Source organism: Glycine soja, chromosome 8 (assembly GCF_004193775.1).
Source record: "Glycine soja cultivar W05 chromosome 8, ASM419377v2, whole genome shotgun sequence".
NCBI lineage: Eukaryota > Viridiplantae > Streptophyta > Magnoliopsida > Fabales > Fabaceae > Glycine > Glycine soja.
The window spans coordinates 11039905-11184083 of NC_041009.1; the positions used below are offsets into that span (position 1 = coordinate 11039905).

Consider the following 144179-nt stretch of genomic DNA (forward strand, 5'->3'; position numbering starts at 1 on the left):
ACAACACATGTAAGAAGAGAAGTTTCCCCTTAACTGATACCCTACTTCCTCCAGAAATTAATACTATGGAGTTCATGGCTAGTGAGGGTTTAATTTTTTCCACTAATAAAATATACTAATTATTAACATTTGTCTCAATTATATATATAAAGGTTAAAAATAGTACAAAAACTTTGATTATAATAATGGATTTGACTCCTATAAAATGAAAAAAATAATCTTAATCATCGATAAAAATTAATGATTGATATTTCAATATATGCATGATTTGTTTTACATGACCACATATGTATGTAATATCAAAAGTTGATGTAAACAAAAGTATGTTATAAACTCAAGTTTGATTAAAAAAATGAGTTTACTATAATGTGATTTATGTTTGGAAAAAATTATGTTGATAAAATAAAATTTGTTTGAATAATACTAATAAAAAATACTTTTACTTTGATGTTGCTGTAAAATTAATACCGCCAACGGAAAATGAATTTTTTGTATGCTACTTACAATCTTGTACCAAAAGTATTGTCATCACTTTTCACAATTACATTTATATATATACTAGTATTTGTTTCATCACAATCAACCCAAACTACTATATATTTTTGCATATCCCTGTCGTATCTAGCTAGAATAACATGCTGCTAATAATAAGAAGAAAAATGAATTTGACCAAAAGGAACCAAATGAATTGCAAATGAAGACTCATACAATGTAAGTCTGCCTCAAATTTTTGCGCCCTCGCTTTCCTCTAGGGTTGGCACTTATCAAGGCATTCACAAGCTCAGAATCCTCTTCAGTGATCAATGTGTTTGCTTTACTTGGGTCTGCAAGCAGCAGCTTCGCCACAAGGTATCCTGCGATTGACCAAGTCTGATATAGTCGAGATTGCTTTCCGACGAATCGAGATCTCTTTGTGTCATAATATTCTGGCCACCTGTCTCTTAATATGCGTCTCTCGGCAATCTCAACAGCTTTTGCAGCAATATGTGTTCTCTTCATCTTTATGCATGCAACGGTGAGCTGCAATAGGCATATTTCATGTTAAAAACTTGAACCTGATATTTCCAACTTGCAATACTTGAATAAAGAAACCAGGTACACTAAGAAAAGAATTTTAAATAAACGGGACATTTACTGCTAAGCAAAAAAAAACTAAGCTCATTCACTTAAATGTCTAGATGAAAGAATATGTACGCAAGTAAAAGTAAACTTAATCATTGGTATATCATCACGTGCATTATTTGTTATGCATAACTACACGTGCATGTAATATCAACCATTGATTTTCTCATTAATAACTGATATTAATTATTTTGCTCTCTAAAGTAAATTACTCGCTTTAGAGAAACCAAATTTTATAAATAAGAACAGCTTCGACTCGAGAGATTTAAGTGTACCAAAATTTGCCACTGTAACTAACCTGCCAGAGCAGTGTTGGCCAGGAGCCTGCATTATGGTAGGACCAAGGCCTGCCAAAAAATAATTAAATAAAAAAATCATTTGATGAAAAATATAATAAGATAACAGAAAAACATAAACACGGCAAATTAGATACAGTACGTGTTCTTAGGATCACTGCCTGTGATTATCTGCCACTCCTGACCATCAAGAGCAGGATAACAAATCTTGAATGGCATCTCTGCCACCAAATCTGACCATTTGGCCTCAATAAGATCCAAAATGGCATGTGATTGTTCCTCAGTGGCCAAACTGTTTACGACAGACCACAAGTTTCCCAGTGAAAAAAATCGGAAATCCATGTGAGCTGGTTGTAGGTTGCCAATTAAATAGCCTCCTTTGTTTGGCATCCATTCCACTAACCAAGGAGAAATCTGGTCTGGGTATATGTTGAACTTATTAACTGCATCATATGAGTACTCCTCTGTCTTGTAACGGTAAATCTCATTTAATTTTTTCATATCAATCCAATAGTATTCTCTAATATGAAATGAAAGAGCTACCAGACGGTTGTTCAGTGCCCGTATAAGATCAGCTGATCCATCCTCTGGAGTAAGCATCTCACGTGCACAAAGTAAGGCAGAATAAAACAGTGCCTAGAAACCGAAAAATTAACAAAAAGCAAAAGAGAATACACGTTAGAGAAGATTTCTTGAACACTAATTTCATCTTTAATTGTAAGTATCTCAGATTGTGTGTGATTTTATCATGTGATTCTCTGATTTTCCAGAAATGAGAATTTGTTTATCAAAAGATTGTTGTATTTACAACATGCAACAGAGCAACAATTTCAGTCAGTTAACGTTCTCATGTGAACTAAACAAAGCATCTGAGAAAGGCATGAATAGTGAATAAGATGAAGGCGTACAGGTCTGATGGCTTTACTTCTGTTAGTCAATTATTGTTAGAAAGGTGAAATTACACAGCTTTGTCTAGTCCAACTTCTGTGTGAGCTTGTGTGTCAGTTTTTCACATATTTTTGTCAATTCACATGCACATGGGCACATTTATTCTTAGTCCCATAATCCGTTACAAGAATTCACTTCTCTTGACTACCATAAGGGCAGTCAAAATAAGGAAAGAATGCTTAGTTCTCAGCCTACAAAATTAGGAATCAAGTAGTATCAATTACTGTTATTGAAGAGTATATCAAAAGTTCAATATAGAAAAAGCCATGGGGACCCTCTACTCATGAACTAGCCAAGTCTTAATCTGTGGAAAGAGATGTGTCCTTTTTGTAATTTCAATAATTTATTGGTTTAGTTTTTAGGCCCAACATCATTTTAATATTTACAATTCAGATGGATCAGCTTTTGTTTTTGTTTAGTTTATTTAACACCACTCTTTTCCAAAAATGATCATTTTATGAACTCTAATGTATACAGATAATTGACGGTTGCTGCTGCCTACAAATATTGTAGAAGCAAAATTTCTAAGATTATTTTGATGATGCCAAAAGATACATTCAAACAAGATTAAAGAAATCAAGAAGATTTAAGTGAAGACTCAAGATATGTAAGAACATCAAGAAAAATATCAAGATAAGTATAAAAAGAATTTTTCAAAGAAAAGATTGAATAGCGCAATTTGTCCAAAAGAATTTTTCAAAGAAAAATCTTTTCCAGAGTTTTTACTCTCTGGTAATCGATTACCATAAGACAGTAATCGATTACCAAAAGCCCAAAACAGTCTTATAACTGTTTTACAAAGTAGTAATCGATTACCATGGCATATAATCAATTACCAATGTTTTTGAACGTTGAATTTCAAATTTCAAGAGTCACAACTTGTGATAAAACATTTTCAAACTTGTGTAATCGATTACATAACATTTGTAATCGATTATTAGTGTTTCTAAACGTTGGTTTTCAAATCTAAACATGAAAAGTCACAACTGTTGATGTGTAATCAATTACACTATAATGGTAATCGATTACCAGTGACTGGTTTTGAAAAATAAAATCGTCAAGAATCACAATTTTTAAAGTGACTGGTTTTTGAAGAATTTGTCAAGAGTCACAACTTTTAAAATGATTAGTTTTGAAGAGAATCATAACTTTTAAAGTGACTAGTTTTGAAAAAATTGTCAACAGTCACAACTTTTAACATGGTTTCTTCAAGAGCCATCAGATGGCTATAAATATGTGACCATAGCACGAATTTCAAAAGTGATTGATTAACTACTTATTCTCAACATCTTTCTAAGAGTTTTTGTTCATGCTTTTTCAAAAAAAGTTCATTAGACAAAAACTTGTCCTATTCTATTTTCCTCTCCTCCTCCATTCTTACAAAAAACTTTTCAAGAGACCTACTCTTGGTGACTATTTTCAAGAGAAGGTCTTCTTGGTTGAACACTGAACACAAGGGACCAACGTTCCTTGGGTTCATTGCAAGAAGCAGGATTTGCTTCTTGGTTGATCACTGGACACAAAAGACCAACGTTTTTGGGTTCATTACAAGAAGTAGGTACAACTTTATGGTTGTTATCACTGGACACAAGGGATCAATGTTCCTTGGGGTTTATCGCAAGAAGTAGGCACGGGTTGTGGTCGAATCAGAATAAATCGGTTTTGCATTCTCTCTTTCCCTAATCTCTTTTACTTTCTGTTGTGTTTATATTTCTTTAAGTTTACTTCTCCTTATTTGTTATTCGAGTAACTTACAATTAAAGAAATAATTGAATCTAGAGAATATCTAAGAAAGAAAAATTTTCAATTAGGAATAGTGAACGAAATCTTAATTCAACCCCCCCCCCCTTCTTAAAATTTCTGAGGCCACTTGTCCAACAAATATGAATTCAGTCAGCACTCCAATGTCATTCTTCAATCAATTCAAACTTAATACGAAGTTGAAAATACCTTAACTTTTCCAACCCTATTAAAAAAAACAAGTTTTAATGTCATTCTTCATGCATAAAACGATATAATATCAACAAGTTTTAAATACATAAAAAATATCTAATACCACTACCCTCTCAATCACACAAGGATAAGGTACAGGAATGTAGGTCCTCAATCTAGCAGGTCCTCAATCTAGCAGAACTTCCACAAGAAATTTTGTTCTTGCTTCTTGCCAAAATGGTGCACACAAATGCATCATATTCCCCCTATCTAAACAAATGTATAATCAAGAATACGCAGCAAATTTTCGTTCCTGGCCTTAGAAAATACATATTTATAAATATCATACAATTGAAGAAAGAAAGGAAATCTTATTTACCTGAATCTCCAAAGGATGCCCATGAATTCCCATCCTCCGATCTATCATGCAAGAACCATCAGTTACTAATAAGGTTGGGAACATGTCAAAGCCATCAGCAAGACACAACTTCAAAATCATCTTAATTCCTGTTTGAACATCAACTCTCTCCTGAACTGATAGATCACCAGAGCATTTTCCGTATGCTCGTAATAAAATAATCCACCACAATCCTGAGATCACAGGTGCAATATGTTCAGCAACCCAAGGAGTATTATGGTAAGTTTCTTCTGCTATGTAAGAAAATATTTCTATTGATTTGATTATTTATTTTACCTGAATCAACTGGAGCAACACGACCAATGGCTGCCTCTCCAAAGTCAGGATCCAAAACTTCTTCTGTTGCAGAATCATCACCGTCCAAAGGAACTGTCCTAACCTTAAAACTAGCAGGCATCAAACCTTGTCCTGGACTATGACAATCCATTGTTTTCTCCCAGCTCTGAAATATGGATGTGTGGGTTCAAGACAGTATATCAGAAACAAGAAAGTAATTATAATACAGTTAAGGCAAAAGAAGTGGTAAAAAAAAATTACTAATGAAAAGTATAATTTCATGCCCTTTTCATTAATTATGTACAGCAGATGGTTCTACCTCATTCTATCTGTAGGCAATTCAAATTAATGTTAATTGTCAAACCCAAGCATTTTCAGCATATTTCTTAAAAGAAAATTAGTATTTTATTTTATTCACCAAAAAAGTTACAAGCCAATGGAGAAACAGATAGAGTTAGGTTTGTAGGATTTGAAACAGTAATAACTGATTAATAAGAATAACTTTGTAAAGGCATAACACAAATTGCAATTGCATAACTTTGAAATAATCAATTAAAAATGAAAATATATATATCTAACGCATGTAAATGACCAGGTTGTATCAAATTTTTCTGTTACCGGAACATGCTGTGTTATAAGACCAAGACATTACCTGCAACTGAAGTGTATAAAGGATAAAATTCCGAACAATATCATACTCCCCCTTCAATAGGAAGGCAATTCCAGAAGGAATGAAATCACGAATAAAGACCTGGTCATAATTCAAAACATTGGAACTGGTTGGGTCCTTTGCAGCAATAGTTCCAATTGGATTGCCACAATAATAAACTACAGATTCCCTTAGTAGGTCCCATGCTTCTTCCTCAATAGAGTTGCGGCCAATTGTGTCAAAGCTGTCTGTAATAGATCCATTTGTAAGATTAGATGACAAAACCTCCTTTTCCTGTTTCAACTGTTGGGCTTCGACATCCTCAAACTCTAGGATATGCTTTGCACTCATCCCATTGCTTACTGAATTTGATGTTTCACCATCATTCACAAGTCTTGATCCATTTTCATCTCCTGTAGTTATTCCACTCGCACTTTCAGCCTGTTGGCATTTGCATGTCTGCAGCCGTGGACGACTATAGGTCTTGTAGTCATGGAAACTGACACCCATCCACTGAAATTGTTGAGTTATTAACCTACTCTGAAGCATGCTAGAACACTCAATTAAATCCCTATGCCTTGAGGATCTTTTCTTGATACATTTTACTCGAAACTGGGAATGTAATGCTAAATCTGAAGAGTTCACAAGAGAATCATTATACCCAGTTTGAGGCACAGCCCTGGACAGAACCTGAAAAACTGCCTTGGATGTACCCAGGGACATGCTGCTTTATAGAAAGGAACTGTACCAGCTTAACTTTTGATTCCTGAATAGTGCATTTAGATTACAACCTCTGAGAACTACTTAAGCAACAGTGCATTTTCAACTAAATATAGATTGCATTTAGAAAAAGGGAAGAAATTGTAGGACAAAAAACAAGGATAACAAAACGAATGCTCAAATTGACATCAGAACAAACAGTTTGCAAGGTATAAAATTGAGAATTAACATTCATTTAGCCGAAACTACCCAAAATCAATCCAATTCATTCATAACACAATTCCAAAACTGAAAAAAAAAAAACTACGTAAATTAACCAGAGCTCAGAGCTAAAAAAAAACATAACAAAACATATATAAACAGAAACACGCACAGATGTAAATGAAAGAAATACATAAATACATAGAAAAATTAACAAAACAAAACAAAAAAGACAAACTACGACTATGATCGAAGAAACTATGTGTGATGTTGGAGAGAACGAACCTTGGACCAGAGAAGGACTGAGAGTGTGGTGGATCTTGAAATTAGAAGAATAGAGGATAACGCATCATCATGAAGAAGCGCATGTTAATGCCTCGCGCGATTTCTTTTTCTTTCTTCTTGGCGTCTGATATTTTGTTTCTCTTTTTCTTTTTTCTTTTTCTTATCTTAACTGTTCTCTTTTGTACAATTGTAATGATTAGATTTTTTTGTTGTCTTCGCTTTTTTAATTGTTGACACGTGACATTCTTTCATGACCTCTTGGGCCTTAGAAAAGAAATATGAGGAAAACGGAGATTGTGTACCACAAAAAACCAAATTTTTGGGTGTCTTTTTTATTTTCCGTGTCCAATAAAATCTGCATTTCCTTACTCTGCTATGTCATTTGGTTTTATTTATTTGTTGTTACTATTATAGCTATTTTTGCATTGTACAAATATTTATAAATTTAATTAAAAAATAAATATTAAATTACTCTTTTGATTTCTATAATTTTACTATTCATATCTTTTTAATTTCTATAGTAATTTTTTTAGTCCTTATAGTTTACATATTAATTCTCTTTTAGTTATAGTTTGAAAGTGACATTTTAATTTTTTTTTTAATTCTTATAGTTTAAAAATGATCTTTTTAATCTCTATAATTTATATTTTAATTATTTTTGAGTCTTATTACAAATAAAATATATAAAAATAATTAATTGTAAATTATCAATTATTTTTTATTATAAATTATCTTGCGATAAATTAATTACGAATTATTAATATTTTTGTAATTAATCATTACTAGTTTGATGGTAAGGACTAAAAGAGAATTAAAATATAAAGTATAGGAACAAAAAAAATCACTTTCAAACTATAAGAAATAAAAGAATTAAATTGTAAATGATAAAGACTAAAATCACTTTTAAACCTTGAGAAATTAAAAGAGAGTTAAAATATAAATTACATGAATTAAAGAAAGAATTAAAATATAAATTATAGAAATTAAAAAAATTATTTTCAAACTATATGAACTAAGAAAGTAGAATCATAAAATTATAACGATCAAATCGGCAATTAAACCAAAAATAAAAAAGTAAATTTAGCCCGATAATTTCTGAATATCCATGCGAGCAGTTCATTTTTCAATATTCACAGGTTTCTCGGGTCTAACTTTATAGTGACGTCGTCTAAATAACTTTATGGTGAAACATTTTATACCAATCAAACCTGTGAATATTCAAACATAAACTGTTTAATGGAGTCAATTTAATTTAACTTCCATTTTTTCAATTAATCCGAATCAAACCAACATAATTAAAATCGATTTAATTTTTTTGAAATTGTCCAATTAAACCACCAAATAAATCATTTCATTTTTAAACTTTTACTTTCACGTACTACATTCTTATATAAATTTCTACAATTATAACTTTACAACTTATTGATCTCTATATCTAAAATAAGCATAACCAAAGTTACATACAAGAAGTAAAGGAAAAATCATACTAAAGTTTTTAAAAAATAAATAAAAAGTGAACAAGTTGATTCAAGTTGAAAATAACTATAATCTGACAGCCGAGTAAATTTTCATTGAAGAGATAAAAACTAATTATATTTAATTCAATTTATTTTTTAAATAAAATGAGCTAACTTAACAAATTAATTAAACTAAATAAATTCAATTAATTTGGTTTGAATGATCATATATTCTTTAAATCAGTCTAATCGCACACCTATTATGAGCTAGCTAAGTGTGGAATTCATGATTTCATGCTATGGGATGGTAACTTGCGCAATAGTAAAGACTACACAGGAGAGAGAAAGAAAAATATGCCATAAATGTGGCACCGAGTCTTTAAATATTGGGTAAATAACTTTTTTTGTAATTTGTTCATAAATGTATCATACAAAATTTAGTCCCCAAATAGGCATGGTAACGGGTCCAAACCCGTGGGACCCTCCTCGACTTTGACGGGAAAAATTCGAGTTGATCGAAGTCGAGGTCGAGGTCAGATTTTTCGTGATAGTCAAAGTTGGATTCGGGGTCGGGGATGAGATTAATAATACCCGCCCTAAACCCGTCCCGCTAATAATTAATTTACAAAACACATTTAAACATGAAATTATTATATTGAATTTTATGTTGGCACGTACAATTTAAAAATATGTTATGGTTGTTATTTAAAATTTTATTTTTTTTTATTAAAAAATATATTATTAATAAAATTTTATAAATATGTCGGGGGCGGAACATGGCAGGGAAAACCCGACCCCGTCGGGAACGGGAATGGGAAGTAAATATACACCTCGTTGGGTTTCGAGGGCGGGGGTGAGGAGGAAAATGGGGAATTGGGGCGGGGGTAGGATAAGCAAATCTGCGTCCAACCTGCCCCGTTGTCATGCCTATCCCCAAAAATATAAAAAAGTACGACAAATATATTCGACCGTTAACTTTCATCCGTTACTATTAATTAATAAAATAGTCTATGTGACAAAGGGACGAATTTGTCACTGAAATGATTGTTAAGATAGTCATCTCTAATTGTCAGAGGCATATTTGTCATATAATATTCTTTTTTTTTTTTACTTTTCATTTTTACACTCAGACTTTCCTAAAAGATGAAAATACAAAACTTAGTCTCCAAAAGTGTAAAAATGCAACAAATATATCAAAACCTTAATAGTAGATTGTGACTAATTATTATAATTTGAAAAAATTTATAATGATTATGATAATTTTTTTTAGCAAACTCATAAATTAAATTGAGTTTAAAAGAAAAAAATACTCATTTTATAAACTATAAATAATTTTTTTACACTCTCATGTTTGATGAAAGGTTCAAGTTTACAAAAATTCTTATTGTAAAGCATTATAATTAAATTAGATCATGAATATTTTTTTTAAAAAATTACAATTGCAATGACACTTTAAATTTATAAAAAATACTTACCTCCTTTGGAATGATTTTTTTTAAGGTTATAATTTTTTAAATAATCAATCAATAAAAAATAATTATGTATGATTTAAAAAAAATTAAAAATCAACAAATTTTTATTATAATTTATAGTTTGATGTTATTACATATATTAATAGACATTCATATTTTATTATGAAAAATTTATTAAAAAATAATTAAATAAATAATGTTTGATTAAACAAAAACAACAATTTTCTTATTGTTTTACAGTATTTTTTGTTTTAATAACATTTATTCAACAGTTAATAATTAAAGGATTAATTTGTTTTGGTAGTTGAAAAATAAGGAAAATTCGCCAAAACAATAAAAGTTCACTTCCATTGATAATATTTTATACATGTCTCAACCGTTGATGAAATTTAAAAATTATACAACGAAAACAGACACTTAGCGATGTAATATAACTTTTCCAAAATTTTATCGCAATCATTATAAATTTTTCAAAATTATAATAATTAATCACAATCTATTATTAACGTCCAAATATATTTATCATACTTTTTACACTTTTGGGGACTAAATTTTCTATTTTCATATTTCAGGGACGCATTTATTAGCAAAGTGAAAAGACAAAAAGTCAAAAAAATATTATATAACAAATATGTTTATATCCTGACAATTAGAGATGATCACATTGACAATCATTTTAGTGACAAATTTGTTCTTCTATACCACGTAAGCTATTTATTAACCGTGACAGACAAAAGTTAACGATCGAATATATTTGTAGCACTTTTTACACTTTAGGAGACTCAATTTTGTATTTTCATCTTTTAAGGACGCATTTGTTAGTGAATTACATATTCAAGGATATAAGTGACTATTTATCCTTGAATATTTAAAGTGCAGATGAGCCCAGACATAAGGCTAAACCCTATCCAACTCAATCTTGTGTTTGTCCAACTGATCTTTCAACTCTTTCTTCCACTCCTGAATTAAATTTTCTTGCTTTTTTATCAGCTCATTTTTTTTGTTAAGCTCCTCTTCCATGAGAGCAACCTCCTGCATAAATAAGACATACAGCATTAGTTTAGATGAATAACTGATGGAAAAAACATTTCATAGGGTACTGCCATACCTTTCTAAGCATTTCAAGTTTTGTTGGCTTATCCTCTCGTTGCAGGCTGATAAAATAAAGCTGAAGCTTCTTGGCAGCCTCCATAAAATCTCTTGCATACCTATCCACATCAACTGAAAAAAAAGAAATACCAAAGCGAGGAAAGTTCAGTTGGCATTTATTTACACCTTACTAAGGTTCCTATGGATGAGAAAAATGGACATAGATTAAAGTTGAACTTCATCCAAAGATCAGACAAGAGTTAATGGCATTTTCAGTTTTCACTCATTTCTAGGATTATCGAGCTCATTTCTAAGAAAATACTAAGATTGAATCAGCCAGTGATTATTGATGTAAACATAGTTCTTCACAAATTTACTTATCAACTGCAAAATCATCTATACGAACATTTTACCACCCTTCTTCGCTTCCCTCCCCAGTCCCCACCTTCCTGCCCTAGATAATCAATGTGCACATAGTTTCACATTGAATAATCTATCACTACTGAATTTCACAAGGGGGGAATTATTACAAGGATGTTCAGCCTCAAATGTCTAGTAAATTACTTGGACAGGTTAACCTAATACATGGCATATCATATTCATCCCCTCATCACATAAAAGGTCTCAAGTTAATAACATGTAGAGACTATACAGGAACAGAAATTATGATTCCTGCCAATTTGAGGGTATATGTATCATCATATGTACCAGTACCAATGCATGGAGCTTTAAAGTTCCATATAACCAAAAATCAACAACTACTTAACAATAAAATGACTTGAAAACATTTATGATAAGAGAATAAACATATAACGGACAAGACTATATATGTATGTAGAAAAAACTCTTAACTGTAATTCCTAAAAGCTTTGATTGATACAAGATCAGAATGTCAGATAATTAAATAAAGTTTCAAAGGCCTTCAGTGCTCATGGTTGATTCATAGTTATTGATCTCAAATAGCAGAGCATAGTGGCCAGTTTTGAAAACACAAAAATAAAAAACTTGAAATACTTGCAGTTACTCACTTTGATGTGAAGGGTGGGGGGAACGGTCTATTGCTTGAAGTTCTCTGGCTGGCAAACAGGGAAGCAAAGCAGCCTCCAAAGCCATAACACACGAAACCATATCATCTTTTGAGGGAGGAGAAGATGGAAGTTGTGCATCACCCGTGTGCTGTTGGTCAACTACTAGCCTATCACCCATAATATATTCCTTTTCAGCCTGTCAGGGGAGAATGATACGATTAACAAAAATTCTCCAGTAGCCTATTATACACTAAATTGCATGAAATAGCATAAAATAAAATGAGCACTTGATAAGGCTTCATTTCCCATGCCAAAAATTTTTTGAAAAAAAAATAGTTTCATCAAGAAAATCTGTGTTTTTCATCTTAAAAAATTCTTGTGTTTAGTCTGTGGAATTTTTTCATTGGTTATATAAATACATGAGATTAACACATAATTAATAAATAAATAATTTACTGGGTAAAGTTCAGTTAGCCCATTGTGGTTCGTGGCATAAAATTTGATACACTTCCCCTCCCTGTGTTTTTCTGAGATTTTTTATTGGCAAATGTCAGTTGTTAATTTGTTAGTGGGAGAGATTCGAATCCACGACCTCTTCCTCCCCCTTCTTCCTTTCAACCACGAAGTGAACCTTATAACTAGTGTTTTCTTTTTTCTGCGTAACACTATTTTCAATTTCCATCCATTTTTTAATAGAGATATAAAAACATATTAAAAAATTAAAAGAAAAATCTCCCTGTGGCAGTATGACTCGTGATTCTCTTTTTCTTTCTCTTTCACTCCCACAAGCCAGGTGAGAATAATCATGTTTCTGAAAAAGCTCAACATCGAATGAACATGAAGAATGCTACTCTCAACAAGCATCAATGGTGGAAAAAAAAAGTCCAATTAACTAATTCAGTGACAAAACAAGGAAATGAAAATCGTGGCACTAAATAAACCAAAGTTAGACCCATAGCAACAAAACCTATATTAGTTGAAATTTGAAAACGTAATTTCAGGCGGATCTAAGAGTAACAAAAGCAACATAACAGATTAAACATATTCGAGAGGAATGAGATTGGGAAACTCACCTGGGCGACAGAGAAGATGGCGCGCGTGAGTGAAGAGGAGCGAAGAGACGATAGATTTGGGTTTTCTGATTTGTTTTTGAAAACCTAATTTGACTTTGAAAAAACGTTACAACATTCATCACTTTAAATTAATAAATTGAAATAAAAAGGAATTTTAATACATTTTCGGAAAGTTGGCAATCAGGAAATTAAAATTGAAAAGTTTTTATTGAAAAACATAATGTTTAATGATATTATATTCTTTTTGAAAAAAATTATTGTTTTTTAATCATCATCTTACGAATAATAAATAACAAAATTCATTTTTATGAACGGTTTATTTTTTTATCCGTAACTAACAGTTTATTTTAGATTTGTCTATCAATTTTTAGTTAACTTTTTGTTATAAAAATTAAGCAAAACAAGGGGATTCAAATTTAATTGTTAACCATATTTATTTTAAATTCGCAATCTCAAGATTAAAATATTTATGCTAAAAATAAATTAAAATAGAAATGATTTTCTCCATCCATGAGTAATTGGTAAAATATTAAAATAATTTACCTACACTAAAAATATACTTTGAAATTAGTTAAAATTCACTTCATCTTCTAAATTTAATGGTTAAGCAAACTAATATTTGATTCTCTAACTTTTATTCAGTTGTGATCTTTTTATCCAATATTTCAAAAATTAGATCGACCCGGTCGGTAGGATCACAACTTGGTGGCCGGATCGAGTGGAATCAAGTCATACACGTTTGATCGATTATGCTTTTGACCCGACCCGACCCGACCGATTTGCGATCAAACTTGTAACCTATGGACCCTTAATTTTTTTTTTTTTTTCTTGTCCTTGTATCTTGAAACAGCGTCATTTCAAGCCATTTTAGAAACCTCGTGAGTCCCGGCCTCTCCTGAGTCTACTTCCTCCAACAGTCTCGCGGCGCCTCTGTCTCTCTCTCGGTCCCTCCAAGTCCAATGAGTCTGCGCCACCGCTCGCCACCTCTATGTCGTTGTGCTACGCCATCGAGGTCACCCTCACAACCTCACCTTCTACCTCTGCCTCAGTGAGTCTTCCCCGCCGCTGCGCCATCGTTCCTCAGCAACTTCGGGTCGTCCTTGCACAACGCCGTCGAGGTTGCCCTCACGGCCTCAGCTTCTACTTCTTCTTTAGCGAGTCTTCCCCTCCGCTACCGCTGCGCCGTCGTGCCACACCAACGTCGGGTCATCTTTGCACGACACCGTCGAGGTCGCCCTCACCCTCACCCTCACCCTCTACCTCTCCATTCTCGAACAAGGTATGAATGACCGTGTGATGCTATTTTATTCTTAGTAATTTCTTAATTAGTGATCTATGTAATCATGTATTGATTTGTTTCGAAATTGTATTGATTGGTTAGATTGCATTGTTAATTTGATACTTCTGTATTGATCCTTGTGACTGGTAGACTACATTCAGTGCATTGGTATTTGCCTATTTGGTACTTTGGTATTGATTTGTTTTGATGGATCATGAGGGTCAATTAGTGATCTACTGGTTCGACCACTGATCTAGTGACCCAGTGCCATGATCGGATCAGTCACCGGACCGGTTTTTAAAGCTATGCTTTTATCTCTTTTTCAAATAAAGAAATGAGAACCGGTACTATAATATCATTCTACTCATATTCAGAAAAAAAAATAAAAAAATCATTCTACTCATTGTCATTCGTATTTGAAAGTGAGTTTATTATATGCACGACTCAGTGTTGGCAAACTTGATTTTTAATGAGGAAATTGGTTTTGATTAAACTAATGTGATTTATATACCTTTTATGCAAATTCTTTGAAGGACTACAAATTAATTTTCATTTTCCATTGCGTAGGACACACAAATTTTCAGTTTTGTAAACCCTGTAAGCAGAGAGAGAGAAGGAGAGGGTGTGTGGAAAAATCCAAATTCTTTTCTTTTTTATCTTTAACGGGAGTTGAAACCATTGGATGTATCCTCCCTCAACTCAGTAACACAAAGCACAGATATATGACCATGTATCTATCAGTAATTGGGAAATTCCTTCTACTTTTTAAGAAAATGAATCAACTGTCCTAGAGGGCACCTGATTTTCCTGTGCAATTCACCATAGAAGTTTCACCACTTTATTTACATCAACTTCTATATTTCTTGATCCATTTCAGAGGATACTGGTAGTACATTATACTCTTGTGTCTTGGGGGTATGGTTAAGGGGTAAGCTAAGACGTTCCTTCCCTCCTGGCTTAGAAGATGCATTGCCATACCATATCATTCCCGCTATTGCAATGGTCATGCCCAGAATCACTTGTAAATTGACACCTTCTTTTCTGAAGAAAACGAAACCTAAGGCCAGTACCAGAATAGTCTTCATGTGTCCAAGGACTTGGAAAGATACAGCTGTGAACCTGCCAATGCAGATGAACTGGCTGAGGTTTGTCCCTACTGCGATGGTGCAGGAGATAATGATGAACAACTGCAAACAGAATAAGAAGATTAGTTTAATAATACTATTGACAAGTCAACATTAGGCAAATGCCAATGCTTATGGAATTCAAAATAAAAAAAATTCATTAAAAAATGTCATTAATACACTTCTATTATGATTTTCAATGCATTTCCAACATAAATTCCAATAAAAACTTTCAATTTTGAATACTTTAATCAGTGCCCTTAGGACACTAGTTAGCAAGACCCTTAACATAAATGCCTCTCTTTTTTCCCTAGGAAAATATCACTGTCTTTTTTTAGATAGAATGTAGGATTTGGCAAACGTAGTCCTCAACAAATAATTTGTGGGTAAAATATAATTCTAGTCTTTCTAAATATAGTTAAATTTGATTTAAATCCTATAGCAAAAAAGTCAAGCTACCACAAAGTTTATGAATATGAATACAAAGAAGAGCTGAATTTAGGTCCCAAAAATAAAAAGAGTTGTATGCAACTATGCATGCATGTTACCGGTATGCAGATGAAGAGTAGAATTACGTCATGGATAATTATGCATCTGTCAATGTGTCTTTTACAACATTGTGTAGATAGACACATTGACAATTATATTTTGATTATCTAGATTTGTCTCATTAATAAATCAAAGAGATTATCATTTCATGTTCTTAAATTTTTTTGAGGATTAGGGAATGTTTCAAGCAGTGCAAGGTTAGCACAAAATAAGAGAATTATACGCAACTTTTCAGGATCTTGATTTTCTACTCTAAACATTCTGGAAGAATAGGAACAGATATGTGCACAAGATTTATGGAACCAAATGACTGGATCTTTATGTAATCATTGTACCTCTGGTACTTGGTTATATATATATATATATTTATCTGTGCTGACCAAAAAAAAAATATACTAATAGTACTGGAAAATTATGGTTGAACTAAACATATGCTACAGTGATTAGAAACTCAGAAAGACATGAAGGAATTGTAGTATTTGGCACTGGTGTTTGGCAGAGCAAATGACACCCAGTCATGTAACAACACAGACATAAAATCCACGGTATTTGGCAAAATTAAATAAAGCATGTAATTCCACAAAAGAGAAACTTACAGTGGATGTGAAACCATAGTTGTAGGCGTCAACTCGTTTTTTTGTCAGCCAATAGTCCAAAAAGGGACCTACTAGTAGTAAACTTGCTGCCTGTACTGGTGCAGTGTGGCCCAACAAGTTAAACGATCCAAGAGAATACTTCCTCTGAAGAAAATGCACATACTGCACAAAATAGAAGTATGATATCATCTAAGAAAAATCTAGATCAAGACACCCAAATAAAACAGTAGGAATTACAATTGGAATGATCTGACATAAGTTACAAAATTCCACCCAAAATATGTATCTAAAATCAATGATCAAAACCCAACTTTACCAAGAAAAATTGCTGCAGCCTGCAGGATTCCCATTTTGGCTGTTTTAGATATATAATAAGATGAGATGAATGTTAACAAGAAGCATTTTTGCATCTGAAAGTGCACATTCATCCATTCTAGAACTACCTTTATGACAATAAATTCAATTTTGATCTACTGCAATCTCCCAATTAAGATTGAGAGTGGATATGGATGGTGTTAGTAGTAAGGTACTTACATACTGCTGTAGTGAGGTGCTCCAAACTGCCACTGCAGCAGCTATAAAACCCTTAGCATTGACACTCACATCAGTGACTGTACATACAGCAACGCCAAGGAGAACTAGAGAAATGCTAAGTTTTGTGTCCCTTGAATATCGCACATTGTCCAAGATAACTTCCAGGAAACAAGATACTGGAATCATACTCAGCTTAGCAATCTGAAGTTTTCATTTCAAAGGAAGGAAACAGTATAAATACCTATCTTTGTCACTGGCAGTGTTAAAACTTGATACTTTCAAAGATAAAAAAAAAAAATATAGTTGTTACCTGATAGAAACCGACAGAGTTCCACATCAAACTCACATTCATGCCGACAATAGAGAAATTTGCAAATAAGACAAATTTGATAAGATCAGGTAAGGGAAGGTGGGAGGTTTGGATATATCCCAGCCACTTAAGAAAGACTGTCAGCAAGGTTGTTGTGGCAAAATGCAGACCAGTTAACGTTGTAGCTGCATAATGGTATATGATTTACGATGTTAGAACTCGGGAGTAGTGCAGAAGCTCAAAACTAATCTATTACCTGGAATCAGAGAAACCATAAAATTACATTCTTCTTTGATTAACTAGTTATACAAGAGACTCAAATCAATTATCGAGAGTTATTCTCAGCACTTGCCGATTGTAACTCCGGGATATATATAACCAACAATACTCATCAATCTGAATACTAAAATCTTGCAAATAAGATGTTTAAAATAGTTTTCCGGGTGAAAACTTTGAATGCCTATCTTAAACACAACAATAAATACTTTTGGCTACAAGTGTCTTCTTCCCGTGCCCTCTGAAGTTTAGAAAACTGGTAGCTTTTTTAATACCGCATCAATTTAAGTGAATATTGTAATTGGTCCAGTTTGGATTAGCTTTTTCAGCTTATAAGTACTTGTTGATAAATTTATCCAAACTAGTTCTAGTTATGCTTTATCTATGAGTCGCAAATACAAAATGTTTGTGAGGACTGTACAGCCTCCGCATCTCATCTTAAATCATAACATAAATCATTACCCTTCCTCATTTTTTTCATTGTATCCCTCTTTCTATCATAGGTAGTATTGTTGTCTATAAACAACATCGCTGATACCATGCTCGACCCCAAGTCAACTACCACCCTTATTCCCTTATATATTAAATAATTGTTTCAAATCCTAGGAACAAGTTTATGCTGCACACGAGCACTAAAAGACGAACTAAACGAATGCATTGCAACTCAAAGCAGTGAACATTGCACATTGAAAATAAAATGAAAGTGGAGTAAATTATCAAGGATGAGAAAGGGTCAAGAAACTCTATACCAAAGCTGAAACCATATGTAGCCATGAGGGCTTTATTCACAAGGATTATTCCGACAGATGTGACTATATTGAACATCCATGATGCCACATCAAGTGCAGTCTTCCTATCGCCCTTGGTTGCTGAACACATGTTCAATGTATCACTAATTTCGAAATCCAATGGCTTTATCTGCATGCAAAGACATGTCATCAAAAGCAGCAAAGATTCCAATGAAAGAAGTTAAACTCCCATACTGATACTATTTTAAAAAAAATAAGAAAAAGAATATTTTGTTCCATGAGCACATTTGTGTTTTCTAAAAATTTGTCTCTTGTGAACACTTGAACAGAACACTCAGAGAAGATTATGAGAAAATATTTCCCAGTTGCTTCTGTTTTTTTGGTTCTTAAAACACATATTTCGGAAATAATCTTAAAAAATTCAAAGAATTAGAACGAGCAATTGATTTTTGAGTAGTGTCAGAGCAAGTCTATGAACAAAAACAATTGATATTAGCTATAAAACATACAGGGCGAGAGTGAGAAAGAAAGAGAAATCTTATGTAGATTACAAGGACCGGGAATGAACCTTGAAGCTGAGTTTGCCATAAAATCCAACATTCTCAAACTAAAAACACAGAATAAAAGTAACTTAAAACAAAGAAACCAAATAATGGTAGTAAGAAAATGAAATCAAAGCCGAATAGCAAAATCCTCATTAGATTCATTACTCCTTTCTATTCATAGCAAATCACAATTGTAGTTCAATTCCGAGGAACAGAATCATGAAACTGCAATAATTCCCAACGCAAGATAATATCAACGGCAATTAAGACCAAAACTGAAATAATAATAATAATAACAACAACAACGGTAGTAATAATTAACTTGAAGAAAAAGTCACACTAAACCGAATTCAATGAAGAAACTATAGGAATCACTGAACACAAGAAGGAGAAGCTGGTACTCACCGGAAACGACGTGGTAGGTGGTGAGAGAAGAGGAAGAAAAAGTGAGGAGAGGTTGTGAGAGAAGACAAGTTTATAGAGAGAGAAAAAACAAAGACCAGAGTTCGGTGGTTTTGTTCTTTGCTTCTTCTTTTTCTCTGTTTGTTTGACTCGTTGCGCTTGAATTTAGGGCACTCTGTTTGGCTTTTGTAACGTCCTGCTTCTTCTCTTCAATTAGGGAGAGAAGCAGGAATAGCAGCGTAAACGCAATGTCATGAAGAACAATGGTCAATTTTGTGTATACCACTAACGTTGCATTGCATTTGTACGTGGCAGCAGCAACACAAAGTTTAATATGTTAATCATTCCTGTTCCTGACAATGAAATGAAAAATACTATGTATGTGCATGTTATATGTCCATTGCTGGTGGTGATAGTTTATTGTTACCTTAAATTTAAGGTTAGTTTATGGGGGAATTTTTATGGCATTGTGCTTGTGCTTGCTGGATTGAGCTTTTTATTTTAAGAGTTATTATTATCAGTCTATTTTCATCATTTACTTTTGGCTTAATTGTAAAATTTGTTTTCCTATTTTATATATTTCATTAAATTGGTCTTTTTTTTTTAATTCACTATATTAGTCCAAGAGTCATTGACGGTTTAATTTGATCAATATTTTCTTAAAAAATAAAAACTTTAAAAATATTTGAGGAAGAACTAAAATCATAGTCTTTGAAGTAAGAAATAAATTCTTTTATCACTACACTTAAGTGTTCATTTAAATGTTTAGTGTAAAATATAATATTAATTTAAGTATTATATAAAAATAGTTCAAAATTTAAATTTTATTCTTTTTTAATTTATTATATTTATATATTATTTTTTAAAATATAATATAAGATTAATGTCTGTTTTCACATAAATTAGAATATACATATTTATATAAGTTTTATTTTTATTTTATATATTATGTTTATCTTTTAAAATAATGCTTGTGATTTAGTGATAACATTTTTATCTATATTAAAATATTCATTTTATTTGTTGTAATATAGATAAAAAAAATAATGTCAATAAATCACATACATATGTAAATATTTTTAAAAATAAAAAATACTATCATTTTATTTAATTATGTATCTTTACTATATAATTTAATTCTTTAAAAAAATTACATACCTAATTGAATAGAGTTAAATATAAATAAAAAGTACTATTATAATAAATACCAATGATATCTTAATGTAGGTAAAAAAATATTGTTATTAAATTACATAATAAATATTTTAAAAGATAATAAAATACTATTGTTTTATAAAATTATAATTTATATATATATATATATATATATATATATATTAAAGATAAAATTTATATTATATCTTTACCATATAAAATAAGTTTTAAATAATATGATAAAAATAGATAAGATTATAAAAATATGATATATAAAATAAAAATAAGCCTTATATAATTATACATATTTTAATTTATGTGAAAATAAAATTTAATCTTATATATAATATTTTTAAAAATAATATATAAGATTATAAAAATATAATAAATTAAAAAAGAATAAAATTAAAAGTTTGAATTATTTTTTCATAAAACTTATATTAATATTATATTTTACATCAAATATTCAAATAGTTGCATGAGTGTAATAGTAAAGGAATGTGTCATTCACACCAAATATCATAATCCTAATCTTTTCTCAATTAAAATCAGTTCTAAGGACTAAGATAGTAAATATAAGAAGATTCAGATAATGAATTAAAAAATAAGGAGAGAAATTTTGTAATTAATTATTTCTTTTTATGCAAGTTTAGGAGAGACATCACTCGTGGGATAATGCAGAAAAAATAAAATAATAATGTAGTGTAAAAGAAAAAGGAGGAAGTGTTTTAAAAATTACATTTTTTTTAATTAAATTAGAGATATCATGAGATTGTATTCTTCCTACACAATTGGTGACACACTTTAGCTAAAAACTCAATTTACTTTGATACAAAAGAGTATTTTAATGCAATTTCTCATTGTATTCAAAATTCTTTATTAATGGATAGAATCTGATTTTGTTGTTGTTAAACAAAAATGGTTCATCATTTTTTTTTTCCTTTTTGGGTCTGGCTAATTATCTCTACAATCATATTTCCTCGAGACTCCAAATATAAGCAGCAACAACAAAGATATCCAAATTTAATGGACTGAAAGATAAATATATTTTAACTAATTTAATCTTATTAAATGTCAGTATTCTAAAAATATCATCAAGTTAGTTCAAAATGTAAAAATCATCTCCAAAAATTATGATTTAACTATAATTTAGGAAACATAGATCTTTTAATATGAAATAAAAAGTTTAAATAAATTTAATTAGCATTCTTAATTGGTGTGAAATTAACTATCTTTCTTATATTTTAGTCTGAAAAAAATATATGTGAAATTAAATCAGTGAGTATGTGAATTAATTTATATAAATTGTTCCAACTTCTGACTTAACAAGTAATCAATTATGTCAAATTAAAATTTTAGATTTATAATTGTGTTAGATAATATTTGGAGAGAACTTTATTGTCAACAATAATTCGCCTTCTGACAAAAATATACATGAAATTAATTTTTTTTAGGAGAAAATTAAACTTGGGACTCAAAGAGGGATTAATGAAGTCTTCTTTCGTTACGAACAAACCAAAGAATATTAATCGTATCAGAAACGCAAATAAGTATTTAAATTAACCAGTTTCAATTAAAAACTTCTTTCTGTTATTTTTGGTGTGAGGTTGGGGCCTTGGGAAGTGCACATATAAGGAGTAAGGACAGCTTTTATGTCATTTTCTTTCGATGCCTTTTGAATTTGTCCATGATGTGTTTATTAGCGTCGATGAATTCTTCTGTCATTTTATTTCTTTTTTCTCAAATCAAAGTGGGTTTTCTAATGGTTGTAGAGAATTTTTCAGACAGGTTAAAAAGAAAAGTTACAATGTATCAATCATGCGATCATCTTGATTTTTTATTTATTTTTTATTGCATCAGGCAATGCATGGGTTAAACCCTAGAGAAGATGAAAAATGCCTATTATAAACTATATTTTGATTCAGTTTATTTTATTTGTAAAATTGAAAGAACATCTTCGTATTTTCTCAATTAAATATAGATACGTAAGATAAAATATTAAAGTTTGAAGCATTGAAGTGTTATTTTACATTTAACTAAATTTTAACAATTTAATTTTTTAATACCATAACTATAAATTTTAAAATAATAGATTTGATTAAAAAAAAAAGAGCAAAACCAATCTTATTAAAAATTTAATAGAGTTACTAAAACTTGGATATTTATTTAATAAACGAATTCACAACTTCATTTCTACACTTCATCAAACAACAATACAAAAGTACAAGATACTTTTTTTTATCCATACAATTGTAAAAAAAAAATATTTTTTGTCATTTATCGAGACTAATCTCCTTTAAAGATCTAAAACACTCAAATGTGAATTGTCTTCTTCCAATCAAATTTTCTCCACACATATATTATCAAGATTCAAATCTCTTAGTATTGGCTTAAGAGACTCAAATATTTCATGACTGATCAATCACTTGTTGGTACAAAATAGTTATTTAATTCAATGAGGTTAATATTATTTTTAACTTCCTAAACAAAATATAGATTTAAGTATTCTGGATGAAAAAATAACATGATAAGAAAAGAAGATTCAAACCAAAAATTGGACATTAACAAAGTTAGTGATACTTTATCTCAATGTTATAGTGATTAAAAAAAACCATTTGTAAGTAATAACAAAATAGGAAAATTAGTGAAACTATTTAGCATCAACCTAAACTAGCTAATTTTGAATTAGCTTTACTCTTGCATCACCGAAGCAAAAACTAACAACAATATATACGATAATGCTCGTCTAGTCGTTGCTACACATGGTAACATGATAATTCATGTTATTAGTGATTTTTACATTTCAAATTGTTACAAAACAACATCAGTCAAATCAAAACCTATAATAGATATTTTGCTCAGTGTCACTAAGACTAACACTAAGTTAGGAATTAATTCAAAAAGGTGCAATAAATTGATGATTAATTAAACATACAAGTAGAGTATACGGGCCACCCACAAATGGTATACGAGCCTTAATATTTTGAGTATGTTTAAATTATGGATTTTTAACTCATCACGCTTAACATACGGGTTAACTAAATTTTATTCACGGACTTTATGTGCCCGTGGGCTTTTTATATTCTAATATAAATATATATTATACTAATAAATAAAGCGCATAAATAAAGTAAAAAAAATAAAATCTGAGTATTTTTTATATGATTCAATAGTTGGTAAATGATTATATAATATTTTGATTTAGAATAAAATTATATACCAAGTAAATGTAATGTAAAAAATACTTAGATAGCTTAAGTGCAAATTATGTTACTATTTTGAGCAAATATTTTTTAATTAGACTATTCACAATTAGTTTTTAAAATATTTAAAATTGGTCAAATTTTATATTTTAAAATTTCTTTTTCTTTTTCTTTTAATTTTTTTTTGTCAAATACGGAGTCCACAAACTATGCAGGTAGGTTCAGACTTAAAATAACTGAACCTGACAGGCTTTGCAGAATGGGCTTCACGGATTAGGAGCTTTGTGGGACTGGCTAATTCACCTGCCTCTACACACAAGGGTCCTACAAAACAGGTGGGTATGAAGGTGATTTGCTGTTGGCGGTGATATTTGGCAATTACTAGTTCGGCATATTGGAGCTTACTGTTCGATATTGATCGTCCAAGACATGATAGCTCAGTGACCAGGAGAGGGATCAAGTACTATGCATAAAGAGTAATCTGTAATAAAGTCTTGATACGCAATTTCTGTTCGAATTTCTTTCTCACATAAACTTCTACAAAAGAATCTAAACATGTCCAACAGACAAGGAGAATACAGACTATATAAATGGTGATCACCTCCGCACTGGTGGTACACCCCTTCCAGGCGCAGCTCCACGCCCAGCAGCTTGAGCCTACACAAACAATATGTGGAGTTATACATGTCACATGGTATGGTAGGTCCTTCACTAGCAGGATATCAAGTAAGCAATTTTTAAGGCTAAATCTGTATTAATAAACTAATAATTAAGAATAAATAAAAAGAACATAAGTACCTTTGCTCGCATTGCAACTGCTCTGCCCCTACCAACACCAAGTGATGCACCCTTACCCTTCAAGAGATTCAGAAAGCATAAATTACAAAAGCACACATAAGACAAATATGGAGTACTTGATAACCCGAAAATAAGAAGTTACCTTGATTCTTGCATCCAAACGCTTAAACATAGGAGCATTCTTCAGCATGTCAGGAATGACCATAAACCTGTCAAATTCTTATAAAGTCAAAGCACTGTTCTTACAGAAAAATGCAATCTACAAATACAACCTTATTCAGAATATAAAATTTTAAAGTTACTAAACAACACATGATTGAGGTATACAATCTTACAAGATTGTATATGAAATAAAAAAGTCACTTCGAAACATATGATTCGTACCTGACTTTGCTGCCTCGAATAAACACATGCTCAAGTTGCGATGTTTTGCCATCCTGAAAAAGATTTCGCCAGTATCAGCAACTAATATGAATTACACTGTGTCAACAAATATACTTGAAACTGGAGATATTAAACATCTCTACAACATCTAAAAATTAGCAAAAGCACAATTTCATAAGCTTCTCCTGTATCCAGAGTAATTATATCCCACAAAATATGTAGTGCAAAATGTTAGAATTAATGTCTCATGTGAGAGACATGTGACATATGTAGAGACTAATAAATAAATAATTAATAAATAAAAACTAAATTGTAATTGGGTTATATAAGAAAAGTTTCTAGAGATAAACTGTTACTTGATGGGAGTAGTGGTTATAAATGAATTAATACCCGCTAACGTGAAAAAAAGGTTTTCTTCCTGACAGAAAAGTACTTTCTCTAACCCCTAGCCATCACGAACGTAGAGAGATAGAAAGAATAATCAAGAAAGTGAAATTTTATTTTTCTCCTCTTCTAAAGAATCAAAGTGCACCATAGAGAAGCCTCCCTATGGAGAAAGATATGCATTGTTTATCTATTATTTGTGAGAATCATATATTTCAATATCTCATTGATTTCCTATAATTGTTAATCTATGAAACCTTCAAAATTTACACAAAACGGAACAGTAGAAAGTGTATCACTCCAAGGTTATCACTTGGACATTTCCCAAACTAATAACGCCTGAACCCTAAATCCAAGTAAAGTCCGTAACAGAGACCAAGGAACAGACATAGTACAAGATGTTGCCTCCCAAGGTCCAATGGATCTTGCATACACAAATGGTCTAAGCCCTAAATCCTTATATCTATTGTTATTCATTCCAAACATCCATGCCCCAACCTCCATTTGTGCATAGTCCTCTCTCAACTACAAAGAAATTCAGCAACAAAGGCATACGACTGCCAATACATTTTTTTTCCTGAAAAGTTGGAACTTCTTATTATTTCCCAAAAGCTTTCAAGTTTATAAAAGCTTCTTTTTTGTGTGTGTGTATCCAAGTGAAATTAATTATCTTAAACCTGCTTTTCAGTAAATTTACCCAAACAAAAAACTGATTCTGATTACAATCTATTCGAACAATATATTAATCTAGTTGTTGCAGGTGTCCCAAACACACCCTACCTTATCTCTAATTCCTGGCCTTAAAACCCAATTCAAAGTTGCATTTCCGAACTTCAAGTCCTCAATTAAATCCTGAACTAAATCATATTTGACGTAAAAAAAAAAAAAGTAGGGATAGAAAGAAGAGAAGGGAACCTTGGCAGTGTAGGTGATGCTCTCGAGTTGACAGTTCCAGTTGTCCTCGCACTCGATCATGCTTCCTCTGTAGAGTTCTCCGCTCTTGAGCTCCACCGTCACCACGTGCCCCGAAGCCTCGTGGAGCAGCTTCACCGGAATTCCCAAACTCCTGCTCATGCTTCTTCTCTCTCAAACGCAAAAACCCTACTACTCCACTATACCCAGATTTGTGTTTCTGACTTTGTGTTTGTATTGTACCCTATTTTCCCAAACCCCTCCACACTATTTTATAATTTATTTTACTCAAACGGCACCCATACGAAAATGGGTACCCGAATCCGACCCCGAGTTATCAAATTTTTTTTTTACTTTTCCAATTTTTTTATTTTTACTTTTCCAAGTTGTTAGTTTGGCTCTTTATTGTTGATTTCAAGATTGAAATAATAAGTAAAGATTTGATTAAAACGTGAGTTATTATAAATTTTTTCATATTTTCTTCAATTTTTACTAATAACTTTTTTTTTATAAATTATAAATATTTGTTGCATGTAACTCATAAGTCATAAATATGTTTGGGTCTTCAATAAAAGATTAAAAAATATTATTATATTTTTATTTTATAAATATTTTTTTGGTTTAATCTTTTACTATTAATTATTTAAAATCAACGGTACGTTAAAAATACTTTTTTATATAATTTATGAAATTAATCGTTATTGTGAAATATGGTTTTCACATGAATGCTTTTTAATATTTGTTAATAAACATTTAGTGAAAATTTGATTTCACAATAGCTAATAAGTTCATTGAATCATAAAATTTCATGTGTATAATAAAAATTTGTTAAAATTCATTTATTTTACTCCCGTTGTTAAACAACAAAAATAATTGTAACTCTTTTTACAAATGAACTCAAGAAAGTGAAAATCTTAATCAAACAATTTATTATATATATAGATGTTCATCGATTCAGATCAATCGATTAATCTGAAAATCTAAGCTTAATAAAATAAATTGATTCAAAATTTTCAACTCAATTAAATGTAACCTAAACCTAATCAAACAAACCCAATTATAATAACTGATTTAGGTATTAGATTGGTGCTTTGCAAACTCAAACCAAAAACAAACATGTATCCTATTATTGTTATTTTATTATTTTCCTATCTTTTGACTTAGAGTTAATCAATCCATTACTTCATTTGTAACCTCTACTCCCTTCTTTTTTTACCCAAACTTACATTCACGGTCGCCCTCATTCTGTGACATAACCTCAACTTGCAATAGCTTCAATCGTTTTAGGAAGCAAAACTTCACAAAGCTTGTCGTCATTCATATCGCGTGAAGAAGCTCATCATCATACACAAACTACATCATGAAAGTACTAATGTTCGCTATCTTTTCTTCAGTTCTTGTTCATCCCAATTGCTTCCTTATTTGATTATTTATTGCTAATCTGATCCTTATTCAAGTTTTTTTGTTTCTTATTTGATCTTCCTATAATTTGGATTAAGTGTAAAAATTCCTTATTTATTTAGTATTCATTTGTTTCCTGATGTTTGTTCTTGGTGTTGGTAATTGTTGCTTTTTTGAGTATGAAGCTTCCTTTAGGTGAGATTCAACACAAAGTTCCTATTCTATGTTGAGGATTAATGGTGCTTAAAATTAATGTATAAGAGCATCTCAAATATTAAATCTTATTTTCAAATCTTAATTATCTTTGTGGTGGATTCGACTAATTCACATCATTCTTAAAATGTCTTTTATTTTTCACTTTAATAATATATTTTATTTTATGATCTTCAATCATTTTTTTTAGAATATGCAAAAGATTCATCTTTTAATATTTTATATTACTAGTCATTGCTTCTTATGGATGTTGTGGTAAATGAGTAAAAAATAAACTTTTTTTATACGATTGTTGATCTTGATAATTCTTACAAAGAAATTGGATCTCAAAGGAAAAATCTAATAACATTCTCCAATCTTAATAAAATTAAAATCTAGTTGCTATAGATACTCTAAGTTTTCAGTTTCAGTTCATTTTTTCATCATGCACACTAATAAACAAGTAGTAAAAAAATCCAGTGGGTAGGGTATCATTTTTCACAAGGATTAAAGCAACACAATTTATTCAAGAAAAAAAAATACTTCAATTTAATTATTCAACTATCATATCGCATAAGACAGTAAGTTCACACAAATAACATTAATGTAGCTGTAAAAAAAACATTAATGTCGTGTTTATTGTTTTTCAAGGGTTTTAAACAAAAATGGTGAAAGTGATTAGCCATTTTAATACTTTTGGGTCCGTCATCTACATATCTCCTCAAATTCAACATAATCCAAACACGGTTTAGAAGTTCAAAGTTCACTAACGTATATTGAACCTAAATTTTTGACATAAAATCACTTTGATTTCAACTCAAAGTTTACTTTCATAACTCCATTGATGCCAAATCAAGCATTAATTAAAATCAAAATATATAATAACACATATTATGGTGTACTATTCCTAAACTAAGTTTAAGATATGTTAACCACACTCAAATAAGAACACATAAACAATTCCTCAGACACACTTTCAAGATCAATCTCTAGAATAAGTAGGTGCAAGAAGCGTTAAAAACACAGTAATAAATTACTTTAAGCACAAGGAACTGTGTTATATAATGGTTTAAAATAGAAAGAAGTCCCACAAAGATCATCTAACCATAACTACAATGGGAGTTTACTAAATCCACTGGAAGAGCAAATGTACAAGAGATGAATGGTATTGAATGATGGATAAGGAGTATTTGTTTTAGCAACTATTGTGTTATTTTTGGAAATACCTGTGGTTCGAATACACATCAATTCACCTGTTTCACTATTATTAGCTACATTTAAATGAGTTTGAGGTTGAATTATATCATTTTTTTTGTCCAAAAAATAAAAGTAAAAATATTTTGTGTTAAAAAAAAAATAAAGGCAGTGTTTGTTTTCATCCTAAAGACTTCTTCCTTTTGGTTGTAGTTTATTACCCTAAAATAGTGAATTGAGTTTGTCCAGACATCTTGAATTATGCTATTGAAATAGTCTTTCTTGTTATGTTTTTTTCCGTATCCCACCTATTTCATAAAATATTGACCTAAAAAGAATTATCTCACATCTGTTACAAGAGTATACAAAATAATACTAGGTATATCTAATTTCCAAAAAATACATAATCTTACATTTTACTAATATTTTAGTCATAGCAAAGGAGGCGAGGAAAAATTATTCTCATGGAATAGGAATACCTATCCACGAGTAAAATTCATATATATATATATATATATATATATATATATACCATCCTATTAACCATCATCTCACTATTCTCTCATATTTCCTTCATGATCCATGCTTAAATTTTTCCAATCTTTCAAATTTTGTTCCTATCCAAATAATGTCTACGCAATTTGATTTATTGTCAATTTTATTCCTATATTTTACAATAATTTTTTCTTTCCTCTTATGCTTCTTTTTTACTAAGCAATTATTGTTTCTCTTTCACTCATCCTAATCGTCAAATACATGCGAAGGGAACGAGAGTTGTAACAAGAGTTTTTATAATAAGGATATTGTAGTATTTATAATGTATATTTTTTAAAAAAACTTAACCAAACACATGTTTTAATCATTCATGGGAAAATAAAAATAATTTCAACTAATTTTAATAATTAATCAAACACATTTTTAAATAATAACTAGAAATAACATTCCCATGTTATGTTATTAAAAAAATATTTTCAAAACTAAACAAATTATTTATCAAACAAACGGATCCATAGTGTTTTTTAGTACTATTAATGCAATATTTATACAAGCATATAAATATTTATTTCTTATACAATATTACACAATTTTGTTATTTAAATAAGGGTTAATAAAAATGAGTTTATAAAACATGTTTTTAAATAAGATTTTTTTTCTAATATAATGTGAGACATTTTTATTAATATATCAAGATTTTTGAAAGTTACATCATAATTTTTTTAAACAAGAAAAATCAAATATGCACTAATATAATATATAGGGATGTATATGATGACGACGACGATATATCTTTTAGTTTAAATCCTTGATTATTGTTTTAAACAACTCTTTACACTTTGTTTTTAAATTTTCTATAAATGTTTTAAAAAACCTCATTTTAATTATTACTTTTTAGAAAATATATCTTAAATTAACTAAAATAAATGCTTATTAATATCATTTTAAAATTATTTAAATGCTAAAAAATAATTAAAATTTTTATTTCATGTATATAATAGTATAATATGATGAGTTCATTTTTTTATTACTATAAATTAAACATAATATCAGGAGATTTTAAACACTCACAAATTCTGTTCAATCAATTATGTTTGAGTCAGACCCCTTGGTTAGTAAGTTGGATTTTATTTGTTAGATGAATTAAATTAATAAATACTAGTCATCTACACCAAAAAAAACTTTTGAAAACATAACATAAATGTTATTTCTACTGATATAAAATTCGTTTTTCATTCGAAAGTAAGAATATCGAAAAGAATCTAAAAAGTAATTGTGTGATATATTTTTAATTAATATTTTTAAAATATTCCACAAAACATATTTAAAAATAAAATGTATATTAATAAATAATTTTTTTTAATAGTTTTCTTTAATTATTAGAAAAAAAAGAGTTATGCACTGATGATATAACTTTTTTTACACTATCGTCTAATTATAATTTATCATGAATAATAAATTTTTTAACTTTAAAATAATTATTTAAATTATTTAAACGGCGATTTTTGATTTAACGATAGTATAAAATTATAATGAATTATCTTTATTTTTTATTTATTTAAAAAAGAATGTTTTCATCTATAAATATATTATCGTTTATTTCACTTTACTTTAAAAAATAGTTAATTATTTTAAATAAGTTATTATTTCTTCTAAAACAATATCAAGCAAATATTTCCTTAACCTGACAAATCCGTTTTTTATTTTACATAAGGATACTTATTCCAATTCATTCAAAATAGGAGAGAAGATACAAGTAGGAATATGATGGAAAGTAATAAAAAAAAAATGAAAAGTTTTATGCTTCATATCAAGACAAATCAGTTACTAATTTTAAAAATATACTACGAACGATTTTATACTTGGTATCAAGACAATGATTATCACAAAAGAAGATAATTTTTTTTGTTTATGGTGAAAAGTCAAATTCTTTTAATAATAATAATAGTATTTTAGTAAAAGAAAATTTTAATGTACATATTTTTATACTCATTTTATCTTAATTATATTCATAAGCTAATATTTTATTCTTATAATTATCCTATAACTACCTTCACAAACCACTTACTATTTTATAAATATTAAATAATAATAATATACTCAATAAAAATTGACTAAATGCATATTTGAATAATTTACCAAATTTATTGTATAAAATTAATTTTAGAATAAAATATATTCATTTTGACTATTTGTATTCTAAAAATAAATTTACCATTTTTTTAATTAATTTTAGTCAAACTGAATTTAAATACAAAATAAATTTTGATTAACAGCAAACAAATATCTTTATCTTTAGTAAAATCAGCTTTCACATTTGAAATTAGGCAAAAATTCCATAGCAAACAGTCCCGTAACGGCGTAACGTTTCAATATTTATTTGCAGCAGGGTGCAATTATAGTTTAGATATTCATTTCAGAGTGAAAAAAGCGGCAAGAGGCGCCACGTGGACGCCACTTGTTGTATGGTATATGTACATACACCGTAAGTGAATTCCTTGATTCGTCGTTTGTTCATTCGTAGCAGTAGATCATCTCAAATCATATTCATATCGCGTTTGGTTTTGTTTTGTTTTTCTATTTTAACACAACACAAGCACCAACTTTCTTTTTCTCTTTCTTTTAGGGTCCTTCCTCACTCTGAATCCGCCATTGGGCTGCGATGGCGAAGAAGCGAAAGTCGGTGGCAACGCGCCTTGACGAAGTGGATCGAACGATGTACTCCACTTTCTGCAGCACCGCCAACTCCCTCTCTCATCTCTACACCCACGCCATGAACCAACAAAAACTCTCATTTCAGGCCGGTGAACGACACGCTCTTGTAAGCTCTTCCCTCGTTTCCTTTTTCCCTTTTTTTTTTAATCATTAACTGCAAGTATGCACGCACCCACCTTGAACGAAAGCACGCTCCTTCTTTCTTTTTTTTATTCATGTTTACATTTTTAGGGTTATTGTGAACAATTGAATTTCAGATTTTGTGTTCCGTCAGTCCGTGGTTTTAGTAATTCATATTTCATAATTTGTTTTTCAAGTGACTCGAGCACTGTTTAAATGTCCCAATTTGATGTGTTTCAACTTTGCTCTTTGTTGAGGATTTTTTTTTTATGTGAATTTTCATTTCTTCACAGGAGAAATTGTATCAATGGATTCTCAGGCAACAGCAAGAAGGATCTAGGGTGGCCACCATTGATATTGTTACCCATTTGCAGGTTTTATTTTGTTGTCTCTGATATCATTTTTTTTGTATTACTTATTCAATTATTCAGTGGATTTTTTTTTTAAATCGGCAAAAGTATCATCTATCGATCTATATAAATGATAGTCGGTACCAAAGATACCAAATTACGTGATGGACAGCATACCGTTTGTATTTTTGAAGCAGCACAGGTTATACCATATTTTACGACAACTGAGTAAATCTAGCATAACCCCGCTGCAACCAAACAACAAAGAACAGGATCCCAATACATGATCCAACACCCTCCCTTCATTTCTGTTAAGGTATTGGCCCCCTACCAAAAGCTATCAACCCCATCTAAGATCATTTTAATTTCGATGGGTTTTAGCATTGCACAAAAGGCACAAGGAATCAGATTTACGCAACACCTCCATACAAAGAAGCTGCAGGGTCGTAATACCACTGCACAAAGGAGGATTTGAACCATTTTGCTGAAGAATGGAGCCATGACCAGACCAGAAATTTAACCTCTTGAATCAGAACTGCATTGTCTGGCCTTGCTTGCTTAAAAATAAAAGCATTTTGAAACTTCCAAATAGAGAAAATGACGGCGTTCCAAATCACCCTCCAAGCTTGGGATTCAGACTTTGATCTTCCTAAGTCCATATGTTGCCAGCAATGTCCCTTTAAGTTGTTTGAATCCACTGTCACAAAGTCAGAGGATAGCCAAGTAGCATGCCGACCTAGCTTTCTGAGCCACCTTGCATGATATGGAAAGATGATCCTGGGTCTCATATTGCTGCCGGCAAAATGGACATAATAAATTATCTTAATTGACAATGATATTTCTCCTTCCAAGGTTGTCTCTTGTTGGCAATCTATATCTCATTGCTCTCCAAATTAAGAATTTGACTTTATTTGGAATATTGAAGTTCCTTAGATGCAGAAAAATACTCCCTTCTTCATCCTCCACATGCTCTTGTAATCTCCATTTACAAGCCGAGAATGTTGAGTAAATCCCCGAAGAGCATCCCGACCAAGCCATAAATCCATATCCTCTCTACAGACCTGCACATTAGCCAAAAAACCATTTAACTGTATAGTGAGTTAATTTTCCCACTCAAACAACACCCTTTGCCATTTTAAATCCCAATGCCATGTTTCTTCCCTCCATATACCCATATGACCAATTAAATGCTCTTTTTGCTCCGAGAGTATGTATAGCCTTGGAAATAAAACTTCCAAACTTTGCCCCTCCATCCATTCATCCTTACAAAAGCGTATCTTATCTCCACTCCCAACTTTCCAAGATACACCACTATCAAACCATTTTTCCTCATTCCTTACGCCACAAGTTTTTCTCAAATGTCTCCACCGTAGAGATTCCCATGGAAGATCATCATCTGTCATTAAGCTCCTCCAACCACCATATTTAGATTGAACTACTTCCCTCCACACCCCACTCTCTTTATGGTACAAGTTCCATCTCTATTTTCCCAACAACACATCATTGAATATGGCTAAATCCTTCACTCCAAGTCCCCCATTCTTCTTACTATTACACGCATCCTCCCAAAGTATCTTATTATTATCATTATCTCTATTAGAGTATGTACTTGTACAAATGTGAAAACAATTTTGTAGAATGATTGTAAGGGCTGTTAGCTTTTGCTAACAGCACCTCTCTAGTGTTAGACAACAGATTATGTGTTTGTAAGGGCTGCTAGCTTTGCTAACTGTACCTCACTGGTATTAAGAAGTCAGTCTGTTAGTGTTAGTTTAGAAGAGTCAGAGGTCTATATATATCTCTGTTGTAACAAACTCTAACTTTTCAGATCTCAATAATATCAGTTATCTTTTTCTCTGGTTTTCTCTTTCTTTCTCTCAGTTTCTTGAATAATCTCCACCCCACAAGAACCTTCTTTGTATCCCCACAATTATAGAGATCACCTCCTTTGGTATTTTAAAAAATGAAAGGTAGAATATCGGGAGTGATTACAATACCAAATTCATCAAGCATACTCTACCTGCGAAAGACAATTTGCTTGTGTTTCCAAGTAGCCAACCTCTTTTTGAACTTGTCAATTATAGGATTCCATGTAGCCACCTTCATAGGATTATCCCCCAAGGGTAGGCCAAGGTAAGTGCATGGAAAAGATAAGACCCTACAATTAAGCAAGTTGGCAAATCTCTCCACCTCTTCACTTCCTACAGCAATTGCCCTAAAGCTACTCTTGAAGTATACTTTCAAATCGGATGCCAATTTGAACATTCTCAAGATGACTTTAATAGTGAATTCATTTCTAGCATTTGCTTCTCCCACAAAGATTGTATCATCAACATATTGTAGTAAGGATATCACACACTTTTCACGCCCCACCTCATATCCCCTCAATGAATTGGTTGCATTAGCCTCCCTCATCAAACCACTCAACCCTTTTGCCACCACTAAGAAAAGGAAGGGGGCTAAAAGATCCCCTTGACGTAGTCCCTTAGAGCATCTAACTTCTTGAGTTGGATTACCATTGACTAAGACAGAAGACCAAGAAGAATTTAAACATCCTTTTATCCAACTAACCTAAGTGTCATTGAAGTCCAACCTCTTCAACATGCATGTGAGAAACTCCCAAGAGACTGAGTTATATGATTTTTCAAAGTCCACTTTGAAGAAAATACAACTTTTTTTCCTTCTCTTGGCTTCATCAATTACCTCATTAGTCACCATCACACTATGAAGCAATTGTCTCCCACAAAGAAAGACGTTTTGCCTATGATCAATAACCTTGTCCAAAACCTTCCTCAATCTATTGGCAAACAACTTGGCCAAGATTTTATGAAGGCAACCCACAAAAGATATAGGTCGAAATTCACCAAGGGATTAAGGATTCACATTTAGCAATCAAGGAAATGAATGATGAATTCGAGCCTCTAGGTAGCACACCATATCTATGGAATTCCTTAAAAAATCTCAACAATATCATTTTTCACCACCTCCCGAAACTCCCTAAAGAAGCAAAAGTTGAAGCCGTTGAGGCCGGTGCATTTTGAGTTATTACAACTCCAAATAGCTAACTTAATCTCTTAGACCTCAAACTCCAAAATAAGCATGTTATTGTCCTCCAAAGATTTTTTTGTTGGAATTGAACCCCATCAAGAAGAATAGGTCTATCTCTTCCTTCTTCTAGAAATCTTTCAAAATACCTCCTCACTTCCTCTTTCACTTTGAGTGGGTCCTCCTCCCACACCCCTCCTCCTCAAGCCCCTTGATCAAATTCTTCCTTCTTTTCCAATTAATAATTGAAGGGAAATTTTTTATATTACTATCACCTTCCTTTAACCATATAGCTTTAGACTTTTGGCTAAGAAAGGATTCATTATGCAAGGCAACCTTGCAAAATTCTTCTTGAAATTGCAATCTACTATTGAAATCATCCTAGCTAAGACCCCAATTCTTACATCAAGCGCATTAATTTCTTTTTCAATTCTTGCTTGCTTCTCATTCAAGATACCAAACTCCTCCTTGTTCCACTTTTTTAATGCCTCCTTCAATGCTTTAAGTTTCTCTTTGCACACAAAAAGCACCCTAACCCTCCACTTTATGATCACTCCACACCTTCTTCTCCAACTCATGGAGTCTTTTGTCTTGAAACCAACAATTGAAGATCTTAAATGATCTAGGACCCCAATCAAAAGAGTTATTTTTAACAAGTATCGGGCAATGATCCCATGCATTCCTATTCAAGACATATTGAGTGCAACCTTGCCAAGAGTCCAGCCACTTCCTTGAGATAAGAACTCTATCAATTCTACTCTTGGCTTTTCCATTTGGCCTAAACCAAGTGAAACTTCTACCAACCAAAGGAATATCAACAAGTTCCATCTCTTATAAATTGATTGAACTCGTCATCCTCCCTCCCTCCATGTTGTTCACCATTGATTGTAGTCTCCCATCACACACCATCTAGGATTGGTTGAGCTACCTTTTTTATCCTTTAATTCCCTCCATAATCTTTTCTTCCCTTCCATATCACAAGGCAAGTATATATTGACCAAAGTAACATCTCGATTTTCTACCCTCCCCTCCCCTCCCTCCATATGCCTTCTAACCCGAGAAAGCCATTTCCTCTAAAAGTATTATTTAGTTTAAATGCCTCCTTGCACCAAAGACACAAAAGACCACCTATTGCATTAACAAACAGAGTCATCTCCCATTGCACATCATTGTTCCCCCATAATGCACAACACAACTCCTTGCTAACCACCTCCTTCTTAGTTTCCTGTCGAAACATCATCTGGACATTCTCCTTTGCAATCAATTGTTTTACACACTTCGCTTTAACCTTTCTCTCTAGCCCCCTTATGTTATACGTCGTTAACATCATTGCCACCTCCCGTGGTTTCCCTCCTTTTTCGAAGCACATGGACCTGGTTTCTGACTATAGTCTCTTTTTCGCAATAAAACCAGGTTTTGTATCATAGCTTCCTTCTTTCCTTGCAAACGCACACCCAATCGCTGGCCAGTCTCCCACCCCTTATTCGCTTCCTCCTCTTCACTATGCACCCATAACGCTTTCTTGTTTTTGCTCCCAAGGCCAATCAAGCTTACACTCTTCTCTACTGACTCCAGGCTACTATGCTCCCTGTTCCTTCATTTTTGGTTAAAAAGAAATAGAGCACCTCTTGGAATCAATTTTGCGTCTTTCTTCCCGGCCCATATCCCTCTCAAAGACACATATATTCTTTTTTGCTGCCTAGCCCTTTCTCATTAGGATTGCAAAACAATTAGCAGTAGTAATTGGGCCTCCATCTAATGGCATTGAAGGTAGGCATTTTAACTTATCCATTTCCCCCTTAGGCCCATAAGAGCAGCCCACTATACAACACCCTCCTCCTTTATCTACACATGCATTGTGCTGTGTGGGCCCCTCATCTTTCATTTCAAAAATCTTCTCTTCAAAATTCAAACCTCTTTCCTCTCTGTCGTCATCCATATTTTCCACTATACCTTGAGCCCTAAGCCCACCTCCATCACCTTCTTTCTGGCCTCCAAAAACCCCTTTACCAAACAACTTTCTAGATCCAGGTTTTTCTGATTACCACTTCCATGTATGTCCTGGGAAGCATGTTTTGTCTAAGGAACATCCTCTTTTCATGCAACAATTTCATGAGTGGTCAACTCTGACAGATGTTGACCCGTTAGGTGGATAGTTTGTACTGTCCTTAGTCTTTTTGCTATTGCCCACCGGTTTTTGTACCGTCACCTCGTTGGAGCAAGGTCGCCGGCTGGCCCTCCAATCATCTTGTCCCTTTACGTCCACCACTTCCCGTAGATGTTCCTCCTCCCAGTCATCACAATCGCACTCCGTTATTCGAAGATTTGATATCTAACCGCATCTCACTTCTATCAAAGTATACATCCCTGTCCTTACCACTATCTCGGCTACACCGGCACTGAACCACCCGCACCACATTCTCCTCCATCAAACAGATTCTGCAAATTTTATTCTTAATCCTGACCTGTGTATCTATTCTCATAGGCTGAATTGACAACACCATCACAAGAACCCACGCTGCATCAATCCTTGAAAGGGAGTGCGTTTCCACATCTACATGACAAGCCTGTCTCTCCTTTGGTATCTGGGCAGATTAGCAGACAATTTCTGTTTTCAAATAGATACAATCTAAATCTGTTTCTAGTCTTTTTGGATTCTCCACTCTGGCAAACCTCACAGAATTGTACCTCTTCTCTCCTCTATTTCGCCTTGCTGCCACAAATACCTCCTTCACAAGTCCATATCGACGAAAAATCTGGTATAATTCCTTCCAATCATAATCCGGGAAATTGGTAATGAAGAAGGAAACAATGTCCCTGTTTCTCCATTTCCTATTCCGAACAACCTTCCATCCTGCATCTTCTCCATTAGTCCTAGTCTTTTTGATGTCTTCCTCCCCCACTTCTCTCTTGCACCATCTATCCCTTGTTTCTCCTTTCTCTTCTCCTTCCCAATTACCTTGTGAAAAACCTCACCGTGTTTCTCCCTCACACTCATCACAACCTTGCATTAATTAGTATTTCTGGACCGCATCTAATGCTGCATTTGCATTCTTCTGCACTCTATACTTCACCATACTTATTATTCAGTGGAAATACTTTCTTGTAATTTTTATTTTTTGCATTCAACATAGTTTAAGGATCTTTCATCAACTCTATCGGTGCATACATATAGCTTATGGATCCCTTTGTCAAATGCTTTGAATGTGAAATTGCCATTTAATGGACACAATCCTTAAACCTTTGGTTTTAGAAGTAGGACAAAACCTAGACCTAATTTCTCAGGTGTTTTTTTATGATGTTTTCAATCAATAATCTATGCTAATCTTTAATGCAAATCTTTATTACACAAATTACTGAGATGAAACTCTAATTCCTATCCGAGAATTACACCAATAGCACCTAAGGATACCTTTTAACTTGTCTCTCTGATTTTTCTGGACACCGAATACAATGGCTGTCTGCCCTTTTTTATTTGCGTAAGAGGTCTTGTGCAACCTGCCAACCGGATTTTGCTTGTTGAATTACAGCCAGAGCATGAAGGAATTTTTTTTTTCTCTTTTTCAGTTCACTTGGGCTGGAATTTCCTTTATCCATCAAAATGAATGTATCTGATTTCAGATTTATCTTAATAGCTTATTATAGATAAGCATATAACCTTGAGCTATGCGTGTGCATTTAGAATGAGCTTGAATATGGAGGAGAGGAGGCACCAGTGTCCCCAAGGCAGCCAATGCATCAACATAATTCCCAGACTGCAATGCACAACACTAACTTTGGTGCGTCCATACCCTCTAATGCATTTGGAGCAACTGTGGCAGGACAGGGGATACGTGCTGGACAACCTGATCAACAACCAAAGAACTCAGTGTTCTCAAATGCACTCTCTAGTCCTATTCGACGCAGCCTTCAGCCATATCATTTGGCACAGGGGAGCTTTCCTTCATGTAATATCATGTCTTCAGGAAATGGAACCCGGAACAGTGACATGACTTATCCTAATGGCCAGAACAGGGACACAAATTCTTCCAACTCCAGTGATTGCATGGATATGCATTCAGATAGTCCTGGTCATGATTTTTCATACTGATGCTGTCATAGTTAGAACAAGGAACAAAAAAGAGGTCATTTATGAAATCTGTGGTCATAAATGCGTGGTGAAAAATGTCAAATTTATTGTGGATAAACTTCAATTTATTTGTGTAGCATTGTCGTCCAGTTTGAAAGCTTGAACATCAGCTTACATGTTAAACAGATAGTTCTTGAAAAATGTTGGCCATTTCCCAAGCGATATATAGTCATACTAGTGTGTGATGTTTGCATGAGATTTTGCGAAGTAAACTACTAGATAATTTTTTCTTGTTAATAAATCAATATCTGTGTTTATGATTGTGAATTTGTGCTGCTTTAAATTATGCATGAAAGGGTTTGAGATTAGCAGTGAAGCTTTGCATTTTGTAAGTTTAGGTGTTTGAATTCACAGGAGGATGCACTTCTGTTTTAATTTTTTAGAAGATGGGATTTAAATTCATTTCAGTATAAATTATATGGAAATGTTTCTGTTATTTACTTAGTTTTAAACTCTTGATTAACACAAATAATTAGATAGACAATAGTCTTCAAACTCACCAAGAAATGATGTTAATTTGGTGGCATAATCAATTGTTTGGACTTGAGCGTGCATATAAAATATGATTATTTTTGTCATATTAATTATTTTCTTGTTTTACTAATATTAATTATTCTGGACCCGCTAATTAGTATAGATTTGGGCCAGTGCTGTTGATTACACGTTGATTGCGAGTTTTCTTTTGTTTTCAATTCGTCGTAGTTATGCAATTCATGGGAATCTGTTTTGTCCATTTAATTGTTTTTTATCTGTACAATATTATGAAATTTTGTTACGATAATTTTGGGGCATTGGTTGTTCGCCGGATCAGAAATTGTGACGGTAGTTTTGGGGGGTTTTGACAGAGGAAGAAAGATATATGGAGAGGGAGAGGGAGGGGGAGGGGGAGGGTGATGAATAAGTAATGGATAATGGAAAGAGAGAAAAAGAAGTTTTGAGAGATGAAGTGTATCACGATGGAGGGAACCGTTCTTGGCGAGAAACCAAAGGAGAAGATGGAGGGTCATTAAGGACAAACTGAAAAAAAAAAGTTAAAAAAAGGAAAGAAAAAAATAATAAAAATAAAAAATAAATTCGCTGATATTTCAATCAAAAATATGGTGCACTAGTGAATGTTTTCTGCATGTGAAATTGTGCAACGACATGTGACATGAACATTAACGAAACTGTAAATACTTGATGATTAGATCGATTCATCACAACATTTACACTTTTTTGTGAATTAAATGGATCATTTTAAAGATATAAAGATCAAATTGTCACAAAGTGAAGGGATCATAACTGTTATCTATCCTAAAATAATGCTATAGTAAAATGGTATTTTTAATCATAATTTTTTTTTCTCATTTATTTCGTTTCAAATAATCTCTTTATTTTTTTCTCTCAATTTTTCTTTCATTTCTATTAAACCAAACAATCAATACTTTTATTTTTTTTTATCTATTTATGTTCTCCTATTTTATCATCTGGAACAAGAAAATTCATGTGTTGATTGGTTGGCTCGATATGGAGCTACTCATTTATGTGTTTATTAAAATCAATATATATTTATAATTTTGATACGTGTTAGTTGTGTTTTTTAGATGCATATCTTATTCATTCGGGCTTTACAAGTCTTTGCTTGTGGGAAATCAATCATATTTGTTTGACATGGTCAACAAAGTCATCAAATTTTAGCTCAGACAAATAATCCACCAATTCTCTCATGCTCCTATTATATAATCCAGTGCATTCTTCTACCCATGAGAGTTTTATATTTTGCCTTCTATCAATGTGAAACTGATGTAACAAGTTAGTTGCTAGGGAAAACAATTTTGAATGCATTCATCAATGTTGAATTTCTATCGATAACCATAACGATAGGGTTTGCATCACGTCTTAGAAAAATAACTCAAAACCGTCCCAGAGCACAAACAAAATCGTTTATACGTTCTTCCTCCAAATAGACAAACAGAGTTAAAAATGTCATCCCAATGGGTGTCACACTAAAAATGTCAATGAATATACACTGATCGTGAAGAAGCTTTATTAGTTGTTGCATTTCATTATTAATGTCTCTTATATAATAACATTATGCATAATTTGTATTGTATACTTGTTTCGTTCTTGTACAGTTATTGACATTATAGTCCTTCAAAGTGAGAGTAATATTTTTTGGTTTGACCATTGACTTTATCATATCACCCATAATAATCTTCTCATCCCTAGTCAGTCGACTAACATATGAATGTCCAATGAATGACTTAGCTAATGCATGATTATAAGTCTCACATATTAACTTCATCATCCACCATTTACCTTTCAACACTGGTTTTGCTTGCAGCAAAAAGGGACACCCACTTTTTTTTTACTGTTTGTCATTGTTCGTATTAAATCTCTCTTACATGCTCTGTATTTTCTACTTTTTTTCATAATCAATTAAAACAAATGATGTCCTTCGTCTCTTGTCAGTATTTGTGTCTCACCTCATTATCACCGTCACAAAATTAATATCACACGCAACAGAGCGAGCCCAGTGTAAAACGTCATCACGGGTAATAAACACCTATAAAAGGGATATACATGTTTAGTTTTCAAGAGACATTCATTTACTTACTTTAACAAAATACAAAATCATATCAACATCTGGGAAGCATTGAAGGCATCAAAATAATCAATATTTTTAAATACACCATATTCTTTTCATTGTCTTTATTCATATTAACTTCTACATTATACTCTCATATATTCATTGATCTTTGTTTATCTTAACAAAACACGCAATTTTGTTATTTTTTCACTGCATATACTAATATATTACATTAAAATTGATAAACATATATATGAAAATTTATACCTAAATTTTCATATTTTATACACTTGCATAAACTAGTTCATTTAATAATGTTTTCACAAATATATTTAAAAATATAACTAAATTTATAAAAAAAATAATTTATTAAAATTTTTTTAGGTTATACAGATTGACAATTCATATTAATCCTATGAATTGCTAATTCATATGTTTATTATGAATTCACATAGATCAAAGTTCAAGTTGCATACAAAAAAAACTTACCTCCTCCGTCGTTGCACCACAACACCCACCACGACGATAACCACAAATTGCAAATGAATCACTGCACCAACGCACCTCGACCAAACCTACCACAACAACAAAAAGAGTAGCTCAGCTAAACCAAAATGGAGAACAAGAGAATGAGATAAATTTGTTAAATTTATAATATACCTTAAAATTATATAAATGATGATTTCTAAATTGTTGATAATGTAATATTTTTTACATGGATAATATATTTTCATTAAACTCACCATATCTTACAAATAATGATTGAATCTTATTTTAGAAAAAAAAAAATATAATCATAATGCATTTTCATCGCATCATCATCCAATCACATTTGTTATTTAAAAGTCATAATTATAATAATTTATTATACGATAAAATATTTTTTATAACTTTTATAACAATTATTTTAAAAGTCATAATTATAACTTTTCATATTGTTTAATTTAGTACTTTACTAAAATATGTTTTTAATCCCTTGGCACATATTTTTCACATGTGATGTTAATTCTTGGGAAATTGGTTATTATTGGTTCTCGCTTTCAACAACAATTTTTCCTCACATGCACATTCTTTTCATCCTGATTGTGAAGAATGAGATATGAATTTCAAATCACAGCTCCTACTTATAGATATGTTCCACTTTTATGTCCACAAAGAAAAAAAGAGAGATTTTAGTATTTTTCTGTAAAAAAAAAGGTAACATTTTCTAATATATTTTTTCTCATATTTTATTATTGAATGTACGTTAAAAATGTTATTAATATGCTTTGATATATTTTTTCTCAATAAAATTTTATGATTTATAATAAATTTTAGCTGATAATAAAATGTACGTTAAAAAATTCATTAAAAACTATGTTATTAATATTTCTCAATAAATTTTAAGAATGTTTTTCATTAAATTTTTTTATACAAAAACCCGTTTAAATCGAAAATAAAAATAATTGGTGATCTTATATGCTTTGATATAAATGTAATGTCAAATATAAGTTAAAGCAAACTGGTCTTATATAAATTGGTTTGAATTGATTGATTATTTGATTTTCTAAGAAATGAATTTTAATTTTTAAAATATTTTTAATTTACAACGGGAATATAATAGTGACTTGAGTTTTACTTTTTTGAGATGGTATTACTTAACAAAATTAAGACTACACATAATAGTGACATTGATATGTGTCACCAAAATTATTTGCAATTGAATTATTGATCCACATACATTATTCAATTCAATTGTTATAAAAATATTTTATATAGAGAAATAATAAGTAGTAATAAGAAAAATGAATTATTTAGCCTAGAAATAATAACGTAATTTGAAATTATTTATACTAATAAAATAAAATAAAATAAAAATTTTATTCTATTTAATTAAATAATGAAATATGAATAATATAATAATTTCAGCCTGAATAAAATAAAGAATCTCATCCTTTTACTAAAATAAAAGAAAAAAGAATCTTAGCACGAAACGATGTCATACTCTGTCCCACCATCCTTATTCTGTTTTGGGGTCATTCTCAAATCTGACTCACTGACTATCATCATCAGTTTCTTGTCAATTGTATAAAGGGTTGGCAATTAATTAGAATAGTCGTTAGATTAGCTGGCATAAAGTTAGGTACTATTATCAGTTAAGTCTTCTATATAATCTTGTATCTCCTCATTATCCATTAATAAGAATTTGAGAATTCAGCTTTCTCTGTTAATATTCTCCTCCAATTTCCCTTCTAAATCTTTGCGCTCACTTGTCAGTATCTTTCCTTTCTTCTGCATTGTTTTTCTTGTGCTTTAAATTCAATGATCTTTCTTTCTTCAGGACGATGGCTGCAACTTTTAAACACCATCCTTCTAGAAATCTCCCAAGCTTCTTCTCAATGCGTTTCGCCTGCAGCACTCGCCACCATCACATTCGTGCTTTCGTTTTATTAGAAAAAGGGGTAATTCTGTCTATACTGATATAAGTAGGGAGAATAAGTGTAATTTCACAATAGGAGAGTTCTTTATAAGATAAATACTGTGTAATTTCAGTTTTCAACATATGTGCAATTCCGTGCAATTCCGTTATTTTTGTTTTTCCTCCATCTTTTTCTTGCTCATCTTCTCCCTTTTCTTGGTGAGTTTGTGTGTGTGATTCAAGTTTCCATTGCTTGATGTGTGCTAGATTAACGTTCTAGATCCAACATTTTGGTATCCAGAGCCTAATCGAGCCTGGGATCGGGAAACACGAGTGAAATCAGTGAGGTTTCAATTTGCAATTTGGGAAACACGAGTGTGAGTGAGTGTTCTTCATCGATTCAGTGAATTGAACACGAATTGAGTGAAAATGAATGTGAATTTCAATTTGATCTCGAAGGCGACTTCAGCGAAACAGGCCTGTGATAAACTTGAGAAATGTTATACTGGTTGAGATCGAATCAAGAAGGTGAAACTTCAAGTGTTGCAGCGACAGTTTGACTCGATGACGATGGAAGAGAATGAGAAGATTGCTGACTTCTTTGCACGAGTAAAGGTAGTCACCAATCAGATGGCTACACAAGGTGAGATTCTAACTGATGGAAAAATTTGTGAGAAAATTACTCGAGCTCTGCTGGAAAAATATGATTATATAGTATGTGCAATTGAAGAATCCAAGGAAGTAAGTCAAATGAGTTTAGAAGAATTGCAAAGTTCACTAGAAGCTAGAGAACTTACATTGCTAGAGAGAAATAAGCAAAAAATTGCTGAACAAGCCTTATTGGCTCAATCTAGTAATACGAATTCTGGTGACAGTAACAGATGAAGAAGTGGTTTTAGAGGAAGAGGTCGTGGTAGCAACAATAGAGGAAGAAGTGGTTATGTTTCTAGTAGTGGAAGAGGCCAGAATAATGTTGAAAATAAACCTGATCAGTTGCAAAGAGGCAGGGGCAAAGGCTACTATTGAGGTGGTAGCAATAGTAGAGGAAGAGGTGGTAGAAAAATGTTTGATAAAAAGAACATCCAATGTTATAATTGTGATAGGTGGGGAAACTTTGCAGATGAGTGTTATGCGAAGAAGGATTCCCAAGGTGATGAGGCAAATCTTGCCAAAGGTGATGATGAAGAAAATGAGCTAGTGATGCTCATGGTGACTACTGCAGATGAAATGTGCACCATTGATGAATGGTACCTTGACACAAGATGTTCTACAATATGACTGGTCATAAAGAATGACTTGTCAACTTTGATTCAAGCAAGAAAAATAGAATCAAGTTTGCTGATGGTAGAGCTATGCTAGGAGAAGGAGTTTGAAATGTGATGATCAAGATGCCGAATGATACACAGTACTGCATATCAGGTGTATTTTATGTATCTGGACTGGAGAGCAATTTGCTCAGTCTAGGACAATTAGTGGAGACTCACAACATGGTTAGGGGGTTGCCATTGATAAATGTACCAAAAGAATTATGTAAAAATTGTGTTGAGTCTAAACAGCACAGAAAGCATTTTAAGAAATTTGTTGAAACTAAGGCCAGAGAAAAGCTTGAAGTGATATACTCTGATGTGTGTGGCCTAATGCAGTGTGAATCTCTTGGTGAGAGTAGATACTTTGTATCATTCCTAGATGATTTCACTAGGAAGATGTGGGTGTATATCTTGAAGAGAAAGAGTGAAGTGCTAGGAGTATTCAAGAAGTTCAAGAGAATGGTGGAGAGACAAACTAGTTTCTTGATAAAAACTATAGTCACTGATGGAGGAGGAGAGTATACTAGCAATGAATTTGATGAATTCTATGAACTGGAAGGTATTGTGCATGATGTGACACCTCCCTACACTCCCCAACATAACGGTGCAACATAAAGAAGAAATCAAACAATGATGAATATGGTCAGATGCATGCTTAATGGAAAGAAGCTACCAAAATTTCTTTGGGCAGAGGCTGTCTCCACTGTAGTGTATGTGCTAAACCGAAGCCCAACAAAAAGACTCAATAAAATCACACCTGAAGAAGCATGGTCTGGACGCAAACCAATGGTTAGTCATTTTAAAATTTTTGGCTCTATTTGTTATAAACATGTGCCTGATCAGTTGAGAAAGAAGTTAGATAGCAAAAGTGAGATAATGATACTGCTGGGTTATCATGCCACTGGTGGTTACAAATTTTTTAATCCAGTAACCAAAGAAGTGTTCCAAATTTGGGGGAGTTCATTGGGTGATAGCAATTGTGGTAAGCAAAATGTCAGCACACATAGAAAAGTATAAAAAAAAGAGAGAAATTTGAAAAATAAAACTAAGTGTGTGCTGTCATAAAAGCTGTTTGAAAGCTAAGTCTTGTAAATATTGAAAGGCAAGTAATAAAAGCTGAAATAAAAGAGAAAAGGGTTGATCTAAGGATGAATGCTCTCCTAGAACTTAAGACTTTTGCATCCCGAAAAAACCATGATTTGTTTGCAGCCCAACCTCATTAAAAGCTAAGAGAAGTCCTTCGGATTCAATTTTGTGTGTTTGTGACTTAATGACATGAGATGAAATGCAAAGATTGAGAATTGTGTTGGTTGTTAATTGATAAATTGCCTAAACACTTGTGCTTAAGTGAAACAGTGACCGTGAGGCATTGGCTTGATGATCCTTCCTTGATATTTGTCTTGCTTACTAACTTATTTCACTTGTGTGCCTAATTATCATATTCATATCTTTGAAAAACTGCATATCTTGTGAAAAACTGTTGGTTGAAGCATTGTATGCCACTTGTGTCATGTTATTGAATGCTTGGAAACAAACACAATTTTGAATAATCACTGTGATTTTGTCACTTGAGGACAAGTGAACTGTTCTTTCTTTGCTTGAAGACAAGTAAAGCTGTAAATTTGGGGGAATTTGTTAGTCGTCATTTATGACTAACTTTTGTATAGAAAAGTGTTATAAAATGTTTGTCTAATATATGACAACCTCCAACAGACAAACAGAGAGGATGACAGCAAACAGAAAGCCTTGTAAGAGGCAACCTAACAAACAAAACCAACCTAACAGAACGGAGTACTAAAACCCCACATACAAGTCAACATATGTATATTGCGATGAACATATTATCAAAATATCAAAAAACCCACGGCAAAAACAGAGGTTGCCAGTGGTTGGCCTTCCGTCAAGCCTAACTCACGCGACATCTTTCATACATAAGCATCTGCATTTGCCACTGATAGAAAGAGAAATATACTCTTTTGAATTTAGCCTTAATCCAACTCCATGACCAACCTAATTTTGTAGTATGAATTTGAACAAAAATTCATACTATAATGGGCATCAAAATTGTCAATTCTAAAAGCATACCATCTCAATTTTATAGTATGATTCCAATAATTGCATCAAAATCGTCAATTCTCATACACAATTTTCTTGTTGGGAGATTTGTTGTTGTTTAACAGTAGTAAAATTACTGTGTTGTCTGTGGCACTAGGAGAGTTAATCTGTTTGGTTGAAAAGTTGCACATGGATGTCTCTAGTGCTCACTTATGTGATCTATTTTGTTAGTTGATTGTTCTGGTGTTTGTAACTCTTGAGGGCTACAACATCTCACGCCTTGTGACTGTTGTTCAACTCCTCTTTTATAAAAATACCATCCCAATTTTTTCTATGAATTTGAATAAAATTCATACAATAATAGCATCAAATCCCTCAATAATACCATCCAGATTTTATAGTATGAATTTGGATAAAAATTCATACAATAATTGCATCAAAACCGTTAATTCTCAAAGCATACCATCCCAATTTTTTAGTATGAGTTTGGATAAAAAATTCATACAACAACTGTATCAAAACCGTCAATTCTCAAAGCAAACCATCTCGATTTTATAGTATGAATGAAATTCATACAATAATTGAATAAAAATCGTCAATTCTCAAAGCATATCATCTCGATTTTATAGTATGAATCAAATTCATCCAAGAATTGTGTCAAAACCGTCATCCCAACTTTTTAGTATGAATTTAATTGGGATAAAATTCAAGCAATACTAGCATCAAAACCCTTAATTCTCAAAGCGATAATAGCATCCAGATTTTATAGTATGAATTTGAATAAAAATGCATACAATAAAAAACTGTTCATTATCAAGACAAGACATAATCACCTTCCAGCAGGCTTCCAGAATATTTTCCAAAATCCAAAACTCAGCAAGCCAACAAAGCTCCACATATGGTTGTAGATTGAATAGCTTTTCTTCATCATCCATATTATCCCACAAGCATCCAGAAGGAGGATTAGGCAGATTATCAGAATAAAACCACTGCACTAGTTTGATCAATGCTTCCCAGCTAATATCAACTTTTATGACTTCTGAATGACTGCAAGAATGAATAACATTTAAGACAGACCATTAGGGGAACAGACAAGGCAATCAAAATGCAAGCGGGACACAAAAATTAAAGCAAACAGAGAAGGCTTGAATAGTTTCTCATTAGAAACGAAAAATTCTTCCACGTCTAATTTCCAAGGATGTACCAGACTAACTTGAGAGTTCAAATGAAGTTAACATGGGATGAACATAACAATGCAAACCATGATGACAACTACAACAATCTTTTACAGTAATGTTGTGTCTTGGATGACCCACTAATCCTTTATTTATAATGAGCAAATAGGATCTACATTAATTACATAGAATCAATCTAATCTAAGTAATAATGAGCAAATCCTTCATTGCTCTCTAATGATAATTAAGAGAATAATATATAATTCTAACAACAGAAATGGTTCCAAACCATTTCCAACCAATTCTTAGATTAAATTAATAGAACTCAAGAATCAAGAACACATGTCAATGAGTTTCCAAAGGCAATATATTTAGTTAGAATATGCTTGGGAAGAAAAGATTTGAATCATGGCCTTGTCAAGATCCAATTGCAAGGTATGGAGCTTGAATCCCACATTAAAAGTATAGGATTCTAGTACTGGGGGTTAGAAACCCCAAGGTCATTATCAGGTCTTTAATAAGAGTTTAATCATAGAATAGATTAAATACATATTGTGAACAGAGGATAAGACATAGACACGCATGCATGTTTTCCTTTGGACCATCTATATGTTCAATTTTCATGAGCTCCAGCTTGAATAATAGGCAAAGCTTTTGGGTGACATTTTCATCATCTGTATATCAGAAAAAACTATAAAATAGATCAATTATCAATGTCTTACTGCAATATAACTTTGTGAACATGCATATAGGGTACTGTGTCAGAACAAATATTGCATGTCCACCCAATAAGTTTATTTGATTTAGCTTCCAATGTAACCTTCCTGAAAAGAAATTGAAAAAAATAAAAATTTCTCTCCCAAACCTTGCATTAGCAATATCACTGTTACTATTCTTCATTGTATAGAAAGTAGAAACCCTTTACTTACCCTAAATCAAAGTCAATAAATATCTAATCAATAAGCAAGCTCCAATCAGTAAGTTTAGGTAATAGTTGTATACTTGTATTACTATATACTTGATAATAATAATAATAATAATACAATTGCATTTAGCAACGGACACTTCCGATGAATGTCGTGTCCACGTGTTGGACACGTTTCCAACACCCACACTCTTTGGACATGCAGTGGACACCGTGTCTGACACGTTTTTGCGGTGTCCAATTTTATTTTTTTTTGGGGGGGGGGGCTTGGACACACCGCATGCACTTCTCCAAGTAGTTGGACAGGCATCAGACACTTCTCTGGACACACATCAGATATACTTCGTGCGCCCCACTCTCACCCCTACACAGTTTGAAGAACCATAAATTGGAAGTAAGGCACTAATTTCATACAAATATTTAATACAAAACAGTTATGAATAATGATTAATAAACTCTCTTAAATTTACAATTTTATATGTCCTCAAGCAAAGAAATAATAATTTACTTGTCCTCGAGTAACAGAAGTCACAATGGTTAACCACAAATATGTTTATTCCAAAACATTCAATCACATGAATATAAGTGGCTAGCAATACTTCAACCAACAGCCTATATTACCTTTAGCACCAAAACTCAAAAATATTTGTTGTAGGAAGAAAAAAAAACAGTTTATAGACTAAATGACCAAATTTATTTTATTCCAAATCATAATTTATTTAAAAAAATCACTTCAGTTTTTTATTTTATTTAAAAAGTTTAAAATCATCAGTCATCTTTTAAAAACATAAAGAATTAAATTAAATTTTTTAAAAGATAAGAAATTAAATTAAATATTTTAAAAATTATTGTTTCGGAAGGATTATTTTTCTTCTTCAATAAATTTCTAGCTTGTGACAAATGGTTGATTAGGCTCTAGACGTGAAAAAATGCAGATTGGACATAAAAAAAATTGTACAATAACAAATTAAATTACTTATATATTGATTTGAAATCAATTGAATTCATTATACAATTAAGGTTTGAAGAATTAATTAGTAGATATTCGATTAATTAAAAGAAAATCAAGATAAATGTTATATTCTAATATGATTATATTGTTTCTTAAAATTTTGAATGTTTCAAATTAAAAAAAAAATGATTTTAGACCGAGAGATCTAACCTAATTGGTTGAGTATAGTATGAGAAGTAAATTTCTTATTACTTATTCAATTTCTGCCTGTAAAAAAATTCATATATTTGATTTCATATAGGTGAAGAGTCTAGAAAAAAATTAAGATAGAGCAACTTATAATAGTTTTATGTTAATAAAAAAATTATGCTGAATTTTATTCCTAATTTATCTTTATAATCAAATAAATATATTTAAACATAAATTACATCACTTTTAACCAAAATTAAATTTGCAAACAAACTTTGCCAATGCTAATTCAAATACGCAGTTAACAAGTGTAGAGGCTTTCTGTCAAAAACAAAAGTGTAGAAGCCATGGACAAAAAGTGTAGAGGCCTGTGATGTTACCAATCAATTCAAACGACTGCAAATACTTAATCAATCCATTTCAACAATTGAAATAAAATTCAGTACCATAGTGCATCCAAATTGAAAATAATATTCAAATCCATTAAAAACTATACCAGATCATGGGATGTGAACATAACATATCAAATGGACTTACTCAATATATCCAAAAATGAATACAAATCTACCCAAAAAAATGCACCGATTCAACAATTGCATAACAGAATATGCAAAATAGGTGCATTCAATAGTAATACAATAATGTTTACATATCACAGCGTTATAATATATCATTCCATTTTCAGTCCAAAAAAAATAAATCATTCCATGTACATAAAAAAAATATCATTCCATTAACAAATATAATATTTAATCCCAAGTAAGAAAATTCCATTCCCGGCTTAATTAAAACCAAAATTGAAATACCAGATTAAAATCATACTATAATAATTGAAATAGCAAAATTATTACATGACGCACATATTATAACTAAATAAGCGAGGTAATATTTCGCCTTTTCTATATGAAAGATGATCGGTACCATAATGCATGGTATGTATAACCGGGTAACAGTACAATTCAATTGCCTATATTGAATAAAATTAATCCATAGAAATTAAGATACTATCACCATTTACGCAGAATTTTAAAAAAAAAAAAATAGAGTTATTCACCGTTGTTTCGAAACCTTTTTGATCCAGGCGAACCTCGATTGTTGACCTGAGAACAGGGTACACGAAACCCACATAGTAATACAAAGAAAAAAACAAAGCTTTAGTACGAATGAGATAAATATGGAACATTGCATAGAGATTGAAGCAAACCCACCTTTGTAGAAGTCATTGGAATATAGAAGGACTCCAAAATTGTCAGAGAGAGAGACGAGTGAGACGAAGACACAGATGATTTGCACCGTTACTTCGAAGTGATAAGTAAAGAAAAATTAATATTAATTATTTTATTATAAGTTAATTATTAAGTATATGTACCAAAATCATATGTGTGGGTTATGGACAATATTTATTATTTTTGTGACAATACAAAATATCTCATAAATTTAAAATATAATTTATATGCTATACAAACTATTTTATTACAAATTTTAATTATAGTATAATTTATATAATAATATATATCATTATAAATTTTTAGTAGATAAATATCTTTTATATAAATATAATTTATGATAAATGAATATTTTGAATATTTAAATTATATTTTAAATTTAAATTATGGTATAAACTTTATTTTAAGAATTATTGAAATTCAATTTAAAGATAGAGTTAATTAAAGAAAAGTAAATTGAAAGAGATAGTAGGTAAGGGGAAACAAATGTAATTTAATTTGATATGAGAGGAAAAATTTGTGATTGATGTGAGGTAATATATGAAATACATATCAAGAGAGAAAAAATATCATAGTGAGAATATTTAATTAAGAAAGCAATGATCGCTCTCTAAATTATGAATTTTTTATATATGCAATGAAGCTAAAAACTCAAACTAAAAAATGCAACAAAAGTGAATAGTTGAGAATGATCAGCAAGCAATTGAATTTGGATCCAGACTTGAGCTTCCTTAAATATGAATCATATTGTTTATGAATAAAACTCTTTTCTCAAATATGTCTGTAACTTGATTAGATTTGGAATATATCATAGTAATTCACTACCATGACTAGAGCAACAAGATTCACTATATATAATTCAAAATTGAATAGCAAGCATGAGTTTAAGCAACTTCCTTTAGAGAATCAACTAAAAATCAAGAAAAATGACCCATAATTACACCATAATCACAAAGTATGAGCCATATTATGAGAGAAGACCTACAGGGGAGCATCTAGATATTCTCAAATTATTCCATTGCAAACTACTTTGTGATCATTGGATGCTACGGCACCATCGTAATTAAGCAAGCCTAAACTCGTTATTGGAGGAGGTTGCCAAACAAGTGTTTTTCTAGAAAAGGCATTTATAATGATTCATGATTGGACCAATTGTTACAAACCCAGGAAAGAAATATGAGAAATTGACAAAGAAACTGAAAGTTTTACCGAATGATTCATGATAGGTTTAAAAAATTCTCTTCCAAGAGTTTTCCCTTCACAAAGGATTTCTCCTTTCTAACAAAAGTTTAAAATCTCTGAATGAATCCTTCCACCCTTCTTCCCCTATTTGTATCTACTTAACCCCTCTAATTAAGTAACTTCTCTAACTGTTGCTACTTAACTTTCCCTCCCCTCTTTCCTAACTCTTAACAATAGCAAATTTAGTTTTGGATGGTGTCTACTTAGTAGTGCAAGTCAATTTGATTTCTTCTGGCATAATCATGAATAAAGCTTCCTCAAAGCAACCAAATAAAGATAGCCAATATCTTGGTTTTCAAAAGTTAAATGCAGTGGCTATTAAGAGAGAAAACAACTTTTCCTAGATCATAGGAAAATAATCTGACTAAAACTCACCCATTACTAGGGTGCACAGTAAATAAAGAGTCATAGCTTGGAAGCAATGACTCACACTATGATGGGCCCTAAGTGTAACCACCTGTCTAAGTGGCAAGGAATTAGTAGGGAGGCTAAGAGTAAAAGGGAAGAAAAGGGAAGAGACACAGCAAGGCTTCAGACAAGTTATGCCATTCATGATAAAAAATAAAAAGACCAAACTTTATGATGTAATAGATCATTGACTTTGAAATAAGACAAGGAAAGGGAAAAGAAATTAATCACTTATTGATATCACATAAAGAAAGAAAAACATGCTCAACTGACTGCTGATCCCGATGTGAGACTCATACATATTCGTAAGTGATTTTGGTCTCTTTGGCTGTGGATGTTTGAAGACATATTTTATCCTGTAAAAGTAAAAAAATAAAACCATTGAACACAGTTGTGCATGACATTAAAATTAAAAATATAACTAACCATCGCATGGTATTTTGAAATATACCCAAGTTTTGTATAGATAACTGGAATTAACAGATAATTTATTTTTTTAATTTCATAACATTATTCTGCATCCTGCCATTTATGAAACATTGTTAAATATTGCAGTATTGACTATCTTTATTTTTTTGTTACAATTAAGGAGAGAAATTATATACATCTATTATAACATTATCCTTTTGGGCAAAGGAGTGGGGGATATTTCTTCCTAATATAAGAAAAAAGCCAGAGTGGCAATGGCTTAAAAAAAACTATAAAACTTTCAACATCATTGCATATCAGCATTAAAAGTTCTGTTGAAACCATGATGAGTACTACAAAGAGAGGCCATAGATACAATTCTATCCCACAATGGGAAAAGAGATATTTAGATTTGTCATCTCTTTTTCTAAGTGTATCCTACATGTAAGAAGTCTAGAATCTTACCTCTTCTGGGGGATCATAGTATATTCCGCTATATGGAATTTCACCAGGAGCCTGTACAGAAAACTTAATCCAAGCAGGAATTGAGTCCTTGATTCCAGAGGGAGTATCATGCGGATCTACAAATATATGTTTAAGAGATATTTAGTTCACACTTCACAGAGAATACTCACAAGCTTAGTTCAAGATATCTAGAAACATTTAACATGTATGATTATCCCAGCTAAGAAGTTGTCCTTATTCTTTTGTAGAAGAAATATAATAAGTAGTCAAGGATATGATGTCCTGGTAACAAAACAATTAACTTAAAAATACCAAATATAAAGAGAAAGACAGACCAACTAGAAACACTTCCTTAGCTTTTTCATAATTGGTGTGGTTTGCAAGAGCAATGCATACAATAGCAAAAAAATATCTGTAAGCTTGAAAATTATAGAGGACAATTTTTCAGATATCATACGTCACGTACTTGTCTCTTCTTTACACATGCAAAGAATTTTATCTTCTTTCACAGTGTAATTCTTCATAAAAAGGGAAAACACAAATCAAAAGCAGTGAATGAGGAACCAGAACATATATTTGGAAAAACCCTGTTATAAATATCACAGATATTTCAGAGGGTCCAACATATCTCAGTACTTGATATTTATTTTCTTATTTCCTTATTTCCTTTTCTAGGCATAGTTGTTTACCCTATAAAAAGGATATTGGAGAATGTATTATACACACAATATACAATTATTTTCCTTTCAACTCCCTGCTTATTTGATATATAGAATTTATTACCCATACAAGTACTTAGATGCCAATGAAAAGCAAAAGTTAGTTATTTGATAAAATAAGTATATATAAAAATAAGAGAAATGATACTTGTACAACACTACAACCAAGAGAGAGAAAGAGAGATGTTTAAAATGTACTTAATGATGGGATGGAGAGACATAGACACAAAAATAATGTTGTATACCAGTCATGTGTGTGTGTATCACCTCTAAAAACAAAGACTATCAAGGATTGTATGAACATATATGAAGCTTATCCAAATCCAACAAAATAATATTTTGTTCAGGAGAAAAATTACCTTGACCGGAGAACCATGGGGAATTGGTGGTGAACCATCCACATTGTTTGGCATGAATTGGTGGTGATTGATAACTATGGGATTAAGTTGGCCAATTTTAGTATGGAGTGCCCAACCATACATGGGTTCAAACTATTGAGAGAAACCAAACCCACTCTTACATGGGCAATATTTAAAAGAGCCTTGATTGCAAGGTTTGGTATAAGAAAGGTTGAAAATCCCTATGAAAATTAGGTTGAGTTAAAGCAAATGGGAAGTGTTGAGGACTACACAAAAGCCTTTGAATCTCTTCTTTACTTTCAAATGAGAAAACTACCAGAAGATAAGTATTTTGGTTATTTCCTTGGGGGACTTTAAACTGATATAAAACACATAATCCACAACTTTAAACCAAATACCCATTAGGATGCCAAGCAATTAGCATGAGATTTAGAAACAGAAAGGGGTGACTATTGTCCAGCAGTTGGAGGGAATTCATGGAAATCCAAAACTTGAAGCCAGGGAGGTGCTACAAGCTTTTCAAAGGGTGACACAGGTTGGTACAATTGGGAGCACCAAGCTATAACTGCATCAAACAAAGGTGGGCATAACAGTGATAATGTTTTTGTATCTGTTTTCCCTTCATCCTCCAGATTCTTTCTTGCTCATTAGTTACTATCAGATAATGAACACTGCTAAAAACTCACCTAAACTACACCAATTTTGCAATAAAAAAGCCACAAAGTTTTCAATCATTCTCCAGATGCGTTTGTCAAGAAACCAGTACAAAGAAAGGTATGTGACAACAAAAATTCAAAACTAATTACATTAACATATTCGATATGGAGTAGGAGAAAAGCACCTGTGTATCCTATGAGGTTATATCAGGAGTTTCAAGTTGATCTGTCAAGGATGCAGAGTTATCTTGATCTTGAGGAATAAGTACTTTATCAGATTTAGCAATCGCAGAAGACAAGGAATCAGAATCATGGGAAGATTTTAGAGCAAGGATTTTACCTGAAAGAGGCCATAAATTATACCAGTAAGGTGTTTTAAAGCCAATCATGTAGAATTTAGTGCCACAAATAATCTAGATTGAACTTTATGTTCATCTAAAGTAAAATTAATATTATCACATTTTTTGCCTTTTCTATTTTTATTGTTATCACACTGATGTTTTAGTAATTTAAACTAATCAAATATCAATCAATAAATATTTACAGTCAGTTTCACAAGTCAAATGATGCCAATTTGACGCAATGATGGTTTGTTTAAACATAGCCATTCAGATTACAGATAATTTCCCTTTCATCATCAAACCTTGTACAGTTATGATCCAATCATTCAATTCATATTCTGAACATACAAAAAAGAGTAAAGTAATGGGATTCAAGTCATTCACTACAAATTTTGCATGCAGTAATGTAATTAAAAGAAACATACATGAAAGGCGGATTACTTCCCCGTGCCTACAAGTCTACAACTCGATGGAACACATTTTGCCTATAGTGAGTCTAAAAGAATGACTTTTTTACAATAGCTAATATTATAAATTCTTTCTGTAATTAATAAAATGCTGATGCATAATTTCAAATGTTTGGTTTATCAGTTATACCAACCTACAGTGGCTTCACATACTATAAAATTATACGAATGCACAAATTATTTGGTGACAAAAAAAAAAGACTCATATTATAATCTAATCAATATAATTATTACAGCACCACCATTGGCATTTCACCTGGTAGCATACATTGTGCAAATTATGATTCTAATTAACAATGTAAAAACACAACCAAAGTTTACATCCTTCGCTTTATCTGCATGTGACTAATGAATTACGAAAATGCATATAAACCTTATAATTCATCCAATCAGAGGATCACAGCCACATATTAAGTCATAAAAAAAAAATTCAATCATCTCAGTTCGTCACAAAACGGAGCCACACTAACATCGTGAACTTCAAAATGAACTGAAATAGAACACAAAATCGAAGTCCAACCTAAGAAGTAAACAGTATCACCAGAATCTCATGTTTCAGCTACACTGCGTTACCACTCGTTTCTCACACGGAATCAAAACCAAACGATAGTTAACAACTTATAAGTCCAATTAGATTGTCGCTCACAGAAGGCATATGTGAAAGTACACAAACTAACAATTATCAAGCAATGAAGATTCATGACAGGAAGAACCAATTATCAAGCATCCAACAATATAGTAGACTAGTAGTGGCCAAAAATAAGGTTAGAATTAGAAAGTAATAATTTAAATAAAATCCGAGGAAAGAAATACTAAGGTTTTGGGACAAGAAAAGATTAAGAAACAGACTGCTGGGTTCTGGATGAAAAAGTATAAATATAATATTCATTATTATGGTTATTTGATAGCAAACATCATTAGGAAAACAGAAATCAGGATAAAAAGAAAAAAATTCCAATAAAATATTTTTAATATTTTAGATTTATTAATAAATTTCATAGATATTCTATCGAGTACTCTGTACACGACAACCACATAACCATTGTTCATTCATATCTAACTGTAGCCCAATAGAGAAAGGTACCAGAAGTGAAAATAGGGCATAAGTTCCATTAAAGTCAAATTACAAAAAAAAATAGCACTGAATGAATAAACTATGTAATTAATAATTTAATATTAGAGATCGGCTAATTAAAGAGGACTTGTTACCTCTGACTTTCTACAATGAACACATAAAGTAGTTCTAACTAAAATTCCAACACAAACATGGCCAAAGGAAACTAGATTTAGCCAAAACATTATTAGACCATCAAGGTCAGCTAGGGGGCAAAACTTTCTAATGGACTAGATCCAGAGACAGTGAGAGACTAAACTGGATTTCTAATAACAACCACCATCTATGTTTACTACTATGCCCAATCTAAAGATGGGATTTCTAGCGAATGACAAAGCAAAGGAATCAAGAAAGAAAAAGTTATCATTGACTGGTGTCATGAACAAAGAAGATCACAACATACCTTATTGGACAATTAAGTGAAATCTGTGAAGCCCCCTCGATAATATCTGAATCTATATATAGGCAAAAAGATAATGAATTGCCAATGGTGGATTAATAAATATAAATAACAATAAGATGTAGTATTAAAAAAAACCCACAGTTCATCCAAAATATCCAAATTATACCTGAATCAACAGATGTAACAGTAGGCTGAAGATAATCTTGAAGAACTGGATCCTCAGGCAAAGGTGTAAAACTCATATAGGCAACAAGTACAACATAACGACCTTCACAATGATAATGGTTACAATACAGTAAGATGCATATATTGATAGCTATTAGGATGACAGGGAAGAACAGTAGTTTTAAATGCTTACCATTGAACTGGCCCACAGCTTGAAGAAGATTTGTCCCAAATTTAAGCATACCAGTCACATTAGTTGGCACCTGTGGTCCAGGATCCTAATTAACAAAATGTCAGAGATAGAAGTTGATGTCATACCCAAGAAAAAAATTCCAAACTAAATGTTTAAGAATGTAAGAACAAATATACAACAGACCATTTGAACATTAGTCCTATTGAGTACTCCTTTTCCATTGAGGAGAAAACTACAACATATACAATAAAAGTCAGTCAACATCAATGTAGATCCCCTCCACTCATTTAAAATGTTTAAAAGCAACCATACTTCACTTGCTAAGGATTTATGAGGCATGCTGATGTCTCAATGTTATCTGTTTGTGCCACCAATAAAAACTGCAGTTGAAGAATGCAATATAACTTAGAACAAAAACCAAAAAGACAAAAAAAATAACGTATTCAAATTACAAATTAAAAAATCAAGTTTAAATCGGAAGATAATAAGCTTTGATAGCATCTTGAAATATGAGGAGAGAAGAATAATTAAGAACCTAATAAAAGATTAGATATTTCTCTGAAATTAAAATTGAATAATTAAGAACCTAATACATTTCTTTCAAAATATTGTGAAAGACACATGAAGAAACAGATAGCAAGGAAAAAAATATCCTTCCATAGGCATTGTAATCAAGGGAACTCCCAAGAAGGTCGGCCATGTCTTTCTTGAGAAATCTCCGCAACACGCTCCTTTTCTTGCGTTTGTTAACTTCAACCGGGATTTGCTGTTTCACATTTTAATTTCATCATCATTATTGTTATTTTAAGAAGAAAATAAAAAAGGAAAGGAGGGAAAGAGAGAAGGTTTATTACCTCTTGGAATAGAATTTGGGCTTGAATAGCGCATTTTCACTCCCGAGAATCCGAATATACGAAGCTGGAAAAGTGAAAAACGGGTTCTTGCAGAGAGGGTATGTTCTTATGAAATCAAGAATGCAGAGACTTGAGGAATGGAATGAAACTGAAGAAGAAAAAGCTTGGAAAAAAGAGTTGCTTTATCAGCAAGAAAGATATAGAGAGAGAGAAATGGGAGCAATAAAAAGGTTTGTAAGAATGGTAAGGAGGAGAAGGTAGTAATGCGAGAAAAAGAGAGAGAGAAAGGGTCACTGCAGAATGAATATCGCTAGATGAAAAGAAAGAAAGAAGCAAAGGCACGTAAGAGAGAGTGTTGTTCCTTTGCCACGAGCCATAAAAGATATAAAAGGGAACTCTTTCCCTTTGTTAGCCTTAGGAGGTCTTAAACTTTTGAATTTTAGAAAAAGAATATTCAAGAACCACATTCTTGAAGTAATAGTTAATTTTGTTCACTTATTTATTATTATTATCGTAAAAGATATCAAAATAAAAAACAATTAGAATTACGAAGTTCATGAAAATAAAATATATATAAAAGAATAAATTAATTTTTTTAAAATATTAGATTGTTATTTTTATTTTGAAAAAAAATATTAATATAATAATATATTGGATTGGTTAAAAATAATTACAATTAAAGATAATAGATAAAAAATAAATATTTGTTAAACAAATTAGTATAATTCTTATATAAGGATATACAATTATAATCACACACCCAATTTTCTTGTTGGGGGGCTTTGTTGCTGTTTGACCATAGTAACGATATTGTGTTGTGTGTGGCACTATGAGAGATAATCTATTTGGTTGAAAAGTTGCACATGGACGTCTCTAGTGCTTACTTGTGGTATCAATCACATTCATACAATAATTGTATCAAAACTGTCAATTCTCAAAGCATATCATATCAATTTTATAGTATCAAATTGAATAAAAAAAAATCATACAATAATTGCATCAAAATCGTCAAGTCAATTCTCAAAGCATAGCATTCCAATTTTCTAGTATGAATTTGGCTAAAATTCATACAATAATAGCATCAAATCCATCAATTATCAAAGTGATAATACCGTTCAGATTTTTAGTACAAATTTGAAATTGAAGGCAAAGATAAGTTTTATTAATAAAATGAAAAGGTAGCTGAAACATAATTCACAAGGTTTAATATATGACAACCCCCAACAGATAGAGGATGACAACAAACAGAAAGCCTTGTAAGAGGCAACCTAACAAACAAAATCAACCCAGCAGAACAGAGTACTAAAACCCCATATACAAGTCAACATATGTATACTGTGATCAACATATTATCAGAACATCGACAAACTCACGGCAAAAACAGAGGTTGTCAATGGTTGGCCTTCCATCAAGCCTAACTCACGCGACATCTTTCATATATAAGCATCTACATTTGCCACTGATAGAAATAGAAATATACTCTTTTGAATTTAGCCTTAATCCAGCTCCATGACCATCATAACTTTGTAGTATGAATTTGAACAAAAATTCATACTATAATGGGCATCAAAATTGTTAATTTTAAAAGCATACCATCCCAATTTTATAGTATGATTCTAATAATTACATCAAATTCGTCAATTCTCATACCCAATTTTCTTGTTGGGGGATTTGTTGTTGTTTGACAGTAATAACAATACTGTGTTGTCTGTGGCACTGGGAGAGTTAATCTGTTTGGTTGAAAAGTTGCACATGGACGTCTCTGGTGCTCATTTATGTGGTGTATTTTGTTAGTTGGTTGTTTTGGTGTTTGTAACTCTTGAGGATGGCAACATCTCACACTTTGTGATTGTTGTTCAACTTCTCTTTTATAAAAATATCATCCCAATTTTTTCTATGAATTTGAATAAAATTCATACAATAATAGCATCAAATCCCTCAATAATACCATCCAGATTTTATAGTATGATTTTGAATTAAAATTCATATAATAATTGCATCAAAACCATAATTCTCAAGGCATATCATTCCAATTTTATAGTATGAATTTGAATAAAAATTCATACAATAATTACGTCAAAACCGTCAATTCTCAAAGTATATCATCCCAATTTTCTAGTATGAATTTAGATAAAAATTCATACAATTGTATCAAAATCATCAATCCTCAAAGTAAACCATCTCGATTTTATAGTATGAATAAAAATCGTCAATTCTCAAAGCATATCATCTCAATTTTATAGTATGAATCAAATTCATACAAGAATTGTGTCAAAACGTCATCCCAACTTTTTAGTGTGAATTTAATTGGGATAAAATTCAAGCAATAATAGCATCAAAACCCTTAATTCTCAAAGCGATAATAGCATCCAGATTTTATAGTATGAATTTGAAAAAAAATGCATAAAATAAAAAACTGTTAATTATCAAGACAAGACATAATCACATTCCAGCAGGCTTCCTGAATATTTTTTTTTTTCGCTCAATTACTTTTTGTGACCTCAACCTCCAAGATTTCTTGCTAGTGGAGGGCTCCGCAGATATATATGTTTTGGGGTACGAACATCCATGCAACAAAGTGAAGAAAAAAAAAAACAACGAACGAAGAAGAAGAAGAAAAAGTAAACAGGGGTAAGGTTGGAATTTTAATAATTATGTTGGGTGTAGAAAATGATGTGTCGGTGTAGGAAGAAAAATCCAACGGAACGTGACTGTGGGCCCGCCTTGGCATTGACAATTTTTGGTGGTTCTTTTCTTCTCAGTTCCCTCCGTTTACAAACTTTTCAACATTCATTCATTCCCGCGCACACTGTTTATGTTTCTGTTCCTTCCTTCTCTCTCTGCGATTCCGTTCAGTTATTCCTGCCTCCGTCGGAGCTTCTCGAAGGTTCTTAACTCAACCCTTCCTAACCTATTGAATTTAACTTCGCTATACTCAATTCACCATTTCCCGCCGTAAACACATACTTTCAATGCTCACGGAAATTCGTCTCTGTATCCCTCCCTCCCCTTCCTTATTTTTTTTTCCGCTCAATTACTTTTTGTGACACTTTTTCTGTAGCACAATCCTTTAATTTGATTTTTTTTAATCCGAGTCGCGTAATAATCGAATTAGGGTTTTCAGTGTGCGTGGATGTATGATGCTAGTGTTAGGGCTGTGTGATTGACTCTTGGATCTTCCTTGAAATTTAGTTTTCCCTTCTCACAAGTTTGGCATGTTCGATGATTGTGTGAATTTAGGACGGAAAGTGAAATACGGGAAAAATAGTTGCTTATGGTAAATTTCGTTTGGAATTGAGATTTTAGAGTTTGTGCAAATTTTGGATTTGTTTTGCCTAATTGAATCTGATAGTGCCTGCATAGTTATTCTTATTAGCTTTTATGGACTCAGGACCTGTTTACCAGTATCTAATTTTATCTGTTTGGTTTGTGATGTCAGAACAGTAGGTACTGAAAGCAAGTTTGGATGATTTTTGTTTCATGAATTTTCTGGTACTTAACTTAAATTGCTCCTTAGTTATTGAATCTGTTTCTCTAAATAGTTGTTTTGGCACCTTCTATTTTTTTTTTTTTGCCATTCTTTAGTGCTTTCTCAAGAAGGATAACAACAAGGATTATTTTATGATCATTTTCAGGAAGGGTGAACTATCATGACAACAGGTAGATCACTAGACAGGAAAGTTGTGAAGGCTTCTGGAAAGTGCAATGCAAAGACAGGATTCATTGGAGTGAGAAATTCTCCCAAAAGAACAAATAAATTGGATCAAAAAGCAAGAGGTGATGCATTTTTGTCAAACTACCATTTATATTGATTTAATAATATTTTGGTTTCAAATTGTCCTCCCCCTTGATGCACTGAATTTGCCATGTCTTAGAAAAAAAAATTGAATCTTTTATTTTCTTGAATGAGGCAGCACTAGTTTTGAAATTCGCACAAATTTTCAGTTGCCTCTATCTTGTACATTTTGCTTAATACAGTTAAATCTTTTTCTGTAGGATGCGGTCAGGAGTTGACTGATAAAGAGAATCAGTATTTTCCATTTAAGGAACCTATGAGAAAGTGCCCAGAACTTCCCAACAAGTGTACTTTTCTTACAGAAAAGAGAGAGGCTATTGAACTTCATCCTGGACAAATGCTCACTTCCGCAAAAATCAAGTTACAACTTTTTCCAATTAATGAAGGAACTCGGATAGGACTTGAAAAGGTCACATGGTGATTTGTGTTGCATTTGGCAAATTTGGTGTGCTAGTCTGCATGCAGTAGGTCTTGATGCTTAGACTATTTTCATTTTCAGGATGGGCATAATCCTTATTTAGAACTCACACTTAGAGGTCGAAAGAAAATATGTTCAATACTAAAACACCTTGGAAAGAAGTGGGGAAGTTCAAGTATAGCCAAAGGGGAGCTTATACTTTTTCCATATAATATAATGGAAAATCTATCTGGCTGCAGAAGGTGGACAATTAATGATAGTGACACAACAGCCTCTGCTGTTTATACTGCTGTTGGAAGCCCTGCACTCTTCCGGTTGAAGTATTATAGCTGATCATCTATTTTATTTATCCTTTTCTATGTGGAACTTAGGTAGTTTATATTTATATAGTGTTGTAACTTGTTTTCCCTTTTAAGGTATGGCTGGTTCTACATGCTTGAACCCGGGTCTTTTGGTATACCTTCCACTCCAACTCCCTATAAGCCTGTTGTAGCTGGAAGCGGCAATGCTAATTTAGAGGAGACTTTATGTGGTGAGCGGGACAAGGTTAGGATAAGCAAAGAATACAAAGCAACTGAAGTGGGCAATGCAGCAAGTGAAACTGTGTCTCAGAAAGTAGAAAACGCAACTGTTGATCCTATGGTAAACTTATAGTTAGATATTTTGTTGTGCATTATAATAATTAGCCAATAGTTGCATAAATTGCGTATCAATGCGTGAATCAAAGAACATCAAAATGATTTGTATGATGGTTTGCTTTATTGACTGAAATAGTGATATAATTATGGGAAAAGTTTTTGGAACGTTGTATAAAAATTTGTATGGAAAGTTAAAATGTCATTAATTAATCTTATTTGTGATACCATGAGCATAAACACTTGGGCATTTTTCGTGCATATATAATTCTTACTTTTGGATCTTATTGGATGTTTGAGAAATCTATTGTTGGTTGGTCATGAATTCTTAATTGAATTTTGAATGCCAATCCTCTTACAGTTTATATATGTTCCTTATGTTATAATAAAAGACTTTTTTCCAATACATTCCATCATAGATATGTGTTTTCTAAGATATGCATGTTTGTTCTAACTAGGATAATGAGCCAAGAATAAGTAGTAGCCTTCAACAGCCATCATCTGCATGGATTGATAGTCTAAGCAATATAAGCATTGGGGGCCTCCTGTCTGAAGCGTCATTATTTGGCGGGCTTGATCCAAAATCATTTGCTGGCATACAGCCATGTGATATAACTTCTGATTCATTGGATGCTTTTATTGCTGCTGCTCAAATTAATAATCGCCCAGTTCCAAGACTGCCTGCTGATGACTTGCGCACATCTATTTTAGATGCTGAAGAAACATGCCATGCATTTCCTCTTCGAAAGTTATCTTCCCCAACAGATGTGCAGGCAGCTTGTGGCAATGATTATTCTGCAGTGCGCAGTCAGGATGTTTCTTCAAACTTATTAAAGTTTTCAAATGCAGACAAGGTTAGTTGCTCAGTCTTATATGAGAATCCATTATTGAAATGTGAAATAGTTTAATGTAGCTGGTGTGTGTCTGATGGAAAATCTGTCTAGTTCATTTTGTATGATATCTCTCAAAACAAGTTATTTAATGCATTTTTTAATCTCTATCATGAGATAGCTCACAAGTTACACTTTTTTTTTGTCTTTTGTCCAATTTGAATAATTGACTTTGAAATAAAGGGACCTGGACCCCTGGTTTTGATTTGTGTAACTTTTTGGAAAAAAGATAGATGCTTATAAGAAGGCAATGTATAACTGGATATTATTGTCATCATCAGCTTTATAAATACATTGTATTAACAGGGATTCTATGAATTGAACGTAGTATTTGTAGTTTCAAATGAACCTAAGGCTTCACAAAAATGTCTTTCTAATAAAATAACTTCAAGTGTTGCACTGGGACAGAAAGTGAGCTTCAAATTGATGTGGCAATGAATGAGATTATTCTTCTATTAGTAGACTATGGAGTTGTTTGTAAGCTTCGTTATCCATCATTACTTGCCCTTTATTGACTCTTGTGGCGTTTTAAAGGTCAATGATCAAGATGGAGCTTCACAAAATCCTCCATCCGGGAAGACTCAGACAGACTTGTTACTTTCTTCACGCCCATATGATGATGATAGAAGTCTTGGGTTAACAGGCATCAATTGGGTATTTAATTTTCTCATCGAAGCATTTGTGTTTCTTATGTTTAATATCTTGATTTCTGATTTAATTAATTTACTATCTGAATGCAGAATGATTCTATGGGACCTTTTGATCTTGGCATGCCGGCTCAGAAGCTTAATGGTGGAGACAATCTTAGTATTGGTGGATTTGTTAAATAACAGCTCTTAGATGCATAATTTGTTGACCGAATGACTCCATTTCGAAGATTCGTTCTTAGGAAAAAGAAGAAAAAGAAAATTGTACATAATAGAAATACTTGCCGAAGATACGAGCCTGACAGAATACTGATTACTTAGCTGTGTCAGGTTTAAACTTTAAACCATAGCCTGTGAGGGGACTAATATTTAGCTGTTTTGCATTGTCTTTGCTTTGGTCCTATAATAGTTTGTCAACAATGTACCTATTTGGTTCGGCTTAAATGTAATTATAATGATCATGCTATACTTTTGAACCTTTCATCTTACTCTGGAATAGACTATCTTATTTGGTGCGAATGGGAAGACATCTAAGTGAAAGAAAATGATTGCTATTCAATTGGTTTCTTGCATTTGTAAGTTTTGGCACAACAATTTGATGCCTGATATTTTCGATTAGCTTGTATCAAGTTTTAGGTAATACATGCAGGATATCAAGTATGGTTTATTTTATTGTTTTATGTATTTTTATTTTTTGAAATTGAATTTGTCTTATATAGTTAATATTGTTTTTTTTAATATAATTGATATAGGAGGTTGAGAATTAGAATAAAACAGTAAAGTGATTTACAGTAGCAGTGAAAAGATAAGGTGATATTTGATTTGAGTGTTTATTTTTTGTTTTTATTTTTTATTTTTATTTTTTATTTGTATTTTCTGAAAATAATTTTATTTTCAATTTTTCAAGATTCATAAAACATGTATCTAAAAGAAAGTATTTTAAGTGAAATGAGATAAAATTTCTTCTTTAATGATAGAATTACTTTTATATCTTTAACCTAAAATACATTTCTTATTCTTTATATTTGAAAGAAGGGTCATCTTAGAAAATAAAGTCATAACTCATGATTAAGTCAACTTTAGAAATAATAAAATGAAAATTTTATTCATTCCATTATATTGTTACCAAAAGTTGCATAAGTGGTGAGGTTAATCTCCAGCTTGGGCATGAAGTAGTAATTAGAGATATTATTATATTTTAAAATGGATTGACTCAGTAGAAAAAAATTAATTATATGTCAAATAAGAAGGCTCAAATATTTCTGATTAGACAAAAAAAATTATTATTATAGTGTTGGTTAAATTTATAGTTATATACATATAGTGTAGTATATGCCGTGGTTGTGACCGAAACAGAGATATTTGCAGTTTCGAGTCGCCGGGATGCGTTAACACCAAATACACTCCTCCTCGGAACCGCAAGTCTTGAGAGGTTGAAACGAAACAAGGAGCAGCATGCACCCAAACCAATCACTACACATTCATCTAACAAGCACGTTGATGACGTGTTGGAAGAGAAAGAAGAAATTGGAGATAATATCAGTAGCAAGGACAAGGTAGATCTAGAGGATGTTGCTGCTATAAACGATGACAAGAGTCATGAGGAGAAGAAGAACATTGCACGCTGAGTTCGTGGAAGGCTGGCCAAAAGGGCTCGTTGATAATATCTCTCCAAACGTTTTGGCTACTTTGGTTCCTAAGAGTGCTGATTCCTATGACAAACTTGGGAAGATAAAGAATAACTAGACACTCTTTAATTATTCAATCTTATCTTAAATTTCTCTCTTCTCTTTCAATTTTTTTGTTGCATAAAACCATGTTGTACAAAAACAATCATTGCATAAAAAGTTAGATATTTTAGAGACAAAAATTCAGTAATAAATATAAAGTTTGTCATTAATTATTCATTAACTTATGACTAACTTTTTTTTTTATCAATAACAATATTCATAATAGTTACCCGATTAAAATCACCACTATAACTTCATTAATAGTGATGAAAAAATGTAACAATATAATTTATCACTTATATAAAATATAACATTTTAATTTCTAATAAAATATAAAATCAATTAAACATCAAAAAGGTTGTCACCCTTGCATATTCACATTTAGACACCCTTTCTTAAACACAGTTTACATACAAGGACAGAGTTCTTTATGATTGACGTTCACAGAAATCAGCACCATTCTCGACATCATCTTTTCTAATGCATCCGCTTTGCACCATTGTAATTCTATATACTCTCTTTGAACAAACCTCACCTAGCCTTCTGTCACCACCAAGCAAAACTTCTGTCATCAAGTAAAAATTCCTTCTCATGCTCCTGTGGCAATAAAAGCAGAGTCTTATTTTTTATATTGCACCTTCCATCATTAAGAAAGATAATACAAACTTCTGGCCATCCTTTCTTTTATCACCAATTATTTGTAACTAAAGAAACTAAAAGATGTCAAACAGATTACATTTCTTAGTGTTCAAATTTACTGCAATATGCAGTCAATCAGGAAGGTCAAAGCAAAAAGAGTAAATCTTAACAACACATACCGATTTACTTGGATCCATATAAACACTTAACAGGGACTTCATGGTTGGGTATTTCTTCCCAATAGCAATAGCAAATCGTGGTTGTACCTTGGGCATAGCAACCAAAGCTTTTAACCTAGTCATGGAAGTCAAGGTGAGGAACACAAGTTGAAAAGAAAAAAAAGAGTGAAGTACACGAGTAGATAAATACAAAATAAATCAAAAAACAAGGTAAACAACAACTGGTAATGGGTAATAAAAATAGAGGCCAGGTGTTTGTTTCAAAGAGTTTATGCAATAGAAAAATTACTAATCCATCAAACGATTCAGCTTATCAATTCTCCTAATTACCAAAAGAAAAAAGTATTCAATGCCTTTTGTGTTGGCAAGAACTTAAATGCTTAAGCATTTTCGTCTTTTTGTTTTAAGTAATTAAGAGGATGCATTTCTCTATGCAATATAATAATGTCAAAATCACTCACCACAAAGATTTCTTCATCAAATTCCGGCCAACATAGTCCTTTGGAATAAGGGCTCCATCTGCATTTACAGATAATCGGGATAACTTCTTTCTGCAGTTTAAATTTTTTTTTTTTTTTCTTTCTGCAGTTTAAATAAAAAAAAAATTAGTGTAATATTCAAAGAAAAAAAGATAAACTACACGAGTATGGAACATATTTAATGTTAAAAAGCAGGTATTGTGTGTTCCAAATAAGTGAAAGAACGCCAATTCTAGGACCAAAGTTGTTCTTGCAAACTGAGAATTAATGCTTCAGTTCTACATGTAAAATAATTTTTTTTTTCATAACACGGATATAGCAAAGAATCAGTAGACATGTCAAATTCGGTCTTCATCAATGTACCCTTTAATGGATTTTGCACAACTGGTTTTACATGTAAAATTTTTGCATATAAAACCTTTTTCCTTCCAAGATTGACTGGACTCTAATTAAAAATACAAGCATCAAGTACCTAAACTGACAAGATGCTAGGCTACATGTCAAACTGACAACATGTTCAGCCAGCTCAGCCTCGTCTAAACACTGCCTGGAGTGTACTTTGTTGAAATTAGTTGTTAGTTTTGCCAGAACCTACAAGGCAATTTAAAACAAAAATGATAGACATGTTTGAACAAGTTAAAAATTTAAAACATGACCTATTCCTTGTAATTTGAAAACGAAAAGGCCAGTTATTCAACCTCCTCTACAGGTGGACGTCTCCAACAACTACTGTTCTCGGGGTTCTTATATTTTTCCTGTTCCCTAACAGATCATAAAAAACAAAGATTCAACAAAATAATGTCATGAAATCAAAAAAGAAATTGTAGGTTATCAATAAACTGGCCAAAACAAAAGTATCAGAAATCACTGATACAGGAGGGAAATACTAGTATGTGTGAATTGTGTGTAAAGAAGGTTGTATGCAGTATGCAGCATCCTTTTGGCAATTTTTCATTGCATTTGGAAACCAGGTGCAGAATGCATTTGTACCTTGCACAGCATGAAACTTACAGTCTGTCTGGACTAAGTTTTCTTACTTTTGGCTGAAAGGAATTGCATTTTGGCAAATGTTGCATATGATTTTCCAAAATTCGTCATTTATTTCAATAATATTTAAAAGGAATTTCTATTCAAAAGTAATTTTATAAAAATATCCAGATAACCTTTACTTCTTAAAAAATAAAGAATATAAGTTTTACCGCATGCAACTCAAGTAAATCTTGTATTTATAAAAGTATATTTAAAATAAATGTTTAGAATAGAAAAGGTGCATGTTTGAGCTTCATAATTCTCATACGAGAAAGGTCCAGCAAAACAATATTCCAAATTCCAACCACACAATATTTTACATTCATACAATTTTCAACAATAGATATGGAATGGTTTATATGGTTGTAATTTATTTATAAAAAAAGTTCACGGGGGTGTAAATGAATACAGATGGGTACCTTATCATTACTTAATTAGGGTCCTATCAAATGGGTGATGATTGATGAATCCGACTTTTTTTAAAGAGATTTAGGGGTAATAAATATGAGCATGAGTAAGGAAAATTAAAGTCAACTCAAATGCATGTATACTGTAAAAAAGTTAGAGTAGTTCTAACTTTTTTATTATATTATATTTAATTTGTTTTGGGAGTTTGATTGAAACCCAATATTAAGTCATCTGGTGCTGTGGATGAATTAGCAAATATATGCACACACCATATCAACATAGCACAATACGCTAAAACATAAATGCGACTAATTGCTGGTAGAATTGAAGTATTGAGAAAATTGTAATATATCACTCACTTTTTATTAATATAAGCCAATAACCTATTGGTGAGGTAACAAACTGTATATGCTGGATAAAGACTTTGAATGCTAGAGAGTTGATCAAAAAGAGAATCATTCATGACAAGGTTACAAAATTTGCCAGCCTCATAAATGAGCAAGACATATGGAATCTCAATTCTTTCAGTAGAAAGCTGCATATATAAATGAAATTGATATCAGTGGAAAAGAAGAATCTGCACAATTATTCATCTAATTTGGAATGTAAAGAAAAAAGTTTTCATTAGATATATAAATATAATTGTACACTGGGCAGGCCTAAAAGTTTATCGCAATTCAGGTGTATGATTGATTACTTGTCATTACTAAAACATGATATTTATGTTTAGGCGTCCCTCTCTAAATACATCCATAAATACACGTTTGTGTGATTGAAACTTAAAACTTCCATTTCAACTCTTTGAATGAAGAATGCAGATGAGGAAACATACAAGACTACTCCTGAGTCATGAGGCCAAAAAACAGTTATGCACAGACAACCAGTCATGAGATTATAACCAGCTTAGAATTCATGTAACTAATTGCTCTCCTCCCTGAATTTAGCTACAGGAAGTGCTTAATGATTTGATGCTTAAAGATGAACTGCAGGCATTTCTTACCTGTGAAATATGTTCTGGAACTTTCATAGACCACAAAATTGAACCTGCGACTAGATTTGATGTAATATGGTATGTAAGCCCTTTTTCAGCAAACCTAGTAAGCAGATGCCCTGCAACAAGGGAATAGTAGTTTTGTATGAAAACAATCACAATTAAGAAATTGCATTAAAAATTATTTTGTAGTTATGAATTCAGATGAGCAAGAGAAAACAATCATAATAAAAAAAACAATGTAGAAATTTATCATGTACTTATGGATTCAGATATCCATAACCTACCTCCAATTGAACCTGATTCAACCGCCTTTGCATCAATTTCTGCCACAATAGATTTCATTGCAAACTTCCCTTGTGAAGAGGTTGGATTTGAAAGGTCATCCCCAGGCATTTCAGTTTGAGTAGCATTTCCCCCTGAAATATGCCTCTCTGAAATTTTCAATTACATAAACAAAGCATTTCAGGTGGTGAAGAACAAATGTAACTTGTCAACAAGCATATACCAGTAGAACTTCCAAACCCCATTGAGTTTGAAGTCCATCTTGAATCTCTTGGTGCATTCTCATCCCGCTCACCCATTCCACAATTTTCTAACTCGTTATCTGATTCCAAACAAATACGAGGAGAACTTCCAGACCCCATCAAATTTGAAGTCCATCTTGCATCTCTTGGTTCATTCTCAACCGGTTTGTCCATTCCACAATTTTCTAACTCGTTATCTGATTCCAAGCATATACCAGGAGACCTTCCAGACCCCCCTGAATTCGAAATCCATCTAGAATCTCTTGCTTCATTTTCGTTCCGTGTGCTTATTCCACAATTTTCCGACTCGTTATCCGATTCCAAACATATCATTTGACTAATCCCTGAAGGGGCTGAACAACAAACAATATACATGCTGTTCAGATAAAGTTCACTTCTCATAGAATATTGACATTTCAAAAGGAGGAATCACTTTTAAACGAAAACAATCAATAAAAAAATAAATTACACAGAGAACAAACAACAATCATAAAGCATGACAGATTCAATTCCACTAGAAAACCCAAAGCTGCATATTAGCACGGAAACAAACAAATACCTAATAATGCAATGCCATTTTTTTTCTAGATAGCAAATTAATTTGGCATAATAAAACAAGTAACTGCAGAATGCAGCAGACTTATGTTTACTTATAATCACTGAAAATGAGTAATGGCGGAAAAAAAATAAGAAAGGAGAGATAGAGCTAAAGTGAAGTGATAGCAGTGAGGGAAAAAGAATTTGACCGGAGAATTTTTTAGGGGAAACCATAACGGCGGGATCGGAAAGCATTGTGCATTTAACGATTGCAATCTCGGAATCGAAAAGCGCGGACATTGGAGTCTCGGGAACGATAGAAGGTGTGGCGGATTTGTGAGGGGTTGGGTCATCGTCGATGACGAAGACGGTGCGGTTTGGGTTTGGGTTTGGGTCCGGTTCGGTTCGGCGTTTCTTGGGACGGAGCGGGAACGGCGTTGAGGGGTCTTCTTCGTCGGAGAGGATGATGGGGTCCATCGTCACCGTGCTCTACTGTGGTGTTTGCTTGGTTCCGTCTTCGAATAAGCGTGGGATCATTCTCGGCGGGTGTGTTTGGTCACTTGGATATCATATTCTCATTAATTAGGATGTGTTTGTTTAGTGGTTTCAACATGCAGTTTTTCATATTCTAAGAAACTTACAAAGTGTTTGATATAATGGAATGAAATTAAAAGGGTAAATCTCATCTTATTTTACTATTTATTTTTAATTCTATTTCACTACAGATAAAAAGAAAATTAATGTGTTTGAATTTCAATAAAAAACACACGAAAATTGACAAATTAACGTCTAACATCCAAATATTGAAAAGGAAGGAAAGTGACCTTCAGCACAAAAGAAAATAAACATAAATAAAAAACAACTCTCCATAAGCTTTTAATCAGAATTGGTTCACCACAACTTAAAAATTTAAATTAATCAACTTAACCTAGCTTACCTACCTAATGTTGAGCTAAAAAATTCCAACCTAGCTAAAGTCACCACATGTTGGTGGGTTAGCTCAGTAATCCTAAATTATCATTGTGAGAAGTGAGATTTATAAATATAAATCATTAAGTCCTATACTCATATTTAAATGATAAAAAAATGCATATGAATATTTTAATGATCAAGATTAAAAGAATTTATTCATAAACGATCAATATTAAGATATAAGTGGATACCAATTTTTTAAGTAGTCATACAATCAATGATTGATTGTTAATCTCGATTTTTTTTTTTACAATTATTCATACATTATTTTATAATTCATTGTTGATAATAAGCAAAAATTCTTGCTTGATACGTCTTCATTAAAACACAAAATTGTGTGTGTAAATCATGGATATTTAAGAATTAAGATTAAAATTATTTAATAATTGCATGTTACTTTAAAAAGTTATATGAATTTTTGATTTAATTTAACCTTTTGCGAGTTTATTTTATCATTAAGATTTTCATTTAAGATGAAATTATAATCAAGAAAAAGAGTTATGCATTGATTAGGTAAAAAATTTACATCATCATTCAATTATAATTTATCATGTATGATAAAATTGTTAATTTTTAAAATAATTATCTTAAAATAATTTAAATAATAATTTATGATTGAACTACGATGTAAAATTATTTTATATTATTAGTGATAAACATTAAACTTATTATGATTTAGTTAAAAAAAATAACAAAATATTTAAGATATTATAACTAAATTATACGTGACTAAATTGTGTGAAAGCAAATATGCACTCTCATTGATTCATCATTGAAGAGGCAAAATCAAAATAATCAATCCAAAACAAGACGTGATTAACTTTTCCTAATCGTGTAAACCACACACTAATCAATGATATTAAGCATGGCAAAGCAATATCACGCGAAAGCCGCTGCGGAAGCACGTGACGGCCCAGAGGGTCCAAAACCAAAACTAGGGTTCATGCCGGGCCACAGCAAGGTTCATTTGGGACCACTCACTTTTTCCAACAATGGGGCCTTTTGTTTTGTTTTTGTATGCATCCACGCGTTTCGATTAGAAGAAGGGAATGTGACCCACTGGCCCCTACCCTAAAACCCGGGTCTGGAACATGGTCACACTCGTTCTAGTGATTCTAATTTCTAACCTCAACAATTTTGTTACTCATTTGGTTCATTTTCACTTTTCAGGGGTAACAAGAGTTCATTTCCTTTGCTTGGATTTTTTTGGCTTCGAGATTGTCATTTTGTGCCTGACAGCAACTGAAGTATATTGTTACTAGCTACAAACTATATTATAGTAAAGCTTACATTGAACGGTACGTTTCCGTCGTAGAACGAACTATACGGTAAAACGCATGGAGTTATGATGAAATTTTAAATTCTAGTCACGATTACGCTTGTGATTTCATTGTTATATTTGATATTGCAGAAAATTGTGAGGAAATGTAGATAATGCAACCACTATTATGGATGTGATGTGTAAAAAAAAACAATACTTAATATTGCAGTTAAAATTGTTGTCGCGCAACATTTTTGAAAAGCTTAGGCCTGTTTATTTTGAAAAGCTATTTTCATTTTAATTACTGAGAGTGAAGATGTTTATTAATACTTTAATTATAAATTTTGAATTTACTAAAATATAAATAAAAATTCATAAATGTAGGCAATTCCGAGTAAATATTTCTAAATCATTTTCCCGTCCAGGTAGAGGTGGGTATGCACTATGAAGTGGTGTTTTATGAGGATAGGATTACTAGAGGTGCAAGTTTAAAAGTATTATTGCATGCATGATACGTTTCTTTTTGTTTTCGATCTTCTTTTTTGAATTTGGTTCTCATTGAAGTGATTGTATGATATATAGTTTCATTGTTATATTTGATATTGCAGAAAATTGTGAGAAAATTGCTTGCGTACGTATATTTCTTAATTTATTTATTAATATATTCCTAATCTTTCTTTTCCACCGGTGATATCTCTAATCTTAATCATCAGCGGGAAAATTAGATCAGTATTTAATTTTATGTATGAGCAATAAAGGGACAGTGCAGCCCCACAATTAGATATTGATCGGGTGATTTTCAACAGACAACAGTGTTCAACGGATGATTGAGGCCCCATCAATGTCGGTCATCTATTTTCATTAACTAATGCATGATTAAGAAGAATAATACATATGAAGATAGAATAGTTAAATATGAGGTGCACAAACTGAATGTAACGTACGTACTCTTCCTAAGGTATTGCTAGCTGCTACTCACGGACGCATGTCGACCACTCTATATAGTAGTAGCCTTCTTGGGGAAGACCCATGTGCATGAAAGGTAGAGCGTTATTTAGGGCAAAACGTTGTTTGCAGTTGATTATGTTCTAAATTGTAACGCACATGTCTTTTAATAGAAATTCTAACAGATAAAAATAAAATAAATATAAAAATAAGGATCTTGATTCATTGATAAAATTACATTTACTTCAAACATATATATGTTTTTTTCAACTACAAATCAAACATGTTTTAAATAATATCAGGTTTTATTGTTTGAGTCATGAGAATTGTGTAGAGACAATGTTGGAGAGATAATATAATGACATCTATATCTTCGTAAAGTGTGAATATATGATCTAAATGTTTGTTAAGAAAAATATTAAGGCCGGCAAAATGACTTTAATTATTTCTACATCGATCTAGCTAGGTCGAACAAAAGGTCCAATTGAAGACTAATTAAAGACAAGGGAGGAGATCGATTATAAATAATCATAAACTTAATTAATTAGTATCCTCAGAGTATGACTCTGTCTCTTACCTCTTTACTAATTTGACTCACATTGACTTTAACAAATCATTATAATTAAGTGAAACCTCTACTATTGCGGGAGCTTGGATGAAGGCAACCATTGGAATTTGGAAAACCAGCATACATGTTGATGGATTGGAATTCCTTTCAAAGTAGTAAAATTAAAATGGAAGTTTAAGTGTTAAATTTATAAGAGGTTTATTTGTACTTAGGTAGATGAATATTTGATTAATAAAAAAAGTTAAAAAAATTATTTGCAAAGGTTATGAGAAAAATAATAATTTAAATTGACAAAAAATTAAATCAAACAAGAGAAAAATTAATAAACAAGAATTTAAATTAAAAGTTAGAAAAGATGAAAAAATCGGAAATTCAGAAAATGAGAATGTTGAAAACTTAACTTATCAGAGTTACTTTAATGTAATGTTAATGATTTTTCTCTATTTATAATTAGTCCAATTTACACATACATCTACTAGTATACTCTAAATAACTTTGGTCCCACACATGAAAGGAACTAATTTATTTATTTTCTATCCCAAATCTTAAAATAACAAATTGCATTAAGAATAGAGATGTATAACAGACTAAACAAATAGTAATGACAATTAAATATCATTTTCCAGTTATATTAGAAAATAATATTTTCCAATACTACCCTTAAAACTTACAATGCAAATGAGTGATCAAACCACAAACAATAATATTAAGCATAAGAAAAGATAATGCAAATGTAATATTCATAAATAGATAGAAAGAGAAATTACATCAAGAGTAGTTGGCTGTAAGTTTACAACAAAGGGGATTTAGCCTCTTATGGTCATGGAGGTTTTACAATCGCAAGAGTGAAATATTCACTAAAGGGAAAAAAATAAGAAAGGGAATGGAGGGAAGGAATAACTATCAAAGTTTGTTTCTCCTTCTTTTAGCCTTTACTTTCTATAAGGAATTGTATTCTCTTAGAATTTTTATTTGTTTTTTTTTCTTCTCTCTTCTTCTTCTAGCCTTAGCAGGACCCTTGATTAGTTCTCATTTCCATAATTAGTCTATTTTCTTTAATTAGTTCCACTTTTTTTAATTAGTCTCATTTCTTTAATTAGTCATATTTTCCTTAATTATCCTTACTTTCTTGGACTTTATTTTACTCACTAAATCTTATAAGTTCATCACTTTTAATATTCTTTACACAAAATGATGTTAATTTAACAATTATTTATTCAAAAAGAAAGAATTATGAAAGAAAAATTATAAATTCTTATATAATTTGATCCCAAAATATATTCATAATTAACGGTTATCAATACATTAAGGTTAAGGTTAAGGTTGTGAGATAAGTTTCTCAAAAATTTTAAATGTAAATAACCAGTCTAATGTTAACCTATGAATAAAATATATATGCTAAGATACTACTTTGCAGCTAGTTTTGTACACTAGTACACAAAATAATAGAAATATATCATATATGTAGCATGTCATTGTATATATATTAAATGAAAGAATGAGATGTTTCATGAATTGCATGTGTTAGCATTCATGTCTGTCAGTTTATGTGTAAGGAATATTGAAATTCACCCTATCCCTTGAGATAGGGGCCAAATGCTCGATTTTCAGTCCTTGTTTCATAACCATACAATACCCTCAAAAGTCTCGTGCACGTAGTGTATTCCACAAAAAGAAGAATGGGGTCCCTCCTCAAAAGAAGGAAAGGGGTTATTTTTCTTTGTGGATCATCTTTGGTTAATTCACACACATTCACAATGCCAAGAGTTAAGGGACACAATGCCAACTTTGTGGCATTGAAGGAATGGAACCATTTTTACTCTTAACTTAGATCCTGTTTTCGAAGCAAAAGTCTTGTCACTTTCAAGGAAGACAAAGCAGGAGACATCGATTAGAACCTAAATCGCAACAATATTTTTCCTTGTCGTGAATTTCTGTACCCTCTTATTGGCAAGTACTTAATTTCCATGACTACAAAAAGAGGGCAACTAGGCCATATCTTGTGCAAGTGCATAGTTATACACACCACACATTCATACCAGACACTCTCCTAGAGTTAAGTAAAAATAAAGGCTATGTCACCAAACAAGCGCTTACTTCTTGTTGCTTTTCTGTTGCTTTGCTTCATCACCATGACAGCTAGTGGTAAGTTTAGGTTTTTATATATATATATGTGTGTGTGTGTGTGTGTGTGTGTGTGTTTAATTTTACATTGTTGAAAATGTTACCAAATTAAGATTAATATAGTGTATATATATGATATTTAAAGTCCATCATCATTTATGTGATGCTTCTTTTGGTTAATATCTTACAGCCAGAAGTTTGAGAGATATTAAGGATGATGCAGTCAAGAAGAGTACTCAAACTAGTTTCTTTAAGCCAAACCATGAAGGGGTACAAGACAGCAATGATGAGTTGGATACAATGGATTACACACCTGCAAAAAGGAATCCTCCAATCCATAATTGAAGTTCCATTATTTTTTTCTTTTGTTAAAAAGGCACCAATATTATTTCACAGTGCTTAACCACTCTGCAGTTGATCTATCAAGGACGTTCATGTATAGATATTGTTTGAAGCTAGGAAATCCACACTCAAATTATCGACTTGTGTTGAGAAAACACCAATCTATCTGTTGCCAAATCATATATTCAGAACTCACGTGTAAATGGTTTTTGAAGCTAAAAGAATATGAGGGGAGCATACTGAGAAGAGTTTTCAAAATTTGAAGTTTTAAGCAGGCACCAGAATACTTAATGTTGTTTTTTATATGCTAATAATAATAATAGTAAAAAAAAAAGCATAAGCTTAACTTTCATACCCTTACCTCTATGCTAACCTTATACATTTTTGCTAGAATAATTTATGCAATCACTTTATTGGTGGGGTACATCTTAAGAGACTGGAGTTTATTTAATGTAAAGAAGGTAAAAAGTTTGTGACATCTCAGTTGCTATTGTGAAACTATTCAGCATTCACATATCCATATAATCAATCATGTTTTCTTGTAGCATCTGGCAATATTTGAAGCCAATTTACATATTATAAGCCGTGAAAATGCACGATATGGTATATGAAATAATGATACATATATTAATATATATAGATACAACTGAGTGGCCCTTCAATCTTCAGCCACATCATAAAGAACAAATTGGGCTACTCAGTAGGACATGTGAAGACAAGAAATTAAACGTCAAAAAGTTCAATAATGTATCTGAAGAAGAAGATTTTTTTACTCCATATGGCATTGACACATGTTAATAAGTTATCACATATAGGCTACACCATGTTTTCCTGCTACTGTACCGAGTGTTCTTCTTCTTCCCGAATAAATTAAAAAAGGTCTTCAATCAGTCGCTTAATCAAAGATAACTTGATTTTGCAGAGGAGCAAAAGAACAACCCATTCATTAAGAAATTACCTGCAGGGCAACTAATGATAATAAATGGTACGATTGGTAATTAAGAGTAAAAATTAGACTATGAAGTCTAATTTATTTTCTCCAATAAGTATAATAATAATAAAAATCACATGCAGTTAGAGCTGTAAAATGAGTTTTTCCTTCCTGCACTCTTTCTGAAATGTTTTTTTACCTTTCGGATTGATCATTTTAGAAGCTAAAAAAAAAAGTATACTTCGAAATGTAATTGACCATTCCGGAAGAAAAAAAGAAAGTGCAGGAAGCAACTGAAAAGTGAGGAAACAATAGCCTGTCAAATGATCGGGCATGAATATCTCATAGGGCAAGTTTTTCATGGTCTGGTTCGGCCATTCTTTTTATTCATTCTTTCACTTTTCCAAACAAACTAAACATAATATTTTTTCCTTTTTGTTTCTGTTATACAATTCAAATAATACATTTTTTTCATCTTCTCTTCTTTCGAGTTTTTCTTTTCTTATTTCTTTTATATCTAGTTTTTTCATCAGCATAAGATATGAAATTCTTCTTTATAGGATTAGGACGTCAGCTAGGTAGTTAACAAGACCAATATAATAGGTGGTTATAGTCTATCTTTCAAGAGATTAAATCCCCATATGTGATCCTAAAAGCCACAAAAAAAGATGTTGGCCTTGTGTATAAATTTTATTACGAGTTAATTATTGGAAGAAATAATGTAATCGTCTTGAATTGATTGAGTAATGATTATGTCAAGTCTATGTGTAAAAAAAAGTTAAGTCGTTCATCAGAGGTTTACAATTTAACTTCACGTCAAGTCCAAGCTAAACGTATCTTCAGAATGAATTAAGTCAGAGTTTCCTTTTAAATGTCATTTTAATGAAAAAAATTGAGCTTTGAATCCTAATAAAACCTTTCAAGGCTTTGTTTATTATTAATAATAATAATAATAATAATAATAAAAAGAATACTCCATTTTGGTATATCCACAAATTTTAACAATTTTATCTTTTATTAATTTTTAAACTTATAATACTCTTTTCAATAACTACTCACTACTCTCATATTGTTAATTACTTTTTTTTAACTTTTTTTTTATTTAGAATATGTAAGGAGGCGGCGCCTCTTTCTCCCTAGTAATAATAATTTATGACAATTATAAAAGAAATAATCTCATTTGCATTTGATGTCTACTTTTCTAATGAACTTTTTTTACTCCAAAAATTATAAATTTTCAATTTTATTTTAATTTTTAATTTTAATTACATCTTTTCCAACAAGTAACAAGATCTACATATACATTTGGCATTTTCAAATCATTACATTTGCATGATCACACTAGTTAAATTTGAAATTAAAGAATGACACTAATTCCAAATATTAGAAATTCTAAGATTGGAAATCTCTTCAAATTTGCAAAAGTTGTTTAATTTCTGACTTTCTAATAATAATTTTGGTCCCACCATATAATGCTACCTATATAGACATATAAATATGCTATGTAGCTTTGCCTTAGCCAACTTGGTTGCTTATAATTCTATTCTCCCTATCAAGACTGTGTCCATCATAGCCTTTAATAGCCCTCCAAATCAGGTTTTGGTTCATGTTCAATATGCAAGGGACAAAGTTGGCCTACCTAGTAGATAGCCAATGGACTCTTCCCATGTGATCCAAGCAAACACTTGTCCATTGTCTTAATCCTCTCTCCAAACATGAAAAACATTGTCCATTGTCTTATCTGAAAATGATCGTAGTCTCACCAGTGTCGGGTATTCTCCCTCCATTCATTAAATCCTGCCATCCTCCATGATTAATCAATCAAATCTCCTATTATATGCAATCTAACTAGCTAGGAGAATAATATAATCGGAACAAACAAAAAACTGTTATGTGTGACAAAGTATAGTACAGTGCTACACAGTAAATCGGGCTTGGCATCATCTTGAACACCAAGGTAATTGAATGATTGCTACTAGCTAGCTATCAAATAATGCAGATTGAAGGTTTTGTTTGTTAATTAAGAAGCCCTACAATGAAAATTACATATGTAAAATATGTAGTGCGCGTTTTCTCATTTTAAAGTCATAATCAAGGGTCAGTGTGAGCATGATAAGTGAAAATAACTAATTAGTGTTTATACTCATGTAATGGATAGAATCATTAAAGAATATTATATTATTAAAATTATCTTAAATATTATTATTTCTTAAAATACCAAACTAAATTCTCTTGGATGAAAATTTATGATAATTTTTAAATAGAATAATGATATAATATTATATTTTTATTTTGAAAACAACAGAAAAAATATAGATGATACCAAAAGCAGCATAGTTGATTGTAACCGTAAAATTTGAAGTTAATTTGGTTATAAAATAGAGTTTAATAGTGACTTTTAATATATTGTTTTCAATAAAACCCCAAGCACTACTGACCTCAGGAAAATAGATTAATCACTCAAATAATCTGGATAGACCAACTCTAACCCTGGACGGGGAAGCGTATACTAGAACAATATTATATCGATCATGATTTATATTTTGTTCAATAACTAATTAGATCACTTCATAAAAAGATGAAATAAAAATTAATATCCAAAACAAAGTAAGAACGGATCCCCACAATTTCGGTTATGTTATATATCATGCAAGTTATACGGTTTTAAAGTTAAGAAATAAATTCTTAAAAAAACATAAAGAGTAAAGAGTTAACAGTATAAACCAAAAAAAAAAAAGTAAAGAGTTTTTTTTAGTAAAAAAAAAGAACTAAAGAGTTAATAAAAATACCTCTTTAAATTTTTTAAGAGAATTTAGGAGGGTTGATATATAATATTAAATTATTAATGTCAGCAAAAAGAATATAAATTTTCTCTTTTATGCAATTATGAAGCCTAATCAATATTTTTAAGGAGCACTATCAATATCCAAAATCTAAGTATTACTGAAGTTATCTTTTCGATTAATCTCTTTAAGAATTCAATTCTAAAGCATTATATGTCAAAAATATTTTGTAAAAATTAAATATGAACTAATAATTTAATGTTTTTTTTTTTGCGCAAAGTGTATATTCTCGATAAACCAAAACATTTGTTAAGTTAATCATAAAGAAAAATTAAGAGATCATTACGTAATATAAAATAGTAAAATAGTTAGTGTAGTATGAACCATGGCATCATTATAATTTGTTTTTATTGTCAGTTGTCATTATTTAAAACTCAGTGAATAGAAAAGATAGAACAAAAATATTTGCTTCGTTGTACACAGTATAATTCTACAGAGCTTCAAAGTTTTTCATATTTAATTAATATTAGAGCTTAATTTCTATAAATTGACAATGGATTTTTACATTGTCAATCAATAAAATAATATGATGTATAAGTTTATTTTTAATTTTTTTATGAAAGCTAATAAGTCTATAATAATAATAATTAGAGAAAATATAATTTTTAATATTAATAATGTCTAGACTATTTTTCCATATTTTTATAGGTTAAAGAATGATCTTAATTATTTCCACTAGGTTTCCTGATAAGCAGGAGGTTGATGGGTATTAGAGAAAAAATGTAAATAAAGAAAATGTTTGAGGGCAAATTTTTTTATATTAATTTGAAGTCCAAAAACAATGTATGTGGTTGGTGGGAGTTTATATGTGAAGGGACGGACAAGGTGATGTAGGGAAATGTTTTATTAATTTCAAAATTAAATTATAAAACATTGTCTTTTTTAGTTTTAGACTGTCAAGATTAAGTGTGTCAAGATTAGAGACCTTGTATTCTATATTTTTTAATATTTATTTATTTTGCAACAAAAATATTAACAATTGGGTGGGATAATTTGCTTAGCTTCTACTTTTTTGTAAGAAAAAAAATGTGAAATATATATATATATATATACACGAAATCAACAGTTCATAAAGATCAGCTCCATATTTGGTATAGCACTAGCATAAAACATACGATTAAAAAAATGGAAAAAGAGATCAACAATCGTGAAGTAGGGATATGAAGACATGAAATATGCATGAATGATTCAACTCAGTTCTCAATTACAATATAGAGAACAAAATTGCCGACTATTCGTGTTGCATTGTGGCTAGCTAGAGATAGGGTGCTCATTAGGAGCAGGTTGGAAAGCCTATTTCCTATTCGCATCATATCATCATGAAGATGTGGATTACAAGAATTCGTGAATTGTTGCATCCATCGTGACCTAAGTCCTAAGATAGAGGGTGCCCAGCAGGTCCAAGGTTGTGGAACGACTTGTCTCCTTCTCGCATATAATATAGTATAGATGGTTGATGTTCGATCACTATATGGCTGCAAATTTCAAACCTCAGATCAACAACAAAATACAAGCCAAATCCTCTCTAATTCTCCCAAAATAATAAATAAATAAATAAAAATCAAAATATATTTTCCCAAAAAATTCTCTCAAATTTCAAAATACTCTCCCACACCATGCAGTCATGCTTGACAAAATCTATATATGTATGTCTTACTCTTTTTCCTTGGTCCCCTCCTTTTTTTTCAGTGCTATGTTCGGTTTACCCTTTATAAATCAATTCAAGGGTGTTGACATTGAGATACAGAAGTTTTTTGCGCGTTACAAAGCTTGAGTCAGCCTAGGATTTTCCATTTTTGTTCTTCACTTCAACTCTTTCTTCAATCTCAGCTAAATCTTGTTCAATTTTAATTTGGTTCTGCCTTTGACCCTTGCGCATCCTGCAGCGGCTGTAGCTCCGTGCTCCATCGGGGACATGGAAATTTGTGGGTCATAATACATCACAAAGGAGATATATTTTGTAATACGTATTTCAAAATAAATAAAATATAAATATAATATCATAAAAACATTTTGCATAACATGATTGTTTTTAGCAATCAGGGGCATGTGTATTTCTTTTCCATGAGGCAATGCGCATTTAATGTGTTTTAGGTACGTGTCAAAGAGAGATGTAGTGGAGGGTAGGGTTTCTTTTGTCATAAAAAGAAAAGGTAATAATATTTAGACACCCACAAATACCTTATCAACGCATGCATCCCATGATATGAATCATGGATTAATTAGTTTAATAATTTGGATAAGAAAATGAATTATATATATGTTATTAGGATGCAGTTAAATTGGATCGATCGACCTCAAGTGAAAAAGAAAAAAAACTATTGAATGCTAAAAAGATATCCATTTTTTTCTCATCTCTTTTTATTCTACTTTTCTGATTATTCTATTTTTCATTTATTATTGCAAGGATAATGAAATTACAAATATTGGAATAAATTTGAGTATTCAGAATTATTTTGTCCGTTTACCCAAACACAATTTAATGGGTAAGATCAACATGACAGACAGTATTTCCTCAATCAAATTTCTGTTAGATGTTGATTATTTGACACGAATCACTGAGGCCGTATTATGGATCTGGTACTTAAGAGGTGGGTGGCTTTCTCAACTTGCAACTAGATATTCAGTTCGTTAGCGTAACTCAAAATCTTAAGGACTCGTTCACATACGGAAAGTAGATGAGCTTGAGAAATCAAAGACTCGCACTCGATCTGTAGCTGGAGTTTGATCTTCTAAAAATACTACTACTATTTAATAATTAAGCTATATGCATACATGGAAATGTTTTGTATGCGGCTTCTTAGAGATAAAGGATTATAAGTGTATGTTGGATACCGTAAAGAATCGATTCTAGCAGCGAAAATCACGGTCCATAATTGAAAAATCAGAAGTAACAAAGAGTAGTTTCACTACAATCTTGAAAAAAAAATCGGCCGGTTATAAACCACCGCATCCAAACATACACTAAAATCTGTTAATTAGATATATTTGCTTATTGATATGATGCCAAAGACGAGACACACACGTAACTTGAAAAAATGAATCCCTTGTTCTAATTAAATCCTCGGGGAAAAATTACCACTAAGTAACTGACATATGGAAGTGGATCAGTTGGGAAGCAATATTAATATAGTGTACAGGAAGCAGTTGACAATTTATTATTATAAAGAAAACTGATATGGCCCAAATACACGTACGGTATATATGGTAGAGGTTGACATTTATGGATGCCATCTTTTTTACTTTTATGACTTTCCCCAAAAACACTTACCCATCTTATCAATCCAGACAGCAGCAGACAATGATGTGACCCTCGTAGACCATTTCTATAATCTACACACTACCACCATGATGCATACTAAATTATAATCTTCTTGGCAACTTCCTACAACTTCAAGCAAGCTAAATCTATATGTCTATATAAGTAAGGCTCACAAATGAAGTTGTGTATTGTGTATATATTCAGATCATCGAAATCTTGTCATAGATATCGAGCACAATTAATCTAATTAATTATTTAAGATGATTGTGGTAAACAAACGCATTCTAGCTACTTGTGTCTTTCTTCCTTCTCTGCTTCATCTCTATCAATGCTAGAGGTATATATTAATTATTGTATTTTGTCATATAGTGATATAGATCATATATCATCATATATATATTGGATTTGAGATCTGTCTTGTTATTCCATTTTCTAATTTTTGTTATATAAAATTAATTTGTTTTATGTTATTATTTGTACGTGCAGCACAAATACTGAAAGAAAAAAGCAATATGGATAGCACTAGTGATGCTAGCACATATTATCAAAGTGAAACGCATGATGATCACGTATTTAAGCCAAAAGAAGATAAAGATAATGCAAACGAAGTGTTCTCAATGGATTACACTCCAGCCAGAAGGAAGCCACCGATCCACAATTTGAATTGATCGATCGATGGATAAATTTAGTGCCACAACTTATTTTATATACTAGGAAATATTTTACCATGTATTATCCAATGTCTTGCAATTTTATAGCGTTGTAATTATCTAGAATACACGGTAAGAAAATATGCATGTGTACAGTACTCTGCGAGATCTCTATTGAAATTTCAGAATAGTGATACACTGATACTTATATATAAACTTATATATTTACACAGGTATACTCCATTACAACCTATTGCAAAACATCCTAGTTATAAAGGAAATTTTAAATTATTCATATATATATATATATATATATATATATATATATATATATATATATATATATATATATATATATATATATCACCAAATTAACCAAATATATTCTCTTAACATTTTGTTTATTATGAATTTTTATCTCAAAAGAATGTAATATAATCCTTTTATAACAATTTAAAATCTATGTAATTCATTTTTCTTATAATTATTTTGTATATTAATTTATTATTTAATATATTATATATAGAATTAAAATTATATTTAACTTTTACTAATTTTATCTCAGTTCTACTATTAGTAAACTAATGAAATATGAATCAATATTATCCATTAAGAAGTAATTCAAATTATAATGTTTTTTAAATTAACAAAAAATGTGGTTACAGAGCAAATTTAATGAAACATATATATATATATATATATATATATATATATATATATATTGAATTGTTTTGAAATTAAATATAAGAATATTATCAATTACAACACAAAATTAGTAAAAAAAATTATAATTATTGACTACTTTAGAATTATCTTTCATACCATGTTTTCACATGAAGCTTGTAGTATAATATTTATTCTCCTTAAATAAAATTCAAAAGGCATAAGTAAGAAAGAAAATGGAATCTTGTTTTAAATATGAATCACAAGTAAATGTATTTATTAAAGTACTATCCATCATAATATTATGTGAACTCTCTATTTAATAATAAATTAGAATGAATACATTTCAATATCTTTTATATTAATATTTTCTTTGGATCATTTGTTATTTTCATATATTTAAGTTGATTTGATATGACATAACAAAAATTTTGAACATGACACAAAAATAAAAGACTTAAATATGTTTTTCATATATATAATATTTTTTTTTTCATATTGTTATCTATTTTTGTTTTCTACCTAATCTTTACAGAATTTTGTCTTTGATACATGCTGTTAATATTTATCTATTAAGTAATAACGTGATATCACATTATTACTGTTACATCATTGTAATATTAGCCTCAAATAAACTTTATTTAATTTTTTATTGTTGTTGTTAGAGTTGGATAACCCAATGCTAACCTTAAATTTGATATTGACATTGTTAGGGAGGGTAACAATATGTAGAAAAAAAAATATTACGTATATCAAAAATATATTTGAGTCAAAATAAAATTTAATTGGATTGTTTGAAAATGAAAGCAGAACAAATTATTAAACTCGGTATATTAACTGATAAAAGGATTTGTAAAGAAAAAACAATCTTAGGAAATCTCCTAATATATTATAATTATTTAAAAAATCATAAAATTATAGACATCTGAACATTTTAATTTAAGTTGTAAGTATTTAAATAATATGATGTTATATTTGTACATTGATTTTATGTAATATCAAGTTTCACATCATAACATTATAAGTGTTACTATGATATATAATATTTAAACATGAGATTTTTATGTTTGAAAATCTAAAGTTTTTGTTAAAAATTTAAAGTATTGAAATATAATAAACTTACATTATCACTATTAATATTGTCATGTTAAAATGAATAGAAAATAATATACTAAGATTAAAATATTTAAAAAAAAAACCAGTAACTACAATTAATGTGAAATGATTGTCTTTAATTAGTGGTAAAATGATTTCTTAACAACCTCTACCAGTAACTTCGTCATTTGAAATTTACAGTTAGTGCCTCACAACAGGTTGGCGGTTATTACTTTAGTGTCTGATATGATACTAGGTACACTACATAGTTTTATTGCACTTGATACTCAATGCCTTTATCATTCATAAGTAACTTTTAATAATTTCAGTGAAAGCTGAGATATGTTTGGATAGCAGTTAAGAAAATACTTTTATGAATTCCAATACATAAAATAAAGAAAGAAAATGATTGCTTTTGAGAATAAAAATAAAAATAAAAATAAATAAAATAAAATTAGCTCTCCCAGCTGAAATCCAAACATGTACTTAATGGCTATGCAGTTATGTAGTAATTGGTCAGAGGTTGTTTATCATTGAAATTTCCTTTGAAGTATGATCAACGTATTCTCAGTAACTCCCATACTGAAAACTATTAACATAAGTTAGTGTTTTTTGCTGCAACTGTAGCTGTTGAAAACTTGAGATAATCGGTTTTTTGGATACCTAAACAGCATTCGACGGGCGTAACCACAAAAAGGGAACAAAATTGATTAGCTGAGTATACAAAAACAACCGAATATCCATTCCAGCTAGTTAATTATTCCTTCATTATAATTAGCCTCCGCAAAAGCTTGTTTAGCAATCTGGAACAACCTTAGCATGTCCTTATACCACTCGTGGTGAGTTAAAACGCCACACCATAGACTCCTGTGATTCAGAACATTGATGCCAATGCATCTTGTGTGAACCCAGAACTTCCCAAAACAAAATAAAGGAATTTTTTCAGTTCCTTGGAATTCTCTCATAGAAAAGCAAGCTGGCCTCACTGGAAAGAACATCTTCCACTGAAACAGCATGCACTTGAGAATCTGAAATACAAAACCAACGCATTGGAGTTTGATTGAGGTAATCATCAGAGACGTCTTCTGAAAACTCCACTCTTACAGATCTGTAAACAGTGTAATGCCCACTTCCAGCTTTTCCAAAGTGTTCCACAACAGAAACAAGTTGATACAAACATGTTTCTTGAGGTACTAAATTACAAGAAACATCTACCTGCATAAAGCACAACATAGTGAGAATATAAAAAGCACCTCCACCACTAAGTCAATATCATATTGATCATCTTTCCATTTTTAAGATTAAGACTATTCCACCAGAAAATATCATTTAATTCATTTCAGGTCCACAAGCATCACAACAAGTATTGGGCATAGCCACAGAGAAGTAGAAGGGATATATCAAGGGTCCAATCTATAAAAAAATGCATCAATATTAGTAGTATTATCCTCATAAATCATAATTAATTAGTAGAATGCTTTTGAGTTTGATTTTAGCACAATGTAAAAAAATGGTTTGTGGTGAAAAATCTGGTTTTGGATCCATGACATGAAAGAAATTACCTACAACCTAGAGGAAAGAAAATTCTAGTTTATACTTGACAAACAATATTTATGGATGGACAGATACATGAAGCTGCTTTAAAGAGGGCATATTATGGACAGAGACACAAGATGCAAGGATGGGATTTCAAAGTTCAGTGTAAACTAAATGCACCAATATGAAGAAGAAAAAAAATTAAACCAACCTGGTCAATCGATTGCATATGTGTATCTGAGTGAATGCTTTCTGAAGAGCCAGAGCAGGGAAATACAGTGTCATTATGAAGTGTCTGTCCATTTGTAGAGGAGACAAGTCCATCATCAATAACACCATCTGACTTGATCTCCTCTTTTTTTGCTCCATGAAGGCCACTAAATTTCAATGTACTTATCTCAGATTGCAGGTCAGAATGATTAGGAAAAAAAATTCTTTTGTTATACTTCAAATTTAATGGCACACTTTGTACATCTATGTCGTGTTTCTTCACTCCCAGTCTAGTTGTCATGAATGACAACACATCCAAAATCAATGGAAAAGAAATATGGCCCTGCATTACCATCATCACAACAAAATTCCACCATGAAATTCAATGAATATTCATATGCTACTCAATCATAATAATAGTCAAGTTTACATCCAAATTAAAAGCACAATCAATTTAGCATTAGGTATGGGGAACTTTTCTGGGAAAAATGTAAATTATATTAAACCCAAAATGAGTATGGGGAACTTTTCTTTTTCATTTGGGAGGGGGTGGGACGAAAATTGAGACAGATAAAATACGTCAGAGATTCAAGTACCTGCAGTTTGACTAGCTCTCCAAAGACATTCATATAAACTCTTTTCAACTGGATGCATAAAATCTGCAACCAGACAATCATGTTTCAGTTGTTCAGACATTGAACTACAAAAGAAAAGCTAGTTGAGGAAATGATAAATGTCAGATCAGTAAACACAGTATGCATACCCTTGGACACCTAGCCATACTTAGCTGCTTCAAAGTGTGTGAAAACCTGTTTGACCAGGGTAGTTTATCAAGATTATACATTTTTCGGCAATCGCATATTTCTGGGTCAGAGCATCTCCTTAGCTTTTCTAGTTCTACCTGAGTAAAACACAGAAATCATATTGGACAACATAAAGAATAATTGCTAGATTTGGCAACCACCAACTATGTATCTCTGAGCTGCCTTTATCTATCTCTAAATGAATGAAATATTCACACAGGGATGACCTCATTTCCTTCCATTATAGAAAGATACTTGATTGCGGCATTATGCCAACATTGGCTGCAGTGATAATTTTCAACATGTTCAGCAACAATGAACTGCTTCAGGCAATCCACCAGGGTACAACCAACTCTCTGAAACATGCCCGTGTCACATTTAGTAATCAGGGAGCTACAGGAGGAGTGCAGCACTTCTATAATAAAAGAAATAACACTGAAGCTACACTATGAGTGACATTAATTTTAAAACTTACTATTGTGGAAGTATCACTAAGCACAGGTGAAAGAGGCAAACAATCAAAATGCTCAAAGTTAATCGAGATCTGCACTAAATAAATATAAAGTTAAAAAATATAATAAAGACTGTTACAGAGGGATATTATCACAGTTACATTGAGAATAATGATAGAAGAAAGTTATTATAAAAAACAAAACAAAAAATATCTATGTTAAGCTAAATTGTAATTAACAGCTAAATCTGCAGCCAAAAAGTACACTATCAGATCATCAGTAACTTGGATTGCAAGTTTGGAGTAATTCAGTTGGCTTAAGTAATTTCAGTAACCTGCTAATAAGTCTTGTCAAAGTAGCTTAAGAATGTGAACTACTGAGCTGAGTCAGGCAACATGACCTCAAAATTTATCCTTTATATTATTAGCATCATTAAATTTATCAACATGTGAACACTAAAATGTATGAAAATCAAAAGTCAAATAGAACAGAACTAAAATTTACTTTTTTTTCTTAGCTTCTAAATCCCAAACCACACCATCCTATAACCTCAATTCCTATATTTTCCTACATTGCTGACCTTTTGAAATTACTAAATTATTTCTTCCTAGAAGTTTTACCAAGTGACCGTATGCTACCCTACACTCTTTTTCCCTCCAGATGCAACAGCTTCAAATCAAAACTGCAAATCAACAAAAACATGTCTCTGAACCATAGCCTGGCTCCTAGTAGCCACTGGCCAGCTATAGAATGATTTCAAACATAATGCACCACAGACAGAGATGCATAACTGATAAGTCATAGTTTTTAACAAAGCCAGTCTAATATTACAAATACAAACAATGACAATGGAGTGTATGTGCAATTAATGGGGAAAAGTGTATCATAAGGCATTGAGAAAAGACCCATGTACCTGAGATGAACAACTTTGACATGTCAAGCTGCTGCCAAGAATCCCATCAAAAGGTCCAAGGAAGAGTTGCTGCCATCTCTCCTGCTCACTTTGGCAGTCACTCTGTATTGGAGTAAGAATTCTATTATTAGAAGCAAAAATTTCTGCTAAAGAACTCATCTTTGGAGCATAACAACCTCCAAATTCTTCTCTCAATAAGCATAACAGATGGAGAAATGCTTCAGATGCATCCTACAAAAACAAAAACCAAGCATGAACAAGACACACAACTAAAACATAAGTCAGCCACTAAATCAATCCTTAAGCACACACACAACTCTACCTGCTGGCTAGTTAGATTAAAATTTGGAATGTAGTTGGACATGGCAAGCATCATCTTTCGAGGACTCAGTGTAACCCTTTCTGAACTAAATGAACTCAGCTCTGCGCATGCATACAGAACATTCCATTAATGGTTTGAAACGTAAAACACGAATTGATTCGCAATCACAGAAACATACTCAGGCCCTGTTTGGATAACTTTCAAAAAACACTTTTAGGAGAAAAAAAAAAAACAAGAAACTAAACTGAATTAAACGTCTCCCTTGAGCAAACATTGGCTAATGCATAAAAGTTAAAAGCAGCTTTTGGAGAGGCTAAATGAGAGCATCTAAAATTAGCTCATGTATAAGCTAATTTTGACTTAAGCTTATTTCCTTTTACTTTATGTTAACTTAATTTATTCCCTCAATAAGGTTTTACTTCAGCTACCTTCTAGCAAAGTAGCCAAAGCAAGCGCAAGAGGCATGTTTTCATCCAGGTCCTTACTCCCGCACTCTCCAATCACACTGTGAAGAAAACTCTGAAAGCAAAAACAGCTGGCTAGAGCCTGCAACAAAGAAATACACATAAATATTCATTTGGCAATTGAAGAAAGAGGAGAAGCAACAGTGAAGCTTTATTATTACCTGCAAAACAACGTTGAGGAAGCAATTGTTTTGGAGGTTTTGCAAGCCGGGAACAAAGAGCGATTTCTCGAAGCTACTATTGTCTGTAGCGAAGGACCAGGGCAAGGTAAATGGAATCGCCACTTTGGCATCTTTTAGTGCCAATATTGCACCCACTATGCCCACGAGGCCACCAACCGTGACGCCAATCCAATTCATGGAGTTCTCTTTAAACCCCATTTCTTTATTTGAAATTCGAGGTTTCGTTCGCCTCGCCAGCGTAGCGTTGGGGAAACGGAAAGTGACTAGTGAGGGCAGAGAGGGAGACAGACGGAAACTAGTACTACAAAGTATGACAACCTTCTTTTATTTTTTATTTTTTTTTTCTACAAGAAACATCTATTTATAATTTATGAATATTCACTAATCTTTTGGATTCATAAATATCCACTAATCTATTATTGAATATCTATTATTTGTCTGTCATGTCTATCTATAATTATATATAAAAGTTATAAAAATTATCTATTTATATTTATTTTTAAAAATGCTACATCATATGCAACATTTTTTTTTTGTTGAATCATCATATGCAACATAGCATCATCATATTAATTCTTTTTTTTCTAAATTGTAAATATTTTTTATTTGTAGAAACACATTAAAATTTAGTTTGTAAAAGCTCAATAAAGATTCCAAACTTAATTATAAATATTTCTTATTTTTGGTTGATGTTGAACATTTATCGTTGCCTACAAGAATATTTTGTTAATGAATGATTTACTTTCATGATCAAGACCACAAGCTACTAGTTCACATATGATCAACTTTGTTCAAATAATTTCTTTTGCTTTTATACCAGATAAATATTCGGATAGGGTATCAAATACCTACTTGGCTCCACAAAGAAAGCAAATGACATATCATGTAGGTAGTCATAAGGATAATCAAATACTCACTCAACTTTACAAAAAGCCAATAATTACAATTAATAATAATCATTGAACTGAACCACCTAAACCTAGTGTAGGAGGCATATTACTTAAATGATAATCAACACCTTCAAGCCTAAGGTCCAAGACTCAACAAGGTTAGTATAAAGAGGAAAGAACTCACATGTAAAGACCACTATTCATTTAATATGCATTTATTACCATGTTTATGACTTTGAGTCAAATCCTTACTTAAGCTTAAAGTATCTTTTGTAATAGGAACATCTTGTGAGCCTAGTTCAACACTAAGGGATGACATAGCAGAATATCCTTTGACATAAGGGATGACATTCAATATCTTGTGATAGGAACATCTTTAAAGAGCAATCATGATCACTTGTCCACCAATTTTAGAACATGGATCATGAGCCTAGTTCAACACTAAAAATCATAAGAGATCCAGGATCTCCAACACATCCCTCACACATGAGAGCTAAACATCTTTAGCGTGAAGTTTGCAAAATTGAACATTTGTGGTTGGTTCGATAATGGATAACATAATAAACACAACAAGTTGTCATGATAGATTCTAATATCATATTAGAATGTGGGCTACAGATTTAATCCAATCCTACAAATCCAACTTGAAAGGTGAGATTTTTTCACACTTATATATACTATTTTGGTCTCATCACTAGACAACTTAGGATCTCCAACATAAGATGAGCTTGATTCAAAGAAGTTGACATGTTAGAGTTTCTTAAGTTCACAAAGAGGTGAAGCAGGCAACAAATTAGTTTGCAAATTGGTCACATTTTGTATCGAGAATTACATTTTGCATTTCTAATATGCTTGCGGTGTTGGTGAACTTACTTTGACAAGATTTATAGGATTTTATTTTCTCATTTTATTTTTGTGTAATGAATTGTTGTCACTTTTAATATAAAAAATTGAAGAAGTATTAGTCCATCCATACCAACAAGAGGCATTGGCTTTAAACCTACCAACTTTCTCAACTAAAAAGTGCTTTTATTCCCAACTTAGCCACTTTGTTTTCTAAAAATGCATTTGAATCTATATTCTTCTTTTTGTCAAGTACACATTTTATTTCTTCTGAAAAAATATTCAAGTATGTTTGAGAGTCCAGACTCCGGAGCTTTGTTAAGAGGCGGATCGGGCCAGGCTATTAAGAACGTTGTTGGGCCTAAGTGGGTCTGAGGAGTATAAAAAGAGTGTCTATGAAAAACTCTCCGTCCTTCTCTTCTCACCTCTTTTACCTTTCCTTCCTTCCACTTCCAATTTTCAATAATTCACGACTCCTTCCGAGATCTCTCTCTCTCGCCCACAATCCAACCATGGTACTCTCTCTTCTCTTTTTGCTCCTTCCCCTTTCACTTTCACTCAATTCATCCATGGATCGAATCCATTCCAGATCCCTCTTTTTACTTTATTGCCGCTTGCGTCTTCTACTTTTATTTCCTCACTTCCACCGTTAATTTTCCCTACTACTAGTTGCTTTATTTTTTTTTTGGCTTCAACGACTCTGGGGTTGTTTATTTTTTTGTTCTGAACTGAAATTCGACGATTGTGGTAACTGAAATTGACGTTTCCTGTGAATTTTTTGTAGGCGAATACGGGGAATTTAGACGCGGCGATAGAGCAATTGCTGAACGTGGAGAAGCAGATGAGGCTCGCCGGTGACGTGGCGGGTACCAGAAAAGCAGCCACCGATATTTTGCAGCTCTGCTTCGATGCACGAGCCTGGAAAACACTCAATGACCAGATTGTCGTTTTGTCAAAACGACGTGGCCAGCTCAAGCAGGTGCTCGCAGCGTTCCGATTATTATTATTATTATTTTATTTTATTTCATGTGTGGAAAAACCTCTTAGGTTACGTGAATTGCTCTGTGGTGTTTTGTGTGAGGAGGTTTAGGGTTTTAGTTCTCTTTGAAAAAATTGGTAGTTGTACTTATTTGTTCATTTAGAATGGAAAAAATAGTTTATTAATTGACTCAAATTTTGCTTAGACAACAAAATTAGCATGTTAGGGCCGTGAGAATGTTGATTCCCTACCATGTAGAGTTACATGCGAGTAGGCTATCTAAGTTAGTGTCGCTAAATAGCCGCTAAATAGCCGCTAAAGCGGCAATAGTGCCTCTGCATTGCCGAGATCCTCAGATCTGCTATCGCGACTCTGTCTGCTAATGCGGCCGTTATGGTTGTGGGCATGTGTCCTGCATCCTCTTGTCATCTCCGGCGAGTCTCCAGTCAATTGAACTGAGTTAGTATTATGCCGACTTTTATGCATTTTATTTTTATTTGCATACAACTTAACTGTATACACACACAAACACACACACTAAAAGACACTTGTATATCTCCTTTATTGATAGGAGTTTAGTTCAGATGTTATGTAATTGTATCTGTAAAAGGTGCACCAAAGGTGGTGTTGTCTGTTATTAATAATGAGCTGATTATATGTTTGCAGGCTGTAACAGCTATGGTGCAACAGGCTATGCAATATATTGACGAGACACCAGATATCGAAACTCGCATAGAACTCATCAAAACGTTGAACAGTGTGTCTGCAGGGAAGGTCGGTGTGCTATGTTTGAACTTTTGTTTGTTTTTTAATTTTTCATTATTGGATTATGTATGATTTATATGTTTTTATCATTTATTAGATATACGTGGAAATTGAGAGAGCTCGATTGATCAAAAAACTTGCAAAGATTAAGGAAGAACAAGGGCTTATAGCTGAAGCTGCTGATTTGATGCAAGAAATTGCGGTCAGTGTGAATGTCACATGTTTTGTTGGCTTGTATACTTTGTTTTTTGGATGTAACTAATTAGTATTCAGTTTACTTATGGAATGGGTAATCTGAACAGGTGGAAACATTCGGTGCCATGGCCAAGACTGAGAAAATTGCGTTCATTCTTGAACAAGTATGAGATATTTTTGTGTTACTGTGATGACAGCAATAGCAGGTCACTAATTTCTTGTGTTGCAATTCAGTTGCTGATATCAGAATCTTCCATGTCAAATTGTATAGGTTCGTTTGTGTCTAGACCGCCAGGATTATGTTCGTGCACAAATACTCTCAAGAAAGATTAGCCCAAGAGTATTTGATGCTGATTTATCTAAGGAAAAGAAAAAGCCTAAAGAAGGTGATAATGTTGTAGAAGAGGCCCCTGCAGATATACCATCTTTGCTGGAGTTGAAGCAAATCTATTACGAACTAATGATTCGGTAATTGAATATGTACTTCATGTTGCTTTTTTTCTTTTTCTTGTTCCATCATGATGTAGTTGCAAATATTGTGCCTTAACCTTGTATATTTGGTATCTCTTTTCATTTTATTTGAGATAAGTCAACGTCAAGTAAATGGTGAAAATTATTGTGGCTTTTTGGGCTTCTAAACGTAGCTATTTGTTCCAATTTGTGCATTTGAAATGCCCAAGAATAAGGCACATTGCCAATGACTGTCTTCCTGCAATGTGTTCACTCTCTTCACTCTCTGTTAATCTCTCTTGCTTGCATTTGTTCTGGTTTTAAAAGATAGGCAAATGGTAACTAGTCAGTGCCCTTAGTGCCCTTAGGGCACTGGTTAAGGGAGGGGCACTGGTTAAGGGAGTAAAATGGGAAATGTTTGTACTGAGATGCGGAAAAATGCACTCCCCTGTGAGTTTTAAATGTGCTCCCATATGATTTCCAATAAAACATTTCCTCCTTTAATTCCTTAACTAGTGCCCAGCAAGACCCTAAAAGATATAATGCAGTTTGAAGTACATGGTGTTCTCTACTATTGCCAAGTATTCATTTTTTATTCTCTGTTTGATGGTTTGGAAAGAAAAATAATTTGTTAGAAGGGTTAAATCAGCCTGTTACTAAATATCTAAGTATAAATAGAAGAGACTTCATGCAAAGCACATCTGCACATGACTTTCCATGGGTATATTAATTTGCAATGAATTTATAATTCGATAGACTTGTAGATTACCTAAATTCCAATTGCTACTTTTGTTTACCCATATTATTTGATTATTTCAAATACAAAATATCCAAACATTAAACTTGTTTTTGTAAAGGATTATTAGAATAATCTATTGTAGTTAAAACATGCATGGGGAAAGCACTAAAACAATCTTTTGGAGAGATTACATAATTATTATATATTTTTTGAATCATCCTTCAATTAAAAAACATCTTCAAATAAAGCTGAAATAAATGATTCCTAAATATAGGAATTAGACGTTTTAGACTGGACAGTTCTTTTAAAAACTTGATGAATAGAATTGTGACTATTCTTAACTGTTATTAAATATTGTGCAAACATAACTTGCCTATTTTTAGTAGAACATCTTGTACTGAATTAATTGATTTTAAATGATAATGATAGGCCATTTTCAGTTACTAACCAATACGTTCAATTCTCTGATAATTAATCTATTTTTATCTCATTTTCTTTTCAACGTAACCAAAATTACTGTTTTTATGTGTCTGTTTTCTTTTATAACTACTACATATCATTCCTTTACCATCTTGAATCAATCATGTTGTCATGCATATTTGTTAGTTCAAATATTCTGACTTGATGCAAACTGTGAATGCTACTTAGGATTGTATGAAAGGGGACTGTTAAAATCATGTAAAATAGCTGGCATTAGGAATATAAGATGAGTTTGAAGTAACAAACGTCCTGGTTATATATTTTGAAAGTGGCAAATATGTCACTACTTGAAAATATCTTATACGGCAAGGTGAAGACCTTATTTTGTTAACTTTGTAATTCCCACGTAGGTTCATATCTATTGTGTGTTTGTCATGCTGTGAGTGTCCATGTTTGGTATATCATTGAGTTTTATGTTTGACTGTCACCGGCTTAACTCAACCTTCCTCATTTACCTGGGCTTGGGACCGGCTATGATACCACAGGCAGAGTTATTGTGTGTGATATGTTCAGTGCTTTATTTATCAATTGTCATTTGTGCTGTTTATTTTATTTTTGTTTAATCCTAGTTCATTTTGAAATATTTTATTTGAATGTGTTTGAGGAATGACTTATAAAATTTGACAGTAATAAAGTGTATGGAAATTGTCATAGCTTATTAGATTGTACCAGCAAATTGCCCACAGCTTTCCAAATTTGGTGCAAAGATTCTATATCACTTTCAGACTTCAGTGATGTGAAGTGATGTAGATGAGTGTTTGTGTTTTGTACTTTCATGCTACATATTTTTTAACTACTTATTTTATGCTGCTGCTTGCTGCTGATTTTAAAATCTTTGTTGTCTTATGCTGGTTTCTGTTTATGTTTCAAGATATTATTCCCATAACAACGATTATCTTGAAATTTGCCGTTGCTACAAGGCAATATATGAGATTCCATCTGTCAAAGAAGACCCTGCCAAGTGGATTCCAGTAAGCCTTTTTTTTTTCCTTTTTCTTTTTTGCCTTTTCTGTTATTGTGAGATTCTGTTATATGATATTGTGTTTTTCTGCATATTGTCTTTTACATGTAGATCCTAAGGAAAATATGTTGGTACTTGGTTCTAGCGCCCTATGATCCAATGCAATCAAGCTTTCTCAATTCCACCTTGGCGGATAAGAATCTATCTGAGATTCCAAACTTCAAGTATGTTCTCCTAACTTTTATCCCATGTTTTCCAAGTCACGTTCATTTGTTTAGGATTTCCTTGTCATTTGGTGTACCTGTTATATGTGTGCCTAGGCTACTCTTGAAACAGCTGGTTACCATGGAGGTTATCCAATGGACAACTCTATGGGATACATATAAGAGTGATTTTGAGAATGAGAAGGCCTCTGGGAAATCTTTGGGAGAAAAAGCAGCAGAAGATCTAAGGCAAAGAATAATTGAACATGTAAATAACTGATGACATTATATTTCTTCTCACCCCATCAATTTTGTTGGTTGATATTGTATGATATGCTTTATGCTTTATGTTTTATACTTCTTTTTGTGAACATTAATATCGAGCATTTTTTCCTACCTTTTTCAGAATATTCTTGTTGTATCAAAATACTATGCAAGAATTACATTGAAGAGACTTGCAGAGCTTTTGTGCCTCAGTGTACAGGTTTGTGATTGATTCTGGTTGTGGTTGTCTGCTTTTAAGTCTCTATAAGTGTTACAGAGGTAACATTTTTAAATGGTGCATGGGCACACCTAGTCTGCCAGTGGATACTAGTATTACAAAGAAAATTTATGATCTTGGGGGTTGGCAGGGTCTTTTTATGCTGGTGTGCTGCTGGAGTTCACTTACCACTTCAAGTGGTTTATTTTGTTTATTGTTGAGCTGCATGTGGATATGGATATTGCAACAGAATTTATTTCATTTTCTTAAAATGTTATTTCTTTGTGTGATCATCCTAATTAATACTTGTATAAAATTCAGGATGCTGAGAAGCATCTCTCAGATATGGTTGTGTCTAAGGCGCTGGTGGCAAAGATTGATAGACCATTGGGAATAGTCTGTTTCCAAACAGCAAAGGATAGCAATGACATTCTTAACTCATGGGCAGCAAACTTGGAGAAATTACTTGATCTTGTGGAGAAAAGTTGTCATCAGATACACAAGGAAACCATGGTCCACAAAGCTGCTTTGAAGGTTTAAGAAGGTTCGAATCAGCAGTTACTGTCACAGGTAAAGTATTTGTCCCTTTTCCCTCTGTTGCTCCTCTCACATTTTCTTATTGCCGCCATTTTAAGAGGGAGTTGGGGACACGGAAGGGAAGTCTGGTTTATGAAAAATGGTAGAATTGTGACTCTTCACATCTCAAGTAATGCTTGTTTCTGGTAAATGCAGGGGCATCTCAATGATGTGATTTTGTACTGAAGTTGCCTTTTCAGGAAAATGTTCTTTTGAACTGTCACCGACTGAGTTGGTGAGGAATTTCGTTAAACGATTATGCCTTTTTCACTTTTATATTCTGTCACTCATGCTTTCAGGGTAGAGCTGGATATATGCATCATAGTACTGAAAGTAGCATTGTTGTATACTACCGGTACATACCTTACCACTGACTTATGACAGGATCGTAAAAGATCTTGATTGAAGCAGTGGCTGGAAATTGAGTGTTTGCTCATTTATATTCTTTTGCCTGGTTGATTTTTTTCCCCTCTTGTACCTCTTCTTTCTTCTCTATATTACATTTTCTTGTGAAATTTGGACGTTTCGTGCTATTTTCCCTGATGACAAGCAAAACACCTATTTATTTGAGTGCAATGATTTGGGGTTCACCTGAAGTGAACATTCGCCTTATTTGAGAATTTCTTAAATTGTGATATTATCCAAGTTTCTAACCCCCTCTTAATTCTTGTAGACATCTTATTATTTTCCCTACTGAACTGAGATTCTTTTTTCCAAAATATTGGAGGCGTAACCTTAATCTTTTCAGCTATGTCTGTGTCTCGCTAAACGATTGGTGTTGTGACCTTCGTGTTTACCATCATGCATCCATTTAGTCGTTGAGTACCACTGGGGTTAAAGATGGTTTATTGAAATAAAATATAACGTAAATATTTTATGAAAAAGGATCTCTCTAAAATTTATTATCGAAGATCAAAATGAGATCTTCCTTAAGGTAAAAGTAATTATCAAATTATCATGGAAACATATTCTAGTCTCGTTTTTTTATAGACCACATTCTAGCCTTTTGATTGTCGGTCCTAAGTAGCAAATTTATAGCATAACTACCATAAGTTGCGTACAAAATTATATTTCTATGGTGTTTTGCACGTCACTGATATAAATTTTTGTGAACGCGTGGTGAGTTTGCCTCAATGCCTAGCTTGAAGGATACTTCAAAGTCAAACATTGAAATTGCTTTGCTCAGACGCAAGTCACAATTAAATAGAAAGGCATTTATAGAACTGAACTTCAGACTTCAGAGTATATCATTTGCTTCTTTTCTAGAAACATGCGGATCTAAGGGGCGTTTACTTGTGATCTTTCTTTTTTAAAAAAAAAAAAATTATAAGACTGTTAATTGTTTTGAATGTTTCATGTTTTTAATTTGAATATAAAGATTTTTTTTTTGTTTCTTGTACAAATCATTAAAAATAAAAAACAAATTAAAAATATTACTGTTTTGGTTTAAAGTGTAAATAAGAAATAAAAAAGGAAATAAAAATACTGACTGATTAGATTAAAGTTTGTAAATATATGTTTGAATTATAAATATGTTGGTTCTCCAGTTTGATTAAAATTACTTTAACTAAATGTTACTGTTGGATAAAATACTTTCAACGAAAAATGAATTTTTAGAAGCAATTCATATGTTGCTTCCAAGTAAAACTCAGTTTAGTGTCAAACATAGGTAGATATAATGACAAACTAAGTTGTGTGAGATAAAAGTATAGCCTATGTCGACTCGAAATAAAAAGCAATTTACATCAGGCAGAAGAAGAGGAGCTATTATAAGCATAACCAGAAGACCATGCCGGTAGTAGATGCGTAGGATAAATCGAAGGTGGTGCCTGGGGAGAAGTCATAGATATAGTTGATGAAGAAGCCATGGTAGTCTGATCGTAGAGGCTCACGGGTAAATCATGAACATGCGAATAAGAGTTGTCATAAAAATTGCTTGAAGCACGTGAACCCTGAAGAGTCTCAGTGTGTCTGAGCCTAACGTTTTCAGGGAAGTTGAGTTTGGCTTTGTTGCCTCTGAAACGCAAGGAAGCTTGATCGTACGCTCTGGCTGCGTCCTCAGCGGTTTCAAATGTTCCTAACCACACCCTTCTGGCTTTCAAAGGGTCTCTTATTTCCGCAGCCCATTTCCCCCACGGCCTCTGTCTCACTCCTCTGTATTTCCTCCTCGCTTCTTCTTCCTCCTCCACTTTCACCTTCTCTCTTCTGTATTCGTAATCGTATACCGTATTCGCTCTTCTTCTTCTTATCGTGCTTGAACCTTCCGCAGCTAATCATATCCAACATTAAGAAAGAAAAACAAATAAGTGTTCTAAAAAGGTTTTTTTTTTCCACTTTTATATGATGTAACATGTTATGTTATGTGTCTCCCCTGCCGGAATCTTCAATCATTATAAACATGTTTAATATAAATATTCTATTAAGATGTGGGTATTTTGTGGGATCCTATTCCAACCTAACCTTCAGTTCTTGTGTTATTTTTATTATTGTTATTATTATTATGAGTTCGTTGTTCTAGTTATTATTATGTCAAGCATTAGTAGAAAAGCATGTTAAAATAATAAATTATTTGTATACTCTTTGTGAACATGCCCGGACCCATCAACATATATCCTAGACCAGAAAATAAAAAGAAAAAATATTTTATCATTTTAGAATTTAGAGTATGATTATCAATTATGGTGCTTACTTGTTAAAATAGCAGGGAATGAACCTCCACGTAAGAAATCACTTGTATTATCATCTTCCCTTCTTCTCTTGAGAACAGAGTTGCCACCATGAGATAAAGAAGTAGACGAAGGTGGCATAGAACCAGAAGCCATATTTGAAACATCATCACCACCACCACCACCAACAACAATTGCACTATTAGTATTATCAATATTGTGATGAACAAGAGAATAATCTCCACAAACCACACGTGTCAAAGCAGTGATCATGGCTGACATCTCCTTCTCTCTGTTAAAACCCGAAAACATCATTGGCATTGACAACGAGTGGTGCTGCTGTATGTAACTCTGGTCAACCTCGTTACCCTTTTCTCTATCGTTCTTCATCATTCATATACACAAATAACTTCACCATGCACGCCCTTCAAAAAGCCAACTCCAACACAAAACCTTTTCACACAAAGGGAAGAAAATTAAAGTTCAAATTGGGTATAGCCGCCACGGAGAGACGTCGGTGTTTAAACTAAAGAACAAACTTGTACCCAAATACTAAATATCTGAAATAAATGCAACAGTGATAATAAAAAGTTTAAGGAGTTTGAAATATTTGGTTTGTTCCCTCTGCATGCCCTGCTTTAACTTGTTTCCAAAAGCTTTGATGATACCAACAAGTTGACCAAACAATTGCATACAAAACATGGAGCTAGCTTATGGATTAATAGTGATGATGGGTCAAAGGGTTTTAGGTGTGAACCAACTTGGCAGTTCTCAGTAGGTCGGTGCTGAGAAAAAGGTTACAACAGTGAAGCCGACATAAAAATACAACATTTTTTTAAGATCTATCTTAATTTGTATCTTTAGTTACAAGCATTAGAAGTTGAGTATTGGTTGCATTAAATATTTTGAATTTTTTTCATCATAATAATCCAACCTGAGTAAACCCAGATTTATTCAGTTTAGTATGTGTTTTGTTTAATGTTAAATAGTTGATTCGGATTCAAACTCATAAAAGAAAAAACATTTTAGATCTATAATTAATTTTTGATCAATTTTAACTTTAATTTTACTTTAGAGAAGAGTTCAGAATTATTTTTTTTCTAAAATTGATTATAACTTAAAACAATTTCAAGTAATTTTTAAGTTAGACCTAAAAAATTTTATATTAAATTTTGTTCTAACTTAATTTAATAATAAAAATATACAAACATATTGCACCACTTTAAAATTAATCCTGACCAAAATCAATTTTAATGATTGAAAAATGTAATTGCCTTGAATGATTGAAAAATGAGTTTTAACTTTTGTCATCATAATAATTCTTTCTTATTCAAATAAGATGAACTCCAATTAAATATACTCGTGTCTCTACAATAAAGTATTATAAGCTTAATTAAATTAATTAACCGACTTGAAACGCAAATGGCAGATGGATAATTACGTCTAGTGGTGTTATTCTCTGTAGTATCTAAATATATTGGTGTCATTAAGCTGGATTGCATTTATCACCCAATTTGGTTCAGTAAGGATTGGATGAATCTGCAAATTGCTTACGCTAAAGTTAGTACTTGTCTACTTGATATATCAAATTGGTTCAATTTTTTTAAAATTTATTCATTATCTCTTATTAATAAACATGTTTCTATAGCCATCACACATCCATTAATTTTAAAAAAATGTTTTGGTTAAGTAAATCTAGAAGATGAAAAAGAAAAGGAGGTGCATTTGAACTTTCATTTTTATGTCAAGTGTTCAAATCAAACTCGTCTATTAATATATAGTTATACATCCTCCAATTTACGTATTTGTAAAATAGTGGTTTTTGCTTTTAGTTTTTATATATTCTTTGTTTCTTGACCTCTATAAATTTTTATATAATTTTTGCTTTTAGTTATACATGACCGTTATATTGTGTAGAGATTAAAAGAATCACTATGTTTATAACATGGATTAAAAAACCCGTAACATTTTTGCAGGGATATACAAAAAAAAAGAAAAAAACTAGCAACAGATAATAAGGATGGTCCAGGCTGTAAATCAAACAAAGTTTTTAAAATCTGCTATATTTGCAGAGCCTTCGAAGTTTCCTTTTTCTCTTTTTTTCAAGTAGCTCTTTTTTTGTCAGAATTTTAAATTCAAATTCTTAAGAATGCAATTCCATTAATAATTTGGAGAAAATATGGTTGCCCGTTATAACTTTACCCTAAATTAGTAGAATATGATCGGACATAATGTTAGGATACAAGTGATAATTGAGCAAGGAAAAATCTTTATAATTTTATTATTAATTAAAATTCATATAAAGTCAATTAAATGAAGAGCAAGACTCACGGGATAAGAAATAATATTTATCTTATTAAATAAATTTTTTTGTCACAAATATTTCAATCTATTCGATCAGAGATTAATGTTGTTTAAAATATTATGATGGTCGCGAAAAGGAATTTTCATATAACCAAAATTCAACATGAGATTTTCAGCTAAATAAATTGTCCCAATAACATAACAGCATGTAATGTTTAACCATTGCGTCAACATGATGGTTCTTATTTAATGATTTTCAAATAATTTTTAATCCAGAATGAAAATATTTTATTAAAGTAAAAATGTTACTGTTCCTAAAAAGTATAATGAAAGGGGATAAGGATTAAGAATTAATCAAATAAATAAATTTGCCGACTTAGTGTGGAATTTTAATAGTGCTATCAAGTAACACTTATATTAGTAGTGTTTTAATAACTTGGAGTCTTATACCATCGTTTTCTATAATTGTATTTATTGTTAGCGGACTCTTCCAAGCTAGGAGAAGCTATAGTAGAGGCAACAAAAGTTTTCCGTCAAGGCTTGCTTTGGGTCAAACGGCACACGTAACATAACGCGGTTTGAGGTGTACAATCAATTGTCGTGTTGTGAAATGTGAATGGATAAAAAATTGAGAACAGTATTAATTATCAATTTTTTTTTATCCGTAAACTCACAGATCTTAATTAATTATCAATTTGTGAAAGAAATAAGAAGTCAAGAAGACACTGGAATAAAAGTAAAAGATGTATAGATAAGTGACCTTGTTGCATTTGTTTTAACATATAGATATTCTTGTATTAGGGAGGTTTTTGATTTTCTCTGGTTGCGGGTATGTCCCATTCATTGTTGTATCATTTTGGATTTAATATAATTTACATTTTTTCTAAAAAAAAAAATAAAAGATGTTACCGGTGACAAAGCTATTTGAGGATATTTTTCGGTTAACTGCAAGTTCATTTTTTTATTAGTTTTTTTTAAACGGTTCAGTTTATTATTTAAAAAGTTTAAGTGAAATAAATATTTAAAAAAGTAATTTATTTTATTAATTTGCAGTGTTTATATAATTATTGTTTTAAGTAGTGTTCTAGTTTTTTAACTCAGTGCTAAAAGTATTTCTTAATATTAGTGATTATAAATATACATTCAATTAGTTAACAATTCAATCAGAGCAAAAAGTTGATCAGAAAATTCCCCAATAAGAGACCTAGTTTCTAATAATATAAAGTCCACCAAGTAGTGTATCTAGAAATAAAAGGCAATGCGAGCTAGTGTATAGATATCTTATTTCAAATGTTCCTCTCTGAAATTCATTATCACTAAAAGATCCAACCGTGAAAGCAAACTTACATCCCACAAAACACACAAAATCCTTTATTAGAGACAACATGAACACATCCAATGAAAAATGACATTAACTAGACCCAAGGAAAAAGGTTGATACCTTTGACCATGCATAGAAATGCAAAGAAGTCAACTTTCCAAAGTTGGGTTGATCCATGTGAATATTCAAGCTCTGACTCTAGTCTATGTAGCATCCTCTATCAACAGCCATATCAACCAATGTCTTTTGCTTAATCTCCCAAACAGTCCTGACAATTTCAAACTGAGTTTAGCATAAAACATCTCAGAGCCAAGTTTGGGTAAGTAAAAAAATCACAAATCTCATACTTGTATATGATTTTCAGGTCATCAGGTATTTCTGGGATTTTCTGAACTGAACCATCCTCAGAGATAATATTATTCTTGATTGTAGGAGACCAAAGTCCCATTTCAGTCAAGTCATGAAGTAAATGCTTGTTCACCACAACAAATTCACCACTGAAAGACAAACAGTTAACAATCAAAATAGATCAATAAGATATCAAAAAATAATAAGATGGTACGGCAATGAGCCTTAAAACTCTACGACTGTAGATATTAGAAGTATATGGCTCAAAACACTCATTATTGCCAAGAATCTGGCAAGTTGATGCAGTTGGCATAGGGGCAACAAAGTGAGTTTCTCACACCCGTCTTTGATATCATCTTCCAAAGTGCACCCCTATCCCAACGACTCGAGGCCATCACACCCAACATGTCTGGCTGAAGAATTCCCTGCACAAGACGAAAATCACCTAAGCCACTACATACAAACATCGTGGATGTTTACATTTCTAGTCGTAAGCCTAAAAAATTAAGTTGAATATACATGTGCACGTGTGTTCCACTGCGTTATGAATATAGCTCAAGACACTGAATAAGGCACATGTAGATAAGTCTTTCACGAGAATATACCTTGCTTATAGGACTACCACTAAATGTTTCATAGGGACCTTCTTTTGCAGCCAATTCAGATGAAGTTTTTAGTGCATGATAGTATATAGTCTGAAATATATCCTTGTTCAACTGCTGAGCCTGCACCTCATGTCAATGTAAAGTATCAAATTGATGAACATCTAGCTTAAATTGTAGATCAAAAAGCAGTTCCACAAATGCAGTATCAACTGGGTAGTAATTAACATCAATTATTTTATTGAGGTTTGTTGTCACCATTGCAGTAACCTACAATTATCAGTCATATAATGATAATGTCAATACATATTGAAACACGTAAAGAACATCTAGTATAGTGTGTAGTTCAATAATAACTAGAAATCGTACCTCTTCCAGTTTATCAAAGTCAAAATATCGATTTTTTGAGCCTCTGCTCCCAACAAGCTTAGTTGGATGAGATTCCATGGTCACACCTTATAGTAAGTAGATAAACATCCTAAATCAGGAAGAACAAGTTGATCTAGCTACCTAGAAATCAAATGTGTAATCCTAACCTATGAAGTATGCCAGGGATGTCCTACCTTCTCTCTTACATATTGCGGCAGAGCAATTGATGCCAAGTTGCACAAGTTTCTGTTGGACTTGTATACTCAATTATCTCAGTGCACAAGTTTCATGACTTGATTGTGCCCAAATTCTGTTGGTTGCTTTTCCTATTGCAAGTGTCCTAGGATATAGAAAAATGAAGAGGTTTCAATGAAAATAAATACAAAATGCACTGACATAGAAACTTAGCAAAAGTCAAACAAGCATTTGTAAACCACCTTAAAAAACATGTAAGGAGTTCCAGTTTCTATCTGGGACTTCAAAATTTCAAACCAGAGAGATTCTGTGCCTGAACAACCTTCTTTGCTTTTCCCCATGTGCACATGAATTTTTTTAGAAAAACAAGGCAATAATAAGCAAAAGGCATATTCAAAACATGCAAAACAAGCCAACATATATAGACCAAACTTACTTCTCTTTCATACTGAGTGTAGAGTTTCTCAAATTCTTCACCCCACCCTAGCAATCAGCCAAACCTGGCACTTCATTGGGGCAAAACAAAGACCATTGCCCATTGCTCTGAACTCTTTCCATAAAGATATCAGACACCCAAAGAGCATAGAAAAAAATCTCGAGCACGTTGCTCTTCCTGCACAAATAACATTAACATGTGGCTATATCAATAAAATAGAACTATTCTTCAACTAGCATGAATTAATTTTTTTAAAGGCCCGGCGTCAATCATACCTTTCTATGGTTTTTCATTAAATCCAAGAATTCAAATATATCAGCATGTCATGGCTCCAGGTACACAACAAATGCACCTACAAGATGCACAAAATAAGAGTAAGTAAAAACAATTTGTAAGCGTTCATTAGAATTACACTGTAGGAATTATCAATACAGTATAAAGGATTATTTACCTTTCCTCTTACCTCCCCCCTGATCAACATAGCGAGCAGTATCATTGAACACACGCAGCATTGGAACAATACCATTTGATGTCCCAGTTGTGGCACAAATGTAACTGCCTGTGGCATGAATGTTGTGAATACTAACACCAATTCCTCCTGCTGATTTGCTAATGACAACACACTCCTTCAAAGTGTCATATATTCCCTCTATACTATAATCTTTCATGCACACAAGGAAGCAACTACTCAACTGCCAATGCACATAAACAGATCCAACTACATAAGGTCGCCATATTAATCTTACACAATAAGGACAAAAAGCATACCAAATGCTCACAAAAAAGGGAGAGATGGAGGGAAAGAGCATTAACAGAAACTATACCTGAGGCCTAGGTGTTCTGTATTGAAAAGTGTTGGAGATGCATGAGTAAACCATCTCTGAGACATCATGTGGTAAGTTCTGACAGCAGAATCAATGTCATCCTTATGAATTCCAACAACAACCCTCATCAACATGTGCTGAGGCCTTTCCACAACCTTTCCTTGAACCTTCAGGATGTATGACCTCTCAAGGGTTTTGAAACCAAAGTAATCATAGTCAAAGTCTCTATCATAGATTATCTCACTGTCCAATCGAGCAACATTCTAAAACAAAACAGAAAACAAAACAAACGTGAATTTCAAATCATACCAAAACAACAGTCAAACAAAATCACACAACCAACAAATTCACCACACACACACACACATAGTATAACGGTCAATAATCAGTGACTATACTAAAATCACTCAAAGGCATGTATCTTCCTATTTCGAAACATAAACCAACTACAATCAGATACTCAAACCTATACAATACCAGATCCATCACACATAAGAAACATTCACAAATGAAATCCATGCTTAACTGGGTAATCCAATAGAACATAAACAACACATTCCGAATTTCAAAGAGCAACAAATAGAATTACCTTGATGATAATTTCATAGATGTCATCAACAATCAGAGGAGCCTTCATCGCATACCTCTCATTAAAATGGTAATACATAACCTTAATCACGAAACAGTCACAATTTAACCATTGTAAACGACAATTCAACCACATCAAAATGCAGGAGAAGAGAAGAATCTCACAGAAGCATAGTCAGGGTGGTTGGCGGTCAGAGCGGGCTAGTGGTGACGCCTTTGTAGACGCCAGAACGGGGTCATAGTGTTGGGCGCTTAAACCGTAACTAAGTTTCTTGAGACGCGCGGTGATTTTATCAAAATGCACCGTCTCTTGTCTCCTATCTCTCTTCACCACATACATCTTGTCTTTTACTTTTTTTTTTATCAAGTTTTGGCGCAAGCAATGAAGTGTTTGGGTACTGGGGGTATGTGCCCACTGAATAGTGGGACTTCCCTCGCAAAATATGTGCAATTTCGAATTCAGAACTATCTTTCTTGGCGCGACTTCGATATGCTTCTTGATTTCGATTCTTTTATGTGAATAGAACAGTATGGAATAACTACCCTGTTACAAGATAATATTTTTGTCCTCTCCTAAAAGTCGTTGACTAATCCAGATTAACTCAGATTTATTTAAGAGATTCACTCTTACTAACGTTAGCATATAATTTTTCACACCCATTTTGTTTGATAATATGTACTGTAAATTAAGTTTTTAGTTTCTTATTTTTTTCCGATTCAAATTTTTAATCATTCAACATATTTTTTTAATAAATTTTAGTTTTTCATTAATTTTTTATTAATATTTTTAGTCCCTCAATTACTTTTTCCTCATTTTAGTCTCTTATTTATTTTTATTGCTTAAGATTAATTTTTATTTTGTCTAATTTTAGAATCTTGTTTTTTTATATATTTTGAATTAATTTTGCGTAATAAAAAATAAAAAACTAAAAATAGCCAAAAAAAAATTAAGAAGCTAAAAATGCTCACAAAAAATTAATAGAGAACTAAAAATTATCAAATTTTTGAGGAATTAAAAATTGGCATTTGAAGCAGTTGAAAAACTAAAAATTTAATTGATTCTATTATATAATTTTAATTAACTCCCGTATTAGATAAAAACTTATTTTATTGTTTAATAAATTAGTTTTTTTTAATAGTGTGTAGTATTTTTGAGGTGTTATTTGAAGTTATATTTTTAAAACGTATTTTTAATAAATAAATATTTATAATTTAATAGCTTCAGTTATGGTTTCAAGTTTCGAGCTCCCTTTAAAGTTAGTTTTGTCAAAATATTTTTATAAGAGGAACATTATAATTTTTAATCATAATATAATTGAAAATATTTATTTTATATAGGGATATGAATTAAAGCTTCTATAATACTGTTACGAATACGGGAAGAAGCAACAACTATACTCTCATTGAAAGACTGAGAGAGTAAAGAAAACCCTAAAACCCTAGAAATTCAGAATTCAGCTGAAGAAGAAGGAGGAACCAATGGACTTCGACGAGTACGAATACCTGGAGAAGACAGTGGAGGAAGACATAGATTCCTCCAAGAAGAAGAAGGACGTCACCGACAAGAGCGAGAGGAGTTACCGAAAGCCCCGCGACGTCGACGACGATCTCGACGCCGATGACAGAAAGAGCAAGAGGTCTAGGGTCGACGACGAGAACGGCGGTTCCAAGAGAGATCGCGACAGAGACAGAGAGAGAGACCGTGACCGCGAACGTTCCTCTGGTCGTCACAGGAGCGAGAGGGAGAGAGACGGAGAGAGGAAAGACAGGGATAAGGATAGAGAGAGGAGGGATAAGGATAAGGATAAGGATAGGAGAGACCGTGATAGGGACAGGGATAGGGATAGGGATAGGGAAAAGGAGCGCGAGAGAAGAGAGAAGGATAGGGAGCGAGAGAGGGAAAGAGCGGAGAGGGAGAGATCCACAAGGAGCAGGAGTCGCTCCGAGAGGGACAGAGACAGGGAGCGAGATTTTGATATGCGCGATGGCCGGTAATTAGTCTTTTCTTTGTGTTTTGTGCAATTTGTTTGTGAACTAGGGTTAATTTTTTAGTTTAGCGTTGGTTCAATTCATCAATTGTCCTTGCAAATGGTTTGAATGGATGGTAATGAGTATGGTGAAATAAAAACAAAAAAGAAAACAGAAATAAGTGTGCATTGGCGATGAGATCTGCATTTATTCATTTGTGCTGCGTTGGTGTTTTTCTTATTATGTGCTATGTAGTTGTTACTTGTCAGTACTCACTAGTCAGCTACTAGTTTACTTGAAATCCGTTTCCAGATCCAGAATTCTTTTTAAAGAGTTGTCTATGGCGGTAAGGCTAATGGTGTGGCTATAATTCTATGCAAGGACTGAACTTATATACAGTGTCGTAGGCACTTTCGATTCTGTAATCAGAATTGAAGTTTTATGTTGGTAATCTTTGTCAACCTTTAATGGAAACCTTTACGATGCGGATTAATGCAGTGAAAGTGTGAAACACCAATTTTGATTGGAGAACAATCCCAAAAGCACCTGAAGAACTTTAACTAATCACAATTGGAGTTTTGTCCTTTTTTTCTGGTGAAAGGGGGGACTGAGTTGGGAATATAGCTTTATTTGGTTTAATAAAATGTGACTGGATTTGTATTATTTGAGGGTAGATTTTATGCATTTTAGCTTCTTCGTGTTATATATTTCTTATATGATTTTGTTTTGCAATTTGCATACCATTAGTGACCTTGAGGTGGCCTGAGAATGTATATCAATCATATCATTGCTATGTTGCCACAAGGCATTAACATAACTCTGTTTTCTTTACTAAGGTGTATACTTTTATGTTTTAAGCGCCTATCGCCTCAAGGCATTGAAATCCCTTTGTGTCTTAAGGGAACTTTTCACTTTTGACTACTTTGCTTGAGATATGTTACATTAATTCTAAAAATAAAAGATTATGATGTGTGCAACTCACTGTATGCTAAGTTCCTTGCTGCTAAGAGTCCCAAAAAATAGTTATTCTTTTAATATGATAACTATTATACACCCTTTAGTATCTCAGTGTAAAGTTAGTTGGCTAGGCTTTTTCTAATGTTATGATTTATGAATAAGATATAAAGGTATTTCTATTTCTCTTTTGAACCAGAAAGATACTCCTATGGTCCCAATAGGCGGTGACACCTCTTCAGACACCTTACCTTGGGGCCTTAGGCATTCATTTGGCTACTCTGACTCTTAGATTTAGCCGGATTCATGATGTAGGTATTATGTTATTATATATTTCCAGGTATTAGTATTTTATATCATTGATTTATTTAATGGATCCTGCTAGGTTGGTTTATGATAGGTTCCTGGTGCAATTTTGGCTTTATTAATTCAAAGAATAATAAAGTAAGGAAATCCTGACCATAGGTCCTGAAGTATATGCATAATATTGTAAGGATTATTAAGTGATGATTTGGTGGATGATATGCTAACAAAATATACTTTGGATTATACTGATAGAATGAGACATCACTCCCTCTCAAATTAGGTGCAATTTTGGACTGTAATGTTAATGGTGTATATTTGGAATTATGCTATAAATTATACCTTCTGATCATCAAAATTAATTAGTATGAACTTCTTTTATTATTTTTTTAATAACTTAATTTTAATTTGAGTTGCAGGAGATTTAGGGATAAAAAAGAGGCTGCAGAACCTGAGGCAGACCCAGAAAGGGATCAGAGAACTGTGTTTGCCTACCAGGTTTATTGGAAGTTCCTATTTTTGTTTGTTTTAAATTATATGAATTCATAAGTTCTACATATTTGGATATTTGGTGTCTTGTTCTGATGATTGGCTATTTGTCCGGTGATGATCTCAGATGCCGCTAAAAGCAACAGAGAGAGATGTGTATGAGTTCTTTTCAAAAGCTGGCAAGGTCAGTTGCTTTTAAATTTGATATACTTTTGCCATTGGAACTGTGATGACTTGCCTATTGAACTATTTTTTCTCCATTGGAACTTTATTGACTTATGTTGTCATTTAAACTATTATTTTATGTTTTGTATTTAGTATATTGTTGCTTCTCGTTCTCGATGGTAAGTTGGTAACAGTTATGTACAATGTACAAGTTCTTACAAGCATACTGAATGTTTTTTATTCCGAGACATTTGGTTGCTGTTGAGGTATATTGTCCTCTGCCTTCAGTTTTAAGTAGGACATGGACTTTATTATTTCTCAACATTTGTTTTTGCGATGAATGAATATGAGGTTACATTACATGATGTTTGGTTTTTGGTTCAACACCACAAATTTGGTGTTTGGTTTGCATGCTTAGGGTGAATGTCATATATTTGCTTCTGTATGGGATACTTCAAAGTTTAATGTTCTTTCCTTCCATTTCAGGTGAGAGATGTCCGTCTGATCATGGATAGGAACTCAAGACGATCTAAAGGAGTTGGGTATGTGTTTTATTGTCAAATAATCTCTTGTTCTTATGTATGTGCTATTGTGGTATTAGGATATCAACATCCAAGAATCATGTTTAACTGTATCTTTAAATGGACTAGCAATGCGATAATGATGAGGGATGGTGGGAATACCTTGCACTCATGTTTAATCAATTCATGCTGCACACTCAAGGTAGATGACATAATCCTAGTTTTCTGTTTGGTCCTATTCCCAATTTTCTTCCTCTGCATGTCATACAATGAGGATTTCATTTGTATGCTGATACCCTTGTTAGTTTATTTTCCTCCATTTATTAATTGGAAGCCCCTTGTATTGGTTGTGGGGCTTGGTAAGGTTGATATGGAGGAAATTTTACTCTCCTTTTCTATATCTCTACCCTTTTTTTTAGAATAATGGCTATAAGTAGCTACTAGATGAGATGCTCATGGATTTGGTTCTTTTTGACTTTACTATTATCTGACAAGTGAGTTATTGAGCAAGGCCAGCTGCCAGTTTTTGGTTTGGTTTCTTTTCCTAGGGTTGGATTTTCCCATGTATACATATATCTCCAAAGTACGTGTTACCGTCTCTAATCCTGCCTCTTCCAGTCTCAATCACTGTTCTGAAAACTGGTCAGACCAGAAAAATGGTTTACAATGGGTCAATGAAAAATGCTTAATATAATGTTAATTTTGATTTGTTTCCCTTAAAAACATGGAAAAATGAACCTAAACTTGTTATGGTTAATGAACCTTGTTGTGTATTGTTGAAACTTAGACTTTGGTTTGAACTTTGAATCCATATCATTATGTTTCATTTTTAGTTTTATAAAATTATATTATGTTTTCATATTATTTTATGTATTATCAAATTTTATTATTTTATTAATACCAGTTCGATCACAGTTTAACCATGGTTGAACATTGAACCTTGAATTAGTGCCTTAGTTCAGTGACTGGTCCAGTTTTAAAAACATTGGTCTCAGATGGTTTCCTTCCTATCATTTTCTCTTATTCTCTCTTGATTGAATTGTCAATTTAATGATTAATACATGCTTTAGCTTTTAATGTTTATTAAGACAGGCTAACATTTACTTTACAAGTCAGATACATCAAATGAAACTCAGCCTGATCTGTCTGCACTAAAGTTTTTGTTTCCTTACATCTCTTTGCTGTATGCTTTGTAAGTTATGATTGCATCTTTGTTTATTAGTTCTGAAAACTTGATGCAAGTTCTTGATGAGGATGCAGGTATATTGAATTTTATGATGCGATGTCAGTGCCAATGGCTATTGCTCTCTCTGGCCAACTTCTTCTTGGACAACCTGTAATGGTGAAACCTTCTGAAGCTGAAAAGAACCTTGTTCAATCTAATGCTTCTGGTGGAGCAGCCGGTGTAACTGGCCCCTATGGAGCTGTGGACCGAAAATTGTATGTGGGGAATCTTCACTTCAACATGACTGAGAGTCAGCTTCGGGAGGTATTTTACTTTTGTTGCTGTCCTATTGGCTGCTGTGGTGAGGATGCAGAGTTTTGGCATGTTTCTTGGTCTTTGCTACATTTATTAGGAATATGAATGCACATGATTATATTGAATACCAATAACTTGACAAATCATATCTCCTTAGAAATATTCAATTAAGTTTCTCTTATCCGGATCTAGTATAGTGGTAGGTTGTCACCAATTTGAATCTTATTGCGACAGTTTTATCATCATTTGATATACTTTGTTTTGGGTGTTTTAGATTTTTGAGCCATTTGGTCCGGTTGAGATTGTGCAACTGCCTCTTGACTTGGAAACAGGACACTGCAAGGGTTTTGGGTTTGTTCAAGTTCGTTTCTAACACTTAACTTTGAGAAATTTGGATTCAGGTAGCATTGCTATTTATCTCTTTAATTTGCATTCATTGGACAGTTTACTCATCTAGAACATGCCAAGGCTGCTCAGAGTTTAAATGGAAAATTAGAGATTGCTGGCAGAACTATCAAGGTAGAAATGTGTTGTTCATTTTGTTTTTCACTTGTTTGTTTTCAGTTTTGTTGATGATAATTCTGTCAGTTCTTTTGTTTGTGACTGATATTGTGCATCAAATTCAGGTTTCATGTGTCACAGATCATGTTGCAAGCCAAGATACAACCGCAAAATCTGCAGACTTGGATGACGATGAAGGTGGATTGGTAAGTTTGCTCTCGTTATATAAAATATTCAAAGACTAGTGATGTGTCATTTAAAATTTTAAATCTATACCTCATCATGCAACATTACAAATTTACTAAAGTTGTTTGTGCTTTAAAGAAAAAGGCCCTTTTTCAGGTAAAAAAATATGTTTACAAAATTATAATTATCAATGCAAACTCTTCAAAAAAGTTTTTTGTGTTTACGGATTGGTTGTCACCTGCATTGAAGTTTAGTGCTGAGAGGATTTGCACATAATAACTCATAAGTTAATTCTGAACATAGGTTAGAAGCAGGTGCTTTCAGGTTTCCCTCTTCTCAAATAAGATTAAGATTTTTTTTTCTTTTCTGCATCTTTCACTCTCATTTTGCACTCAGAAACATTTATTTCTAGGCTGGGATTGGCCTTAGGGTGTTTAGGAAGCTTCTCTGTTCCTCCATCTTTGTTTTGTTGATTTTTCTCCCTGGTAAACTAACAATGTTATTTATTCAAAATGAAGACCTTGCTTATGTACTGTGCTTTGCTATGCAGACTTTAAATGCTCACTCAAGAGCATTGCTTATGCAGAGGCTGGCTGGTGCTGACCCTGCAAGGTATGTCAATAATAATATTTCTCAATTTTTTGTAAATCGGTTCATTTTCTTCACAGTTTTCAACTTTGCAGCCTAGGTTTGCCTGTTGTGAATGGCTCAGTTCCTGCTCAGCAGACTATTAGCTTGCCTATTGGCGCACCAGTTCTACCAACGCAAGTTATGCCTAATCCAGCAGTAGAACCTGTAGGAAACCCCAGCGACTGTTTACTTTTAAAGAATATGTTCGACCCGAGCACTGAGGTCCGTGGTTAACTGATTATATACTTCCATCATATGATTTTTAATTTAACAAATTAGTGATAGCAAACATTGCAATGCAGACGGAACCTGATTTTGATATAGACATTAAAGAGGATGTAGAGGAAGAGTGTTCTAAATATGGCCGGGTGAAGCATATTTTTGTTGACAAGTAAGCTTACAAATGTGCAGCACACTTCAATAATCAAGAATAATTTTACTGCATGCTTTTACTTTATTTTTAAAATTAGTTTCCACATTTCATGTGAGTAACAATTAATTGGTTTGGCACATATACAGAAAAAGTTCAGGTTTTGTGTATTTGCGGTTTGATACAGTGGAAGCGGCAAGTGGTGCTCAACGTGCAATGCACATGAGATGGTTTGCACGCAGGTTAATTTCAGCTGTCTTCATGGTAATCTTTTGATTCATGAGTTCCACCTTTCCTGCTTTTGGACTTGAAAATGTGATTTATAATAAAATTAGGTGTTCGGTCTATTTTCTGTTTTTATTTTTTGTTAATACGTTTTTAATAATATTTGCAAAAATCTTGAGAACAAGATGACATTTCTGTACTGAAGGGTTGATAAATGCTTCATAGCAGAAATAAAAACTAACTTACCCAAGTACTCGGAGTTTCCTCACTAAGCAGAGGTATTGGGGGGAGGGTGTCATTGTATGCAGTCTTACCCTCGCATACACAGTCTTACCCATGACCAACCAGTCATCAGGGACATAAAGGGATCTATAAATAGGAATTTTCATATACTTTTTCATCAGATTTGTGAAATAGTCGGAGTTGAACTTATTTATCTTACTTGAGGTATTTCTTTTCTAGGATTATATTATCTTTTTCAAATGTCTAAGTAGGTGTCCTATTATTTCAATATCACCCTACCCGTTATCCTTGTGCATTAATATGTTACAGTTCAGACCCCTGGGCTACGTGAGGCTTAGTATCAGCAGGTTTTTTAGTCGTCTCTCCTGCAATGTTTTCATGTCTATAGTTGTGTGTATGTTTTTGAATAATTTTCTTCATTTAATGTATTTTTATTTATAAAAGATTGAGGTTCAGCAGGTTAGAATATGAGAATTCCTGTAGTCTTTGGTTAGAGTGTTTATATCATGTCCGATAATCACATTACCATGATATCGTGCGGCCTGAATGTCTCTGTTCTCTCTTTCCTTTTTCTTTCTCCCCCGCTTAAAATTTAAAATTCCTAATGTTATACAGTGAAACTTTTCTTCTATATTATTTCAAGAGATTGTTTGTTTTGCAGCAACCAGAGTTGTATGAAGCCAAGTTTAAAGGGGAAGTTTGAGGAAGTTCATACATGGCTCGAGGCTCCTGAAGATACAATATGCATAATTTTTTGTGGTCTTAGTTTTCATACATTAAGTTCTAGTTTATAGATTGATTCATGAATTGTATTAGATGTATGATTACAAAAATGATAATGTCCTGATATTGGCGATTTTTATGATCAGGTTACCGTTGCGCATCCCAATGCACATTTTAACAATCTTGCCATGTCGTTTCATCATGTGTAATGTAGAATATTTTCTATTTTTGCCTTTATGTAACTTTCAAAGTTTTTGGGTTTATGGAACTTCAATTTTTTTTCCTACGAGGATAAAATGTGAGTTTTTTTTTAGTTAACTTAAATTGTGAAAAAGTGTTTTTCTTTTACATCAAAAGTGCTGTTTTAAGCAGATAATTTTTTTTCTAATCAGTTTTATTTTTAGAAAATAAAAAATAGTTTAAACAAAAACACTAAAAAATAAATAAAAAATTTATTTTATTTTAAAGTATTTCTTTTAACAAATAAGTTTAAACAAATTGGTCCTAAATGAGGGAATGCTTTCCTTTCCAGGTTTACATACAATTTTGTGTGAAAAATGAGGCGCATATATATATATATATTGAATTGCTCTCCTTTTTCCCCGTTTGCAATTTACAAGATATAAATATTTACTAATATGATCATTTGTAACCACCTTGTTGGCATTAGTGGAAGATGAGCTACTTTTACCTTTGAAGAGTCAGAGATTAGTTAGTTAGACATTTTGTTATATGGTTTTCAACAGTGATGACTTATGACCAGAATTTTGCATGAAATCGAGGTAAGCGACAACCGCGTGAAGGTTGGAGGGGGAAGAATCTCCCAGCGGGGGGTCACTGGGCAGCATTTTATTCTCTTCCTATTAATGATTCGTGTAACTGTGTAACATTTTACTTTTAAAAAAGAATATCGGTAATTTTTATATAATTATCATTCGCACTGCAGATTCATAAGTTAGCTCAAAGATGATATGGTGTTGAAGCAATTTTTTGTAAGAATTATAATCAGCACAACTTTATTAGAGGACGAAAAAGAGTGGTATATAAAATGAATTTGAAAAAAAAATCCCATACCCTTAAATTTAGATTAAAAAAATTAACATGTTGGATGAAATGGAATATATAACATCATCAAATACTTTTATGCATCTTATGTTTTAAATAATCAGATCTAGTAATATTTCATCCCTTTCCATTTTTTTTTATCAATCCATGAATAGTTCATTAAAGTCATGATGACTCCCTATTTATAATCGATAAAGTTTTTTAGTTTTATGGTGCTGGTACCATAATTATGTAATAGTGCGGGGAGGGGGGGTTGGCAGTGGCTTGCGAGAGCCAGAGAGGGAGAGAGAAAAGGCTATAATGGGAGATTTAGTACTCCTTTATGTGTTTTTTAACAGAGTAGTCCTTTATGTTAAACATTTAGTTATTGACTTAATTTGTTGTTATTAAATAAAAAAAATCAGTGACTAATTTTTAAAAGAGATCATAAGTATTTTTTATAAGTCAATTTGGATAATTTTGTGGCAGTTAATATAGCGTTCAATAGTAATTACTGACCAATGTAAATTGATAAAAGAAAAGTCAATATCTGACTGTTAAAATCATTTAATTCGATAATTTAAATTTATCAATCTACCGAAAATGAATTAAATTACTGACATTTTGTGTCCGTACAGTAATTGTTGTGAGAGGTTAGTTGAAATAAAATTAAGGTTTAAATATATTTTTTATCTTTATAATTTTTTAATTTTTGTTATCATTGTAATTTTTTTTTGTTTTAGTCTTATAAAATGTGATTGTTTTGTTTTTGTGTTTTAGATAATATTTTTTATTTTTTAAAACGTTATTTAAAACATCTTAAGAACAGAAAATAAAATAAACATATTTTATAATAATTAAAATGAGAAAAAATTAAAGGAATGAAAATAAATAAATAAAAAAACACTAAATTACGGAGAACAAAATTGTATATATGCCTAAAATTAAAATATTTTGACAATTGTATATACGTTTGTGACCAATTTAACGAATGAATGTAATGTTTTCTTTTTGCCATTGACATTTCGTTCAGTAATTTAGTCACTAAATTGATCCATAGACTATAACTTAGTTTTCTCTGTTGATCACAAAAGATTGCTAATATAGACAATTTACTTTCGTTTAATAAAGGCAATCAATAATCCATTTTTTAGTAACGTGAGTCATGTCAAACATATATAATTTTCCTTCTAAAATTTATGGAGTACACCTAGCCCTAAAGGGTATATTAGATTAAGTAGTTTTTTTCCCTATAATCGTAGAACATATCTTATAACTGTTTTCTTTTTTCTTTTTTGACAGCATCTTATAACTTTTTTTTATGTATTCGAAAAACATATTTTTATAACTTTTTTTCTCTCTCTTTGTTATATTTCTCTCTCCACTTGTTATCAGTTATCTATCTCCTAGTTATAGAGAAAATTGTTGAAAACATGAACAATAGAATTTCTCGATCAATTTTTGGCCAATGTTGAAGATAGATGTGTTGAAAATTCTAGAAGTTAAATAGACGTTGAATCCCCTCTACAAAAAAAATAGATGTTGAATCCTTATAATATTGTCTAATTCATGTTCATTTAATTAAGGCGATATTGTTATTATTTGTAGAAATTAAATTCATATATAAAAAGATTTAAACAATTTATGCGCATGCATTATTCAAACAACCAATCTAGACCCCTTATTACAACATATTTAACAAATGATAAAGATATATAGAAAGAACATAGACAGAAATATGAATTGCATTGTCCTTATATAAATATAGTGTGTATCAAAGAAAAACAATTCTTATTTTAAAGATGTGAGAAATTAACTCTAAATTATATATTCATACATAAATTATTATAGATGATTTAATATATAATCAGATAATTATGGAACATAATATTTTGGTGCTCTCGGTTAGCTTTCTATGTTTAGCTAGCACTGGCTGATTAATATAGTATACTAATTAGGTATATTTTGAAAATGAAGGTCTTTAGAATTTGGAGGACGAAGAGTGTGAAAGCTTAAATATAAATGAGCAATGAAAATAACAAAATAAGAGTTCTTAGCATGACCAAGTGTCGATGGATCTCCGTCAACTTTCATTACTATATATCCAACACAAGTACTCTTGATTAATTGATTTCTGAATTAAGGCCAGACAGAAAAGACTGAGTGGAAAATTCAAAATTGTGTGCAGCAAAACCCAAACTTCTGAACCTTTTCATTTTGCAATAAAGTCAACAAACTAAGTATTAGCATGTGTTGCACATTCAATCCTTTATAGCTAGCTAGCTTCTCCATATATCAAACACCACATTGTATGCATTTGTATATGTGGATCACTGTACGTACACCTGAGAAATTTATCTCATAGGTAATAGGTAGCTCTTACACAAGTATACACACGTACACAAAAAAAAAATTAAAAACAGTTAATTACTCAGAAGAATTGAAGCTACACAATTACATTAAACATTCATTCGTTGATGACAACCCAAAGCAATTCCCCTCACCATAGAATGATAAGAGAAAATGAAAAGCGTTAATTGGAAAACTATAGGTCGATGAATTAAAACAAACTGCAAAATAATCAATTAAGATACATACTTTGCATCATCCTTCATCAACGCATCCATAATTAAATCAACATGCACCATCTAAGAGATTAATAACGACAAAAGGCAACACTACTGCTGAGACATTTCTCTATAGAAAGAGTACAAGTAAAGTTGCGATCCAGAAAAACATTTTCTACACACAAAAACCTGGACTGACCCAGTTAACAATTATTAAAGCTAAAGCTACCTACTTTCAAGTTTAGGGTTTAATATATATTAATTACCCTTACTTTTTATCACTTGTCATGCCTTCAGCCTTAATCTATCGTTTCCAGCATTAACCGGGCTTGTGACCAGGTAAATACTCACAAGAGATCGATATCTCCTTTGCTTCTTCGTTGGAAAAACCTCAATGACGTCATTCCCAAAAATCTCTTGTATTTTCGCCATTATAATACCACTTAGCCTCTGATCAACCTCGCTTCTGCTCCTCTTGTTGCTCTCGTCTTCACCACTAAGCTGCATAAGGTTCTCCGCCGCGTCCACCTCAGATTCAGTTATCATCAAGCAATGATCCTTCACGACCTTACTCTTACCCTTACGCAAAGAAGAACGTGGAGAAGGTGCTTCTGCCATTAGAGATTTTTGTTAACACACTTCGAACCCACTCTTAATGATAATAATATGCGTGTGTTTTTCTGCAGCTCAACAAATCATCATCATATTATTATTATGTACTTAGCGTTTAGCGTGTTTTCTGGGTACGTGTTGTGTGAGTTTTAATTTAGAAAAAAAAAAAAAAAAAACCAGACCAGCTAGATAGAAACTACTAGGTTGGTTCTATGAAGCTGACAATGTTTTTTATTTAAATGCATGAATCAGAATCATCCAATTAATGTTAATTTCCGTACTTTTCAAAAACGACTCGTGACCGTTGGATTGATCTTTATGATCTCATCTTTGACTTCTTGGTCGGCAATCCAACGGGTACTATAATTAGAAAAACCTTCTTTTTAAAGGGTCTCGTATGAATAATGCACCAAAAGTCCTAAACGGCTTGGATCAGCTATATATGGTTAATTCGTTGCCCGTGTAGAAATTGGAACACACCTTGATAGAGATATGTGGAATTTACCATTCAAATGAAGATTTTCTTTTTCTAAACAAGATTGTTTTTGTTTTTCTCAGGATAGAGTCCACTTCAAATTTGTAGTTCAAGTTGTTTTGACCAATAATAAGAGCCTGAATATGTTTGGCTACTTTCTCTTTATCCAAACTCCTAATTAAATACTTCAATGATTTTTCCCCTTATATATAATTTAGACTCTTTCATTTTATATTAGTTAATAAAATAAATATTTAGTAATATAACATAAACTATTCTAATAAACGAACTTTATAAGAATGATTACCAAGAATTCTTCTATCCGCGTCATTCATTTCATTTTTCTATCTTTTCTTAAGTTTCTGAAAGAGTACGTTACTTGCCGAAAAAACTTTTTCCAGAGTATTTTTTGTTTATGGAGAAGGAGAGAAAAAGGGGAAAAAAGTGGAAGAGTAGATTCAAGGACTCAATTTGCAAGGTTTTGGTTGTCTCAACCTTTGTTTGACTAAGTAAACTTGTTTTCTTAATATAAAATTAATCAAACATTAATTATCAACCAGACTCTCTCATTTTTTTTATTTATATCACTTTTTAAGTCGAATATACTTAGGACGAGACTTCTGATTAAACTAAAATAATTCTGCATTCGATTCACATTATCTCTCTCAATTTTTGTGTTTTTTCTTTCTTTCTCTCACGCGCTTTCCTTGAAATTAAAGCATATAGTTAACTTATGCAAGTCAGGAAGCTTGGAACGTGGAAGCAAAGCAATTTGTGCAAATTATCACGTCATGATTTCTCAACTCTTTCAATTACCATTTAAGAAGTGCTATGCAACACCAAAAAAAATAAAATAATAACAGATTGTGTACGCGTCATAGAACAGAACATACAACACCCACACATAGCTCACACGTAAATTAAATATTGTTTGCAAGGGAACGATATCATCATGAGCATTCAACAAAGGCCATTATTTTTGTTCGCGAACAATTTTTGCCAAAAAAAAACATAACACTCATCATTTCCCATTGCAATTCGTTCCAGAGCTAACTAAAAGTGAGCATGTTTGGTTAAATTGACAGAGAAAAAATAATTGAATAAATTTTTTAAATGATCGATCTTATAACTATATTAGTTTTTAGCAGATACCCAAACTGCTTACCATAGTACCATCCCAATTAGATTTAGTGAAACAACCGATAACTATCCGATGCTCATACTCTGCCCTGGCTCTCACACACACCTCCTTTTTTTTTTCTTTTCAGAGAAAGACTCACCTTCTCCTTGGCCATTGAGACAGCTAACAAAAAATCAATCAGGAAATGTTAGTCTCATACTCTCAAATCACTATTTTGAACATACTATCTTAATTGAAATTGATTAAAAATTATAGATCTCGCGTCTTATTAAATTATCCTCTCTCATGATTTTATAATTTTCAATAAATTTTAACAAATAATAAGCTAGCACTCCTCAATCAATAATTGATGTAAAATTAGTGATTGGATCAAAATTAATTAACTAGTAAGTAGCTTGATATCATCTCCACAAGAAGAATTTGAAATTTATTTTGCATTTAATGTAAATTATGGTGTATTATATGAAGAATAGTTTCAACAAAGAAAAAATGTGAATATTCTAAAAAGTGAAAGTCTCACATTTCTTGATTTCACTTGTAAATGCTTTCAAGTCTTTATATATATACATATGTCATTCTTTGTTTTATACTTATAAAGAAGGTAATAGTGGCATGGACTTATGCAAATGAGATTGGATCACGTGGGCTTGGTATAGGGAAAATGAGACTTGATCAAGTGACTTATTAAAATATTAAAATAATTCATATATATTTTAATATTATAAAAAATATGAAATAAAATTTTAACCATAATAGCAGAGCAGGTTTAATGACGGAGGGCTACATCCTCTAATTCAACTTCGATCCTGCTTTTACGTGTCAAAGAAGACTCAAACTTGAATTTGGTTGAAGCAATTTTTTCCTGTCATACTCATTACTCGGGTCGAGATCAAACATTTACTCACATATTTGAATTTAATTATCATGTCTACCAATAACAGCAACATCCACATATGATAAAAAGAAGAAAAAAAACATAATACAGACAACTTTTTCAGTAACTAGTCATTCTTATTTTCTGACTTCACATTTTGGACATTAAATCAACACTTTAAGCTTAAATAGTTAGAGCAAAATAAAAATGGGCCTAAGGGTTGACCTGGCCTATTACAGACCAAACTATAAGTTGGGAAAATATTTCAAAAACCAACCTATATTTTGCCTATTGTGCTTTCCCATTTTGACAACTCTTGCGGTTGTGTTTTTGTTGAAGGGGTCGATTAAACAGTACGAATGCTCCCTGATTTAAATCAGAATCCTGCTTTAGCCATTTTAGCTCTTTTTGTTTTTTTATTCATAATAATTGAATATGATATTAGGAATTTACAACACTCATACACCATATTCAACTAATTAAACACTTTCTTTACTCTTCCTTTATTTTTTTATCCGGCACAAGTTATCCGATAAATGAGTATTCGACGAAACAGTATTCAGAGTTGAGTTCAGGTACATTTCTCTCCTATAAAAAAAAATAAGAGGAAAACAATCACTGAAACTTGGCACTAAATGGATGGTGACATCTGAATTCCAATGCTAATATAAGAGAAAATAGGGTAAGGTTCTTTTTTTTTTTGGTGAATAGAAAATAGAGTAAGGTTCTTTTTTTTTTGGTGAATAGAAAATAGGGTATGTCATGTCACTGTAAAACAACCTTACAGTTGCTCTAATCATCAAGCATCACATGTATAATAAAATTGCTAATTTTTTCAATAATTACCTTTAAAATACAGTTATTTTTTATTAATTAATGATATAAAACTATTTTAAACTATTAATATAAATATATTAAAAGTGAGCAGCCAGTACATTTAATCTCTAATAGAATAGCTTTCTCGCAGTGAAGAATATTGCTAACCTTTTCGTGACTTTCATGGAGTTTCAGTAAATCCTTAATTTTTTGTTTACATGTTTAGTGTTATACAAGGACCTTGATCTTCCTTAGAGTTAGAAGTTATTAGCAAACCTAATAACTGTGCCAGTGGGGATGACCAGATCTTGAATGTGAAATAGGGCAATATAACGTTACTATTTTTAGTGGTGGGGTTGAGCAGGAAAATTACAAATCACGAAAGTCCAAAATAAATTTGAAAAAGCAAGTTGCAGGAACAAACTCGTCAACACGTTACTTTCTAGTGCCATCCAAACATTGAATAATTGAATCAAACCAAAAGGTTCCTGAGTGTTAAATAATAAAACACAAAAACACATCTGAGGAACAAGAATATCCATAGTTTTGACGGTATTACAAATGGTTTTAAACAGAACAAGACCCATACCTAAAAATATGACCAAGTAATTTCTTGAGACTGAGGATCCCCCATTTTGAAGAGGGAATAATTTATCATTCAATGCCTCTTTCTTATAATACATGAAACTGGAAAGAGAATAACACTAAAACCCACAGAAAATATAATCAAAGAATAAATGAAAAAACCCTATTACAAGGTAACAATGTGTCAGCCCCCTCCCCTTCCTCTCTTTAATCTCTACACACCCGAAAAATAAAACTTCCATCCGAAAATTCGTGCAACTTTGTGAAGCATGTGCTGGCTGCATTCTTCAACATGACTGCAGTGTAGCTGAAAAATAACTAACCCTTCTTCTTCAGCTTTTCTTTATTCACGACTCGTCACAATTCAATCCACAAATTTCTAACACGGGGCCGTCTCTTGACACAAACGGGTTAATTCTGACCCACATGAGAGTCAAGATGGAGGCCAGAAGGATTGACCAAACCAATATAATGGTTGGCATTCTATCTTGTTTTCCAAGCAACCCCTTCAAGAAGGGGTAGAGATGGAGGATCACCCACAATGCAAAGAACAATCTACCAAAGAGAGGTCCCCATGAGTCATAACCATTGTTGATGGCATCTGAGATCCCGACAACCACCCCGACAATATTCATGATAAGTAAAGTCATTGGAGGGATCAAGAGTGATGTCCACTTGAATATGTAGAGTTCTGAGAATTCTCCATCATCTGCTGCTTTTGAGGTCACAGTGAAGTTTGTGTTCACACCAGCCAAGACCTTCAGTAAACCCTGAAATAGGGCAAATAGATGGGAAGAAACACCTCCGATCACCCAAAACTGTTCGTTCCTCCACCAGTCGTCTATGCTAACACCGCCCCATTGCATCTCAAGGATGCCAGTTGCTGCAATGGATATGAAGAGGGCCATGAACACAAGACTGGCATAGTTGCTAATCTGCATTTTGAGTTGAGACACAAATTTGGATATTAGTAACCCAACAAGTCTATACTTTTCGCTTCAAGTAAAATCCAACTGTTTAAAAATAAAGGGACACAAATGACGTGGTAACATGCAATGCCAATAACCTCCAAAATAGTTTCAAGATGGCAAAGCCACAGATATGAGTATTTAGATGCTCCAAAATCATTTTCATTCTAGTTTTCCCACATATAGCATTATGAATTTAGCTCCTGTATGATGAGTGCACTTCAACAGGGAAAATCCAGTTTTATAACCATTGGTTATAAAATCAAAGGCTTAAATTTTGATCAAATATATGCATATTCATAACAATTTATGAAGTTAAAATCTACTCTAGATTTTCCAACAAACAGTTATAACCCCTCACTATTCCCTCTAAAGTTCACATACACTTCAGAGGAGCCAGATCCTAGCCTTAATCTCAACAGCCCAAATATTAAATTGTTTTAAATCCTTAGTTGAGGAAGGGAAAATATGAAAGGGATTCCTTCACTGACAGACAAATAGATACAAGCATACCTCGGGTACGATAAATTTTCCAGTCAGAAGGCATATGGCTGGTAGAGTACAGTAGACAAGCAATGGGAGGGAAGTCCAGGGATATACGACCGAGTTAATGTAGGAAAATCGTTCCAACAATTTCAATCCACCACCATAGCCATACCAGATTGGACAATGTCTGCTGAAAAAAATCTCAACAGACCCAAGAGCCCACCGAAGAACTTGGTGCAGACGATCTGAAAGGTTGATAGGCGCAGACCCCTTAAATGCAGGCCGCTTAGGAATGCAATACACAGACCGCCAACCATGGCAATGCATTTTAAATCCAGTCAAGATATCCTCTGTCACAGAACCATATATCCACCCAACCTGGTAAAACGCCAACGGTTTATGAGCAAGAGAATAAATATAAGAATGAGAAGACTAATTTTTCAAAAAGAATTAACAAAACAATTTTTTTCTATGATACTTACTTCTTTTCCCCATTCTGTTTTGTCTTCATAACCACAACTGATGACCTGGATGGCTTCTTTTAAAAGTGATGCAGGACTCACGCCATGTGGAACTCCACCATCATCCAAAAGTGTGGAGGCTACAAATACTGGAGACTGTCCAAACCTCTTCTCCAACTTTGTTTGAGTCAGATTGGATGTCTTCTCATTGTTGGTTCCTGGAAAAGAATTTATTTAGTATTATTGAGGAAATTTCTCAAAGTATGTATTTTGACTAGTAAGAACAGCCACATGGTCCAAAATTCTAACCTTCATTCCCCGCCTCAATATTTTCAAGTGCATGTATCTGCTTTGATGCTTCACTGTGCTTCACCTTCCTCTTTTTCTCCTTCTTACTATTGGCATTCTTTTTCTTTCTAGAGCCACAACATAGGCAGCACCACTTTGGCCAACAGTTACAAGTTTTGCTCGGTGGTTTCTTCTTGGCAGGTGCATCATATCCATAAAGTGCGTACCTTCTGAAAACACATCCAGTTCCGACATATATTGGACCTTGTATCCCATCCAATCCTTTCATGTTAATCTGTTTTCAATTGGGGAGTTAGTAGTTGCCATATTAAAGGACTGAAAGAAAAGCAGTCAAACAAGCAAAAAAAGAGGAAGAGAAAACTTACATCGAAAAATACAACATTTCTGTTTGAATATCTATCATGTCTATCAATTCCATCAAATCGCTGAGGAAATTGCACATAGCAAACCTTTTTCCCTAGTTGAGGATCCATCATAAAACACATAGCTTCTCTAAGTGCCTTGCTATTGTTAATGTAGTGATCACAATCAACATTCAGAAGATAGGGTGCATTAGTGATAATTGCTGAAGCCCGTACCTTCACATATTTAATATCATTACAAAAACAAGTTATTTAAGGTCAATGGAAAATCAGCTGAACCTGAACCAAAATAATAAAGTGAATTGATGCTTACCAGAGCATTCATTGCACCAGCCTTTTTGTGGTGATCAAACCCTGGCCTCTTTTCTCTAGAAACGTAGACCAAGCGGGGTAGCTCATTTCCTTCAACATCACGAACACCATCCTGCCCAAGGAAGACCTATAAAATACAAAAAGAATTTTAGCATTTGTAACTCAGAAGTCAGTGAAATGGACTAGGATCCAAATCCTCTAGCCAAAGCAGAAAGGTGGCATAAGCAAGTCTACTTGCAATGCATGGTTGCTTATATTCTATGATGCAAATTAGTTTGAACGTCAGGCAGAGGAATGTATTTATACAGGGGGAACACATCAACCAGAGTTTTCAAAAGTTTAAAAAAAAATCTTGTTGATTTAACAGAAAAAAATTAAAGGGGGAAAAATGTTTTCAAAATCATCTCATGAGAAGCCTGACAACATCATATGCAAACACTATTTTTGGTGTCTGTTAAACTGATATGCCTTCTTACCTGAATCATGCCAGGATGATCCCTCACATTATTTCCAGGCCAAGGAGTCCCATCTTGCATGGTCCATCCATCCTCAGGAACCTTTTGTGCTGTTGCCACCAAACTGTTAATCCTCACCTTAAATTCTTCATAATCCCTCTGTAACAGCCAAAATCAAAAAGACCATTAGCAGAGTCAAATGGTGGCATCTTTTGGCGCAAGAAGCAAATTACATAAAAAGAAAAAGTTGACACCTTCATTGCTCTCCTTTCCCTGACAAATGCTGGGTGTACTTTATTTTTCAGATAGTCCATCTTCTGACCAAAGTACCATTCTGGTGCCCGGGGCTCAATATTGTATTTCTTACAAAATGGAACCCATCTCCTAGCAAATTCAGATGTCTCAGACAGTGCTTCAAAAGTAAGCATAGCAGCACCATCATCTGAGACATAGCATGCAACTTTATCAACTGGATAATCAACAGCAAGGATAGATAGAACAGTGTTTGCTGTAATCAGTGGAGGTTCCTTCATGGGATCAACAGTACTGACAAAGACGTCTACACTGGACAACTCAGATGGCTTCCCTTCTTTTTCATACCTGCCGCAATGTAAAAAGCCAATCTTGAGCAAGAAAGTAGGACTTTTAAGCGTGAAAATTAGAATGAGATATACTTGGGTACAGAATAAATGCAAATCAAGAAATAAAAATCACAAGATATGGTAGGTAGGCTCAATTACCTGAGTGACAGACGATCAAGGTATGTTTCTCGCTGTATTGGGTACCATTTTGGAAACTGATCCATTATCCATGATACAGCAAACCATATTTCACAGATGACTGATGTCAACCACAAGCCATATGCATCATTAACTGGATGGAGAATTCTATAATGGAAAAAGAGCCCAAGCACAACAAGGCGGAGTATTATAATCATTCTGTAAGGATTTATCTTGCTTGAAGGGATAGGTAGCTTCCGAGAAAGTGGCTGCCTGCCTTCATCCATCCTGTTATAATATATTGATAAAAATGTCAATACTCAAAGAAAAAGTATAGGGTAGAAAATTAGAGAAATGTAATTGTTCCATTCTAGTTAAACTTGCATCCTCCAGCCCCAAGTGCACATGCATACACTGCAACACCTAACTAACAAAACAATAACAGATTAAAGACTAAGATGTATGCATGTATCCAACAACCACCTATTGCAATTACATTGATTTGGAGTCTTAAATGTCTTCCTAATGCAAAATGATATGGCTTTGATGTTGTAAAGAGGAGCACTAGTACCCACTCTAATTATGGAGCATAATTAGGAACTTAAATGAAGCAATATAGAATGTTGAATTGGAGACTTACATAGGTAAATCGGGGTCCTCAAAATCATCACCAAAATTTCCATCATTGCTCCCTTCATGCTTCACCACCTGAAGTTTGTCACTCTGTCTTTTTTTCCAATCTTCCATGCGGTCTTTCCAAGCCACACTTCCATACCCATACACAGCAATGTCTTTCTTGGGGACCATGGGTCTGGGTTGCACTATAACAAAAGAAGGAACAGGATGAGAATATATACAGACAACATAAAATTTAACAATGCAGAACTAGACAATTGTACAGCACTTACATGGAATAGACGGATCGGTATAAGGCATTGGATGGACTCTGCTCCCATGATTCACATAAGGCGGAACAATTAGCGCATGTCTATCAGAAGATATCTCAGGATCCTAAAAATAGCAAAAATGGTAGTTCGTTAGAATCGGTTGCCAGTGTGAAGTGATCCCCACACAGAACGACAATCAGACACGCCAAAAGAGAAATTCAACAATATAGTACCTCCTCCCCATAAGTCAGGAGCGGTATGTCAGAATTGAGAGCAGACGAGCCATGTTCCAAGTTTGTCGCCAAGCCAGATCCATTATTAGCACCTCGCCCAGTGTTAGGGCGTCCAGAATACAAGGATTCCGACATTGGTTGTGGGCCCAAAGCATCAATATCCCCATAATCAAACTCATTGTCCAAGTCATCAGTATCATCTTCCTCTTCATCGCCTTCAACCCTGGGACTACCTGCAATTCATTCATCATTAACGCTGTAAGAAATTTTTCCACAACAGTAACAAGATACCAGAGTCAAAGAAAGGAAATACAAAGCCAATCTCACCTTTGATACGTTTGTATCTGGTCTTGCACTGAGGACAAGCCTGGTTCCCCTCGCGCCTTTCATACTCATAGCAAGGCCGGCAAACCGGGAAAGCACACTCATTGCAGGCAACAAATGGCTCCCCATCCACAGTAATCTCTATCTCATCCCCACAAATCTGACATATCTGTCCACTCAGCTCTCGGACAGACTTAATCTGAGCAGAACCAAGCCAACAAAACAAGAGAACAACAGTGTCATTAGCACCTGATTTACAATCCTTGGAGAAACTAAACAATCCAACCACCCAATAACATTCCTCGCTAGCAAAATCCTACCCAACTTAAAGGTTGTACAAATCCAAGTCACATAGGCAGGGAAGATAGACAAATTTATTCACACACTCCTCTCAAAGCTAATTAGGTCACATATCAACATCAAATCTTCCAATATCTGATAAAACAATTGGCAATTGTTCCACCCTCACCAGTCTAACTAATTCCTCAGCTAATCTCACGAGCGAAATCTGATACAATGTTCACACATTGTAGACACACTCCAGAAGGGTCAAACCCTCAAACCGAACCACGATCAATTAAATCTGAAGCTTATCTCCCGAAAACGAAAAATCCAATTTTTAACTCACAACCCATATTGTTCACAACAAAACGCCCCCCACCCCACAAGCTAATAACTCAAAATAAGAACAGGATAACCACAGAAGCCGCGTCAGACCGCTTCAAGAGACCACCGACAGTGCAAAAAACAATAAAGATGGACACTTTTTGGCGTAGAAAAAGAGATCGGAAGAGAAATAAAACACAAATTTACTAGGACATAAAAGTCCCAAAAACCCTATAAAGTTCAGAAGAGAGAGAGAGGTTACCCTTCCATTCTCATCGGCATTGATGAGCACAAACTCGTTCCTGTTGTGGGAACCAGCAACGAGTCTTCCACCGGTGTGCATCACTGTCTCTTGAACTGAAAAAGTCTTCTTCTTCTACTACTACAAATCGAGAACCCCTCTTTGTTTCAGAAGAAAAAGATTCACGCTTGCATTGCTCAACATCACCACATCACACCCACTTCCCCAACACAAAACCAAAAGATCCAAAATCACTCTTTTTTTTCTTCCCCACCCCCACAAACGCAATTCCCAATTGCGGGCAAAAACAATAAAAACACCAAATTTCCCTTCTTTAAAGAGAGAGAAAGTGAAAGAGGAGAAGACAGTGTTGGGGGGTTGTGCGTGCAGTGTGTGTGCACTTTGATTCCTTCAGAAGGCAGCCACCGTCGGCTGGTCCTAATCTTTTAGAGAGAGAAAGTGCTGAGAACGCCAACAATATAGATAGAGAGAGTGTATTTGTGTTTTTGTGTGTGTGAGTGGAAATGAAGACGCGTAAGAGAGAAGGAGATACAACACAAGAGCAAGAAGAGAGAGGGGGGACAAAGAGATCGAGAGAAAAAGTAATCAAAGCTAAGATTATTAAAAAGGAAGAAAACACACACCGAACTTATAATAAAAACGAAAATAAATAAATTATATATATAAATGAGAAGTGAAGGAGTTAGGACTATGACTGCGAGTTAGTAAGGTGTGAGGTGGTAGGTGGGGCCCAGCTGGAGTTTGGTGATGAAAAACACTAAAGCAAAATTGATTTATTTCTTTTTTGGGTTTATTACATTAATGACTAATTCGGAGAAAGAAAGAAAAAAGGGTTAAAATTTCGTCGGTGAAGGAAGCAGGTTATGCTTTTGTTTTAGGAATGTGCTGTTGTATTAAAGTAAAATTGGAAAACCATGCATCCCTTTCTTTTTAGTTTTCCGAATTATTATATTCTATATAAATTGATTTGGAGTGATTGGGGGTCAGATCAGGATTCACTGGCACTTGTTAGATTGGGAAGAGAAAGAAAGTGTGAGGAAAGAGAAAGAAAAGGGTTGACAAGTAGGATCAACTCACGCGGCGTGCGTAGATTATGTCTTTCCCTATACTCATCAATTTCACCATAACATAACTGCATAGTTTTTCACCATAAGTATCACACGGAGTATATCTCTTTTTCTATTTACTAACAATTAAGAGTATCTTTAGATGAAAATTAATTCATTAAATGCGTATTAAATGCTTTTTTTGTTAAATAGAAAATATTCATAAATTCAATCGTACAATTTATTTGTATCTAAATTTTTTTCATTAACTTATTAAAATAATTATGAAGTTACTTTTATAAATTTAAACAATATCTTCCAAATGTCCGTAAGTTTTTTCTGTTATCTTTGTCCTAGACTCTCTAGTGTTTTTGTCTATGTTGTAAATGTAACGACCTCTTCTGAGTCCTTTCATTTCTGCTCTTGCTTGGATCCTCTTTTCGGTTTTTTATGCTTGGTTTATGAGAACCTTTTTCGTAGTCATAACACATTCGTATATATGTGCACATTATTGTTAAGATGGAAATATAAAATATTGTAGCTTCTTGGGATTTATGATACATTTTATTATTGGCATTTTCTGCTAATTAATAATTTTAATTTGCTTTACTTTGATCATCTAATCTAATAATTAAAAAAGACAAAATAAGAAAATACAGGAACCAATTACATGGCTTAAATTCAAGTATTGAACTATTTCGGTGCAACATTCAGTGTACTTTGAAAAATCTGAGGACGATGAAGAACAACAATTCAACTGCGTAACAAGTTCAAGCCTGCATTGGATGTACTTCTAAATTACAGCATCGAACTAAATCTACGAGAACCACAACCGTCCAAATAAATAATATTGGTCATATGTTTTCTTTTTCCACTATGAATAAAATAGCATCAGGTCATCAACTATGCATCTACAAAAAAAAAATGTAGAAAATATTTTTCATACCAAACACCGTGAATAAAAATATGTTTTAAATATATGGCCAGAACTTCTTACACATCATTTTTTTACTTCAATTATTGACTAATTCTTTCTGAGTACTACTATTTATTTATTTTTCTTTCATAAACGATGAATCATGCTTCATCTACTTCTTATTTATTTTATCAAATCGGCAAACATACATTTACTACTAATATGTTTGGGATGATAGCATGAGATGCACACATAAAGTATAAATCATTGACTCAGAATAAATAAAATATATTACATTACATCAAATCATAGAATGCCGGAAATTAATAAAATGTAGCATGTCAATAGTTTATTGACCCTAACATACCATCAAGACAAGAAGAACATGTTTACCTTTTAATTTACTGCAACTTGACACACTAACACCCAAGAACAAAAAGGCCGTTACGTGCGATTAACACAAACTAATTTGAGAATGTAACCGTTTAAAGTTGACATTCACATTTTACTGAAATCAAATGCCCACTTAAATTATATTAAATTAAGATACTGATTTTTTTTTCACATAACACATTGTTGTTTCTCAACCCAAAATTAATTTTATTAATTTTATTTGTAGTATGTGTCAGTTAAATATATCGTTCTTATTTGTATGAGTATTGCACGACATTACACTACTACCTTAAGCCTTTTAATTAGATTAAGATACTGAATTTGAAACAATATTAAGAAACCTATTTAAAAAATAAAAAACATATACAAATGTGCTTTAATTTAATTGGTTAGTTTTTCTTAAAATATAATTCCTTCACATGTAGTCAAAGCTAACCCATGAAGCAAGTAAACACTTACTTTAGCTTTCCAAAAAAATAAGGTTAAGATGTATTTGTAATTAACATTATTTGATTTTCTCACAAAATAATAATAAAAATATGAATTAGTTAATTGACAATTTTTAAATAAATATTTTTCCTTAAAAATAAGTTTTTCATGTTATCTTTTTCTTTCTTAATTAACAAGCATTTTATTGATTTCTTTGGTTAACTTTTCAATACATATTAATCTTAATTAAAATGTACAATTTCTATTATTTAATATTTTAAGAATTTAAGTACAACACATTGATAATATAAATGTTTTTTATTCGATCAATCATTTATAAATTGACATGTATAATATAATAATTATTTGAAAGTTATACCTAATATATTTTCTATTAACATTATAAATGCTCCAAAGTTATTATTAAAATAATAACGGAATGGTTTCCCCTAATCCCTTTTTTTTTCTCTTGACATTCTATTACATGTGGAAATAAGTGGGGAGCATAAATTTATTTTCAAAATTAAATTTAAAAAAATTCTAAGGATCTAAAGGATAAATGTCAAGTAAAATTATACTAATCTAATAAATTGTTTTATGAAAAACCAAATCTTAACTTTTTTTTCAGCCTGCGAAAATGTTAGGTCGACTCTGCATTTTGTCTACAATATTTCATCGTACAAATTTATTTAAAACAAGAAAAACAAAACAAATGGAAAAACTCCAATGACCAACTTGAGTATTCCACGAGGTAATTAAACAATAGGTTCGTATTTAGAGTTTGTGAAACATATAATAATGTATACATTATATAGTTTTCATATATATTCTATGTGCAAAAAGGGTTCGGGTGGTTAGATCTATATTTGATTGACTTTGGGTCCACTGGCTTAATTCTTAACCTTTTAGTTAGTAGTTGTTTTAAGTTTTAACCTGTAACGTGGGTTAGCCAACCCATCCATAATTGTCCCTCGCTTTCTCTATATTCAACTATTCTCATCTCTTTTTTTTATGCATTCAACTATTCTCATCTGACTTCAAGTCAATAAGAATTTATACGTAATTTCCAGCTGTGCTTGCTGACCAAATTAACACACCATTTATCATTATAAAATGTGCCTTAGGAAATATAAGTTGAGGAATTAAAATAAAAACATAATATATATATATAGAGAGAGAGAGAGAGAGAGAACTATATGTATTTAGTATTTTTAAATTTAAAAGAATAATAATGTTTTAAATAATTATGCGAGATAATATACATTGTTAAAGTCTTTAATTATATTATAAATAAATTTAATCACTTCGAAAGTAAATGAAAATAAGTATCAGAGTAAAACATTGATTGAATTTTAGTATAAAACATGTCCTGCTAGTTAGCCTAAAAGAATAAGATAATGCGATGCTTCATTACTTATTTTTTTCATTTTTGGCATTTTTATTGGAATAATTATTACGACTTTTATGCCACATGGGCAGCGTCCGCTGTCGGTGGTGATATTTCGATAGAATAATAAATAAATAAAATGTCGTTTTCGACGATTTATGAAAGCTAGTCCACGTCACGTTAAAACAACTGTGATCGTGATTTGCGTATGATTACCTTCGTAGTAGTGCCATGCATTAGTATTATCTATGCTTTTATTTTATTAATTAGGCCCTTTATGCTTATTTCCCAAGAAATAAAAAATGTTAATTAATACCTGAATTTAATTTTATTTCTACTAATCCCGTAACGTAAAGGCGTAAAGTCTTACCCGCTTTAAACTGAATGTCACGGTTATGCATTTAACTTAAGTCTTTTTAGTTTTGAGTAAACCATCAAAATTATCTTTAAAAGTGTGAGATGTTGGTAAGTTGATTGTTGAAAGATAAAAAAGTGTATGACTATTTAAGTGTTTAGTCTTTTAGTATTTTTAGATTTTAATTTTTAGTGCTTTAAAGATTTTTTTATTATAATACTGCATTATATAAAAGAAAATTACTTTTGTTAGTAGTCATTAATAACTCTAAGTGAATAAAAAATACTACTATAAGCTAACCGGGGTTGCAATCTGGAATTGATTATCCAGTATAGTTGTATTTTGATTTTGGGTACTTCTAGTACCATTTAATATATTTAGCTTTTGTCGATTAAAAAAAAAAACTCTAGAAATTGTCAAATGTCATATTTTTGTTAGTAATTTATTTAGTCATCCTCTTAGGTGGTCTTTCACGTGGCATCTAATATTTATATTAGCAACAACTAAATTCAAAGTTCCAGAGTAAGTCGAATGAAGAAATCTTGCACAGTATTTCATAAATGAGAATCAGTGCTTATTGGTGAATAAGGGCTGGAGAAGTATTGTATCACTCTTAAACAAGCACGCAGTCCCTAAATAAGAATCAATATCTATATTTGAAATAGTGGGCCATTTTCTTACTTTTTCATTAAAATGTAAAAAAAAAAAAAAAATCAGTGTAGAGCTATTGGTGGGATCCATGTAGTTACTTTTGTAGCTGTGTTGAATAGGAGATTTTTTTTTTTCTGTGGATAGAAGATGTTTAAATTGAAAAGAAAAACATGATTGATATTTACAAACAAGACTCGGATAGCAACTCAAAGAAAGGTCTTGCATTGGAGATAGCCTCATAGACCAAAATGATAGTAAAAAAGAAAAATCTTTTTGCATGGACGTCAGCAAAAACTAAAATGATACATTAACGAACCAAATAGAAAAATTTAGGGACTTTGTTGAAAAAAAGAAGAAGAAACGTTTAGGGACTAATATAGAATACTTAGAGAGCAAAATGAATTATTTTTTTTCTTGCGCCCAAGTCAATACTCAATAGGGATCAAAATGAAAATTAAATTATTTTTCTAAAAGTTTCTTCAAGACTCTGTAATATCTCAAATTCGAACAATTTCCTTTTCGAATTGTTTGGAATTTAATTTAAAAATATAAATGGAGTCAAGGAACTCTAGCACACACCATTGTCTTCAAATTATTGAGTACTATCGGAATGTGATTCTTATTTTTTTTAGACTGGAGTCTACAAAATTACTAAAATATCCCTAATGTCATCAAATTAACTGGGATTTAATTTTTAGCCAAAATATATTGTAAAAAATATAGAAACTTCGTTTTACACTTGGAATATTAACTACAATATCAAAAAAATCATAAAATTTCTACGAATGTCTAGATTTTTTTTAAAATTACCAAAATACCCATGACCATTGGGGCTCATTTTCAGTGAGAAAATTGTTTTAAATTGTTAAGAATATTAATTTGATGCTTAAACATTAAATATATTCCATAAATAATATTTCAATAAATTTGGAAAATATTTTAAGTACCAATTACATTAAAATCAAAATAATTATAGACTGACAACATATGTGCAGTTAGTATGTCCTAATTCCGAAATTATCAAATTCCCCTTTAGAATTTTAAAGATGATCAATGAGAAGTATTCTTAACCATTAAAGATAACTTTTTATCAACTTAGGGAAAACTTACAAACGAAAAAAGTATTCGAGTACCTTATATTTGAGCTATAAAATACATGTATGAGGAGGTAATTACTAGTATCAGAACACCAAAAAGCAACATTGAGGATTTTTCTATAGAAATATGATAATATCAAGGCTCAACTTAAATTTTTACCTATGTTAAACAAAATTTATCCCTTATTAAATAATTAATTATTTTAAAATTTTACTCCATATTTTGAGAGAGTAATATTTTAACATAAAAGAAATTCTCAAAATTAATTAATGGTTTACTTTTTGAAAAAAAACTATAAAAATAATCATTAAGTAACAATGAAGTCATCATGTGAAAAAAAAATAAGAAGGCTCAATGAGAGACATTTCCACGTTTAAAAAATAAATACTTTCACAAAAAATAATAATTTGGGAGTGCTTCTTCATTCTTCCGCCTTATTTAAAAAAAAAAACTTAAATTTATAGTATAAGATTTTTTTTCATCTCTAATATAAGTTTCTCATACTTTCAAATCAATTCTTTTAGTGTTTTAAAATTTAATCTTTTTCAGCATTATTTATATTATTTATTTAAATTAATTACATATATATATTTTTTATGTATTTCCAAACCTTTTTTATGCTTTATATTATTTTAAATTTAAGTAAATTGAAAGATAAATTTGCATTACACTACATATTTGCTACTACACTCTTAATTTAAAGTTGAAGTGAATGCTATTATAATCCTCCAAACATATACTATAAAATAATGCTAAATTGATCCATAAAGTAGAACACGTGACATTGGTTATTTTATTTTCATACAAATAAACGATTAATGTAACTTCATCACATGTTACATGTTTGAATGACTAAAATAAGACACTTGTTCTATATTAAGTTTCATCAAAGTATTGTACAAAATCATAAAATAAAGACAAGGGAGCCAACCTTGTGGATTTTTTTTATAAGTTATACATATATTTCATTCCTACTCGAGTCATATATGACTATTACGACGTTAAAATAATTTTTAATGTAATTATATATTTAAGACTTTAATTTAAAATTATTAATTTAACTAGAATAACATTGTGATAATTGATTTATACACTTGATGATAACCCCACTGATTTATATTAGCTTATCACAAATTATTTAACTCAACTTAAATTTTTTTATTTATTTTGAAGTAACAAAACATTTAACTTAGTTTAACCCACCATGAGTTGATAGGTTAAGAGAGTTGATTTACATACCGACTCATCTAATTAAAAAAAGAATTGTAAAAAATAAGAAAAATAGAAAAAACCAAATACAAAAAGTCTAATCAAGTACTATCTCTTAATAAAAAAAATCAGAAATGTGCAAATAAAGTACAAAATTCTGAAGGAAATTTATAATAGAAAAGGAAAATAAACAAGACAATGGCTCGGTTAAATAATTTAATAGTTATTAATAGAGGCAAAGGAAATATCTAAATTATTAACAGATACACACAGATATATAATGTATTTTTCAAAATAAATAAATGAAAAAAAATCAATTGAAATACACTAATGCTATAAATATTATGCTATAAATATTATTTTTAGAAGGTCTTTCAATCATAAATAGTTATATAATTACAAATCATTAACTTTTATAATAATTAATTTAGAGTCACATCTATATTATTTTTAATTAATGAAGAATATAAAGGTCTTTAAGCAAAGGGATGGCACCAGGAAGAACAGAGATTTAGGTTCATAAAATGGACTCGATCGAGACCTTCATCCCACCTTAATTAATGTGTTATATTGGTTTGTCGATGCAAAATTTCAATTAATGAAATGCTAATTTTAACGTTTGCCTATCTCCAACGTGAATGGTCATGGTAACGCAAAAGGGTCTACAACGGAAGGTAATGGTCACGAGGTCATTTTCCTACGGAAAGAAAAGAGAAGAAAAGAAAATCTTAAAGCTAGTACGGCCTTCCCTTTTCAGTAAAACAACCAAAAGAAAGAATTAATGAAAAAGAAGACGAAGAAGCATTGTTTAATAATTATTGAATTTTAATTTGATTTGTGGTTTGAGGCATCATATATGATGATATATATTTATTTTTTTACTTCAATCAAACTTTTAATCATTTGGCATAACATACGGATAATATTAAAACAAGTCAATCCTCAATGTAAAATAACAAAAAGTTAAGACTAAGCAATTTCTTTTTTCCTATAGCACAATTATTAATCTTCCATCCTCCATATTTGACATCACCTGAAAAATAAAGTGTGCATTATGGAAAAAAGGCAAGTTCTGCTAATTACAAAACTCATTTATAATAATTATTGGGTTAGTCTATGATCTTGTATTCTTGTATTTGTAATAACAACAAGCCACGTTAAAAAAGCATGTGAAGGAGGTGGGGCCAGGGACAACCGAGCAAGTCATATCATAATTTAGTGTGGGCCCCATGAAGAACAAGAGGTAACAGCTGGCAATGTGTTCGCTTGTGTTGGGTGGAAAGTGAACTGTGAACCACGCGATGCCCTAAACACAAATTTCACTATACACATAACACATAACACATTACACACCAAATCTAAAAGAGTTTTATAGAGAGAAAAAAAGGGGTTGGGACACAATGTCGGGCAAAGATATTTGACTTGTAGAATCGATGGCTCCAGCCTAGCAATTTCATTACAACCTCTCTTTTGTACGAACTTAGCATCAATGCCATGGGTTCAATGCTTTCTTTCCTGCAACTGCAACCTGCTACTACTAGCTACTACTCAATTAAGAGTTAAGGCACAACAAAACTGAAAAATGGGGCTTCTTTATTTATAAAGAAAAAATAAATATAATAAAATTGAGTCATTACATTCCATAATCATAATGGACCAGTCATTTCAGATATATAGATCATTTGTTGGACGTTGGCTACCTAGCAAAAGTGTCGGTGCTCCTCCCCCTGTCCTTTGTTATTTTATAAATAAATAAAAATATCTCTTTCTTTCTTTCTTTCTTTAAATAAAAATACAAAGGTTCTACACCACAACAAGTAAAGGGCCTTCATTATTATAATTGGACAACGCCATATACAAGTCTTTCTTTCTACCTTGTTCATTGAAATGTAAAATTAGACAGACCACCTACTTTTTAGAGTATATCAATATCAATACTCTATTCAATATGCATAAGCTAGATTCGTATAACATGTCCATCGAACAATATTTTATCTGTGTTGACCACGAGGAATATAACATGCATCGAAATCAAGATCCTAAAGCCTTTGCATTTCACTTACGTCATTACTAATTAATTTCTAAAATTTATGAGAAACTTCTAACTTTTTTTTTTTTAACTCTTCAGTTTATTAAAAAAATAAATTTTAATTAATTTAAAGATCGATCAAAAAATAAATAAAATAAATAAAAAAATATTTTTGTCAATAATCAGACTTAAATAATATCAATGATTCTAAGGCATCAAACAGCTATCAAACATATCATCGCGAGATACGGAAATTATACGCATTACATAATTCTATCAAACTGTACGGTGTCTCTCAAGCATCAGAATATAACTAGCCAAATTTAGTTAAAGTTGCCAATATGTACCACAGCGA

At 32.1% G+C, this 144179-nt stretch overlaps 12 protein-coding genes, 2 long non-coding RNA genes and 2 pseudogenes across 17 annotated transcripts; 5 read left to right on the forward strand and 11 right to left on the reverse strand.

The window, feature by feature from the left end:
• Positions 1-465: 465 nt before the first annotated feature.
• LOC114421926 (neutral/alkaline invertase 3, chloroplastic-like) lies at positions 466-7006 on the reverse strand. Its single transcript, XM_028388069.1, has 7 exons — positions 6848-7006; positions 5645-6407; positions 4993-5158; positions 4678-4889; positions 1561-2054; positions 1421-1469; positions 466-1020 (listed from the first exon to the last, which is right to left on the reverse strand). The coding sequence occupies exons 2-7, from the start codon at positions 6362-6364 to the stop codon at positions 703-705; spliced, it is 1959 nt and encodes a 652-aa protein (XP_028243870.1). The 5' UTR covers positions 6365-6407; positions 6848-7006; the 3' UTR covers positions 466-702.
• Positions 7007-10380: 3374 nt separating this feature from the next.
• Positions 10381-13078, reverse strand: LOC114423080 (mediator of RNA polymerase II transcription subunit 28-like). Its single transcript, XM_028389694.1, has 4 exons — positions 12967-13078; positions 11894-12089; positions 10885-10997; positions 10381-10808 (listed from the first exon to the last, which is right to left on the reverse strand). Exons 2-4 carry the CDS (start codon positions 12069-12071, stop codon positions 10674-10676), a joined length of 426 nt encoding a protein of 141 aa, XP_028245495.1. The 5' UTR covers positions 12072-12089; positions 12967-13078; the 3' UTR covers positions 10381-10673.
• Positions 13079-14870: 1792 nt separating this feature from the next.
• Positions 14871-19760, reverse strand: LOC114422101 (UDP-rhamnose/UDP-galactose transporter 4-like). Its single transcript, XM_028388302.1, has 6 exons — positions 19334-19760; positions 18384-18552; positions 17359-17543; positions 17049-17249; positions 16515-16676; positions 14871-15432 (listed from the first exon to the last, which is right to left on the reverse strand). Exons 2-6 carry the CDS (start codon positions 18511-18513, stop codon positions 15100-15102), a joined length of 1011 nt encoding a protein of 336 aa, XP_028244103.1. The 5' UTR covers positions 18514-18552; positions 19334-19760; the 3' UTR covers positions 14871-15099.
• A 4369-nt stretch (positions 19761-24129) lies between these two features.
• On the reverse strand, positions 24130-26416 carry LOC114422944 (small nuclear ribonucleoprotein SmD3b-like). The gene is made up of 5 exons (XM_028389511.1): positions 26170-26416; positions 24871-24923; positions 24629-24695; positions 24487-24543; positions 24130-24345 (listed from the first exon to the last, which is right to left on the reverse strand). The coding sequence occupies exons 1-5, from the start codon at positions 26326-26328 to the stop codon at positions 24286-24288; spliced, it is 396 nt and encodes a 131-aa protein (XP_028245312.1). The 5' UTR covers positions 26329-26416; the 3' UTR covers positions 24130-24285.
• A 5532-nt stretch (positions 26417-31948) lies between these two features.
• On the forward strand, positions 31949-40048 carry LOC114421929. The gene is made up of 3 exons (XM_028388071.1): positions 31949-32269; positions 32577-32657; positions 39361-40048. The coding sequence occupies exons 1-3, from the start codon at positions 32111-32113 to the stop codon at positions 39766-39768; spliced, it is 648 nt and encodes a 215-aa protein (XP_028243872.1). The 5' UTR covers positions 31949-32110; the 3' UTR covers positions 39769-40048.
• An 8823-nt stretch (positions 40049-48871) lies between these two features.
• LOC114421152 lies at positions 48872-52831 on the reverse strand. The gene is made up of 4 exons (XR_003668497.1): positions 52586-52831; positions 52432-52477; positions 50034-50600; positions 48872-49183 (listed from the first exon to the last, which is right to left on the reverse strand). It is a non-coding gene; the product is annotated as an uncharacterized LOC114421152 (long non-coding RNA).
• Positions 52832-53075: 244 nt separating this feature from the next.
• LOC114424630 (E4 SUMO-protein ligase PIAL2-like) lies at positions 53076-59927 on the reverse strand. Of its 2 annotated transcripts, XR_003669043.1 has the most exons (8): positions 59856-59927; positions 59727-59775; positions 59544-59628; positions 59352-59453; positions 59186-59237; positions 57046-57113; positions 55127-55242; positions 53076-54609 (listed from the first exon to the last, which is right to left on the reverse strand). XR_003669043.1 is itself a non-coding variant. In XM_028391495.1 (6 exons), the coding sequence occupies exons 2-6, from the start codon at positions 59727-59729 to the stop codon at positions 57104-57106; spliced, it is 252 nt and encodes an 83-aa protein (XP_028247296.1). In that variant the 5' UTR covers positions 59730-59775; positions 59856-59927; the 3' UTR covers positions 57002-57103. The 2 variants fall into 2 exon arrangements, 1 of the variants encoding a protein (XP_028247296.1); XM_028391495.1 differs by lacking the exons at positions 53076-54609; positions 55127-55242 and having other exon boundaries at positions 57002-57113.
• A 3247-nt stretch (positions 59928-63174) lies between these two features.
• LOC114423159 (TSL-kinase interacting protein 1-like) lies at positions 63175-67342 on the forward strand. Of its 3 annotated transcripts, none has more exons than XM_028389789.1 (9): positions 63175-63284; positions 63837-63889; positions 64033-64174; positions 64394-64602; positions 64693-64931; positions 65028-65253; positions 65705-66100; positions 66671-66790; positions 66877-67342. In XM_028389789.1, exons 3-9 carry the CDS (start codon positions 64048-64050, stop codon positions 66964-66966), a joined length of 1407 nt encoding a protein of 468 aa, XP_028245590.1. In that variant the 5' UTR covers positions 63175-63284; positions 63837-63889; positions 64033-64047; the 3' UTR covers positions 66967-67342. The 3 variants fall into 3 exon arrangements, with proteins under 3 accessions (XP_028245590.1, XP_028245589.1, XP_028245588.1); XM_028389788.1 differs by having other exon boundaries at positions 63842-63889; XM_028389787.1 differs by lacking the exon at positions 63837-63889.
• Positions 67343-68739: 1397 nt separating this feature from the next.
• On the reverse strand, positions 68740-73928 carry LOC114422414 (annotated as a pseudogene).
• A 12632-nt stretch (positions 73929-86560) lies between these two features.
• Positions 86561-87436, forward strand: LOC114421933. Its single transcript, XR_003668592.1, has 2 exons — positions 86561-86887; positions 87037-87436. It is a non-coding gene; the product is annotated as an uncharacterized LOC114421933 (long non-coding RNA).
• A 2073-nt stretch (positions 87437-89509) lies between these two features.
• LOC114421932 (ubiquitin carboxyl-terminal hydrolase 27) lies at positions 89510-94150 on the reverse strand. The gene is made up of 10 exons (XM_028388073.1): positions 93820-94150; positions 93623-93740; positions 93195-93295; positions 92873-93103; positions 91983-92051; positions 91735-91863; positions 91468-91605; positions 91301-91363; positions 90706-91047; positions 89510-90173 (listed from the first exon to the last, which is right to left on the reverse strand). Exons 1-10 carry the CDS (start codon positions 94036-94038, stop codon positions 89901-89903), a joined length of 1683 nt encoding a protein of 560 aa, XP_028243874.1. The 5' UTR covers positions 94039-94150; the 3' UTR covers positions 89510-89900.
• Positions 94151-95930: 1780 nt separating this feature from the next.
• On the forward strand, positions 95931-102014 carry LOC114421934 (26S proteasome non-ATPase regulatory subunit 12 homolog A-like). Its single transcript, XM_028388074.1, has 12 exons — positions 95931-96088; positions 96358-96552; positions 97219-97326; positions 97415-97519; positions 97620-97676; positions 97784-97980; positions 100053-100152; positions 100254-100366; positions 100463-100613; positions 100752-100829; positions 101148-101396; positions 101559-102014. The coding sequence occupies exons 1-11, from the start codon at positions 95969-95971 to the stop codon at positions 101364-101366; spliced, it is 1443 nt and encodes a 480-aa protein (XP_028243875.1). The 5' UTR covers positions 95931-95968; the 3' UTR covers positions 101367-101396; positions 101559-102014.
• A 966-nt stretch (positions 102015-102980) lies between these two features.
• On the reverse strand, positions 102981-104777 carry LOC114423842 (ethylene-responsive transcription factor ERF112-like). The gene is made up of 2 exons (XM_028390742.1): positions 104092-104777; positions 102981-103671 (listed from the first exon to the last, which is right to left on the reverse strand). The coding sequence occupies exons 1-2, from the start codon at positions 104459-104461 to the stop codon at positions 103148-103150; spliced, it is 894 nt and encodes a 297-aa protein (XP_028246543.1). The 5' UTR covers positions 104462-104777; the 3' UTR covers positions 102981-103147.
• Positions 104778-107615: 2838 nt separating this feature from the next.
• LOC114423110 lies at positions 107616-111757 on the reverse strand (annotated as a pseudogene).
• Positions 111758-112412: 655 nt separating this feature from the next.
• On the forward strand, positions 112413-120050 carry LOC114421939 (RNA-binding protein 39-like). The gene is made up of 13 exons (XM_028388079.1): positions 112413-113046; positions 114700-114778; positions 114897-114953; positions 115421-115476; positions 116716-116944; positions 117210-117296; positions 117380-117454; positions 117562-117642; positions 118173-118234; positions 118306-118474; positions 118555-118643; positions 118772-118886; positions 119752-120050. Exons 1-13 carry the CDS (start codon positions 112535-112537, stop codon positions 119791-119793), a joined length of 1653 nt encoding a protein of 550 aa, XP_028243880.1. The 5' UTR covers positions 112413-112534; the 3' UTR covers positions 119794-120050.
• A 7738-nt stretch (positions 120051-127788) lies between these two features.
• Positions 127789-134915, reverse strand: LOC114421941 (cellulose synthase A catalytic subunit 2 [UDP-forming]-like). The gene is made up of 14 exons (XM_028388082.1): positions 134312-134915; positions 133447-133642; positions 133120-133352; positions 132908-133010; positions 132640-132820; positions 132021-132287; positions 131535-131880; positions 131302-131439; positions 130827-130952; positions 130517-130729; positions 130152-130425; positions 129864-130060; positions 129409-129759; positions 127789-128862 (listed from the first exon to the last, which is right to left on the reverse strand). Exons 1-14 carry the CDS (start codon positions 134390-134392, stop codon positions 128275-128277), a joined length of 3294 nt encoding a protein of 1097 aa, XP_028243883.1. The 5' UTR covers positions 134393-134915; the 3' UTR covers positions 127789-128274.
• Positions 134916-144179: the final 9264 nt, after the last annotated feature.

Excerpts from the sequence above, each read along its gene's own strand:
- LOC114422944 (XM_028389511.1), bottom strand. The coding sequence starts at position 26,328 with ATGAGCAGGAGTTTGGGAATTCCGGTGAAGCTGCTCCACGAGGCTTCG. Across the intron at positions 24,696-24,870 it reads ATTCGAGGCAGCAAAGTCAG|GTTTATGGTCATTCCTGACA; the intron begins GTACGAATCATA and ends AGAATTTGACAG. Across the intron at positions 24,544-24,628 it reads GTTTGGATGCAAGAATCAAG|GGTAAGGGTGCATCACTTGG; the intron begins GTAACTTCTTAT and ends AATCTCTTGAAG.
- LOC114423080 (XM_028389694.1), bottom strand. The coding sequence starts at position 12,071 with ATGGGTGATAGGCTAGTAGTTGACCAACAGCACACGGGTGATGCACAA. Across the intron at positions 10,998-11,893 it reads CCCCCACCCTTCACATCAAA|TTGATGTGGATAGGTATGCA; the intron begins GTGAGTAACTGC and ends CTTTTTTTTCAG. Across the intron at positions 10,809-10,884 it reads AACTTGAAATGCTTAGAAAG|GAGGTTGCTCTCATGGAAGA; the intron begins GTATGGCAGTAC and ends TTATTTATGCAG.
- LOC114421941 (XM_028388082.1), bottom strand. The coding sequence starts at position 134,392 with ATGCACACCGGTGGAAGACTCGTTGCTGGTTCCCACAACAGGAACGAG. Across the intron at positions 131,881-132,020 it reads CTTGATCGTCTGTCACTCAG|GTATGAAAAAGAAGGGAAGC; the intron begins GTAATTGAGCCT and ends ACATTGCGGCAG. Across the intron at positions 130,061-130,151 it reads TATTGAGGCGGGGAATGAAG|GAACCAACAATGAGAAGACA; the intron begins GTTAGAATTTTG and ends ATTCTTTTCCAG.
- LOC114421934 (XM_028388074.1), top strand. The coding sequence starts at position 95,969 with ATGAAAAACTCTCCGTCCTTCTCTTCTCACCTCTTTTACCTTTCCTTC. Across the intron at positions 97,327-97,414 it reads ACAGTGTGTCTGCAGGGAAG|ATATACGTGGAAATTGAGAG; the intron begins GTCGGTGTGCTA and ends ATCATTTATTAG. Across the intron at positions 100,153-100,253 it reads ACCCTGCCAAGTGGATTCCA|ATCCTAAGGAAAATATGTTG; the intron begins GTAAGCCTTTTT and ends TTTTACATGTAG.
- LOC114424630 (XM_028391495.1), bottom strand. Across the intron at positions 59,454-59,543 it reads AGCTGTGGGCCAGTTCAATG|GTCGTTATGTTGTACTTGTT; the intron begins GTAAGCATTTAA and ends ATCATTGTGAAG. Across the intron at positions 59,238-59,351 it reads TGTTACATCTGTTGATTCAG|ATTCAGATATTATCGAGGGG; the intron begins GTATAATTTGGA and ends GCCTATATATAG.
- LOC114421926 (XM_028388069.1), bottom strand. The coding sequence starts at position 6,364 with ATGTCCCTGGGTACATCCAAGGCAGTTTTTCAGGTTCTGTCCAGGGCT. Across the intron at positions 2,055-4,677 it reads GGCATCCTTTGGAGATTCAG|GCACTGTTTTATTCTGCCTT; the intron begins GTAAATAAGATT and ends TTCGGTTTCTAG. Across the intron at positions 1,021-1,420 it reads GGCCAACACTGCTCTGGCAG|CTCACCGTTGCATGCATAAA; the intron begins GTTAGTTACAGT and ends TGCCTATTGCAG.
- LOC114421929 (XM_028388071.1), top strand. The coding sequence starts at position 32,111 with ATGGCGAAGAAGCGAAAGTCGGTGGCAACGCGCCTTGACGAAGTGGAT. Across the intron at positions 32,270-32,576 it reads CCGGTGAACGACACGCTCTT|GAGAAATTGTATCAATGGAT; the intron begins GTAAGCTCTTCC and ends ATTTCTTCACAG. Across the intron at positions 32,658-39,360 it reads ATATTGTTACCCATTTGCAG|AATGAGCTTGAATATGGAGG; the intron begins GTTTTATTTTGT and ends GTGTGCATTTAG.
- LOC114423159 (XM_028389789.1), top strand. The coding sequence starts at position 64,048 with ATGACAACAGGTAGATCACTAGACAGGAAAGTTGTGAAGGCTTCTGGA. Across the intron at positions 64,175-64,393 it reads ATTGGATCAAAAAGCAAGAG|GATGCGGTCAGGAGTTGACT; the intron begins GTGATGCATTTT and ends CTTTTTCTGTAG. Across the intron at positions 66,101-66,670 it reads AGTTTTCAAATGCAGACAAG|GTCAATGATCAAGATGGAGC; the intron begins GTTAGTTGCTCA and ends GGCGTTTTAAAG.
- LOC114421939 (XM_028388079.1), top strand. The coding sequence starts at position 112,535 with ATGGACTTCGACGAGTACGAATACCTGGAGAAGACAGTGGAGGAAGAC. Across the intron at positions 116,945-117,209 it reads CTGAGAGTCAGCTTCGGGAG|ATTTTTGAGCCATTTGGTCC; the intron begins GTATTTTACTTT and ends TGGGTGTTTTAG. Across the intron at positions 117,297-117,379 it reads AGGGTTTTGGGTTTGTTCAA|TTTACTCATCTAGAACATGC; the intron begins GTTCGTTTCTAA and ends TTCATTGGACAG.
- LOC114421932 (XM_028388073.1), bottom strand. The coding sequence starts at position 94,038 with ATGGGGTTTAAAGAGAACTCCATGAATTGGATTGGCGTCACGGTTGGT. Across the intron at positions 93,741-93,819 it reads TCCTCAACGTTGTTTTGCAG|GCTCTAGCCAGCTGTTTTTG; the intron begins GTAATAATAAAG and ends TCTTTGTTGCAG. Across the intron at positions 90,174-90,705 it reads ATATGCAATCGATTGACCAG|GTAGATGTTTCTTGTAATTT; the intron begins GTTGGTTTAATT and ends TGCTTTATGCAG.
- LOC114422101 (XM_028388302.1), bottom strand. The coding sequence starts at position 18,513 with ATGTGTTCAGCAACCAAGGGCGATAGGAAGACTGCACTTGATGTGGCA. Across the intron at positions 17,544-18,383 it reads TACATATGGTTTCAGCTTTG|CTACAACGTTAACTGGTCTG; the intron begins GTATAGAGTTTC and ends ACCATTATGCAG. Across the intron at positions 16,677-17,048 it reads GCACCTCACTACAGCAGTAT|TATGTGCATTTTCTTCAGAG; the intron begins GTAAGTACCTTA and ends TATTTTGTGCAG.
- LOC114423842 (XM_028390742.1), bottom strand. The coding sequence starts at position 104,461 with ATGATGAAGAACGATAGAGAAAAGGGTAACGAGGTTGACCAGAGTTAC. Across the intron at positions 103,672-104,091 it reads ATTCCCTGCTATTTTAACAA|CTGCGGAAGGTTCAAGCACG; the intron begins GTAAGCACCATA and ends GGATATGATTAG.